This window comes from Narcine bancroftii, chromosome 8, assembly GCF_036971445.1.
Source record: "Narcine bancroftii isolate sNarBan1 chromosome 8, sNarBan1.hap1, whole genome shotgun sequence".
NCBI classification, from domain to species: Eukaryota; Metazoa; Chordata; class Chondrichthyes; order Torpediniformes; family Narcinidae; genus Narcine; species Narcine bancroftii.
In genome coordinates this window covers 16,167,096-16,296,588 of record NC_091476.1, presented here as the reverse complement: position 1 = coordinate 16,296,588, position 129,493 = coordinate 16,167,096, and the positions used below count along the sequence as shown (strand labels likewise).

The 129,493-nt window shown below is 39.4% G+C and overlaps 2 protein-coding genes, 2 long non-coding RNA genes and 1 other non-coding gene across 6 annotated transcripts; 2 read left to right on the top strand and 3 right to left on the bottom strand.

Moving 5' to 3' along the window:
• Positions 1-12,124: 12,124 nt before the first annotated feature.
• Positions 12,125-27,245, bottom strand: fdx1b (ferredoxin 1b). Of its 2 annotated transcripts, none has more exons than XM_069892970.1 (4): positions 26,964-27,245; positions 17,172-17,293; positions 16,489-16,618; positions 12,125-13,943 (listed from the first exon to the last, which is right to left on the bottom strand). In XM_069892970.1, the coding sequence occupies exons 1-4, from the start codon at positions 27,206-27,208 to the stop codon at positions 13,874-13,876; spliced, it is 567 nt and encodes a 188-aa protein (XP_069749071.1). In that variant the 5' UTR covers positions 27,209-27,245; the 3' UTR covers positions 12,125-13,873. The 2 variants fall into 2 exon arrangements, with proteins under 2 accessions (XP_069749071.1, XP_069749070.1); XM_069892969.1 differs by having other exon boundaries at positions 17,172-17,296; positions 26,964-27,244.
• Positions 20,433-26,842, top strand: LOC138740397 (uncharacterized). The gene is made up of 3 exons (XR_011342885.1): positions 20,433-20,543; positions 23,506-24,592; positions 26,740-26,842. It is a non-coding gene; the product is annotated as an uncharacterized lncRNA (long non-coding RNA).
• Positions 27,246-43,394: 16,149 nt separating the features above from the next.
• On the bottom strand, positions 43,395-109,251 carry msna (moesin a). Its single transcript, XM_069892968.1, has 13 exons — positions 109,001-109,251; positions 73,667-73,750; positions 66,666-66,761; positions 62,079-62,353; positions 58,906-58,989; positions 57,421-57,567; positions 55,288-55,384; positions 54,216-54,379; positions 53,224-53,354; positions 51,727-51,887; positions 50,572-50,664; positions 48,378-48,602; positions 43,395-45,157 (listed from the first exon to the last, which is right to left on the bottom strand). The coding sequence occupies exons 1-13, from the start codon at positions 109,010-109,012 to the stop codon at positions 44,993-44,995; spliced, it is 1,734 nt and encodes a 577-aa protein (XP_069749069.1). The 5' UTR covers positions 109,013-109,251; the 3' UTR covers positions 43,395-44,992.
• On the top strand, positions 108,312-121,572 carry LOC138740395 (uncharacterized). The gene is made up of 2 exons (XR_011342884.1): positions 108,312-108,847; positions 120,850-121,572. It is a non-coding gene; the product is annotated as an uncharacterized lncRNA (long non-coding RNA).
• A 5,039-nt stretch (positions 121,573-126,611) lies between these two features.
• LOC138742167 (U6 spliceosomal RNA) lies at positions 126,612-126,718 on the bottom strand. The gene has a single exon (XR_011343961.1). It is a non-coding gene; the product is annotated as a U6 spliceosomal RNA (small nuclear RNA).
• Positions 126,719-129,493: the final 2,775 nt, after the last annotated feature.

Here is a 129,493-nt window from a genome sequence, read left to right as displayed (position 1 = left end):
TAACTTGGACCTTCACAAGATAACATGCAACAGTGGAGTTGGTAAGGGGAGGAGGGAGTATAAAATATAACAATGTTCAGCCACTCTAGCCTTTTTTAATACTAGTTATGCAAGTTTCTACATCAAGTTATGCAGATTCAATATCTTATGTATTTACCTGCAGGCATGAGACTCATTCCAAACTACTGCTAGCTGCAATGCAAACTGTAACAACTCTACTGTTCCTTGCATATGGCCCACAGCTGAAAAGTATAGTGTGGAGCAATGGGCTAGATATAAATCAAAGGGCCAGAGTGTACAGGAACATTTAGATTGAAACAAGCTTTGAAACAAGAGATGCAGTGACTCAGAGAGTATTTGCCAAAGAGATAGGGAGTGGTGTATGTCTTTTACAGACCAGACGTTGAGGCCATATCAACCTCCTGCTCCACTGCCTTAGAGCAAATCTCAATTAAATGCAGATCCTCCTATCTACTCCGAGAGTTCTCATCGGTGATTCTCACCAAAGCATCATGGCCTGTTATGGGGGCACCAATACTTCTGAGTGGAAAGCCAAGCAAAAGGTAATGGACACAGTTCAATACATCACATGCAAAACTCTCTCCGCCATCAGAAAAAAAACTATATGGAACACTGCCGTCGGAGATCAGCAGAAACCATCAAGAATCCACACCATCCAGGACATGCTTTGCTCTTATTGCTATAATCAGGAAAGAGATATAGTACAAGTCTTGTGGCACCTATCAGAATCAGGAACAATTACTAACCCTCCACAATCAGGCTCCAGAACACTCAATGAGAGATTCACTTAAGGACTCTTATTTTGCGCATTATTTATTATTGAATTTTTTTCTGAGTATTTCTTACTGAATATTTTTTCTATATTTGCACAGTGTGTTTACACTTCTCTCTTTTGTAAACACATCTTTTCTTGAGTAATTTTTTTTGCACACCAGTAAGTAGTAATTCTGCCATGCCCACAGGAAAAAGAATCTCAGGGTTGTCTGTGATGTCATGTATGTACTTCTGAAATGAATCTGAACTTTGAATTTTGAACTAAAGACCTGGAAATTATAAGCAAAACAACTGCAGGAACTGACCATTAATGTTCTGGTGAGTGCTTCGAGGTTCTGGTGAGAGTTTCTTGAGTCATTCAGGCACAGTGATTGCCAAAGAATAATTGGAATAAGAGCATGAAGGGAAACCTGATGATTTTCTTTGAATACCAGGAATAGAGTAAAGCAGGTTATTTTTACATATGCTTTCCAATGTTCCCAATTTGCCAGTTTCATTCTAACCAGAGAATTCAATTCATCTGGTAGCAAGCTTCACTGTAAACCGCACTGAACTGGGAAAAAAAAATGTCAGGCAAGCCTTTACCTTGACTTCCCATTGCAAATATTGTCCTTGCATTGTAAGAATCAGTAGATTCAATTAATCTTTTTGATCATCTTCTGGCTGTTGATTCTCTCCATGCTGCCTTTCCCTGATGAGGAAGTTACCACTTTTCCAAGAATCTACCGATTAAATTTGCAACCCTGGACCAGTGATGTCATTGAGTATCAAGTAGATATTTAAAGAAGGATCCAACCAGCTTCAGGTGAGTGTCCTTGCTGCCTGCTACAATAAGCAGTTTAAAAATCCTGACAATGAGAATATGGGATGAGTCATCTGAATGGCTGCCCACTTAATTTCAGCCATACTCATCTGGTTAAAATCATCCTTCACATGGGTTATTTCCTTAAAACTTTAACTTATAAGGTTACAGGCTTGATCACTGGTTGGTAATAAAAGAGTCACTAATTAGTCTTTTGCCTCTACATGTCTTTGTTTTGCTTTCTTGCTGTAAAGTGCCAATGGGAGGGCATTGGATGAGAATAATATTGTCCTTGAACTTGCTCACATTTCACTGTTCATATGAATGTATGAAGAATGATGATATGGTGAGCTATTGCTTTCTTATATGCAGAGGTCTACAACATGGGAGGAGAAATCATTTGTGGTCAAAATGGATTGTGGGTTGGTATTCGTCTTCATTTGATGGAGGAAGTGAGAAACTGTAGTGTTTGTAGATTGTCAGGGCAGATGTGCAGTCCCTAATGGCAGACATTTGGCTTTATTAAAGACTTTATTTAAAATTTTTATAACATGAATACATTAAAGAATTACATTTAAAGAAAAATAGAAAAAAAATTTTTAAAAGGTATGATTACAATATTACATCAGAAAACTACACAAAATAACCCCCTCCCGTTAATTGTAACACAATATTAATAGTCTAACTTAAAATTAGTCCAACCCTCCCCCCAAAATAAAGAGTGAAGAGTTAATAAAATTGACAATATTATATATGAAAAAAAATACCCACTTACAAAAAAAAGAGATAAAACTTAACCTAAAAAAATTCTAACAACAACAACAAAAAAATAGTCAATACTAAAATATCACACTTAAACATATATTTAAATCAAACTTAAATGCATATAATTAGCAAATGGAGTCCACTTTAACTTATAAAAAGACATCTTATCCTGAATTGAAAAAGATATCCTTTCCATAGTCAAACAAAATTTCATTTCCAAATACCACTTATCTAAAGTAGACATTTGGCTTTATGACAGAAATTTGGATTGTGCTCACTTAGAGGTGTCAAGAACATTGTGATCTGAGAAACCTCAGAAGATTATTTTAACCGATCACCTGATGGAAATGGATGGGCCATTGGAGACTGAAATCAAGATAGATGGAACACAAACACACTCCTTTCCAAAATGGACAATTTAGGTTGAACTTACCATGCAGACAACCACCCGAACTCATCCCAATCCTTCCCACTCATCTACCCTGCAACACTTTGCATTCATATACAAAGCTTTCCTTTATACTTGTTTTCCAAAAACTTTCCTTTGTGCTCGAGATAACCATTCTGGTTCCCATCAAAGAGCTATGAATGGAATATCAGATCTAGTGTTGGCATTTTAAACATTCTCAGCCGTCGTGATATTTAATATGCTATACTTTGTGTTCCAACTTCTTCCATAAATGGTGTTACTTCAGAAAGTATGACACACCAAGTCTGGGAACAAACCGTTTGCTTGTTTGTGTAAATCCTGTACAAAGATTAATAATAACAGAACATGCTTCAGATGCAGAATATGTCCATTAACATCTGCAAAGGGAAAACATTATTATTATTATTGCATTCAGTTGTTCTAATAGATCGAACAGTTTGTTTTCTGACATGAGTTGATTTGCATTTCATAATTTTTGGTTTTAATAGTTTTTAACTTAGAAGAATTTCAATTTCTAATTTAAAGACAACTGTCCTACCCTCCTCAAGAAACCTTGTCACTTCCTCAACAAAATTCAATCCAATTTGTAAGACATGAACTGTCCTGCATAAAGCCATGCTGTCTGTTCCTAATATGATCATGTCTTTTTGACCAACACGTCTTGATGAAGGATTGGGGGCTGATGGTCCTGTTTCTCCCACTGATCTTGCTTGACCTGCTGAATTTCTCCAGCAGGTTTCTTGTGGCTCCAGTCTCCAGCATCCGCAGTTTTTCCTGAGTCGAGCCTTTCCAAACGTGTGTAAATCCTCCCCCTGCCTAGCGTCTCTAATCTTTCTGGCAATGCATTTAAAAAGTCCTTCTCATTTCCCCCTCAGGCTGTTTTTCTCAATTTAAACTCATCAGTAGGAACAGTTTTCTGATTAAACCTCTACAATCACTGAGCACCACTCTAAAACCCCATAACTTTCCCAACCTTCCCTTTTTAAAATGAATAACTTGACCCTCTGTAATTGTTCAACTTGATTGCAGTTCTTTTTGTACACTTTCTTAGGCCTTGCCACCCTTTTCCAATGTGATGTGCAGAATTAGTTGCTGTTTCTCTAAGTGATATAAAGGTTTGTAAGAACAAGGATCACATAAAGAACTCTACAGAAGTTCTCCTTCCACCTCCAAAGTGCTCTGAGTAGATAACCCTTCTGCCCCAGCCCTGATCACTCTTCTTTCACTGCTTTTTATTTTATGTCATATTGTTTCTCCTCATCGTTCTCTCAACATGCATTACACCGTACTTCTATACATTAAATGTCATGACATGTATCTACATATTTCAATTGATAGTAAATCCCCAGTATCTGACAACTATGGGAATTGGTAGATGCTGGATAAGTGAATTTGCCAGTTGCTTGAGGCTGCCTGTTGCTTTAATTCTGAATAACAGGAATGTTACTGTATTTGGAATTGTCCTTCCCACTTGTAATCATACCTTTGAATCTCCCATCATCTCCAGAGTTTGAAATTATGTTCTGTATGCCCAATACAAGTCATATGAAAGTGCAATAGCCCAATATTAGCCAAGGTCTGATTAAAGATAGCTCAGTCCTTACTCTGCTTTCCATTCTTTAACTACATTAGTGGTTTTGTTTCATCCAAAGTGATACGTTTTTCTCAGAAGTCTATTGTGTTGCATGTATAGTAGAGAATGCATTGGTGGTAGAGAATGTAATGTGTTTAGATTGGTTACATCAAATTAGAAGATGATTTTAAATGAATTAATCATCATCTGCTTAGATTCAGATCATTCATCCAATAAAAATTTGTTCTTTTCCCTGCACTGCTCTTCATCAAATGATGAGAAAATTTCAATTTTTTTCTTGTCCAGATCATTCCTAGGAATTAGAGTGACTTAAGATAGTTGGGATAATTTACATTTTAAATTCAAATACGCCCAATTACACCCAATTGACACAGCCCCTGGACGTTTTTGAAGGGTTGGAGGAAACAGGAGAACCTGGAAGAAACTCACGCAGACACGGGGAGAACGTACAAACTCCTTAGCGACAGCGCCAGATTTGAACCCGGGTTATTGTCGCTGGAATAACATCAGTACACTAACCGTACAGGTTGAAAACGTTGATCTTGCCAAGCGTTTTGTGGAGCTGGATGGTTCAAATAAACGCAAGTTTAAATTTAGGAAGCTAGATGTGAAAGAAGGGGATGAATTCCAAGAGTTTTGACAGTATCACTTGTGCAATAAATTATCGGAGAAATATCTTGAAGCAGTGAGTAAGAAAGGATTCATAAACATTTAAATTTAGGCATACAGCACGGTAACAGGCCCTTCTGGCCCACTAGCCATTGCTGCCCAATTACACCCAGTTCACCCCCACCCGGATGTTGGGTGGGAGGAAACCGAAGCACTCGGAAGAAACCCACACAGTCAAGGGGAGACCGTACAAACTCCTTACAGACAGCGCCAGATTCGAACTCAGGTGATGATGTAACAGTGTTGTGCTTACTGCTACGCTATTCTGGACATATTAGGGATTGAGAATGTTGGAAGCAGTATGTTTTCACTAAAAGCATCTCCATATTCCTCAAAACTTTGATATTTCTTTTTAACTAAATTGTACATTTTTCATTTGTAAGTGAAGCTATGTTATGTTTTATTTATTCATGATATAATGCACATTCACATTCATAGATCATGAGCTGAAATAGTGAAAGGTAATAAATACTTCAGCATTGTTATTTAAGAACATGGAAAGGTCCACAAAACAAACAGAAAGGGCAAACTGACAACCACTTGCTTTTGGCTATTTCTTTTTTTTTAATGGACAGCAAGATTTTGCTTTTTTAATCCTTATCATTTCTGTTTTTCATCATTATGAAAATTGATAGGACAGAAGCCAATTAATTTGAATTCCTTCTGTTGCTCAACATGTCAACAGGGCCACCAGTAAAGGATGAGAGATCCATTCTCAGGAGTTGAACAGAGTGCATCTAAATCTGCAGAGTCTGAACAAAGAGTTGGTAAACAGGCAAGAGACAGGAAATCCTGCAACAGGAATAAATGGCATTGACCAGATTAAACCTACAAGTTGCTGAGTTCACACTTAAGTTGTGAGAAAAATGCATCTAAATCAGAAGCATGCCATTCACCTAATATACTGTACACAGCCTCACAAACTGGTTTTGCTGTCAGTAGCAGCGAATGCTGCCCCCTAGAGCTTCTTGAAGAAACATACTCAGAAATCCAAGGATGTGTCCAACAAGCACAAAGCCTCTATCATTAGCTTCTTTTAAACTGCAGCACCTGGGTAGCCCGCCTAAGACCCAAGTCTGCTTGCTTGGGCAAAGGTTCTGGAAGCATTAAACTGCAGGGGGATCTATGCATTAAATCACCAAACCGGTAATTTAAGGGGGATCCAGCCACCCTGCAATGACACGTCACATACTCAGCGGAAGTGCTGCTGGATGTTTGGATGCTGGCTGCCTGGTGATGTACGCTCGCAAGCGCTGACGTCACCGGAATAAGTGGATCGGCCATTTTAATTTTCAAATCTCTGGTGGATGCGACCTAGGTACGTTTAACTGGGTTCCAACAGTTGACTGGGTCAGACCCTTTCTAACCGCTGCGTAACTGGGGCGCTAACCGGGCAAATTGCCCGATTAACCCCATTTTACACAGCAGTTTGAAAGGGCCTACTGCGAATGATAAGAGGGCAAGAATGTAGAAGGCAGTGTAACTTACAGAGTCACGGAGTCAGCCAAATTTGTCCATGCTAACCAAGATGCCCATCTGAGCAAGCTTCATTTCCCTGCATGACGGTTGTGTTCAAGAATAGGTTCAATGGGTTCAAAGAGAATCAAAGCTGGACACGTGTTATCAACAAATAGTGGGCTTTATTTACAAACAAGGGAATTCACCAGGGGGCACACACTCACAGCCAACCTGGAATCTTTCTTTTCTTTGGCTTGGCTTCGCAGACAAAGATTTATGGAGGAGTAATGTCCACGTCAGCTGCAGCCTCGTTTGTGGCTGACAAGTCCGATGCGGGACTGGCAGACACGGTTGCAGCAGTTGCAGGGGAAAATTGGTGGGTTGGAGTTGGGTGTTGGGTTTTTCGTCCTTCAACCTGGAATAATACACAAATAACTACATATCGATGTGAATAAATCTACTAAACATTCTCAACTTCAGGTTGGGAGCATGAGGTTTAAACACACGGCACCATCAACTCTCTCTATCTCCAGCAGGCACAGCACTTTAACAAACAGTAAATTAATTACAACTAACAAGTATATCAAATGAGCCTGGTCTCCAGCATTGCCCACAGCCCATGGCTTGGGATCTGGGACCATCCCATTACCATAGCGATGGTCTCCATGAAGCAGCAGCAAACAAAGAGAGGGGTGGGGGGGGGGCTAGTCAGCAACAGCCCACTGCCTGTTTGTTCTTCAGCCACAAAGCCCCTCACTGGTCTGCTGCCGTGGTCACTGTCCCATGAGTCATCTCTTCTGCTTCTCCTTCTCAGATGGGGGATTAGTCACCCCATTTTCAGGGGTCCTGCACCAGTCTTCTGCTTCCCCGAAGTCTGCAACCCTTCGAGGCTGCTGAACGTAGGAGTTGCCATCTTGAGCGCAGACCCACCATCAGCTGCTTTAACAGGCTGCTTAAGCCTGTTTGGAGCCATCAGTAGTTGGACTGGTTGGTAGAATCACTGTGTCTCCTCTCCCCGCTCTCCATGGGTCTGCACCAGCCCTGTGGAAATATCTCTTAAATGTCATTAAATGTCTTAAATGCACCTACCTCTGGCAACTCATTCCATATACACATCAACCTCTGTGTGAACAAGTTGCCCCTCAAACCCCTTGTAAATTTTTCCTCCTCGCCTTGAACCTATGCCCTAGAGTTTTAGACTCTGCTTCCCCAGGGAATCTATTCTTCACATGGTTTTGTATACCTTCACAAGATCAACCTATGCTCCAAAGAAAACATTCCTAATCTATCCAGCCTCCTTATAACTCATGCCCTCCAGTCCCAGTCATATTTCTGTGATTTTTTTTAATAGACTTTGGAGTTTAATGACTGCTTTGCTGTTCCAAGGCCACAAGAACAGCAAACAATACTCCAAATGTTGTCTTCCCAACATGACATTACATCCCAACAATCCCTGAATGATAAAGCCAAGTGTGCCACACCCCTTCTTCATCACCCTTCTACCTGTGTCAGCACTTTTAGGGAACAATGTACCTGTACCCTTGGATATCCATGTTCTACAGCATTCTCCAGGGCCCTAATATTTCCTGTTTAAGTCTTCCTTGGTTTGACTTAGCAAAATGCAATGCCTTGCACTTATCCAAATTAAACCCCTGCCATTCCTTGGCCCATAAGCATCCTATTGTAATCTCAGCTAATCTTCCTCATTGTCCATTATAGTGTCATCCATGGATTTACTGACTATTCCACCTGCATTCTCATCTGGATCATTTATATAAATGAAGAGCAACAGTGGTCCCAGACCGATTACTGTGATCGCAGGCCTTCAGTTTGAAAAGCAACTTTCCACCACTACCCTGTGTCCCATCATCAAACCAATTTTGTATCCAAATGGCTTTCAGATACCCTCATGGCAAAGATGGAGAGATGTACATTTTCCACATCATAAACAAAATATTTAATGCACCTTTTGTAGGAGGATTCCTGTGATATGGCACATCACAATTAGTTAATGTTCCTAGGAGAAAGGAAAGTGCAGTTTGTGAAATATGGATGAAAATGATTAAACTCGCACCATTCCGTGAAATGTAATGGAATGCAAAGTATGTAGATAAAAGCTTGAGAGTAGACAGTACTGGCTAGTGGGCCCCTTCTTATCAGGAGCACCAAGGATGCAAGGATCTGGTTCAGGCTGGTACAGTGACCTAAGGTAGTTTATAGCTAGTACTGCAGTTGCTTAATAGAGACATGAATATCAACTTAGACACTCCTAAGGAGGGAATGAACTAATTAACATAGCATGTGATGTATGAAGAAGGAGGAACTGAGTGATACTTGGATTGAAGGAAGGGAGAAGAAGAATATTGTAATGTACTAAGATTCTGATTGGAAGAAGGTAAATAAAGGTGGAATGATATTGAGCCCGGGACTGTACAAAGAAGTGATGGTTCTGAACCTCTGGTGTGTCTCCAGACCAGAGGAACCCGACTCTGCAGACTCAAAATAAAGCTGAACCTGTTCTCCAAGACTTTGTCTCCAGAGTAGTGATTGTGAACACTTTATATTTCACAAGTTTATGATTAGGGACAATGGTGATTTTGCTTCCTGAACACTTTTGGGTGTATTTTATGGATTTTGGGCTGTTGGTCATGAAAATCGCCTTAAAATTTTCCTATCATGTAATTTTTTTTTAGATATCACCTATTTTTGTAATTTCCTATCATATATCAGTAGACTTAATTGCCTACAAAGCAAGCTGTTTTGGTCAGTCCAAGCCTGCCTGGGCATGCACGGTGCAGATGCTATGCAAATGTTGTATTAGGAGAAAATAGCATGGAAGGAATTTAAAGATTTTGTTGAGAATTTTCTTGGCAACTACAGAGCACCAAACTACATCCAGCTGATTGGCAACATGCTTCACGCATCCAAAACCATGAAGGGCAACGTGACATTTAAAATTCATTTTCTGCATTCGCACTTGGACTTCCCTGCTGCTCTAGGTGCAGTCAGTGTCAAACATGATGAAAGATACAGCCATGGTAAAGTGGCATCAAGGTAACTTTAATCCATCAATGCTGGCTGACTACTATTGGATACTGACACGAGAGGGATTAGATGCTGAGCACGTATGAAAGTAATGGGCAAAAATATTTTTAGGTCAATTGAACTAACGCAATGTGTCAGCGTCATTGCACTTTAAACATGCTAAATTCAATGAAGGTTAATTGAATGTTTCTCCAACTTTCTACGTGATATAGCAAATCTGAAATTATCTTTGCGTTCATCTTTAAGTTGTCTATTAATTAATCCCTAATTTCTTTTCAGGAAGCAAACCTTTTGAAAAAAATTGTTGTTAGATTGATTTTTCTCACCCAATTCCTCTGAAGTTTAATTTAGAAATTCGTTTCTGGGCCTGCCATCGTAAGATCAATGAGATCTCACATTGTTAATTTCTTTTCATTTACTGGGATGCAAGATGGGGCATAGGAGATGGAGAGGAATGGAGGTGCGATGACAGAAATTAAGACGACCTCATTTCGAGCTCAGTCTCATTTTAGGACTTCTCTTTGGAGCAGACATTCACTTCACCAACTGTTCCAGTAAGTACTAGAGGATCATTCCTTGATTATGTGCTTTAAGGATTCACTAAATTACTAACAAAAAGGTTTCCATGTGATTATAAATTGTCTGAGTATTCCCTTCCTTAATCTCAGCTGCACAAGTCCCTATAATCTCAGTATTTTTCATAAGTTTATAATTTTGCAATCATGTGACAGTGTAACAGAAAATGTTTATTGGATAAGTCCATTCTTCTTTCTTTGGCTTGGCTTCGCGGACGAAGATTTATGAAGGGGGTAAAAAGTCCACGTCAGCTGCAGGCTCGTTTGTGGCTGACAAGTCCGATGCGGGACAGGCAGACACGATTGCAGCGGTTGCAAGGGAAAATTGGTTGGTTGGGGTTGGGTGTTGGGTTTTTCCTCCTTTGCCTTTTGTCAGTGAGGTCCATTATAATCCACATTAATGTATCTTTTTATCAACTGCTCTTGCTTGCTCTGTCTTTGACATCCTTCAAGCAGAGGTCACAGTCTCTGAATATCATCCTTCACCTCGTCAGCTGGTGATGTCTTATCCTGAGATGAAGGTTGTCCATTCTTTTTCACAACCTTGAACATTGCTCATGCTTGATTAATCAATGTTCTGAAAGTAAGTTCTGAAAGCCTTGTAATCTTCTTCTGTCTAACAATTAGTAACCTGATGTTTTAGTTAAAAATAATCAAATTCTTTAGTTATATGATTCAACAGTACAACTGTGAGGTGAAAACAGATTTGTAGACAGGCTATTATATGTGCTCCGAAATTAGGAGGGGATTAATCCTCCTGTTGAGGATTCTGGTTGGGCTTCCCATCCCAAGCAACAAGAATGATATTTACAAGGCTTCAGATAATACATTAATAAAGGGCTCAAGCCCAAAGTGTTGGTTATATATCTTCATCCTTCCTATATAAAGAACACTGTTTGACCTGCTGACTTTCTCCAGCATTATATTTTTACTTCAACCATGGTGTCTGCAAACTTTCATGTTTTACTTCAGAATGGATGGGTCATTGAAGTTCCTTTCATGGGAGTGGGCACCCAAGAGGGTGATAGGTTTGGTTATTCTGATACCATCTGGACCATCTGCATAAGTTCTTCCCATTTTGATGACTCCAGATCCTGGATATACAAGACCAGATCTTCCCTTTGTTAGGTACGTGACCGAAATGGTCCAACTTTGGTTGCACTGATGTCTTCTTTGACTTATGAAAGTCATTATGCCAAAATATCTCATTGTGACCCTCTATCCTGTGATGCTATTTTCAAAGAATTATGTATTTTTATTCCCAAATCCCTGTTCTACCACATTTCATCGTGCCCTGCCATTTACCCTATCTAGTTTGCAGTTGTCTGCATTCAATATCATCACCCATTTTACCACCTATTTTTCCATCTGGTTCAGATCCCATGCAAACTTTGAAAGACTTTCTTGGGTGTCCACTAAACCTCCAATCTTAGTCTCATCTGCAAAGTTGCTGATCCAGTTTACCACTTTACTATACAGATCATTGATACCGATGACAAAAAACAATGGACTCAACACCAATCCCTCAGGCACATCATTAGTCATAAGTCTTTGTCAGAGAGGCAATAATTTATTACTACTTTCTAGGTTCTCCTGTAAAGCCATTGTCTAATCCAATTTACCACCTCACTCTGGATACCAATTGATTGAACCTTCTTGAACAACTTACTTATGCTGGACCTTGTCAAAGGCCTTACTAAAGTCTACGTAGTTAAAATGAGCTGCCTTTATTCATCAACTTTCCAGGTAATCTCTTCAAAAACTCTTACACTCTACTACACATGAAGTAAAACATGAAAGTCTGCAGAGACAGTGGTTGAAGTAACCACATATGAAAACACGTTGACCAACCCTAATCAGTCTCTGTCTATCCTATAGATGAGTCAAAGCAAGAGGAAGAGGTAGCATCTGTGTACAAACAATCTTTGACAAATTCTCAATTTGTATTGTGATAAGTTTGATATCAAAGTCATGGCGCAAATAGCCTTGAAACCAATGCATTCTTTATTGGCAAAGTTGCTTTTGAAAGTTTTTTTTAATTTTTTTTATTTTTCACACTATGAACCATACTAACCAAAATACACACAAACATTTCCCTCTTGAATATACACAGTGTCATTTTCTCCCCTTTTTCCCCCCTCCCTTCCCTCCCTCATGATTCATGCCAAAGTTGCCCAGGTAGATAGGCAGTCAACAAAAAAGTTTACAGTCATTATGTCTTTCACATGTGTATCAACATCAGCTTAATAAAAATAGTTTTGCTAAAATTGTACAGTTCAAAATATATTTCACAAGTGATTTATAAAACAATATGGTTTTCTTTTAATTCTTTCATTTTCTCCATGTTAATGTAATTGCAATACATTTATATGACACAAGGACATTCCAGTTGTCAGCTGAAATGGGACATGTTCATGCATGAACCCAGAAAATGTATGGTGGCAGGCTTAAGCAAATACCAACTGGATGAATGATGCTCAGCTTTGACTGAGAAATCAAAATATCTATTTTATTCTTGTGATTTACATAATTTAAAAAAATCTCATGGCATTGTTTGTAGAAGGAAAGAAAGTAATTCACAATAGCCAAATTCATCTACGAACCCGCAGAGCTTTGGTATAATTGGAATCTTCAGAGAATGTGCAAACCCATCCAAAAGCAGAATCAAATATGGGCTCACAGAGCTGTAAGGCAGTAATCCCATGAACATGGTCACCTCTTGCTCCTTCCTCAGTTCCACCCATGGATTCTCAGTTGACAAGCTGTCTAATCTGACCCGACTGCCATGACATTTTCCCTGACAAATAAAGCCTCTTTCATCCCTCCCTCTCTACCGTGTCTAAAACTACAAAAGCCCAGAATGTTGAGAGTTAATAAATAACTATATTTCTTTAGGTCAATTTTCACCTGAGATCTGGGCTTGAATTAATGCTTCTTTTGATGCCAGCAAAGGGATGAATTTGGATGATCTCAGTGCACACCAACTGCTGCTAATTTGTTCTCTATGTCACCATCGAGATTTAAATTTAGCCATGCAGCACGGTAACTGGCCCTTTTGGCCCACGAGCCTTTGCTGCCCATTACACCTAATTGGCGACAACCCCCTGTGTGTTTTTGAATGGTGGGAGGAGACCGGAGCCCCATGCAGACACAGGGAGAATGTAAAAACTCCTTAAAACCAGCATGGGATTCGAACTCTGGTCCCGATTGCTGGTGCTGTAACAGTGTTGTGCTAACCGCTACACTAACTGCCCCTTTTTGCCAAGATCCCTGTATAAATATTGTGGGACATGCCAGTACGAGGATGATAATGGGGATTGGGCTCATGCATATCATGCAATAGGATGAGGATCCAAGTTAAACCAGTGCACATCAGGATGTATTATCTGAGCATTTTGTTAGTTTCAATACACTTTTTTCATAACCAAAGTCACTTGCAGTTAACTCCAGGTTGAGAACATAGTTTTATTGACCAATGAAGTGCAAGAGCATTTTCATGGAATTCCTTTGCCAAGATCTTAGTTTTTGGTAGAAATAGTAACGTTGCCGCTGCAAAGAATTATATTTTGGGATGTGGCTGTGATTCCCGCAGCTTTATCTTGAATTAGATGGCTCGATATGGGGATTTATTTTCTGTATAAACCTTGGAATATGACAATATGAGAGATATAACAGGATTGTGTGACAACATCTGTTTTTGACCGCTCCTGTAGGTTGGCTGCCTTTCTGACAATAGTTATTTATTTTGGTATTTTCACAGTCATTCCATCCAATGATTTCTTCAGACAAATCTGGCAGCCCATCCGGGACCTGGAAATTAGAATGGTTGTGATTTGAGAAGATTATTTTATTTTCTCCCCCTTTGAGGCCATGATGTCATCATGCTTCGATAAACTTTTCACACCTGAGAAGTATTTAAGAGTTGGGAACTGAAGTTGGTGATTCGGCCCCTCAAACCTACATTGGAATTTTGTAGTCTTAACCCATTTGTTATGTCACTGCCAAATCCCACGTTATTTCCTATCTCTTTATTCCTTTATCATCCAAAAAAACTATTAATTCCTGATTTAAACATACTCAGTCACTGAACTCCTATGGCCCCCTGCTGGTAGAGAATTCCAAAGATTCCCTACTCATTGTGTGAACAAATTTCTTCCCATCTCAGTCCCAAATGTCCCATTCTGTGCTGATGCAAGGTCTTTAACCTGAAATGCTAGCTGTTTCTCTGCCAGACCTGCTGAGTGCTTGTTTTTATTTTAAAATCTCACTTTTTAAAATGTTCATTTTTAAAATTCTCTAACTCGGTCCTGAGAATCCATCGCCTTTTCAAGTCTCTTTCTCCCCATCAGGGAAATGCTGTCACCAAGTGAATCACACAGTAAAACATACTGGTTTGGATTTTCTACAGCTCTATTAATGATAACTTATTTTAGTGTTTTTTAGATCCTGATGTGTTCTTGTAGTAAAACGATCTGATTTTCTCAGAAGATGGTGAAAATACTAAGCAGGTCCAATGTGGAGACAAACAGTGCTGATATTTCAAGTTAATGACTTATTATCTGAAGTTTCATTGACCTGAACTGTTAATGCTGATTCTCTCTGCACAGTTTCTCCCAAATTACTGTAGAACTAAAGTCTGAATTAGTTAATAACTTTGTTATGAGAAATGATTATAACAGAGAACAGTGGAAAATCAAGTGACCATGCTACGTGGTATGACATGTAGCCATCCTTCCTTGCACAGAGCTCACTACACTGCCAATCAAACATACATTTTAATTTGAGAAAAGCACAAGAGTCTGCAGACACTGTGATTGAAGTTAAAAAAAAACCCACAATGCTGGAGAAACTCAACAGGTCAAGCAGTGTGTCGAGCGCGTCGAAAGAACCAAAGACATGTTGATCCAAGCCAAGGCTTTTATTAACTAAAAGACTGGAGCATATCACAAGTAGGTCGACCAGTCCAGAATGACCTGGTCTGGCTAGGAGCAATCCTTTAAGACCTGCCAGTAGGTGTGGCTACAATCTTAGCCAATCACAGTCATCCTACACACAATCTGTACATATACACATTGGTGAAAGAATCTGTACTATCACACAGTGTACTTTACATAGGACGGATAAAGATGCAAAACCAATGTTTCAGGCTTGAGGAAATGTAGGCAGGTGCTTGAACAAACTGGTGGGGGCAGTGCAGGTTTAAGGCTGTCCAGGAGGAATATGTTGTGTAGGTCCTCAATGTGACAACTGACCTTATCCTAGCAATGAATAAAGCTGAGGACAGACAATCTATGTGGGAATGCTGAGGGGAATGGGCTACTCAGATTTCAAGCCTAGATTCACAGACTGAAAGCAGGTGTTTGGTGAAGCAGTCGCCTAATCTGTGATTGTAGATGTAGAGGAGACCAAAGTAAGTACATTAAATGCAGTAGATTAGGTTGGGATGATGATTATGCTGGAACAAAACATGATTTGTTCTTTATAAACATCTTTGAGGTTAGGCATATTAGTGTTGGAGAACATAGGTTTTTGCCTTTCATTTAGTTCACGACAGCCCCAAGAAACCAAGAGCACAGTTTTATTGACTGTTTCATGAATCTCTTTCAGCCTTGCCCCATGCTGCAAACATTACATTTTTCTCTGGCTATTAACTGCCGATTGGCAGGAATTATTGTTTGTGTGCAGCAAAATGTATCAAAACACATTGATGGAAGGAGAAAATAGTTGAACAGAATAGGAAAATTTAAAAAAATGATAAGGGCAATTAGTAAGTGATGGAGCAGCAAGGAACTTGCTCCAATAGTTTATAAAGGTTATGTTGAATTCTTATTGGGAAAAACCCCAGAAGAACTCCTGAACGTGCATTTCAGTTGCTTCCTCGATAACCTGTTTTGCATTGCAGCCAAATGTGAAGCCATAAAAATAAGAAGTGTTTGGTTTCAACTCCTAATCTGAATTGGGATGTCTAACGAATTGAGAGATAGAAGTTTTATCAAGAAAGGAAAATAATTCTGCCTTTGTTTCAGAAGAACAAATTTTGAAGGAAAATCAGATGGACACTTTTTTTCCCCCCGAATGAATAGATTAAATAGTCCTTCTCAATCTTACCATCGTTTTTTTTTACAGTGACAGAATTCAGTGGAGGATGGCACAATATTTGGTTAAACTTGTCTCATGCTTGGACATTCTATGATAGGTATTATTTGGGGTCACACGTGAAGAAGAATGACCTGGGTAAAATAACGGACAGCTCATGGGGGATGATTTAAAAAAAAATGAATAAAAAGGCATTTGACAAAATTATACACAATGGTTGCAAATCCAGAGCATGCTATGTACTTCAAAGGCTTCTTACGTTTGTGTCCGTCCAAAAGCTAAATCCAACATGTCCAGTTCTTCTTCCTTTGCATCATCCAAAATCTCAAAAGTCTTGTCATGAAAGATTAGGTGGCACGTTGAACAGGACAGGCATCCTTCACAAGTACCTGCGATAATAACACAAGTTAGACCTCCTTTGGTATCTTTCTGGTAGCCCACTGATGCTACACAGGAGAGCCCTGTATTCCTTCATGAGATCAAACACCACTGAATACTATCTGTGTGCTACTGTGAAGTTAATTTTATTATAACATTTGTGATGTGGGGCTGATATTTGACTCGCTGCAGCAGGTACTAGGAAAAGTTCAGTTCCCTAATGAGGCTGACTATAGATTCACTAAAATTGGATTGTACACTTCTGTTTTGTGGAAATTTAGGAGTCCAGCAGGATTAGCACCTGAAACAGTTTCCCTGGATGAGCAGCAAGATTATTCAAGGTTCTGTTTTGCCATGCATTGTGGTCAGATTCCTGTCAGAATTCATATCCATGCCTTGTGCCTGTGACTCAGGCAAGGTCTTGAAGGAATGGATTCAATGGAAATCCCAGTTTCAAAGCAGGAAAAAAGAAAACATAATGAACTACTGCTTTGAAACAAAACAAACAATATTTAACCAGTTTTCTGCACAACATATGAATACAATGGCATTTAGAGCACTCACCAAATCCATCAATATCGAAGTTCTGCTTTACAACGTTAAGCAGAGTTTCCCCCTCCTTTGACACTATGGTTTTTTTCTCATTATTTTGATTGATGAAGTGGACTGTCAACTCATTATCTGACCTGCTGGAACATTCATGAAGAAATCTAAAATCTCACTGGTTGAGCCAAAAGGAAATGGTCTACTCATCAATAATTTACAGTAAAACTCCAAATAAGGAAAACTTACATTTGTTAACCAGTAGTGGCGAATCTATGGAATTCATTGCAATGAATGGCTGGGGAAGCCAAGTCATATGGTATATTTAAGACAGAGGTAGATAGATTCTTAATTGTGAAGGAAATCAAGGGTAAAGGGAAGGAGGCAGGAAAATGGGGTTGAAAAGGATAGAAAATTAGCCTTGATGGAATGGTGGGGCGGACTCGATGGGGAAAATGACCCAATTCTGCTCCTGCATCTTATGGTGGAAGAGCTTTTGATTCTAATATCTACGTATTCTATTCCAGTGAGATCAGTGCATGGCATTAATTATGAGACTTGAGATGGGTTAGATGTTGCACCTCAAACCGTAATAATTCTGAGCAGACAAGGTTATAAGATTTCAATGCCTCTTTGACTATAGAGGATCCCATCAAGACATTGGCACTCCATGAGAGAAGGAGTTAGAAAGTGAGGACGATAAGACATGAGGACTTACGGGAGATAAAAAAATAAAAGGTTGTATTGGGGCAGAGAAGTGGCAAGAGGAACCTATTTGATGAGTGGTTTGCTGGTGATTAACAATGGTCCAGCTTTATATTTGGGATGGGGCAGGGAGACTTCTCTACCTCAGATCTCTACCATCAGATAGGATTTTTATTCAGGTTGGTTCTTCCGAACACAATCATTTGAGCATTGATTGACAAGTTAGCCAGGGAGGGAAAGAATCCCTGCCTGTTTTCATTTCAGGTCCATAGATGGGTTCTTCATAGATGCGTAGATCCCACACATTATTTTGCACAAGAGGAAGGGAGTGTGGTGAATGTCTGCCAAGCTGCCTGTCTCCCCTCTGGCGAGCCTTGCTGTACTAACATTGGCTGTGCATTATCTCTACTGTTAAGGACACTCCCCTTGGGTATAACTGTGTATGCACCTATTGTCTTTCATTATTGTACCATGAGTTTGCTAATAAAAGCCATGATTATTGTTTGACCACAACGTCTTTGTCTACTTCAGGGAGTTACCTTCAACGCCCTGCATAACGATGATCCCTCACCTGCTTTTACCAGATAATAGTTTGATTTCTATGGTGTTGCTGCTTGTGGGAGTTTGTTGTTTACAAGTGAGCTGCTGCTTTATTGCACTTCAAAATGTGCAATATTGGCTGGTTAATATTGGCTGGTTAACTGGTTAACTGCTGGTTGACAGTGACGTGAGTTTGTGAAACTTATATTATTGCAAATCTTTGGAATGTGCTGAGGATACTTCTCAGCTTCCAATATTTCCCAATCTCAAAACATGTCATCTTCCAAGAAACATAAGCCTTGATATTCTGAATTGCATCTTATTCATCCAAATAAATCAAACTTCGTAATTGCAGCTGTAAATAGCTTAAATACTTCTTTGATAAAAAGTGAATAAACATTTTCACAGCTTCACACTTCATAACAATGGGTAAAACAAAGCATATTGTAAAAGATAACAATACTCAACTTCAAACAAATATAAACAAATTAAAATGATAATAAATGAATAATAATAATGAATTCAAAGAAAACTTTCTCGAGTGCTCACGTCCCTTCCACAGTTATTCCAAGAATGAGAACACGCTCCTCGTCCGCTTGGATATTATGACATATGGCGTCGTAGTAACAATGGTAACTCTACAAAATAACCACCTTTCTTAAAGGGAAAGTCATAAAACAACCACAAATCATAAACACAAGGTTTTAACCTTTACATATCCCATGTCATGTAAATGTATTGCAATGTCTTTAACATGGAGAAAATAGAAGAATTAAAAGAACATAATAGGTTATGCACGAGCACAGCAAAAGACTGAGACAACAGGCTGAGAGCTCAAGTAACACAACTGCTTTAATTTGAATTCCGCGCTGCAGCTTTTAAGCTGTGTCTGGTCCCACCCTTCACATTTCAGAACTTGCGTCTCGCTGGCGCAAGCTCGCACATGCCCTTCCGGTCTGGACCGGAAGAGAAGGTGGCTGCCCCGATGACCGCGCTTGGCAAGCGGGGCCGGTTTGCTGCTATAACTATGTACGTCGCCACAAGAAAACCATATTGCTTTATAAATCACTTGTGAAGTATATTTTAAACTGTGCAATTTTATTAACCTGATTTTGATACACATGTACCTTTTTTCGTTGACTGCCTATCTATCTGGACAGCTTTGGCATGAATCATCAATAACTTCAAAACAACCTTGCAAATAAAGAATGCTTTGCTATCAAGGCTATGTGTCATGGTTTTGATATCAACCTTATCAGGATACAAATTGACAAATAGTCCGAAGCTGCTGATACACAGATAATACTTCATTGTTGGCCTTCTTCTCGCGTATCCTTGTTTTCTAAAGATATTCAGGGATGCCTGACATAATCATATCCACACGTATCTGTACCTACTGGTACACTAAGACTTTCAGGCTCATTTCCCAGGTCTGGGTCAGCTGGCTGGTCTAAATTCAAAGAATCCATAGTCTTGAGGCAACAAAAACAAATCAAGGAAATTGTCTTCTTTTTCTATGTAATGATACAAAGTAGATTTTAAATAAATTGGACAGTAAATCTGGTTTTTTTCCTGTGTGTGATGGAGGCAAGGCTGTGTATCAGTGAAGATGAAGAAAATTATATGCAGGAGCTTGATATAAGCAGTAAATAAAATACATGATCCCTTTTCCAGTGAAAGCAGTTGCTACAAGGGTGAGCAAGAGAGAGACACTTTAAAAAGTACTGCTAAAAATAAAGGTAATTAATTAATTAACTGTAGTCAATAAAAGAATCCAAGGATTATGTCTACATTTAACTACAACATTCTGTACTGACAATAACCACACCAGCAGTGTGAGTATAAGACAGCTTTAATAAACTAATATAAACTAATATAAACTAAGAGGTCTTGTCTCTCTGCAAGACCAACCTGGAAGGCTAGACTGTAGCTCTGGACGGCTTTATAGACAAGGTCACCGGGATGACCCCTGGTGACCTAGTGGTGTAATTACATATCACCATAGGTTTCAAGTGATGTCATAAATAAATTTGAACTTTGAAAGGACATGGCCCAGTGTAAGAGTGGGGCATAAAGAATTTGGCTTGGGACGGTTTGATGAGAAGTGGTGAAGACATTGGTCGTGAGAGCGACCCGACAGGAGAAAAGGTTTCAATTATAAGGCACAGTAAAAACCAGTAATGCACAGAGTGAGCAGTGCAAAAGGCAGCCAGGGCTCTTGTAGGATGTGGCCAACCAGGGAATCCACTGGTGTCCCTGATGACTTCACCTGCAAAAGGTTCATTCAACTGCAGATCATGTTGGGGATTGGAGTTGGATGAACTGCATATCATTTGGAAGGCAGTGGGGGTGTTAGACAGGAGTTACAGAGAGGAAGTTACTCCCACCAGGCAGGAGAGATAGTCATTTCAAGGTCTCCCTGAGGTTATTCCATTCAATTACTGTTGACTGGGATGACCTACCAGGGACAAGCAACAGTTGCTAAGGAGATAGTGCAGGAGGCAGGGGTTCAGGTTTTTGGATCATTCACCTGCTTGGCAAGGAAGGTGGGACCTTTACCAGAAGGCAATGTGCATCTGAACTGGAAGGCGACCAATAACCTTTTGGAAGTTTTGCGAGTGCTGCTCTGGGGAATTTAAACTGGAGTTGCACGGGGATGGGAACCAAAGCAGATTGTGGAGTGGTTGTGGAAAAAGATGTAGATAAGCCTGTAGACAAAAACAAATACAGAAATGGAAATGTTAAGCATGGGGAGAATAATGTCATGTGTTGCTTCTTATTCACTGCAAGGAGCAAGGCAGCTGAGTTCAGAACGTGGATCCGCATGTGGAATTGTGACTGTGGACATTAGTGAGGGCTGCAGGAGGGGTAGGACTGGCAGCTCAATGTTTCTGGGATTTTGTTTTTTTACATGTGTTACCAGTTCAGTGAACCCCATATACCAGCAGCAATAGAAATACATCAAAGCAATGGTTCCTTAAACAAAATTAGTTTAATCCTCTGAATATAGAAGATCAAGATCAACACTTATCAGCACTAAGTTATTTACTCAATCCCACCCCCCCACCCCCAACCTAATCTAAGAACAAGTGTGTGTAATGTGTTTTCAAGAAAGTCCTTTTACTGGCCAATCTTCCACTGTCCATGTTTCCAAGGCTACAGTTTCCAGTCATCTTCAATCCTGTGCACAGAATCAAACAGTCATTACATTGAAACAAATGTCAGTGCTTTACTTAGAATTATCAGGCAGGAAAGTTGAGGAGGGTTACAGAGAGATGGTTGTTGCTTGTTGGACACCCCAAACAGACGTGTCTTCCAGAAAAACTTGTTTTCTTTCCAGGTTCTTCTCACAGAGTTCTTCTCCTCTTTGCCACACCGGGAAGAGAGTACACTCAGGCTACCACATTAGAACTCTGCCCAGTCTTGAAAAAGAAAGCATTTTTAGCAGGATCCTCTTCTGTCCAGCCTTTTCTCATAACTGCCTTCTCTCTTATTCTCTGCCCCTCCTTCTCCTGATGTTACATGCAGTTTTTTTTGTTTCAGTTTGCAAATATTGCAATTTCCAGGCTTTACAAAAACCACATGGCCCCAACTCTCTGCAAATGTTTCAGTTTCTGGGGTGTGGTTGCACATGCTGTTAAAGCCCAAAACCTTTTGTTTGCACCTGCCCTTGGACTTTGCAAGGCATTGTTCTGTCTGTAAAATGCATACAACCTAATAGCTAACCCAATTCTAATCCCTTTTATAAACATATATTGAATTAACCCATTGTGTCACACATGTGACAGAGAGGGAGGGATGAAAGGGGAAGGGGTGGCCTCAGACAGGACAGACTAGAAGGATTGAATACTAAGGGTCTCTGGGTGGAGCTGAGGAATAAAAAAGTGATGACAATTTTAATAGGAATAGATTAGACCTCCCACTTGTCAGCAGGAATTGGAGGAAGAAATTTGTAGTGAGAAAGCAGACTGTTGCAAGAAACCTAGAATTGTAATAGCTGGTGGTTTGAACTTTCCACATATTGATTGGGCTTCCCATTCTGTAAAATAGTCGGATGGATTAAAGTTTGTCAAATGTGTTCAGGAATTTTTCCTGAATCAATACATCGAGATTCCAACTAGAGAGTATGCAATACAGTATCTCCTATTTGGGAACAAGGCAGGGCAGGTGACAGATATGCATGTATGTGAACACTTTGGATTTAGTGATAATGCCTTTAGTTTCAAAATAATAATGAAAAAGGGTCAGTCAGGTCCTCAGGATCACATCCTAAATTGGAGAAAGGCAATTTTGATGCTATCATAAAGGACCCATGGTCACTGGTTGGCACAGATCGTTTTCTGACAAAGGTGTGCTTGATATGTGGGAGGCCTTCAGAGTGACATTTTGAGAGTATAGAGTTTGTATGTTCCTGTTAGAATTAAAGGGATAACTAACAGGCATGAGGAACCTTGGTTTTTTTTAAGAGATATTAAAGACCCGGTTAAGATGAAGGAGGTGCATAGCAGCTATAGACACCAAGGAACAAATGACGTACGTGACTGAGGAGTTTAAGAAATGTAAGAAAACACCTTAGATTTCAGAATTATTGTCAGAGAACGTACATGACATCACACACAACCCTGGGGTTGTGGGCGCAGCAAAATTACCACGAACAGTGCAAAAAATAATCTGTACAAGGCTTAAAACATGTAAACAAAGAACAGTAAACAGATAACAAATGTAAACAAACTGTGCGATATAGAGAAAAAAAAATCAATAAAGTGCACAAGTAAGAGTCTTCAGATTGGTTAAAAGAAGGCATGAAGTGGCTCTAGCAGACAAGGTGAAGGAAAATCCCAAGAGCTTCTATAGATCTATCAAGAACAAAAGGATAGCAAGGAACAAAATTGGTCAAATTGAAGACCAGAGTGGTCGTCTACTCATGGATCCAAAAGAGATGGGGGAGATCTTAAAAGGAGTTTTTGCATCCTTATTTACCTAAGAGTTAGACAGAGACTGCGGAAGTGAGGCAAAAGAGCAGTAAGATCATAGACCTATACAGATCACAGAGGAAGGAGGAGGTGTTTGCTGGGTTTTTTTAAGTGTTATTTTGATTTTTTTTTTACAGACTCAAAGTGATTCCAACAATCAATACAATCTTTTTCAACATTCATAGAACGTTCAGAGTCTGCGTTTTCTCGACCACTCCCCCCACCTCCCTTTCCCCCCAAACACAAAACGTTACTGATTATATATTATACAAATAAATACAAGTGGGGTTTAGAGTCCCCATTGAAACCTAAAAAATGGAACAATCTAATTAAACAAATAACCCAAGGAATAAAAAAAATTAAAAAAAGGGCTGAAAGGAAAACATGCATGTGCCATATTTCATTTTCTTAACCCCATTCCTTTCCCTACTGGGGCAGATTTTTTATAATCTCCATATTTCAAGGGGAGGGTGAACTAGTCAATCTACATACCCATGTATTTCAGATATCAAATGTGTAATGATCCCCCCACCCCCCCCCCTCAGATTAAAAGTGATTTTCTCCAAGGGAATGCAGTTCCGCATTTCCATATTCTACCATGTAGTATTTAAATGGGAGTTGTACACTTCCTGGCTACCACCAAGGGGACCTTCATGAACTGAATTTGATATTTAGATAGTCTATAACTTGCATTTCCGTTATCTCCCGAAAGGTACAGCTACGGATTTTGTGGAAAATCCAGTTTTGTAATTTTTTTCAGAATGTCCCCCAGCTCTTCCCAAAAGGATCTCACTTTTGTACATAGCCAAGTGGGAGTGGACAAAGGTTCCAATGAGGTTCTTGCTATTTTGTCGTGAAGACAGGAGAATAAATCGGCAGAGCCTTTCAAGATATTCCCTTGCTCTTTGAGGGAAGCTAGTACAGTAATTGCATGTGACCCTAGCAGAGATATTAAAAAATCTTTTTTTAAAAAATATTTTATTTTAGTTTTCACAGACTTACAAAATCCGATAAACAAGGTCATTCATGTACATATGCATACCCAGAATCCAAATTTGTCCCAACCCACCCACCACAGCGATCCCACTCATCATGGGGTAGACAATCCCTATCAAGACCTGTAATGAAAAAAAATTCACAATGGCAACACCATTCAAAGAAAACACTAAAAAGAAAGAAATTCAAAAGAAAAAGAAAACGAAGAACCTGAAAAGAAAAGGGCAGGTACGTCATCCGCACCAAGTCCTATTTCTGTAATCATACCTTTGCCGTACTGGGTATTAAAAACATTCTTAGCCATGGGAGAGGCACCAAAGGATTGGAGGAAAGCAAATGTATTCCACTGTTTCAGAAAGGTTCTAAGAATGATCTGGGTATTTGTAAGCTGGTGAGCCTGATATAAGTAGTGGGCAAGTTATTGGAAAGTATTTTAATAGACTGGATATATAAGTACTTTGATAGACAGGGACTAATTGGTGTTAGCCAACATGGCTTTGTGTGTGGTAGATCACATCTAAACAATATTTTTGAGTTTTTCAAGAAGGTCACCAGGCAAGTTGATGAAAGAATGGCAGTAGATGTTGTCTATATAGCCTTTAGTAAGGACTTTGACAGAGTCCTGAATGGGAAGTTGGTCAAGAGGTTCTGTTGCTTGGTATCCAGGATGAGTAGTAAATTGCCATTGTGGGAGATGGCAGAGAGTGGAAGTAGATGATTGCCTTGGTGTGCCTCAGGGATTGGGGCTATGGCCATCATTGTTTGTCATCTCTATCAATGATCTGCAAGAAAATTTGGTAAATTGGATCAGCAAATTTGCAGATGACACTAAGATTGGGGGTGTAGTGGACAATGAGGAAGGCTTTCAACACTTGCAGTGGAATTTGGACCAGCTAGAAAAATGAATGATAAAATGGCAGGTGGAATTTTACGTAGACAAGTGTGAGGTGTTACACTTTGGAAGAACAAACCAGCTAGGACTTACATGGTGAACCGTATTGTATTGTGGAGTGCAGTTGAACAGAAGGATGGGGATACAGATACATTCTTTGAAAGGTGCATCACAATACAGAGGGTTCTAACGAGATCTTTTGGAACATTTGCCTTCATAAATCAAAGTATTGAAGAAAGGATTTGCGATATTACCAAAATTTGAAGTTGTTTAAGGCAATAAGACCACATTTGGAATATTGTGTGCACTTTTGGTTACCCACCTGCAGGAAAGATGTGCATAGAAAGTTTACAAGGATGTTGCTGGGACTTGAGGAGCTGAGTTATTGGTATCAGTTGAGAAGGTTTGGACTTTTTTCTCTGGAGTATTGGAGAATGAGGGGAGATTTGGTAGAGGTGCTCAAAATTATGAAGAGTATAGATAGGGTAAATGCAAACAGAAATTTTCCACTGAGTCTTGGTGAGACCAGAACAAGAGGACATGGGTTAAGGGTGAAAGGTGAAATGTTTAAGGGGAACTTCTTCACTCATAAGGTGGTAAGAGTGTGTGGAATGAGCTGCCAGTGGAAGTGATGGATGTGGGTTTGACTTTAGCATTTAAGAGAAATGTAATAAATATTTTTAGATAGATACATGGATGGAAAGTGTACAGAGGGCTGTTGGCTGGGTGCAGGTCAATGGGACTAGGTGAAAACATAGTTTGGCAGAGAGTAGATGGCTGAAGGGCCTGCTTCTGTGTTGTAGCATTCTATTGTTCTATGAATGCTGAAAGACTCGAGAACTGAAGGACACTAGGGGTTTACAAACTTGGGGGCTATGTTTCCTACCCATGTAGTGGGCCCTTGAAGCCCCTTACACACTAAGCTCTAAATTGGCCGGTCGAATGGCAACTGGCCAATTTAAGGACAATTCTGCCCCTTGGGGAGGTGGCTGCTTGACGCGTCATGCACCCATCGGAAGTCACCAATATCCCTGCCAGAAGTCACTGAAATTGATCTATATTCACTTTATGGACACGTGCTGATTATCACAGCGACCTAACCTGAGCTGCTCAATCTCCACACTCGAACCTCCAGCCAATGTGTAACTGATGATGCACGCGCATGCACTCAAGCACACATACATGCACACATGCACTAAGGTCATCTTCCACCCGGGAAGCCACCAATTGATTACAAAGTGAGTGACAGCAGCTACACAGTACGTCTACACAAGTTGGCAATCCACCTCCGAGGTGGTTTGCCAATCTGTGTAGTTTTTTAAAAATTCTACCCACCAATTGGGCTGTAGATGGGTAGATAACTTGCCAAATTGGCAGGTTAAACTTATGTTACAATCCAATTTGTAACCCTAACTGTTGCAGGATTAAACCTTAGGTTATCTCTGCTCTGATAATCATGAATCTTTGTATATCTTTACGCCAGGGAGTTGCAGATGCTGAATCATGAGGCATGTTCATATCAGAGAATAATAAATACAGTACTTGAATCCAGAAATACTGAGGGACTTGTGGATGAGTTGGAAAAGTGAGAGTAGAAAATAAATCACAATCTTTTTAAAAGATAAAGTGTGCTCTTTCCTTTTGTCTCATGTTCCCAATTTGATGTTGCTTATTCTGTTCAACAATGCATTTGGAATATTGCCTTACCTGTTCCTGGATATCTCCGACAAACTGACAGATCTTCTCTGTTGGTTCACAGGAGGCTGCAATACTCCAAGATCTTTAGGCCTTGATGTCCTGATGAAAAATCGTGCTCCCTCACAAAGCAATTCACACAATTGTCGCCTGACTACACTGTGGCCCATCATACTGACAATTGTTTGCCTCTGCTTCATTCGACCAGCTGTAGGGCTTTTCCCCGTGACATGCTTTGAGAGCAAAGAAGCTTGCATAAATAATAGTTAAGAAATAGGGAAATGACTTGTTCAATTTTTCCCAAGGTTAATTTTGTTAGTTTCTTTTATCATTGTCCTTCTGTGCTGATGCCAGAGCCAGATAACCAAAGAAATTGTCCTATAAATCTGCAGAGTTTCAAAAATAAAGTTCAAGGTCATTCAAACTGACTCCCAAGAAAATGCAAAGTGAAAGATAAAGTTACTGTAGTTCAGAAATCAGATTTTCCCTTCAGTATAAATGAGGAAATATTGTTAAAATTAGTAGGTACAGGTACACAATCCTTTATCTGGAACCCTTGGGGGACAGTATGTTCCGAATTTTGGATTTTTCCAGATTTTGGAAAGGCAGATTTAAGCCCACCCAAACCGTGCTGCCATATCCACCCCCACCCCCTTCCAGTCGCGCTGCCGGTATCCTCCTCCCCCACCTTGCCCACCCGACTCACGGTGCCAGTCTCCACCCCCCCTCACCCGACTCACACTGCCAGTCTCTCACCCACAAAACTCACGCTGCCAGTCTCTCGCCCTCTCCCACCCAACTCGCACTGCCATCTCTTGCCCTCGCCCACCCAACGCACGCTGCCGTCGCTCTCCCCACTTGCTGGATTTTGGAGCTTTCCAGATTTTAGATATCCAGATAAAGGATTGTGTACCTGTACCAGCAATTGAAAAGAGAAAACACAGACTGACATTTCCATTGGAGAATGGCTAATGATGTAAAATGGAAAAAAGGATAATTTCAGAAATTATAGTCCATTTTACATTATAAAATGTAGTATTATGTGACAATAAAATTTGCTGTAAGGCAAACAAAGAGTTACCAGGACCATTGCCTGACACCTCTAGCAAAATGAGAAAGAGAAGCAAAAGAGTCCCTTCAGAGTCACTGGGTGTTTTTGGAAGAAAATTATGGAATTTTTGGAACACTTATTCAAAATTGAATTATTATTTGATCCATTATGTTTTTTATTGGGATATATAATGAATTTAAAAGTTGGTTTAAAATTGGATAAGTTTCAAATAGCATTTATTCATCTGGCTCTGGCAGTGGCTAGAAAATGTATAGCGGTCACGTGGAAAAATTATGTTGAGTTAAATATTCATCGATGGCATAATGAGTTGAAATCATGTATTTATTTAGAAAAAAACATATAATTTACATAATAATTATCCTTTATTTACTAAAATGTGGACTCCATATTTAAAAAGTATGAATTTAAATATAGTTTAAGTAGTTTATAGAAATGGCACACTCCACGGAACATAATTAATTGGTTTAAGTATTAGGCTCCTAATTTAGGGTTAGTGGGATTTTTTTTAGCTGGGAGGTGGGGATAGTGGAATACTGCACTGTATTTTGATTATGTTTTATGTAAGATGGGTTTTTAATATATATTTGTATTTTATAATATAGAAATAAAGTTTTTAAAAAAATAGTTCACCAGGTTTTCATGGATTTGCTTCCAGTGATCCCACAGCCTCTGCAGCTATACAGACTCTTGTTCAATCCATCGGCAACCCGAGCTCCAGATCCAAAACCTCCAATATAAGCTGGAAGCCTTCAGGACTTGAGGCCCTCCGCGAGCCCTTCTTTCTCTCAGCACTTTCTCAAATCCTACTTCCAATACCTGGTTCCCTTGAGCCAGTCTCTACCAGCTCACAGCCTCTGTGGGTCTTTCTTCAGCAAGTCGCAAACAGCCTGTGTGGGTCCAACCACTGAACCCCTCGCTGGTCTGCAGCCGTGGCCATGATCCTGTTCTGTTATGTTCCGATTAGGGATCGTGAACATGAATCTATGAGAGGTAGGTCATGTCTCACCAATTTGATTGAGTTATTTGAGGTGACAAATATGATTGATGAGAGGAGAGCAGTGGTTGTTGACTACATGAGCTAAAGTAAGGCATGTGGCGAAGACCCTCATGGTAGGCTGATTCTGAAGATACAGATGCAAAAGGATCCATGGTGAGATGATAGTTTGGATACAAAATTGGCTGGCTCATAGAAGACAGGGTAACGGTGGAAAGCTGGAATTGCTGGAGACCTGTGGAGAATGGTGCTCTACAGGGATTGGAGAGAAGACCCCTGTTATTTGTGATATACATAAATGACAGTTGTTCGATTGCCTTATATGTCTCATCCAGGGTGGGAACCTCATCCAGCTCTAGCCTTAGGGGCTGTTGAGGGAGCTGGAGCAGGGCGGAATCTTGGACTGAGCGGTTGGCACTGAAAAGACATTGGAAGTGTTCTGACCATCGGTTGAGGATGGAGATCTTGTCGCTGAGGAGGACTTTGCCGTCTGAGCTGCACAGCGGGCTTTGGACTTGGGGTGAGGGGCCGTACACAGCCTTTAGAGCCTCGTAGAAACCCCTGAAGTCGCCAATGTCCGCGCTGAGCTGTGTTCGTTTGGCGAGGCTAGTCCACCACTCATTTTGGATCTCCCGGAGTTTGCGCTGAAGATGGCTGCATGTGCGATGGAAGGCTTGTTTCTTCTCTGGACAGGATGGCTTTGTAAGGTGAGCCTGGTGGGCAGCTCGCTTCTTTGCCAGCAGCTCCTGGATTTCCTGGCTGTTTTCGTCAAACCAGTCCTTGTTTTTCCTGGAGGAGAAGCCCAGTACCTCTTCAGTGGATTGCAGTATGGTAGTCTTCAACTGATCTTCAACTGATCCCAATCGAACAACTGAAAAGTGGCAAAGCAGCAGGTATGGATGGAATCCCCCCAGAAGTCTGGAAGGCTGGCGGCAAAACTCTGCATGCCAAACTGCATGAGTTTTTCAAGCTTTGTTGGGACCAAGGTAAACTGCCTCAGGATCTTCGTGATGCCACCATCATCACCCTGTACAAAAACAAAGGCGAGAAATCAGACTGCTCAAACTACAGGGGAATCACGTTGCTCTCCATTGCAGGCAAAATCTTCGCTAGGATTCTACTAAATAGAATAATACCTAGTGTCGCCGAGAATATTCTCCCAGAATCACAGTGCGGCTTTCGCGCAAACAGAGGAACCACTGACATGGTCTTTGCCCTCAGACAGCTCCAAGAAAAGTGCAGAGAACAAAACAAAGGACTCTACATCACCTTTGTTGACCTCACCAAAGCCTTCGACACTGTGAGCAGGAAAGGGCTTTGGCAAATACTAGAGCGCATCGGATGTCCCCCAAAGTTCCTCAACATGATTATCCAACTGCACGAAAACCAACAAGGTCGGGTCAGATACAGCAATGAGCTCTCTGAACCCTTCTCCATTAACAATGGCGTGAAGCAAGGCTGTGTTCTCGCACCAACCCTCTTTTCAATCTTCTTCAGCATGATGCTGAACCAAGCCATGAAATACCCCAACAATGAAGACGCTGTTTACATCCGGTACCGCACGGATGGCAGTCTCTTCAATCTGAGGCGCCAGCAAGCTCACACCAAGACACAAGAGAAACTTGTCCGTGAACTACTCTTTGCAGATGATGCCGCTTTAGTTGCCCATTCAGAGCCAGCTCTTCAGCGCTTGACGTCCTGTTTTGCGGAAACTGCCAAAATGTTTGGCCTGGAAGTCAGCCTGAAGAAAACTGAGGTCCTCCATCAGCCAGCTCCCCACCATGACTACCAGCCCCCCCACATCTCCATCGGGCACACAAAACTCAAAACGGTCAACCAGTTTACCTATCTCGGCTGCACCATTTCATCAGATGCAAGGATCGACAATGAGATAGACAATAGACTCGCCAAGGCAAATAGCGCCTTTGGAAGACTACACAAAAGAGTCTGGAAAAACAACCAACTGAAAAACCTCACAAAGATAAACGTATACAGAGCCGTTGTCATACCCACACTCCTGTTCGGCTCCGAATCATGGGTCCTCTACCGGCACCACCTACGGCTCCTAGAACGCTTCCACCAGCGTTGTCTCCGCTCCATCCTCAACATCCATTGGAGCGCTTTCATCCCTAACGTCGAAGTACTCGAGATGGCAGAGGTCGACAGCATCGAGTCCACGCTGCTGAAGATCCAGCTGCGCTGGATGGGTCACGTCTCCAGAATGGAGGACCATCGCCTTCCCAAGATCGTGTTATATGGCGAGCTCTCCACTGGCCACCGTGACAGAGGTGCACCAAAGAAAAGGTACAAGGACTGCCTAAAGAAATCTCTTTGTGCCTGCCACATTGACCACCGCCAGTGGGCTGATAACGCCTCAAGCCGTGCATCTTGGCGCCTCACAGTTTGGCGGGCAGCAACCTCCTTTGAAGAAGACCGCAGAGCCCACCTCACTGACAAAAGGCAAAGGAGGAAAAACCCAACACCCAACCCCAACCAACCAATTTTCCCTTGCAACCGCTGCAATTGTGTCTGCCTGTCCCGCATCGGACTTGTCAGCCACAAACGAGCCTGCAGCTGACGTGGACTTTTTACCCCCTCCATAAATCTTCGTCCGCGAAGCCAAGCCAAAGAAAAAAAACATAAATGACAGATTTTTTTTTAAAAAAGGAGGTGGGTGGTTTCGTAGGTTTGTAGATAAAACAAAGATTGATAGAGTTGTGGACAATGTAGAGGGCGTTCAGTTGCAGATCTAGACAGACAGTTTAATCTAGACAAGTATGAGGGGGGCTGAAATTTGAGAGATCAAATTTAAGGAAAATGTAAACAATTAACAGTAGGGCTCTTGGAAGTGTTGATGTAAAGAGGGATAGGGGGACCAGGTTCATAGTTCACTGAAAGTGACCTCACAAGGAGATAAGGTGGGATAGAAGGTGGCTTCATGGGAAGGGTGGTGGGGGTGGGGGTGGGGGGGAGGTGAGCATAATTGTCAGGAGGTCACATTGCAACTCTATAAAACAATGGTTAGGCTGTAAATGGAATACTGTGTGCAATTCTACTCACCCCATTACAGGAAAGGACAGAGAAGATGATTACCAGAATTTAGGTAAAGACTGGATGAACTTGGATTGTTTTCTCTGAAGTGTCACAGGTTGTGGGAAACTTGTTAGAGGTGTATAAAATCATTAATAAGGTTGACAGTCAGAATCCTTTCCCCAGAGCAAAAGCTCTAGATAAGAGATATTTAAGATGAGGGGGAACAAGTTTAAGGGAGATGTGCAATGCAAATACTTTACGCAGAGAAGAGTTGGTGCCTGGAATGGGCTGCCAGGAGTAGTAGTGGAAGCAGCATTTTAGAGGCTTCTAGATCAACACACCACTAGGATGGAGGGATAACTACCAGGTGCAAGCAGCAGATATATAGTTAGATTTGGAGAGAGTGCAGTAATGTTTGGCATAGACACTGGGACTGAAGGACATGTTCCTGGGCTGTACTTTTCCAAGTTCCATTAAGTAGCCTTGGCCAGAACACTTTTGGAATGCATGTGGAAATCTGCCTTTTCTCTTTTCATGTTTCTTTTGTCCCATATTTCTTTCTTTTTAGAATATTGTTATTGATTTTCAGTAATACGTTTGTACAGCACAATTATGGAATGTGCTACAAAAAAAATTAAGAAAACCACGAGAGAATAATCATACATATGACTTCTCAAAACACAGCCATAATAATAAAAAGTGGACATAATTAAGTTTAAAGTTTTCAAAACCCCCTAGCCCTAAACAAGGTTGAAAATTAATATTGCTGAAACAAAGTATCTCACTCCGAAGTATAGTGCCAAAGTTTTGTGTTAATACTAAACCTAGAAATAGGGTAAAAGTCCAAGAACAGGCCCCATAACATTTGCATTATTAACTGCATACCTAATTTTTTTTCCAAATTTAAACAGAACATTACATCCCTTAGCTATTGTGCATGAATAGTTGGGGTATTATTTTTCCTCTTAATTAAAGTAGCACATCTGGCCAGCAATGAAGTAAAGGATAAAACACAACATTTAATTGGAGTTAGTAATAGTCTTCTCCAAGAGCAACTAAGGGATTTGGTTCTAATTTTAAATAGAGAATATTCAAAGAACTTCTCTCCAATATTTTTCCAAACTGGGGAACGTCCAGAACATATGAATTAAAGAAGCATCACCTATTTTGCATTCATCACAACCAGGATTTATAACAGTAAAAATGAGATAATTTGACTTTAGATCTGTGGCCCCTGTGTACAACTTTGAATTGCAGCAGACAGTAGCAAGTGGAAAGAAATGTAATGTTAATCAGTTTGAAAATAGAGTCCCAAACCTCTTTGGACAGCTAAAGGTTCAAATCCTGTCCTAGGCATTCTTAATTTAGACTAAAGGGATGTGTCTTAAACCAATAAACATCATAAATAACGGATACTACCCCTTTACCCGATGGTTGTAATCCAAAAAATGTATCAAGAATATTCACCTCGGCAGTTCGAGGAAATTGGGGATCTGAGATTGAATGAAATGCCTGATTTGTAAATATCTGAAAAAATTTGCGCTTGGTAAACTGAATTTTCCAACCAATTGTTCAAAAGGTGCAAAACTGTTATCAATAAAAACCTATTTTTAATGCCAAATCTATACCAAACATTAAAACCAAAAAGAAGGGGATTGGATAAAATGGGACTTGCAAGAGAAAAGCCCTGAAATCCAAAATTCTAAACTGCACCTATATTCTCAAACTGTATTTAACAACCAGATTGTCAGTTAATTTATATGAAGCAAGAGAAAGAGAGGAAGAGAAGAGATAGAAACATTTTTGGTGGAATTTAATTCCATTTCTACCCAAGCAGGATGGTCAACTTGATTATGCCAGAACACTTTTGGAATCCATGTGAAAGTCTGCCTTTTCTCTTTTCATGTTTCTTTTGTCCTGTATTTCAAATGATTTCCGTCTTTATGCCAGATTTTCAAAATGTTAAACAAATCTGCTTTGATTGACAACCTAGTCAGTGTCCTGAGCATCTCCTCCCTCTGCCACTGCTGTACCATTTAGGAGAGGCAGTGCAGCAACATGCCAAGGATTCTTCAACAGAATATTGTAACCGTCACACTTGGGTAACTCCATGGGAAATCCACATCTGCAAGTAGCTCTGCTATCCACGTTGTATTCTGACTTGGAGTGGTGACAGATATTCCAGGGGTTTAAAGGCAGTACAAGAGGTAAATGCCCAGTGGGTTCAGGGACAGGACTAGAGAGATCCAAATGGCATGAGATGGAGATTAGAGGTAGTTCTGATGGTAACTGAACTCACAACCAATGGGAAACTAGCCCAAGAATGAGGGGACTGTGGGATGCTAACATCAGCCAGTAAGAGGCAGGCTGGAGTGTGGGACTCAACAATGATCCTTCCCTGAAGCATCCCATAAAGTACCTTCTGACCCACCTGTGCAGAGTGTGTCAGTTGCATATTGGCCTCATCAGTCATCTTGAAGCCCAGACAACCGAGATGCAACAATTCATCTGTGTCCTGCAGGATTGCCTTCCTCATTTCACTCTTCAATTTCAATTTCTTACTGGAAACTTGAAACTCCCACTTTAAAGAATCAAACAGTGTGAATGTTGTTAAATACAGTTATTGGGAGAATGAAGCCAATGTTCTGATTGCATCATGTTACTCAGTGTTCTGTTCTGTTTGTCACTCCATGATTCCTCTCCACAAGATGGCAATACACTACAGCACCCAACACGTATCTCCTCGTTATCATGTCAATGCACCACAGCACCCAACATGTATCTCCTCGTTATCATGTCAATGCACCACAGCACCCAACATGTATCTCCTCATTATCATGTCAATGCACCACAGACCCAACATGCATCTCCTCGTTATCATGTCAATGCACCACAGCACCCAACATGTATCCCCTCATTATTATGACAATGCAAGAGAAAATGGTCTTGATTGAAGAAACTGGGTTGAAAAGCATCACGTACAACAGCTGTTGAGAGCAAATTGTTGGCATCTATGGAAACTCAATGTGATTTGGAATATTGTGAATAAACACCATCCGCATCACTGCCTGCATTTCTATTGTGGAGAAAATTGCAGATTCCTGCTTTTACGTTTTTAATCAAAGAGCTGTTGTAAGCTCTTTGTAAGCTGTTGTAAGCTAGAAAAGACAACAAAAATGTCATCAGCAATGAATGCGACTCCAGTGTAACATGAAATTCATTGGTAAAAGCCTTATGTCCATCTGAATTTTTTCAGTGGTAAATAATTTGAAGAGATAGAAAATACAATTTTCAGAAAGAAGATGAAAACATTACCACATAATTACAGCAAAGAGGTGGAAAATCTCATGAAATGGTGCAAGAGTAATATCCTGAGTCTTAATGTGTGCAAGACAAAAGAGAGGATTATGGACTTCAGGGGGAACTAGGGTCCACTGCCCTCCACTACCCATTAATAGCTCAGTAGTGGAGAGAGAGGAGAGCACCAAGTTCCTCAAAGTCCACTTAAATAGGGACCTATCCTGGACACAAAACATCTCCTCATTTGTCAGGAAGGTACAACAGTGACGCTCTTCCTGAGAAGAATGAGGTGGGCAAGGTTACCGGCCACCAACCTGTCAACTTTCTACAGGAGCTCTACTGAGAGCATCCTAGCCGGCTGCATTTCTGTAGAGCATTGCATCAGAGGTAAATGTAATCTACCAGGATTGTTGTTTGAAGAGGGTTCACAAAATTGAAGACCCCCTATCACCCTGCACACAGCATCTTTCAGCTATTCCCTTCCAAAAGGAGCTACCACTAGGCTGAGAAACAATTCCTTCCCATGGGCAGTGAGAATGCTGAATGACTGAGGAACTGCTCACACAAACCCTCTGAGACTCTACTATTTATTAAACAATATTTATTTGATATACGTATACATACTCTATAGTGTATATATTGTTTATCTGTATGTGCGTTATATCTGTATGCTTGTTTGCACTTATATAATCAGATAATAATAAACGAACTTGAACTTGAACTTATAAAAATGGGGATGATCTGCCTTCCTGAGTTGCTTCATTTCATCTGGTGGCAGTATTCCCACAGAATTCAAGAGAGACTTGGCACAGAATTTGGAAATTGCTTCACTGAGCACCTTTGCTCAGTCTGCACCAGTGGCAGAGCCAACCATTTCAGTTCTGTGCCACACTCCCACACTCACATGTCTGTCCATGGCCTTATGTACTGTCCTACCAAGACCACCTGTAAATTGGAGGAAGAACATCTGATTTTCTGACTGTGCACTCTCCAGCCAGATGGCATTAACATTGACGCTTCAATTTTCTGCTAACCTGCTCTCCTTTTCCCCCCTTACCCTTTCTAGTTCCACTCCTTTCGTCTAGCCATTCCTCCTCCCCTTGATTGCTGCTGTCCTCTACTTCCCTTCTCTACCTATCTCCTCCTGCCTTTGCAACCACACCTTCCCACCCCCCATTCTTGTTCAGACACCTGCTGTGGAGGAACACAGTAGTGCAGGTGTGACTTCACTAGACTGTACAAGCTGGCCTACCTCTGACCCTGTAACTCATCCTCGTAGATTCCAAAAAAAGGCTGATAACCCTGGTCTCCTCTGTCCATACCAGCCTTGGATCTGAGCCAGCAGCATGTAGAAACATGCCTGGTGTTTCTGGATATTAAAGCCTTTAATCACTCGTTTCATATCTGGTTGTGGTTATTGATCATGCCACACCTGCCAACAATTTTTCAATATCTTGACATAAGGCTAAATCCCAAATATTGATTATATACATATAAACATAAAAATACATAAAGAACACTGCATTGTGTTTTTACTATTCCCACAGTATTGCCAGGAGGAAATATCAGGGCAATGGTTCAAAATTTAGAGAAGAAACTCAAGGTGATAACATTAACTTTTTGTCTTCTACACTTGCTCTTATTGTTGGCAGAGATCACAGATTTGGAAGGTATTTGAATTTTGGATTTAGAGATTACAGAATTCAGTCTGATCTTCCTATTTCTGTGTACCAAGGCTACGGAATTGCAGAGGACAAATTTTACGGAGATTGTGAATGGCAGGAGAAGCCTTTTCATATGCACCATTCATCAAAAAAATCATGGATGCGCAGGAGGTATATTGATGTCTGAGAGATGAGCATGACTGCATACTGTACGTAGGAGAGTACGGATAGATCAGAGCTGCAAAACTGCAGGAGGGTGACAGATACATAACTGTCAGTGTATCTTAGAATTTCTCTTTGAAAAATGCAGCATGTGCTGGTAGAGGATTCCAATGAAATGCATTTTGTTAAAACAATTGTAAATATTTAAAAGTGTAAAAATGGCCTGAACTGCAAAATCTCCTTAACCACTGGTTTCTCTGTCCTCCTGCTAGGATATTTCCTCAAATCTCTCTCTTTGAGCATGCTTTTGATCACCTAAATAGTTCCCTGGTGTGGAAGAAGAGATTGATTCAATAAACACAAAAGCTGTAGATGCTGGAGCCTTGAGTAAACAAAGAATTGCTGGAGAAACTCAGCAGATCAGAAAGCATCCAATGGGTAGAACCAGTTAGTCTCGCAAAGAATTGCTGGAGAAACTCACCATTTCCATGCATGGGTGCTGTCTAATTTGCTCAATTCCTCCAGTAGTTCTTAGTTTGCTTAAGATTGATTCATTGGTGGGCTCCAAAATGGTTGAGTAAGGATTTGAATGTGTTTTATTTTACTACTGTGTAGTTAAGTGTGAGTTGACTTGCCTGGATAGCCTTAAAAAAAATTAAAGTTTTTCACTGTGTCTTATACACATGACAATGAACAATTTAATTCAAGAAAGGAAAATCTCAAAGCCTGATATATTTTGGGGTATGCTAAGGTGGTGTGCAGAAATTCAAAATTGCATCTCTTTGGAAAAAATTACATATAATTTGAGAAATAAGTACTCTATGTTTATGCAAACTTGGTGCCCGTACACCCAAATAATGGGATTACATTTGTAGTGATATCCTGGTGAAATTCTCTACTGAATGGTTATAAAATATCTGGAGATATGTGCCAGATGACACCTCTCTAAGCAAACCAAAAAAAATTTCTCTTTTTTTTGTATTTATAGAGTGATATTTTTCTGAGGAGGGAGGGGGTTTTGAGATGGGGGTGAAAACCATCATGTATGCAATTTTTAAAAAATCTGTACTACTATATTCATTATCACTATGTGTATGGAAATTTTTTTAAATATTCAAACAAAAAAAAACGTCCACAGGGTTCTGGGCCGAACCAGGGAAGTTGGGATTCACTGCATGGGTGTTCATTGGCCACATAGCTTCTTTCAAAGCTGCAAGATTTAGGTTGGTAAATGGGAAATCTACAGATGCCGCATGTACGGCAGGACTCAAAAGTGCTGGAGAAACCTAACAAGTCATGCAGCGTCCATATCTCTAATGAGCCCACAGTTGTGTTCAGCTCTGGTTGCCTCATTACAGGAAAGATATGGAAGCATCTTAACCAGGATGCTGCCTAGCATGGAAAATTTGAGGCAAAGTTGGCAATTAGGGATTTTCTCTTTGGAGCAAAGCGGGATGAGGGCGACAATCGAGGTCTAGAAGATTATGAAAGGTATAAGATAGACCGTAAAGAACATTTTCCACAGGGAAAGAGTAGCAAACACCAGAGGACACCTGTACAAAAGTGAAGGAAGTTTAGCTGAGACATTAAGGGCAAGTTTTATACACACACACTTTATATGTGTGTGTGTGTGTGTGTGTGCGCGCGCGTGTGTATATATATAGATATATAATCATGGGTCCTCTACCGGCATCACCTATGGCTCCTAGAACGCTTCCACCAGTGTTGTCTCCGCTCCATCCTCAACATTCATTGGAGCAACTTCATCCCTAACATCGAAGTACTCGAGATGGCAGAGGCCGACAGCATCGAATCCACGCTGTTAAAGATCCAACTGCGCTGGGTAGGTCACGTCTCCAGAATGGAGGACCATCGCCTTCCCAAGATCGTGTTATATGGCGAGCTCTCCACTGGCCATCGTGTCAGAGGTGCACCAAAGAAGAGGTACAAGGACTGCCTAAAGAAATCTCTTGGTGCCTGCCACATTGACCACCACCAGTGGGCTGATATCGCCTCAAACCGTGCATCTTGGCGCCTCACAGTTCGGCGGGCAGCAACCTCCTTTGAAGAAGACTGCAGAGCCCACCTCACTGACAAAAGACAAAGGAGGAAAAACCCAACACCCAACCCCAACCAACCAATTTTCCCCTGCAACCGCTGCAACAGTGTCTGCCTGTCCCGCATCGGACTTGTCAGCCACAAACGAGCCTGCAGCTGACGTGGACATTTACCCCTCCATAAATCTTCGTCCGCGAAGCCAAGCCAGAGATATATATATGTATGTATGTATGTAGGTATATATATATATATAATATATATATATATATATTTATATATATAATATATATATATATATATATATATATATATTTATATATATATAACATATATATATATATTTATATATATAATATATATATATATATTTATATATATAATATATATATATATTTATATATATATATATATATATATATATTTATATATATAATATATATATATTATATATGTGTGTGTGTGTATATATATATGTGTGTGTGTGCGTGTGTCTCTGTGTGTGTATATGTGTGTGTGGGCATTTAAGAGATTATTTTAAGATAGCTAGATGGATGAAAGAAAAATAGAGAGTTATGATATAGGGAGGGTTTAATTTTTTTGTTGGAAGGTATATACGGGTCGCACAAAATTGTGGGATTTTGTAAAGGAATTAGGGGATATGGGGAGAAGGCAGGTAGGTGGAGTTAGGTCATAAACTAGATCAGCCATGATCTTATTGAATGATGGAGCAGGCTCGATGGGCCATTTTTGGCCTACTCCTGTTCCTACTTCCTATGTTCCTAAACAGGCGGATGCCCAAATAAAAGTGGGGGCGAGGAGGTGGGAGTGGAAGGGATACACGCTAATAGGTTAAAAAAATGGATACAAATATTTATGATTTGAGTGCAAAAATTTTTCTTGAGTTCGCATTGTATTTACCAATGACCACATAATATTCTTGGCCTTTAGTTTCAGACCCTCACAAATGTCTTCCCTAAACAAACCTGATTTTCACATTCTGTCTTTTTTGATGATACATACTCCTAATCATGATGTTGCCCTAATGAGAAATCCTGTAATGTCTCAATACATCCAACGCTGCTTCCAGAAATGAACCTTTTCATAATTATAGATTCATAAAAATATAGCCTGTGCTATATGTTTATAACTAATGTCTTTATCCCTGGATCAATTGACTCTTCTGCATCATTGAGATTCTTGATGAGTTAATAATCCAAGCTGATTGCATGGAAAAAATCCAAGCAGTTCCCTGGAGATGTTAAAACTTATTAAGATGTAATTTTGTTTTTGTAATACAGAGCTGTGACTCAGGGATGCTTCATTACATCATTTCCTATTTTTGGAGCAACTAAATTAAAAATGGATTTAAAAGCAACACTTTTTAAACATTATTCATAAGAATGGATAAATATGACATTTTGTAGGAAATGAAAGGAAATGGTTGGGAGAGAACATTCTATCCCCCACAGAAACAATGTACAATGTTCAGATTTTTATTTTCTCTACTCACCTAAAAGGTACAGATTTGTTGGGGTACTGAGATGCACTATTTCTCCTGGGCTGATCTGCGTGTTCTTCATATGGAATCCTTGAGAGGTTATTTAGCAAGCTTTTAGATGTGGAATGGCTTCCAAATCAATCCTAATTCAGTCCCCACTTTATGGTTCACGTTCACACACACACACACACACACACACACACACACACACACACACACACACACACTCCATTAAGGACAATGAAGTTAAGAAATAATGTGTAAAATTCTGCTATATCTAATGTAATTGCCATCTTAAACGTTGCTATTTATTGCTCGAGACTGCTCATGCCCTGATGCTGGCTGAAGTCATAAGAATTCTCTCTTACACAAGGCTTAATGAAGGAAATAAAGAAGGTTGGATTTTCAGGCATCAGACTTTATCAGATGACTAGGTCCATATGATAAATTACAAAATTCTATTGTAGAAATGCCATTCTAGGGATGAACGATACAAATTTTGTCCAAATCCAAGTTCCAATTCAGCCCAGTAAGGGCTGCAAGGTGTTGGATTAGGGTATGGTGTTGGTGAACAAGGCATTACCAAATAATATGTAGGAGAGAAAATGACAAAAATCATAAAAGGAGTTTAAAGTACACATTTAATTAAGAGTTACTATTATGTTTGCCCAGTTGTTTTTTTGAACTATACCAAGAGAATCTGCACCACCCTCCAATCTTCCACCACCCAATTCAACCACCCTCCAATCTTCCACCACCCAATTCAACCACCCTCCAATCTTCCACCACCCAATTCAACCACCCTCCAATCTTCCACCACCCAATTCAACCACCCTCCAATCTTCCACCACCCAATTCAACCACCCTCCAATCTTCCACCACCCAATTCAACCACCCTCCAATCTTCCACCACCCAATTCAACCACCCTCCAATCTTCCACCACCAAATTCAACCACCCTCCAATCTTCCACCACCAAATTCAACTCATCCAAATCTAACAAGGAAAAAAACCCCAGATCCCAACTCAAACCAGATCTTGGGTCAACCATCACAAGAACTAGGAGTAGGAGTCGGCCATCTAGCCCGTCGAGCCTGGTCCGGCATTCAGTGAGATCATGGCTGACCTGAACATTGACTCAACTTCACCTACCTGCCTTTTCTCCATATCCCTTCATTCATTTTTTTTTAATGTAAAAATCATCTGTTGATTTCTAGTTGAAAAACAGTGATCTCGGTTGTTAGGGGACGGGTTTACCTACTGGGAACAATGGTCTCGTTCCATCAGCAGCTTCCACCTTGTGTGGCTTCCCTTGAAGGGAATGCTGGTGGGTTAATGGAGCTGCAAAGTCAATCGTTAACCAGGTCAAGAGTGATGTTAACAAAAAAAAATAACAGTGATCTCGAAATTTGTATTCTTGTTTTCAAACCTCCTCATGCTCTACTCCTTTTCCATCTCTTACCTCTTCCATTTTTAAAATTTTTTTTATAAAGCATTCACTCATCTTGATCATTTTTAACCACTTGCAAAGGCCTTGTTTAGAACCATTCTGCTACTTGTGACTGCGTTTGGTTGTCCTAATCACAACACTAGAATTCTCCTCCTGGTCCTACTGTTGCCCTTTAAAGTCTCTTCCCAACTGTCTGTCTCAGAAATCTCGTGGATTTTCACAATTCAAATTTGTTGTGAAGAGCTTGCTCACCAAACTGATGTTTAAAAATAAAAATTAATCTTTCCTTTCAAAGCAAAAAAAAGAATGAATTCATAATCCACCCCATCTCTCATTTGGAGAGATGAAATTTGTTTAATTTACTAACAGAAGCTTTAAGGAAGTCATCGTTGAAATGCATGTAGAATTTTGCACACTGCTATAAAAAAACTCAACTAGCCAACAGACTTCTTTCGCTTGCCCTCACTGAATCCTCTCCCCATCTGCCTCAATGATTCTTATCAGCTTCCTTAGATTCCAGTACTGATAACCTTTTGTGTTCCTGCACATCCTTCCTTCCACAGCTGCCTTCTCCGGGCTCCATCAACCTTCCACCCCACCCCCATCTCTTTGTCTATCACTCACTTGACTCCATCTTTCAACTACCTTTCCCCTCCCCCCCAAAATCTGGCACCAACTCTCTGTCATTCACCCTTCTCCTGCCTACCCCTCACATACTGATCCTCATCAACTCTCTCTCTCTACACTTTCCAACCAAAAATATCAATAATTATTTCCTTCTCCTCACCAATTGGGAGTTCCTCCAGCAGGATTTGTTTCCTTGACTCCTCTATGTACTAGCCTTCTCCTCTACTTGGAAAACTTGCACATACCTGCACTGCAAACTCAGGGAACCCTCTATGCCATCTCCCAGATTTGAATGCAGGAATGTGAAAAGAGCAAGTATACCCATCTTTTTATTGCACAAAGTTTTTTAAAAAAAAAAGTTTACCAAATAGACTGAAAACCTGAGGCATGATCCTAGGAGATCCCACATCCTCTGTGTGACTTTTATTCCATTTTATGTACCATTTTTAAAGCACCTTTCTTTTGGATAGCTATTCACCCTGTGGTAGGTTAGTACCAGATCATGTCAATTTGCAGAAATTTCCTGCATACAGTAGAAACTTTAAGATATTTTCAAGTATTAAAAGGGAAAGAAAATCAAAAATGGTGCAGAAATTGTGAAAATTTATTAAACTGAAGAAAGGAAAAATTGATTATAAACCCCTAAAACAGCAAATAGATTGTTACCGAGATCCCTTTAATATTTGTTAAATAGAAAGCAGATTTCACCAGAAAAAAAAAATTTACACTGGCCAATTTTCAATGTACAGAAAATTCAAGTCATTGAAGAAGATCAAGCAGCTTTTGTCAATGAGCTAAAGAGTCCTGTTAATAATTACCAAATGGCATTACCTACTTTACAAAGTCATTGCAATATAAACCATAAAAAAAAACACTGGATTTTACATGAACAGTTGGTTCCTTAATACTGCACATTTCATATAATTATCCTGCAAAATATATGAAGGTTACACGATTGTTTTCAAATCAATAACCCAGTTACAAAACAACAATTCTGCTCTTCCTGCATTGCATAGTTATTCCAAAGTAACTACATCAAGTACATGACACTATTTAGGAAAGAAAAAGACCAGCCAATGACAAAAAGAATCTACTTAGCTGCAAACACATGTATTGTAACACTTAAAAGGACTTTTGGCAACTCTACATGTAACAAAAAATGAGAATCAGCACCAAATGGTAGCTCTTGGCAACAAATTTTCAATTTGGAATATAAAGCTCCGAAGTTATCTGAATTTATAATACTTTAATTTACAACTTGAGAGATTTTAATTACAGTAGATAATATGCCAAACCCCAACACATACCTTGGAACCTAGAAGTTAGTAGAACTGCAATTTACATATCTGTCAAAGTTTTTCTTTCCCCAAATTAACTCTTCCTATTAACAAAGTGACATTACACTCAACTGGCAGCACCTCCCAGGCACTTCAGGCTGACAGATTAGGATCCCTACAAATTTAGCAAATGCTTTTACAAGTTTAAAATTTTAGTGCAATGTAATCGAGTTGAATTCCATGTCGATTCCTTTAAAAGCCACACAACCTTCAGCCAAATTGTGTGCATATGCAATACCTCAAGGAGAATTATACAAATATCCCAAAGACAGACAACCATTTATATATTCATTTAGTGAGTTTACACAAATATAGGTTCAAATCCATGTCATTCCAGACATGATATTTAGTTATGGATAATATGCAGTCAAATAAAAAATGAAAACAGGGCACTAATGAGATGACCATTGAAAAGTTTTTCCCCCCCAAATTCAACCATTCCAAGAGTCCTATCTTTGTGAAGATTTCTTTTGAAATCACTTCATACCCAATTTGAATTATTTTAAAACAGTTTAATTAAATATACAGCTGAGGGTGTGGACATTTTAGAAATGGGCCATAAAATATTAATTTTGGCCTAAGTTCAAAATAATAGATGGTTTATTAAAACTGAGGAATAGAGCATGGCTTTTATAGAAATCTGCTTGGTGTAAATCACAAATAAACAATTTTCCAACTTCATAACCAAAAACTATGTTTTGTGCTACACAAGAACAATTTAATACATCTCTATTACTGATTTGCACAAGCTGTATATTAAATAGGAAAGTCAGGGCTTCTCGGTAACTCCTAATGAAACCAAATTCACTTCCTTATCGTGACTTTGAGGGCCACAGGAAATGAGGATTTACATGGATTCAAATTCATCTATCCGCTGCTTGGTGTTGCCCTGACGAATCTGTCTCAGAGTTTTGTACTTGTCTCGTCCTGCCTTCAAGTTCTCAGCATGCAACATATCATTCCGTGTTTTCTTGGTCTCATCTCGTGCCTGGGCCAACTCCGAAGTTAATGTCTGCAAGACAAAAAAAACATAATATTCACCAGCAACTAGTAAATGCTCGCTGGTACATCTGTTAACTTCCAAAATATGTTCCCAGGTGTCCTTGTGTGTCAATTTATACTTAAGATTATTGATATCAGAACAAAAGGATAGTGCCAAAAGATGTACAACTGCCCAGATCAAATCACTGACTTCAATATCATGTCCTGTTACTTTATTTTGGAAGATTTCCACCCCCCCCCCACCCCCAAACTAAATGTATCCATCTCTTCTCTATTATCCATACCCTTATTTGTTCTTCCTATCTCTCCACATGATGGGAAGGAAGATTCGAAGGAAACTTTTGGTTTGAATAGGATAATACTAGTACTGAAGATCCCTGGGAAGATTGGTAAATAAAATGAATAAACATAATCTTCTCTCCAAATCCAACTTCACATTAGTCCCAAAATAGAATTTTTATGCCTGGAAATTCAAATGTTTCTCATCACCCTCCCCTTCGACAAAATTAAAGAAATGCAGTGAAACAATCTCCATTTCTAGGTCACTTTGCATCACTTGGGAATTCTGAATGGACTGTTCCCAGATCCCCCTATACCCTAACATAATTTACACATCAGGTTTGTGTGGACCATGCCACTCTCACTGTAAATGTTTCTTTTTGTGTACAGAGAGGGGAAATTTAGTCATCTCAGGAGTAGCCATTGTAAGAAAGTTACATGGCAACAGCATAGCCTCCTTTTAGAATTTTGGACAGCATATTTTGACCTTTCAATTTTTGCTCCAGAAACTGTGACAGTACAGATTCTATCACTAATGTGTATATGTACAGATTGTAGTGTAGGATACGCTTATCTTTGTGAGGTTTTTCAGTTGGTTGTTTTTCCAGACTCTTTTGTGTAGTCTTCCAAAGGCGCTATTTGCCTTGGCGAGTCTGTTGTCTATCTCATTGTCGATCCTTGCATCTGATGAAATGGTGCAGCCGAGATAGGTAAACTGGTTGACCGTTTTGAGTTTTGTGTGCCCGATGGAGATGTGGGGGGGCTGGTAATCATGGTGGGGAGCTGGCTGATGGAGGACCTCAGTTTTCTTCAGGCTGACTTCCAGGCCAAACATTTTGGCAGTTTCCGCAAAGCAGGACGTCAAGCGCTGAAGAGCTGGCTCTGAATGGGCAACTAAAGCGGCATCGTCTGCAAAGAGTAGTTCAAGGACAAGTTTCTCTTGTGTCTTGGTGTGAGCTTGCAGGCGCCTCAGATTGAAGAGACTGCCATCCGTGCGGTACCGGATGTAAACAAAGATAAGCGTATACAGAGCCGTTGTCATACCCACACTCCTGTTCGGCTCCGAATCATGGGTCCTCTACCGGCACCACCTACGGCTCCTAGAACGCTTCCACCAGCGTTGTCTCCGCTCCATCCTCAACATCCATTGGAGCGCTTACATCCCTAACGTCGAAGTACTCGAGATGGCAGAGGTCGACAGCATCGAGTCCACGCTGCTGAAGATCCAGCTGCGCTGGATGGGTCACGTCTCCAGAATGGAGGACCATCGCCTTCCCAAGATCGTGTTCTATGGCGAGCTCTCCACTGGCCACCGTGACAGAGGTGCACCAAAGAAAAGGTACAAGGACTGCCTAAAGAAATCTCTTGGTGCCTGCCACATTGACCACCGCCAGTGGGCTGATAACGCCTCAAACCGTGCATCTTGGCGCCTCACAGTTTGGCGGGCAGCAACCTCCTTTGAAGAAGACCGCAGAGCCCACCTCACTGACAAAAGGCAAAGGAGGAAAAACCCAACACCCAACCCCAACCAACCAATTTTCCCCTGCAGCCGCTGCAATCGTGTCTGCCTGTCCCGCATCGGACTTGTCAGCCACAAACGTGCCTGCAGCTGACGTGGACTTTTTACCCCCTCCATAAATCTTCGTCCGCGAAGCCAAGCCAAAGAAAGAAGTGTAGGATGACTGTGATTGGTTCAGAGTGTAGCCACACCTACTGGCAGGTCTTAAAGGATTGGTCCTAGCCAGACCAGGTTATTCTGAACTGGTCGACCTATGTGTGATATGCTCCAGTCTTTTAGTTAATAAAAGGCTTTCAACAAGTCTTTGGTTCTTTAGACGCGCATTACACCCGCAATATTTTCTATGACACCCACCAACCATTCCTACAGATATGTACACCTGATCATCAATCTCGCCACCAATATCAAGCCTGACCATGCGAGGCACTTCCTTTTGCCCTACTCCAAGAAATAATCAATGCAGATTCATTTCCCTTGTCCTCAACCACATGACCCACTCTGCCCAGTACTGATCAGATTTATTCCTTCCTGGTCCTCCTGGCATATGTCCCAATCTTGTTTGTGGCTTCCCACCACTAGTGGGCCAGCATCCATTTGGCAGCAGTAGAATTCCACCATTTATTTTTTGAAAAAAATTCATAACACTACTTAAATCACCAATTACACTAAACAATGAAGATTTTGCTTCCAGGATTTTGGGCTGCTGATCATGTAAATCATGACGATTTTCCTATCACATACTTTTTTAAAAGCTACAATCTATTTTTGTGATTTCCTGTCATATTTTAAGTCTACTACAGGCGTACCGAACACATGAGGTGTAACATGTCATTGGAAATTCATTTTCTGTATTTGAACTTGGATGTCTTCCCTGCTCATCTTGGTGCAGTCAGTGACGAACACGATGAAGGATTCATCAGGACATAGCAACCACTAAAAAAAGTGGTATCAGGACCACTGGGATCCAGCAATGCTGTCCGACTAATGTTGGAAACCGACTTGAGAGGCATCATATGCTGAGTACGAATGATAGTCAGTGGGGGGGGGGGGGGGGGGGGGTGGAGTCTTAGATCAGGTGAACTCACACAATGTGTCAGCATCATTGTGTGATTGAAGATGCTGCATTAAATGAAAGTTAAATTGATCTTTCTCCAACTTGCTATGTGATACAGAAAATCTGAAATTATCTTATGTAGAACTTGAAGCTGTCTTTCATAATCCTCAATTTATTTTCAGAAATCAGACTTTTTGAAAATAATTCTTGTTCACGGTTATGAGCAATTTCAACTAGAATTTTTGTTTTTGTTTGAAAAGCGAAGCAACTGGTGGAAAACTGATAAACTTTTATTTAGTCATGCAAATTTTCAGGCAACTTTTTGAAAATGATTGAGAGCAAGACAAACCTGCGAGTCAGGCTGGAAAACTCACTTACCTGCAGTTGCTTCTGAACACGTAGGTTTTTCTCTGCCTCTGTCAGCCGCTCCTCCTCGCTGCGATCTTGCACAGTCCCCTCAGAGCTAAGTTCAGCACTGGCCTCTGCATTATTCTCATCATGTTCATCTGCACGCTCATCTTCAGCTTGCAGTATGGGAGGGGGCGCTGTCGCTACTTTTAGTTCCTCTTTGGTTTTCTCCAGATCTTTCTGGGCTAGGGCAGCCTGCCAGCCAACAAGTTGTAACATTCATCACCACATTTCATCCATGCAAATTAAACAAGTGTCAGGCAAATTTTCTGACCAAGCTGCATTATAACTATTTTGGTTTGGTGCAGCCACAAAAATGTAGCCACGCACGATTTCATTTACTCAAAATCCAGCCCACAATTAATCTGAACAGGATTACAATATTTAAATGTTCACCCCATGAGCAGATTTGCTGACAGCCCCTCGAGAACAAAACCAAAATAACATATTGCTGATGGCTTCTGGCTGAAAATAGAAACAGGGTGGCTCAGTCAGCTAGATCTCACCCTGGAGCCAATAACAAATGCAGAAGTGTCACAAGAGCCAATGCTCATTGCAGCATTTGCCAACAGAAGTTAACATCTTTTAGAGTGCATGCCAGTAAATGGAGGAAATAAGTAGGTGATGAAAGAAAAATGTGCAATCCCTTTGAAGATCATCTACCATCCAGAATTCCTGGGTTTATCAGCTTGTGAATAGCAGCAAATCTTTAGTGTCCAAATGTCCAATATCATTTATTGCATTGCAAGGTATTGAGTGGACTAATTAATGTGATAGTAACTAAAAGGCTTGATCATCCAGGACGATTGGGCTGAGTGACATCCAACTGACTATGTTTATTCCATTTGGAAGCCAGTACCTCTGTGCACTGCCAGATCCCACATTAAACTGATGCTAATGCTAAAACAATCAATTTAAATTGCCAAAAGAAAGGTTACATATCTACAACCTTTCAATCTATGGTCAACACAAGCAAATAAAACAATTTAGTGGTTATTTGAAATGACAGCAGTAAAAAGATCTTCTATGGAGGTAGATGACTTAAAAAAGAAATTGGAAGAATCTGATAAAAAAAGTTAAAAAAAACACAGAAGCTGTTAGCTCAGAAGAAAGAGTCACTATCTCGGAGGATCTTTCTTGGAACCAACACACCAATGGGATCATGAAGAAAGCGTCTACTTCCTCAGAAGTTTGCGGAGGAGCGAGTGGAGTTGTTCAAGTGAACCGGTACGGACTTGAAGGGCCGACATGGCCTGTTTCCGTGCTGTAAACGGTTATATGGAGTAGTTAAAATGGGACTAGAGTTAAGAAGGAATGTCTGAAGATGCTGTGATTACAATGCAATACACAAGGGTGCTGGAGAAACTCAGCAGATCAGGCAGCATCCATAGGAATTAAAGGGTAACCAACATTTCGGGCCACAGTCTTTCGTCAAGGTATGAGCAAGAAGTAGGTAGGTGCTTGAATGAAGGTGGGGGGGGGGGCAGTGAGAGAAAGGAAGGGGCAAGGGGAGAAGCAGAAGCCAAGAGGTGGATATAGGTAGGAGGGCAGAAAAAAAATGCTGAGAAGTGGCAGGGGGAGGAGACAGCTCTCTGAATGGAGAGGGAAGATGTGGAGAGGCAGGCAGGCAGACACCCAACAGGAACTGGAGAAATCAAGGGTAAATGGAGAGTATTCGGATGGTATAATTAGGCATTGAAGAGACTGCCTGTTGGGTTTTTCTATTCTTGGCACAAAAATAATCTATAGATTTATAGGGACCAGAAGTTCCACAATGAATTGTCAGCCCTGAGAGAATATGAAGGAACAGAGGGGCCCTGGCATAAACTTCTGAAGTTTCAGGAAAGGCAGACAAGGCAAAGAATACACTCAGGTCACTGCCCAAGGAATAGAATATTAGAGAAGTTAGATTCCTACTTCATAAATGACAATGCATTTTTCCTCATGAAAACCATAGAAGTGATTAATAGTGAAATTATCCACCAAGTCTGCAATTAAATTCCATACGATTGTGGCATCAACCCTTTCCGCTGGAACATAGGTAATGCATACACATTTTAAAATAAGGATAATCGTCTGTAACATCTATACTGGCATCTGTTTATCTGGCACCAGATCAGAGCTATCCTTGAGGAGAGGAAGCATGGACATCTCAAAACCTTACCTTGTGCTGCCACTCAGTAGCTTCTTCCTCCTTCTTTTTCTTGGTTTCCTCCAACAGGTTTATCCTGGAAGTGAGCTCAGCGAGTTCAGCAGACTGCAAGGGAACGCTTAGTGTTACTTTTCCACCACTGTTTTCAAATCAGGGGTAAAATCATACCATTCAGCCAACAATTGTTCCATGCCTTTTAAAAGCCATCATGATGACTAACAAAATTAGGAAACAATGTAGCAATATCTGAAACAGTTTTGCCTTTGGCAGAAATTCAATAAAAATTGCACTCTCCCGTCAATGTTCCACATGTATCTGCATTTAAACAAACAAAGGCTTTCCCCCCCCCAACCCCACCCCACTGAGGTTCTGGTGAGATACAAACCAGAGGACATCGAAAAAAGTTTAGGAGGAATTTCACACAGAGAGTGGTGGGGGGCTGTGGAACGAGCTTCCAGTTGAGGTGGTGAATGTGGGCTCAATTTAATATTTCAGAAGAGAATTTGGACAGGTACGTGGATGGGAGAGGTATGGAGGGCTATGGACTGGGTGCAGGTCAGTAGGACGAGGCAAAAAATGGTTCAGCACAGACTAGAAGGGCTGAAGGGGTCTGTTTCTATGCTGTAGTGTTCTATGGTTCTAAATCTGCTATTAACCAATAAAATCAGTTGGGTTTTTTTTAAAAAACAAAATGGTGCAGAATGAACTACATAAGCAAGTGGAAATGTTAAAGCCATAAATAAGTAAAGTGTAAACATTGATATTCATAACATGGAAATCTATTTCCCAAGTTCAGGCATGACAGTGACTCAATGTTCTCAAGAATAATGCAAAAAAAATTAATGCACCTATAATTACACAAGGGACTGCACAATGTCTGACGTACACTTTAGGAAAATGCCACACGTTCAGCCACAGATGCCCCACTGTGTTTGAAAGGAACTGCTCAACTATGCATCATGGCATGTTGGATTGCTAGGGAGGGCACCTAATAAATGAGCTGTTGACCTTCTCTCTGATGTGACCCTACACAGTGGAAAAGCCAAAAACAAATTAACAAGGCCAAGGTGTGCAAAGCTTGAAACATATAGATTTGAAATTCCTCTGTACAGATCCGAGAATAAACCGAACAGAGTGCAAAATTCCTTTGACGCAAATGTTATTCACCAACTGCTCTTGATTTTTCATCTGAGATTTGGATTGCTCAATCAGGGCCATCTTGGTCTCCTCTGCAGACCTGCGCTCTTGTTCTATCCGTTCAGCCTCCTCTTGGGCAGATTTCCTTTCTTGATCCAACTCTAGTGCTTTGCGAGTTTGCTCTTCCAGTTCTGGAAGAACAGGTTCTTTCATGTTAAAACTGCTGCAACACAACTTGTGTACAGCATGCATCAAATATTAAACTCATTTTCTTAACCACATTTTCTGGTCACATGATTAACACTAGAAAAAAAAACTGAAAGAACATTGCTATTGCTACTTCATTTATAAGATTGTACCTTTCTCAGCCTCCCCACTGATTATGATAACTACATATTATAGAACAAAGCTAACATTTAATATCGTCTCCAGAGATGTCACTTCAAATTCTGTTCCTTTGACAAATTATTGTTCTGCTTTTTCTAGGATAACTATCACCTTGGGAACGATATATTTGACAGTTATGAAAAGGTGACTCCACCATCAAACCAGATTGATGTTAAACAAATGGGTTTTGATCAATGCTGCTGAACAGAAAACAGCAGGAATTACCCTCCACAACACTTCTGCCTCTGCATCAGGAAGTTACGCTGATCTCTTACTAACTATTCAGTGGTAGTAGAATAGTTAAATTTCCTGGAGAGTTCTTTTCAGTTATGCTTTATTCCTGAGCAGTGCTGGTACAATGGTGGATGGAGGACTGACAGTATTCATGACAGTACTTTTTTTTTTTGCATTGATCTATATTAAAAGGAATTCCAAAAAACACCAACTGCTTCATCATCAACTTTGCATGAAGTACAATATTAATAGGAACTTATTAACAATCAGAAGCCAAATCAAAACTCAAAAATCGCTGAACGAAAGAAAACCCTTTCCTCACTAAGGAGCTGCATGAATCCATGGCTATCTAAATGGAGTAACTTTTGAAAAAAAAATATTTGCAGGCTCTTTTACTCTCCAGATACGAGCTGGACTTTAAAAAAAAAAATGCTGTCATGATGCTTAGAACATTCAATACATGTTCCCTCTTGCCCATCTTTGCCTAAATAATTATACCTAGATTAGACATTTCCAAAGGACACAGCACCCCAGGTCATTCCACAATGATCAGTAATTACACAATCTTCCCACCCAACTACCAAAAACCCTGGGTCTCTTGTAAATGAAATGCACTAAATTTCAGAATATTTATATTTATTTTGTATTTAGTTTTTAATTACGTAATTGTTATGTGCTTTGAGAAAATGTATTATGCATTGTGTGTGTGCGCACCATGGTCCAGAGAAATGCTGTTTCCTCTGGTTGTACATCCACAGTCAGATGATAAATAAACTTGAACTTGAAATACAATATCTTAGTTAATATTTTGTTCCAGGCTCTTCCATCTATACCTCATTCTTAAAAAAAAAAATTGGCCTTGGAGATATTCTTCTCACTTGCATTATTTTTCCCTCCCAGACTTACCCCTTTGAGCTTTCTGAGTTTGCTCTTCAATCTGTTTCAGTCTTTCCATTAATTCCTCCTTCTCCCGCTCAATATTTTCTCTTTCTTTCTCTGCTTGTTCTCTCTTCTTTCTCTCATTTTCCAGCTGTGCCCTAGAAAAGATAAATACATTTAAAATCATCTCTTCCCAACTAGTAAAACACAAAACTCTGCAGACACCGTGATTGAAGTAAAAACACGATGCTGGAGAAACTCAGCAAAGGACGCTGTTTGAGCTGCTGAGTTTCTCCAGCATTGTGTTTTTTAAGCTCATGTTGATGTCAAGTTTATTAGGATCAATATTGCATTTTTACTTTTAGTTGGAATTCATTTACTTCTGGAGTTTCATCTTGTGCTGTCAAATGTAGCATCCTGAGGAACTTCATAACAAATTAGGAGGATTGATGGCCACTATATACGCACCATTGCAGGAAATATCACATCATTCATCTAAAGAGGCATCGTGGACCATGATGTAATATTTGGAGAAGCAAAGAGATTACAGATGTGCCAATAGTATTTCTTCAAATGCAACCCAAGTTTGTTCATTTTTGCAGGCAAATTTAAAATTTTGCACACCGAAAACCAGAATGCAAACTTGCTCTCAAATAGTGTGAACAATTTAAATCTCTACACAGAAAATAGGAAGATAATGATTTCACCTTTTTTCACAATGAACCAATCCCCATTCTCAAAACTACCCCCCCCCCAAACAAAAATAACTGATCACACTATGACAATTGCATAAAGTATGCGAACACAAATCCACACAGAAAGGCAGAAAAGTCATTTACAAAAGGCGGGGCCATGCGTGATGTGCTGTTTAACATCGTGGTCAAGGCATAGGACAAAGTTCATTGTAAAGAGTGCTCCAAGACAATATTGTGATCACCACACAACAAATGGGTTTGTCATTTCATCAAGAGCACGTCAAAATCCCACAATTTGATTTAAAACCCCAAGATATTCACGACCTTTCCAGTTGTTTCTGATGCTTCTCTTCTCTAGCTTGGGCCTTCATCTGCTGAACCTCAATTGTATCAGGTTTACGCCTGCGCATATACAGTTCATGGTTCCCCATGCACAATGCCAGGATGCGCTTGTTAATACGGAGACGGGAAGCGTAGAATACAAAATCCTACGAAAACAAGAACGAACCTGGCTAAATGCATTGAAGTATAAAAAATATTTTCATTAAAAACCAACAGGTCCATTCGATAGGCAGCATCATGCAAAGGGTCACTTCATCAGTAGAACACAAACCATCAACATTTTCTCTTCCCTTGCCTACACACATTTCATCTTTCTCTCAAGGGTCTTCAGCCACTTTCATTGAGAGAAGATACATAAACACAAGTTCAACAGTCACAAATTGTTGCAGGCAATAATCTGCACAGACTGGAGAAACTTGCACAGGTAAACAAAGGATAAATGCGATACAAGCTCATTCACTAGTGTTTTCATGAGAAAGAAGGACTGCAAAAGCAAAAAATAAACAAATGCACCAAATTTATTGGAGATAGGACTGGGAAAATGGCTGCTCTGAATTAATGACCATCTTCACATTACACAAATACAGTCAAGTTCACATGCATAGAGAAGTTCTGAAATAGGACCAAAACAAAAGCATCTGAAGCTATCAAATCAAATGCAGTTTACATGCTTGAGCCTTGAATCTTGGTCACATCCAGATTCAAATTCCTCATGACAGGCAATCATGTCCATGGAAAAATATACTTATACAAATCACCAGCATGCTGATTGATTTAAAACACAAAGATCCTTCCGTTCCTAAGAATACCAAATACCAGGATTGCATTACCAACTCAAAAAAAAAAATGTTCAAATCCTCAGTTGAGTAAGCCATACAATGCTCTAGTCAGGTTGCATCTGGACTACTGGAATAGAGTGGTGGAGGCCAGGATACAGACTAAATGCTGTAAAGAAATGGCAGGATTGATATTTATGCAAACATCACAGTAGAGGTCATCTTCATTAAAACCCATTTTATGATAGAATTGTGGAACAATCTGCAAAAGTACTTACTGGTGCTTTTTTATCAATTGGTTTGATAATAAACTTTTTATCATTAAATGAAATATTTCGAATTTCACTCCATGGGAATCCAATCTTGGGCGTCAACCTTGAAACAAGGAAAAGAAATTTGAGCTAAAGTTAATGACCACTTCCAACTCATAATTTTAAATCCATTATATATTTTAAAATCACCATCTCCCTCTCCTACTTGCACTATCCTTTGCAATTAGGCTGCTTCCGGATTCAACACCAAATTCTATGCTAGGCAATCGCATCCACCAGCATGCAAACCAAATACAGTTTTCTTAATACAAAACGCTAGAAATTCAACGTTAAGAAACATTCTCAAGCATCTACCAGTGGAGTCACTTCCAACCTGCAGTAACAACATGGTTTTTTTTTTTTAAATATAAATCAGAAGGCCTGTCTTCATACAATATTTGGATTTTTGTCCAACAGTAATGTGCCAAGAATTCCATTTCCACATTGAGGCACTGACTTACCACAAACCAGTTAGTGGCTACTTGCCCATTGCCATGCCCAGTTAAGGTTGATCTCCTTACTGGTTTGACTATTTTATAGCTGCTCTGGAACTTTTAAATGAGACAAACTAACCACAATAATAATCCAAAGCTTCATGGAAACATTGCTGGCCATTTTTCAACAATGAAATAATGTTTATTTATACCAAAAATGCAACCATATTTTGATTTACAATTAATCTCAAATAGCTAGCAACCAGCAAAAAAGGTGCCACAAGATAAATTATGCTGAGATCAACAGGAAATGACATGATTATCAAGATTTCTCAAGATCATCTGTTTTTTTTTTGAAGACTTTATTTAAAATTTTATAACATGAATACAATAAAGAATTACATTTAAAGAAAAATAGAAAAAAAAATTAAAAAAGGTATGATTACAATATTACATCAGAAAACTACACAAAATAACCCCCCCCCCCGTTAATTGTAACACAATATTAATAGTCTAACTTAAAATTAGTCCAACCCTCCCCCCCCAAAATAAAGAGTGAAGAGTTAATAAAATTAACATTATATATGGAAAAAAATACCCACTTACAAAAAAAGAGATAAAATTTAACCTAAAAAAAATTCTAACAACAACAAAAAAAAATTGTCAATACTAAAATATCACACTTAAACATATATTTAAATCAAACTTAAATGCATATAATTAGCAAACGGAGTCCACTTTAACTTATAAAAAGACATCTTATCCTGAATTGAAAAAGATATCCTTTCCATAGTCAAACAAAATTTCATTTCCAAATACCACTTATCTAAAGTTAGTATATTTCTATCTTTCCAAGTAAGTGCTATACATTTCTTAGCCACAACTAAAGCTAAATAAATAAATGAAATCTGATAATCCTCTAAACCTAAATCGATTAATGATTGCATGTTCCCTACTAAAAATATATTGGGATCTAATCCAAGATGGATATTATATAAACTGTTAAAAACAGATTGAATACCTTTCCAAAACTGTTGCAATCGATCACAAAGCCAAACAGTATGCAAAAAAGTTTTGGCCGTCTGATCACATCGAAAACAAGAATCCAACTTACTAAAACCAATTTTTTAAAATTTCTCCAGCATTAAATATAGCTGATGAATAAAATTATAATTAATCATCGCTAGTCTAGCATTAATTAATTTCCGAATACTATTCTGACAAATTTTCATCTAAGTTTCTTCAGCTATTTTATGTCCTAAATCTTTTTCCCATTTCAACTTATCTTTATCCCAGTCTTTTTTACTATCAATTTCTTGTAAAATACAATACAAATCAGATATATATCCCTTTTTTGGTATTGAAAGTACATATTCTTCAAAACTAGATTCAGGCAATAAAATCATATGTCGACCACATAACTGTTTTACAAAAGATCTTAATTGATAATATACAAATATAGAATTTGCACTAATACCATATTTCCTTTGTAATTCGTCAAAGGAACAAAAACAACCCTCAGAAAAACAATCAGATAAATTTTTTATTCCCTTCTTTTCCCATTGTTTCAAAGTGGCATTGGAAACCGTAAAAGGAACAAGTTGATTATTATATAATGGCAATCTTCCAGAATAGATGTTCCAAGAACATCTGTGGATGAAATTACCTGTCATCGTGCTCGTAGATGTTCAATCCAAGAGCATCAACTCCAAGCCAGAGCTCAGAGCCCTTTTTGTTTTTGATATTGAAGTAGTTAACTCCATACATTTCGAGATCTTGTGCAATTTTCAGATACTCCATCATGGCATCCTCTCTATTGATTAAAAGCAGTGTCAGTATTGGGGGGGGGGGGGTGGGGGGTGGAGAAGAATCACAGTGCAGAGAAAGAGGGGAAAAAAAATCAAAAATTTCATAAGCTAGAAATGTGAAACAAACGGAAAGGCTGAAAAACACTGAGCGCCGGCAACATCTGTGAAATGAGAACAAGACCTACTGCATCAGGTTGAGGATACAGTCGGAATAGGCAGAGATAAAATCATTCTTTTGCAATATTTTCCACCATAATATTACTACAGTCAATTATAAAACTTGTTGAAAATCAGTTAAAACAATAAATTACATAATCCATTTAAAGCAAACCTATTGATTAAAAAAAAATGCTTTTCCCATCAAAATCAAATTATAGAATGGAAAATTATGCTGTTGATTGAAAAAAAACAACAACTCACCAGCAATGGTTTTCTGCTTTCATTAGCTTGGTTTCACAGAGCCTGGTACATTATCTATTCTATACTCATATTCAAGTGCTTGGCACTTCATTTGACATTTCAATGGAGTTAGAGCTTCAAAAAGAAGCTTAAAAATCCTATATATTTCTACACCTTGTCCTCAATGGATTCAAAGCGTGAAAGAAAAAAAAAAGCCACTTCAAACATCAATAAAAAGCATTATTGTGATTGCATTAAAAAAAATCAATTCAAAGTTGAACAACTTCAACTACAAATAACTTCAATTAAATACTGGGATTTAATATTTCTCCATCACGAGATTGCATCAGGTTCAACAATCCATGAACTAAAATGTTACTCCCACTATTGCTACCATCTATATAGCAGAAATTAATGAGATCAAATACTGGGATGCCCAAAATAAACCCGTGGGCTTTCTCATTCTGGCAAAGGTTCATTAACATTTGTGGAACCTCATCCCAATTTAAAACATGCCTAAAGCCAGGACATGAAATTTCAAAAGCAGATGAACAAAATACAAATTAGGCATCATACTGGAAAAATGCAGGGTGCACTTAGGATAGAGTTTAATTTCTTAGATGAATGATGTGGCCTTCCAGTTAACACAGCAAGACTGAAAACCTATCATAGTAAAATCATAAAATATGTGCACTCGTACCTCATACTAAAATCACCAATCTTAAAATTACAATGTTGATGTTCAGTGCTGTAATTTATGATCATCTTATTTTGGTTACTATTTTAGATTGGGGCAAGGGCATTTCAGGTAACGAAGGAAAAGTCATTTTAAGGTCTACAATGGAATCTAGATGAACTGATTGAATGCTACAACGATCCTAAACCTTTGGGCAAACCAATTCTAATTATAACCTTGGATTCACTAAAAAAAGTTAAATAAAGACCTGATCATTCCTCTGTGCTCCTCGTGCCAGATTTGGATGCGATCCTCCCACTGTTCTTTGTTCAACTTGTGCTGTTCCAGGACACTGAAGGGGGAAAACAAATGGTTTACATACAACAACAAATCTAACACAAGGAGAATACTTTTAGGAGTCAGTCTGCAGATTTCACACACAAATAGATCACATTCAAAATAGGCTTTAATTAGCAATTTGGAAGGGGTAGGAGATGGAAAACCAACTAGCAGAGTTCCTATTCTTCCCACTGAATGGAGCTTTTGACTGATAATTGACCCACCATTTTACTACATGCCAAATCCATTTTGACGATTCATAAGCCAGTTCTGCTCTGTGCAGGTCTGAAGAATAAACATTGGTGTTTAGAATGTTACTATTATTTTAAGAATATTTTAATATATAGAGCGAGACAATTGTAGCATTTCCCTGAAGGGATAGCTCTGAAAACTTGTAGGTGAGCAAGAGACTGATGTGAAAGGCAGCCGATTTCCAGTGATTGTCATGACTTTGCATTCCCAAACAAGAGAACTGACTGGTGAGAATACACTTTCCTTTTGGGGAGGAAGAGTGATTTAAGAACCTGGGGCAGACTATAAAAAGGGGTATTTGCAGACACCAAGACAGACAAAAAAAAGGAAAACAATCCACCCACTACAGTATTTCCATTACATAAATTATAAGAAATTAGAACCTCAAAACATAGCTAGGTTATTATAGAGGTAATAAAGGTATTGCATTGCAAGAAGTGCAAAATGGTCCAGGGTATACAAAAACCTACAATGAACAAGTTTAAAATTAAAATATCCTAACCACTGATTGCAAGGGCCACAAACAAATCTGGCTTGTGTAATCTCGAGTCCCAAAAGTCATGAAGTTGTTCTTAATTAACCGTTCAGCCAAACTAGAGGAATTTTTACTCTCTTGCCTCTCCTTTGTTTCCTTGAGTTTCCACAGCACCTTTGTGTACTGCATCATTCCCAAATTGTCAACAACAAATTTCATTCCCTATTTTGATCCTTGGAGCTATGAAACCAACACAGACTGTTTTCTAACTTGCTCATTTGACTGTTTACTTGAACCATACAATCACAGTATACAACAGCTTTTTCCATTTCCTTAATCCCCAACTTCACAACAAGATGGTTATAAGAACTCTCGCCCTTGCTTTGCAACCTATGGGCTCCTCTTCTATTCCAAGAAATTCTTGGCCATTTGCCATTATTCTGTCACAATTTAAAATTATCCAAATTTGTTGCCCTTAGGCAGCACGGTTAGTGTAGGACCAGGGTTCGAATCCTGTGCTCTGTAAGGAGTTTGTTCGTTCCTCCTGTTTCTGTGTGGGTTTTCTCCAGGGGCTCTAGTTTCCTCCCACTGTTCAAAATGTACTGTTGGTTGTAGTTTAATTGGGTGGCATGGGCTTGTGGGGCAAAGTGACCTGTTATTGTGTTGTTATGTCTAATTTAAAAATCAAAACATTTTTTTTTTTTAGTTTTACAAATTAAAATTTGTCACAACTCATGCCAAATCCCATTCACTACATCCACCATGCTTATTATTTTTAAAATTGGTTTTACACAAGCCAACAGATCATTTTCAAAATCAGAGCTCTTGCCCACCCACATCTTTCTCCACCTCAAATATACATTTCTCTAATCTTATCATTCACAGTGGAATCTACCAAGGTCCCAAATCTGGAATTCTCTTTCCACATCCTTCTCCCTCAGGTGCTGCACAATGATCCAACAACATTAATTGAAGTGAAAAAATTTCTTTTTTTTTTGCTTGAAAAGTTTCCAAGGAATTTTATTCTAGTTCTTGGTGCTGGATCACAACTTCACATGTGGTGCTTTTGCAGTCAATGCCAGACATCCCACAGGGATTCTGTAGCATAATGTATCATAGAGCATTCAAAGATTAGTATCGAGAATGTGTTTGTAAAGAATATATAAATTTAGGATATCAGGACCTGGGAATACAAACTATCCCATGCTAGGAAATAGAGGACAAAATATATTGAAATCAAAATCACCTACATGTCTTGACAATGAAAAAGAGTGAATATTCAACTTGAATGAAAAATTAAAGTGGCAATATAGGCTGTCAAAAATATAAACCTTCTCAGCAAATAACACAAAAACAAAGGAAACAAATTATAACAAGAATAGAACCACAAGGCAGAGGACATTTTCAGGCATGCCTCAAGAAAAAGGAGCTGTATCAGCAATCAAAAAGACAAGGACATATAACAGAACACAAAAACTAGCCAGAAACCAAAATAGGGACACAAATGGTTAAAATTGGGCACAAGTGAGGAGTTTATCATTACAGAAGTATAGTGTACAGATGTACCAAAATTCTCACTGGTAGCAAAAGCAGAGTTTTTTTTAAAAAAAGTATATAAAATAGAAAACGAACATGGCATAAAAAGCCAACATCAACATCATATGAAACATATTCAAGTTTTTAAAAAAAATCTATTTTATATAATGTATCACTGTTTCATACAGTGATGACGTGTAGTTAAACCAAATTTCTCAACTCTTCCACAACATGAACTGGATACCATCTATACTAATAGCACCTTCTTTCATGTCTTTTAATGGACAACAGTTGAGACCTTTGTAAAAATCATTTCCACCGAGACAAAAAAACATGCCAAACATCCAGACAAGGATGCATTGGTTTCTAGATCCTAGTCAGCAGCAAGAACCACAACTAATCCTCTTAATCATTAATTGGGCGTCTTGATAGATGACAATTTCTTACAGATCCCCAAATTAAAAGGCAACTTTTATTTTGAATTTTTTGAGATTATATGGTTCACTAATGTAGTCAGTGACATTAAAGTAGAAATCGAATTTCAGATTTTTGTTGATTGTTAAATTGACAATGAAACAGATACTCTATATATTAAAAAAAATACAATTATTTTTTGATTTCTAAAGAACCCAAAACGATAGCTTCTACTTTACATTTGAATCGTATTTTGAAACTTAAAAATGTGCCCAGAAGTGATTCAAAATGTACAAGAAATATAGGTCATGTGTTAGAAATTTAGGCTTTATTTCACAACCCAATTTTAACAGAAGTAAACCAAGTGCACACAGGAATGAAGCAAATGAAAATCATGGTTATTTTTTGGAAACAAAGACACTCACCGCTGTGGAAGTAGGCAATCATTTGACAGATAGCCAGATTTGTTAGCTTCCTTGTTGAAATCTCCAAATTTGACCTGTACAGCATAAGAAGCCAGCAGTACTGCAGTTTCTGGGGGACAGTAAATGTCATCGTTCAGAATACCTTCTTTCACTTGAAGAAAGAAGAGGCGCTGGGTGATCTCCTGAATTAGTTCCTCAGAAACATCTTCTGGAAAAAACTTTGCTCTGAACTTGAAAAGATATGGGCTTTCCTTGCGCACATCCTGCTGGGTTACCTAGAAGGGGAAAAAGTTTGAGAAAGCCCCTACTCTAATTATTTTTGAAATCACACTTTGAAAATTAATATCCCATTCATAACTTGTACGCAATTGCATGTGGACTATAAAGACCCAGTGCAATTTTCTGATAAAATGAAACTTAGGCCCATTACTATTCTTCATGCATTCTCTGGCAATTGAGCCATTAGCAATATTATCTGTCTAGATCCAGACATAAAGGGTTTCAGGGTCAATCAGGAACAACATAAAAGCAACTTATTTGCTGGTGATGTTCTGATATCTCTGACAGAACCACCTAACTCATTAAAAAAAATTGCAGTCTAAATTAGAAGATTTTGGGATTATATCAGGTTTATAAAGACAATTGGGACAAGAGCAAAGTTATGCCACTTATGAACAACTTAAGAGAAATTCTCAATTTAAGTGACTGCTAAATCTGTTAATTCCATTAATGATTGATAATAAATTTCTGGAAACATGGTCCCAGAGAGGGGGGTCAAGTGGATTGAGGATTGTTATAACCAGGGACAATTTATGACATTTGAGCAAATTAGGAATAAATATGGAATTTTAAATACATCTTTTTTCTGCCACCTTCAGTCAAGATCTTAATTAAGGCACAAAATAGGTCCAGCACTAACCTTACCACAGTGTAATGAAATAGAGACTCTGGTTCGAAAGGGAAGCACAAAAAAAAAATTCAATAATGTATTCCTTACTTCAGGCGGGAACCAATAAACAAGGGCTTGATAAATCAAGACAAAGGTAGGAATCAGATTTGCATATAGAAATTGATTCATTTTGCTGGTCTGACTAATATTGGGACAGCACGATTAACACAATAAATGTAAGGTATCGGCTGGTGGAATATAACTTTTACATCAGCTATGCCTTACTCCGCAAAAGTTACATAAATTCAAATCAGAAATGTCAGACCAAAGTTTTCGATGTGGTCAAGAAATAGGTACTTTCTTTCATTCAACCTGGTCATGCCCTAAAGTGAGACCTTTCTGGGAAGATTTGGGTAATCTCCTGGAAAAGATTACTGGAATTCGATAACCTCAAGCACTTGAATTATTTTTATTGGGAAATTTAGAAGGCGCAAGACCTAAAGCGAGGCTGTCGAAATATCAATTAAAATTCATCAAGTTTGCCTTAGTGGTGGTCAGGAACTATATAGCAGTTACTTGGAAATCTGATCCCCAACTAGGTTTGGCCCCCTGGAAGATAGAAATGCATAACTGTATTCCACTGCAGAAGATCACCTATGATCTAAGAAACAGGTAGGATGTATTTTTAAGAATATGGAATTCATTCCCAAGGTGCCCACAGTGCTCAGGACCCTAGATGTCAGGTTATTTGTCCCTTGATGGGAGTGGGGTTTCTCAGAGGTGAAGCCAATCTTTTCTTTTTCTTCCTGTTTCTTGGAGTGTGGGGGTGGGGGAGGTTTCCTCTTATTTTGTTCTTTCTCTATCATCTTTTTCTCCCTTTGGTTCAACATGGACATTGAATTTGCATTTTTGTAGCATTATTGTAATTTTTCTTAATAATTGAATCATGTTGACTTTTTTCTTTCTTTAATATTGACATGCAGATTGATATTTGTATCATTTTGTTAATATCATTGATATTGATGTTTTTCCTTTTGATTATTCTTCATTTTGACTGCATGTTGATTGAAAATTCTCCAAAATACTTAAAAAACTATCCCAGCTACAGCAGTCAATCACACAAATATTTCTGGATCAATCCTATCAAAAGCCTTTGTGCCTTGTTTAGAAAAAAAAATAATGATCTCCAGGCTTCGGTACAAGATTAGTGAAACACAGAGTTGTGGGGGGGGGGGGGGGGGGTGGAAGAAAGGTGGAGAACGATGTCACATGATGTAGGGCCAGGGCGAAGAATCTGGCTCCTCTGGGGAAAAAAAGAGCAGAGGAAAGTTAGAAATTCGTTTGAATTACTTATAAGCAATCAAGGAAAATAAAATGCCGCTGAAGAATGAAAACAGAAGATTAGTGAAAAAGTACTTTGACTGTCTTACAGTCTTTTAATATTTGTAGTACACAACCTTGCTGGAGGAACTTAGCAGGCCATGCAGCAGGTAATTGTATTGCACTCAACCCAGGATCTGCAGACTTTTTGGTTTGACTTTTAATATTTTAACACACTTTTACATTCCCAATCTTTGTGCAACTTTTTTTTTTAAATAAACTTTGCACTTGGTACAATTTTTCCCACAAAAAAAAAATTACCTCCCCTTTTCCCCACCAATTTCCAGTGATCCATTTCAAAAGGCTTTCATATCTAAATTGGTTTTAAAACAGCATCATTGCCTGGACTGCTTACCCACCCAGACGTATGACACAAGCGTTTTACAGTGTATGACCCAAAGTGCAAGAATGAAATTACTCTTAAAGTCGATGAATCATTTCTACAAATATAGCAATCATTCAGTGTGAGTAATACACCAAATATAGCTGAGATAGCTGAATGTTGGCCAAGATAAAGGGTACATTTCCTGCTTTTCTTTTTGCAAAATGGAATCTTACAATCCACCCAAAATAGACATGCTGGACCTTGGCATGGCACCTGAAGGACACTGCCAGAACACATTACTCAAGTGATATTGTTTTGTCCATTTCACAATCCAATACTGAGCACCATGCAAGATTCAGGAGAGAGTTCAACAGTATTTAGAAACTTTTTTTTCCTCTATCATTTTATTTGTTCAACTCCATTCTAACTAATGTGCTGGTCATGATTAAAAGGAGACACCTTTCTGAGGGTTTGCCAGTTATTGTAGGGAAATGCACCATTTCTACCTGTACCACTCCTTGTTGGAATTTTATTTATCAGGTCTTAGCAATCAAACAGAGAAAGTCACAGAAGAAATATGGCAAAGATTGGCTCACATTTTAAAGGAATTACTTGCTTGCCAATGAAGATATCTTGTCAAGGTCAGCTCAGTTTATAATTTAACCCTTTACATACAAGATTAAATTCTACCAATTGTCATACCTACCCCTCAGGTAGAGTACACACATTAGCTTATTCATGTTATGCAAGGTTATTCGGGGTAGAGAGATTTATCTGAAAGTATTTGTTAAAATTCAACATATCTGTTTTTACATCCTACCAGTGGCATCTTGGTCAACTGAGCAGCAAGTAAGAAACCCAGAGAATTGCTAACATCAGTGACTCAGGACGCACAGACTAAAAGAACATGACAACCAGGCTAAACAAAAACAAACAGATGGCTGAGTAATGCCAAGTTTGAGAATTTTCTATTTTCCCTCTTCAACATAAGGTAATATTAGTTTTATAAATCACTGGTTAGACCACACTTGGAATATTGTATTCCATTTTGGTCACGTCATTATAAGGATGTTGCCTGGATTTGAGAATGTGTTTTATGAGGGCAGGGTTAACAGAACTAAGTATTTTCACTTTGTAGCAGAGGATGAGAGATGACTTAATAGGGGTCTACAAGAGGCATAAGAGGGCAGACAGCCAGCATCTTTTTCTTGGAACAAGACCAGCACAAGGTGAGGGGAGGCAAGTTTACGGGAGATGACAGGAGTAATTTAAAAAAAATAGTAGTGGGTGCCTGATATGCATTGCCGGGGGTGGTGGTGGCTGGTATCATAGGAACATTTAAAAGGCTCTTAGACAGGCACAAGGAGGCATTAAAAAAGGTGCTTATGAATGTGAGGTAGGCAAGGTTTAGTTTGTTGGAGAGGTTAATGTAGGTTGGCACAATATTGTGGTTGAAAGGGCCTGTACTGTGTTGTAATGTTCTATACTTGATCACATCTGCCTCACCAAAGAGGCCAATTAATAAATACTGGGAAGTACTAAACAGCCAGTCTGAATTAAAGCCATCAGTGAGTTTGATGTTTTTATTCCAATAATTCAAGATACCACAACAAGGACTGATTTGGTGATTCAACCAGTTTGTGGTTCTTTTAGAACAGGAAGTATTCATCTTTCAAACTACTGTTGTCGTATTTGCTGGATTTTTAGAATACACCATTTCAGAAAGCATAGTTAAAGTTAATAGAGTGACCTGCTGAATTTGTATTGGAATGTCGATGACAAGTCCAGTCAGCAAGTGATTAGGTGAAAATTTTACCCACCGCACACACATTTTAAAACAAGTGCCTTGAGATGCTTTATTTTAAAATATTCCCTGTTAGAATGCTGTGCAACGCCAAGCTTGATGCTGTTGAGGGATAGCAGAAACTTCTTCCCTCAACCTGACAAATATAGCAACTCATTAGCATGTGTCACCTGGTCACCAGCTACAGACCTTTTTGTTCAGTTTCAACCAGGTGTGGAAACCTTTTGTGTCTTGGTACTGAAGGCCAAAGAACCAGACTTCACGCAGCCCAATGGTCTTCACAACCTGTGAGATAGAAGATTATAAAATTGTGTTAAGTAACTAGAGCCACTTGTTTCAGTTAACTGCATTCTTTCTGTGATGATTAAGTGCTCAAAATACTTGGACAGCATCCATGGAAATAGAAAAAAAATTAACATTTCAAGTAACAACCAAATAAAATTATTCAAAATATTCAATGGTTTATCAACAGATGCTCAGAAATGTTGGAGGAACTCAGCCAGTCTTGCAGCATCCACAGGATATAATACCGACGTTTTGGGCCAGAGTCCTTCTTCAGGGTATAAGCAAAGAGCAGGCAGTCATCTTAAAAATGAGAGATCAAGAATGGGAGGGGAAAGGAGTCCAGACATAGCAGCTAAAAGGTGCTCATGGGATACAAGAGGAAAGTGAGAATTTATTTTGGCTCTGTACGCCTTTTCATTGTTGGCCTCAAAAGCTAAATGAAAAGTTATTTCTTACCTTTACACGCAGGCTCAGAAAAACCTGCTCCAATGTCCCCTTTCAGCCTGGAGGAGGCTGGGACATTAATGTGGCGTTCAGTAGGTGTGGCTACTGGTGCCGTGATGCCATACATATACGCCAAGCAATGGCCGACTTCTTTATCCATACTCCCTCCCCCCCCTCCCCCCCCCTCCCCCTCCCCCCCCTCCCCCTCTCCCCCCTCCCCCTCTCCCCTCTCCCCCTCTCCCCCTCTCCCCCTCTCCCCCTCTCCCCCTCTCCCCCTCTCCTTTTCCCACTGCCTCCAGAGAGCCCAAAATCAATTCTCACTATCCAATAACACCTTTTGGCTGTTGCTCTTCACCCCCCCCCCCCACCCCATTCCTTGCCCCTTATCTTTAATCAAGCAGGGCCAAAATGTCAGTAATACACCTTCACCTCATATGGACGCTGTGAGACCAGCCGAGTTCCTTCAGCATTTCTGTGTGTTTTTACAACAATCCCAGCATCTGCAGTCTTTTGCATTTCACTCCTATCAATAGATGCTGCAGATGAGAGTATTTTTGCCATTTGGTTCAAGTTGTGCATTTCTGGGTGAAGCCAGCCATTGATAACAAAATTTACCACTACCTTCCATGTGCCTCCAAACACCCAACCAAAAGACTAAGATCACAAAACTCAAAGCTCACTACTGACTGAGCAGGATGATCCCATCCTCTTGCGCAAAAACAATGGAGATATTCGGCTAATCAAGCAACATTTTTGGAAGCAAAAGGACAATCAACATTTTTTGGGCTGTGAATTTGATTTCGGATAAATGTAGGGGTCGACCTCAAAATACTGACCATTCCTTTACCTCCACAGTTTAGGATCAGAATTTCAGCAGAAATCCCTTCAGTACTCTCAAATCACAGCCTCACCAATCAAAGATTAGCTGTTTATTCCTTCTGTTTTGCCTTTAACCAATCCTCAACCCAAACACCGGTAATTATACTCTGCCATACCTTTGGTCCTATCACATGCGTATCAATGTGATTCAGCAACCTCATCCGTAACACCTTAAAGCTCTTCGGGAAGTCTAGATACAATATAACCATTGGTTCCCACTTCATCAATTTTGCTGGTTACACATTTTAAAACTTTTGATCTGTCAACTGTGATTTTCCTCCATGAATCCATATTGAATCTGCCAAGTGACCAGCTACCAAAATATTTAAATAAATTTCCAAAGTCAATGAACGGATGTTTCCAGTTTTTATTTGGGCAGAGGTTGGGAAGGTGGAATTTACATTTGCCTCCTTACAGTACCGCTACTGCGAACATCACCAGGATTGTCAAAACCTTGGGATGCATCAGTTCCTAGGGATTCATCACCATTAATGTACTAAATTTCCACCAACATTGGCTTTAAACTATTTGTTCGCTCATCATGGAATTCCGCATTTTCAAGGTGATTTTTTTTTTGTCCCTTCTGTTTAGACAGAAGATTTAATCATTTATCCCAAATTTAATTGCTCCTGTAGCAAAAATAAAGATGTTGTAGGAACTCAGTTGGCTGGGCAGAATGTGTGGAGAGGGTGAACTAGCATTCACAATCCTCTTGGATGGAGAATTCTAGACATTCATCACTTTTGAAGTTTCAAGGCACTGCCATTTTAATGGGCTCCCACATCACCTCATTTGAGATTCTCCTGCCGAAAATCTCTCAAAATCTACCCTCTTGTGCCTCATTGAATCATCTTTCAGTCTCTTAAACTCCAAAGAATATAGGTGTAATCTTTCAACCATTTCTGAAATAACTACTCCTCATTACACAAAATAACACAGTGAATCCTTTTCGACTGTGTATAGTGCCCAGTATTTCTTGTAAGAAAATCAAAACGTGGCATCATTAGTACACCAGTTCCTCTGGAAAAATCTTAACAAATTACTTCACCACGAGATGATTAATTTTTCAACAACCCCAGAATTAATGGAATAGCAAAAAAAGTTATTATACATAGTAAATTTGTAAATCAGAAAGATTATGCAACATATAGCATATTATAATATCTCTGAAGAGGGTATTGCTTAAAAATAGTTCTGATAAAACATCAGCTTAAGATTAGGTCAGTTCATGACACTCCTTCCACTCACCCATTGGGCACATTCAATAGCTGGGGACATGGAAGAGTAACAGAAGGAGTGCTATTTATCTATGGAAATAGTTCTGAAAAACTAAACTGCCTCCAAAAACAAAGTTAAAATTTAACTAGTTACTAATGGTAGATTTTAATCAACACTTTTCACAATAAATAGGCTTCAAGAAGGGTTAAATGTGCACTATTGTTTTGACTGCAATCAAATATCTTTTAAAAGTCATTCACACTGGTTCATTGCACACTAAAGTCCAATGATCTCCACAGGACTTTCATTCAGACATAACACAAGAGATTGGAATGTCTGTGGTCATTTTGGCATGACATTGATGTTCTTGGCCGAGGTAGTCAAAAGTACAAGGCCATATATGGCTACACAGATTGGGAGCTTGCAAGATACACTAAAACACAAAAGGCAGGAAATGCTTTCAGCTTCGCAAAAAAAACCTTTTAGATGTCAGCTCGCTTGCACAAGGTAGACAATGCTTGAGTGAGTGCATGTAACCTACAGTTAGGGGCATGAAACTGACCTAGAACCTTGAAAAGTCCACTCAAGGACCAGGTAACAATGCAGATCTAACCTTATCAAGCTGATGTCTAAGGTCATTACCATCTGCACAAAACATAACGTGCCCCGGCTTGATTAAAATGTTAATACAAATATTAGAAAACAGTGGGATATTCAATCTTCCTGTCAGCAGTATACAAATTGGTACACATTTCCCAGCCTAGGGTTTCCACTTTATTCAATACCTAGATGCAAATACTGCTAGTTTGATAAAATTATTCTATAGGATTCTATCAAATCATTCCTCAGACAGTTCTTCCCACTATAGTGTCCTTTTGACTTCACCCAAACACATTTTTAGAAAACTGTTTCTATAAATTTTATTAAATCCAATTTTTTTTTTTAAAAAAAGAACTTGGATCCTTATAAACTCCAGTATTAAATGGATATTCCTCCACATGGCCCCTAAACATTTTAGGCAAAACCTAAAATGTTGATGAGGAAATTGTACAAACTCTAGTTCTAGTGAACCTCAAGAATCCACTCAATTGTGCTTAGAGAACAGTATAATTGAACAGAATGCACATAGCTTGGTTCACAATTTTCCTGTTACCTTCAGTTTTTACATCAAGATTTAAAATTGGCACCCCCCCACTCCACAGTCAAACACACCCCCCACCCCACCCACATCAAACATGTATGTGAATTCCTATACCATCTCAACCAATAAATTAATTTTTACTATTTAAGGTTTTCGATTTTTAGACAGAACTGTAAATTGAGGAGAATCTGAAATATACACCCTCCCTTAAAACAGAGGTGGAAGGCTAGTTACCCCAAGTGCTCCTTTAAGTCAAGGACTTCTATTCTACTATTTGTGTGTTTCAAGACTACCGAAGAACTCAAATCTTTTTCAAGATGACACTGATAGCAGCCCTGTCTGCTGTTGACGCTGGACTCCTAACCCCACCACCGTTCCAAGGTGGCTTTGATCATAACCCCAAATCTTCCAATTACTGTGCATCAAATAGAGTACCTGCCTAGTGTCAGGCATGTTGAAAAGGAGCTGATCAAACATAATTAGAGTTGTACATCACAAAAATGGGCCCTTAAGCCCCCACCATAACCATGCACGTCTTTTTGCCCATCGAAGTAACTTTAATAATAATACCCTCGTGGTATGTATAACAAGGTTCAGCCCATTTCTCAGCACATAACCATACCTTAAGTACACCAAAGGACAATCCCCTGCATTTTGTAAGTTTTGTGGGCAAACAATATTGTTGAGGACCCCTATCACCTTGCACACAGCATCTTTCAGCTACTCCAATCAGGAAAGAGATAGAAGTATCAGACCCAGCACCACCAGGCAGAGGAGCAGCTTCTTCCCACGGGCAGTGAGAATGCTGAACTGCTCACATTAATCATCAGGTTCTCAAATATTTACAAAACACCATACAGCCCTTTCAGCCCAAGAGCCTGCGCCGCCCAATCACACACAAATGACCTACAACCCCTGGTACATTTTTGGAGAGTGGCATGTTTTGCACTGAGGACCAGAGAACGCCATTATACTTGTGCAATCAACTGATAGTAAACTGGATTATCAGGCTCTTGAACTTCCTGTACTACCCTAACCATAATACTACTCCAAGGCCAATAATCTGACCGCACGATCAAAACAGCACATTTTTTGGACTACTGCAGGTGTGAATAATTATCCTTTGATATTTATCGTATTTTTCGCATGCTGTAATTTAATTTACACATATCGTGTATTCCTGTACAGCTGCAACAACGATTTCATACTGTACATGACGAACTCTCAGACTTGGCCGAAGGTCTTTGGGAAGAATGGCGCCATGCCAGTTCCAAAGAAGAATTCAATAAGATTCAAACAATATAAAATGAACTTTCAATTTCCCAATAACTTTTTTGTCTCATTTCCAAATGTAATTAATCTCTTCAGAATTATATTTTAGAAAACCAACAATAAAACTACCAAATAAGGCAATATGTCCTCATTAAAATACTAATCAATTAAATGGGTATTCTATGCACAGGGAGAGTAGCATGACTGAAGGACCAGCCTTTGGCTGGGGCCAAAGACCTTGTATATCATTGCATTGGAGAATTATTTTTCTCCTCCCATTGAGATGAGGAAGATTGTAGCATGCAAGCAGCAGAAAAAGTGTAGAAGAACCATTACAAGAGAAAACAAAAAGTCCTTAAAAAAACAGTAGTAAATAAACAGCTGGGTTGGATTGGATCCTGGGAGACAAAAAATATGCAAAATAAGAAAGCAGAAGGTAATCAAAGGTCAATCATTCTCCATCATACATCAATGGTTCCATCCTTGGTGTTCATATAACAGATTGATGATTATCCTGTAAGCAAGTAAATCATCGCAAAATATTTATTATCTTTATGTACTCATGTGATTATTATGAACGGTGTATTGTGTGTGAACCATGGTCCAGAGAAACACAGTTTAGTTGGGTTGTATATGTATAGTCAGAGGATAATAAACTTGAAGTTGTTAGCAGAGCCCGCTTTTGTTTAAGTGCAAGAGGGCTTGCTCCCTGGTCAACTTGTGAAACATATCCACCATCATCCATAAATAAAGCAAAAGTGAACAGCAAGAATTCTTCTGTAATAAGCAGCATGTTAACTTATTCACACAAAAAATTTTTTTTAATTAGAATGAACATTGACCCACTGTCCCCAATACACCAAATAGTCTCACATCCTGCCCATGACTGCACAAGAGGGAAATCCTAATGCAAACTTAAGTTACCACATGTTGCCTGTGATAATACACTTTATCAGATTAAGTGTCATATCTAAAGACCACTGGTACATTTTGTCTGTCAGTTCCCACCTGCATTTGGAATAGTGAAGAGCATGAAATGTGGTAAAATAGGTAATTAAAAGTGTGTTGTGGTACAACCCAGGGCTACATTTTTGCACACAGCTCCTGCCCATTGAAAGAAGATTTTTTTTTAAACTCGTGCAAAGATCATGCAACCAATTTCAAGAGAGAAAATGCATAGAGAGCATATGCCAATAAATATTACATGACTTGGGTCATACACACAGTATCCAACGCAAATACTCATGTTAAAATCTCAAGGCCATAGGATGGAGGAAGGCTTGCCTCATTTCATAATTCTGGTTCTTTTCAAGCACGAAATTACATCACCTCAGCTTGAAGTTAAAAATGTATTCAGTAGCATTCAACAGGGATATTCATTTACTGTTTTGAAAGAAAATATTGTTTTGCTTACCAAGCACATTAATTTTGGATAGTTTTTTTGTACACAAATTAATAGCTGGCACGATAAGCGCCGACAACCCTGTCTGCTTTCCTCCCACCCTTCATAACATACAGGGTGTGGGGGGGGGGGGGGGAGGAATGGTTGTATTTGGGTGGCATGTGCTCATGGGCCGGAAGAGCCTGTTACCATGCTGTGTTGAAATTTTTTTTAAATTTAAAGTTAATTGAAAACGTCACAAAAATACTTAACGATTATAGCTTGGAAGGCTGAATCAATCTAGCCCAAACCAGCCACTTTCAATAATGGAGGTCATCACATCTTGCTTACTTTGGTGGTTGAAAGCATATTATGGAGTACAAGGTGAAGGCAGCAAATGTGGGTTTGAATTCATAGGAAACTGGAATTATAGAATTTGGTGCTCTGGACCATCCTGCTTGGGTGAAATGAAAGCAAACAGTAAAACGTATGAGCTCCTCGACTAATATTCTAGGACACAGCAGAAGACAACCATAGTTTAGGCAGAATAAGATTCAAAGTTCAACACACCTGATCAAACAGCTGCTTTCCAGTGGTGTTGGGCTGAATAGCAAACTCCAGCTCTGCATCCATAGTAGTAACCCGAACATTGATCTGTTGAAATACAAGACTTGCTTAAGTCCAAGAGCAGGGTCATCAAACTGCACACCAGGCAGAAAACTGCACACCTAATAAGCCAATATTTAATGTATTAAATCAAAAACCATAGAGGATCAGATTCAATAGATGAAACCAAAACACCAAGTAAAAGCCATCTTGCTAACCAATCCTGACAAGTTACAAAAAAAAATTGCTAAATCTGTAAATCAGTTGAAGTTGCTGGAAATACTCAAGTAGGCAGCTTCTGTAGATTCAGAGGTGTCATTCCTGTTATTGCCTTGGATGTGCGCATGAAAAATTGACAAATAAACAAGGGTGGTTTTCAAATACTGAACCTGGGGTGGGGGGGGGGGGAAAACTAAATATACTTTTGCATTTTGTCAGTCAGCTTTCCAAAGGCCATTATAAAGTGAGGACTTCAAGTTCAATTAAAAAAAGAAAATTAACTACTAGTATCTTGTACTCATTTTAATATCAATGGAGCATTAGAATTGTAAAATCCAGCCTGTTGAGCACAGGGAAAAGCATAACCATTTGAATTGCAGGATGTGAACTCGAGTGAATTTTAAAAAGTTTTAAAATGTTCATAATTCACAGCAAAGCAGTATTCATAAAATTATTTTACAAAACTTCCAAATGAAGACTCTCTCCAACAACCTACTCTTTATGCTGCAGAAATTAATATTCAATCACTGCCCTTTAACAAAAAAAATTTACAATCACCCTGGCAGCCATCAGAAATTAGCTCTTCCTTCCCACTTCTATGAGTGAACAACTATGATGGCCTCACAAAATCATTCTCAAAGTTTTCATCATTGCTATCACCATACTTGTCAGACATGAGATGTATTACATGATAGCTTCGCAGTATCTAGGGTTTAACATTTAATTAGTTTTTGTATGCCATTTTAAAAATTATTAATTAATCATATTCCCGATCACCAATCCTAGGAGTGGGCCTTGTGCAATTTGCCATCTTACTGTGCACAGCTGAAGGGGCTTACATTTTATACAAATCCCTACAAGAATGCGAAATCTGATAGATTTAATTAACAAGGAATTTCAGCCTCCTTGTTGGCAAAAGTTAAAACTGTGGAGAAACAAATCTAATGCCAATACTGCCATAATCATGAACAAAAACTAGTGGTGAAAGTAAAGCCTCTACATCCAGTCAACACAGTTGGCAACAGTGTTTTGTCACATGGTTAAAGGTGAGATTTTTCAAAACTTCTGGAATGGCCCATTAAAAGGGTTCGATGTTCCACTGTATATAGTACCAAGTGCCACTGCTTATACCCTTACTCATGATTTCCCGTCATTGTGGAGGATGACATGTCAAGAAAAATCAGGAGATCAGGAATAGTTTCAGAGAATGTTAGATATCCGAGCAAAGAGAAAAAGATGAAAACAAGATGATTAACATAAACAGCAGTTGTTTGGGCAAGAATGTGGAGGCTTAAATTTAAAAAAAAAAGCACTCACACCCTACTTCTGCAAACAATAAAGCAGGCATCAACCCTCAGATTAAGGCCAATTCTTCCAGGCCCATCGATGGTAAAATTTCGCACTAATTGTTGTGCGCTATTCAGCTTAACTGTACATGTATACAGAAGTACAGATAAACAATTTTTGTCCAGTTTTCCACTCCAACCTGAAAGTAATTTGCTATGTCCCAAATGTAAGGGCGTCTATGTTGCAAACCTATATATATATATATCTATATAATTTTATTTTTTTTTTTAAGTGGACAGTAGAAGAGAAGACACCAACTAAACTTGACTGCTTCAAAAGGGAAGGAGGCCCATAAATATTGAACAGAGATCTAAGTGGACCATAACTAAAAAAAAAAGTTGTGAATGGCTGCCCTAAACAATGGGTGCACAATGTTGAAGCAGCAGTAAAACTCTAGCCTTGAACTCGAATCCAGCTGGAATCATCACAAATTAGCCCTCAGTCAAGATGGCAAACCCAAAAGTTCCTACACATTTCAAAAATATTCATGACTCAGTTCTCCAAACCATTGTTTTCATCTGGTAGAAGCAAGACACAAATGAAATTCAATGAGACCTGGAAAACTAATTAATGTTCATGAATGAAGATATTACGCCCAATCACATCCCTTCACAAGACTTCACGCAAATTTTAAACACAAATTTGGGCATATCCAGCAATCAAGCAGCACAATTGCTTACATGTCATGAATGACCAGTTTAAAAAGATAGTTGGACAGATATGAGGAAAAGCTGAGTCTTCAAATTAAAAATATTTTCAACTCAGTGAAGCATTATTACAACTAGGATCCTTAAAAATGTTTATAAATCAACTGGCATGACTAATGCATCAAAATACTCTTCATGTTATTCACTCCCTGTCACCAATTAGTTTGGCAATTCAAAATTAGGATTCTCAACCAAGAGACCCCAGCATAATCTGGAAGTACAAATGCAAAAATGATACTCTAGTTCATTTTTAGTGATTGGAACCCAATCACAGCAAAAATTAACTTGTTTTAAAGAAATTTTCAATCATAGTCTTTTTAAAAAGTGATTGTTCCTTCAAATCTGACTGAATTACAGAGCAGGATACAAAAGTTACAATAAGAATCCAAGTTACAATGTAACTTGAGTATTTAGTGCCAGAATAAAAGGGGGGGGGGGGGGGGGAATAGAAACTTTCATTTTGAATTAAACGAAAATTCTGTCAAATCAGACAGCAAGGTAAACATGACATCTATCAATAGTTCACATAGTGCAAGTTCACAGATGTGTGGTTTCTGGAGTTAACAATACTGTAGTTTGGAGAGTAGGTAGAAAGAACAAAAAGGACAAGTCAGTCCAGCAACATGACATGACACCTGCAAGGTCAGACCAACTTTCCCTCCTCCACAAAATGATGCTATTTCCTTGTGAATGGTCAGTTTATTTTAAAATTTCATGTATAATTTGGATAGAATATGAAGCATGCAACGGATTTCCTCAACAGGAAATAAATGCAATTTTTCCCCCTTCCTTTTAGTTATTAAACTAAAAAATTTACACACAAAAAACATCCTTTGTAAGCCTGCTCCAAACACTTATAGATTTTTGAAAGGTAACGTCGACAGTGGGAGGAAACTGCTGTATCTACAGTGATGTGATGCTTAAACTACACAGTTTAGAAATTGCATGCATTTGATATTAATCAGCTAAAGTATTTTTCACAGCCGCCCACATTGCTGTTATTCAAATACCATAAGCAGAGCCTTGTGGTAAGTGTATGATAGAGCAGATTGTAACATTAAAAAGAATAGGAGGGGGAAATAAGGCAAACTTATTAAACTCTATTCTTCAAGTCAAAGGTTGAATATCTCTGGTGTAATCAAAACATATTCCTCTACGTCAAATGATGGAATATGATCTACCATCATCTTTAAGCCAGTTTTGAACAGGGAGTCAATGAGGCAGCATCACCCACTTTTTTTTTAATTTTTATTTTTCACACTATGAACCATACTGACCAAAATACACACAAACATTTCCCTCTTGAATGTACACAGTGTCATTTTCTCCCCTTTTCCCCCCTCCCTCCTTCACCCCCCCCCCTCCCCACCCACTCAACATTCAACATATACAATAAACCCATTAAACAATGTCATTACACAATGAAAATAAACAAGAAATTTGTGTCATCTACTTTTACACACTGGGTCAGTTCATTTAGTCTTCTTCTCATTCTATTATTTTAGGGGGTGGAGGTCCACGGTAGGACTTCTCTGTTGTGTTCCATGTACGGTTCCCAAATTTGTTCGAATGCTGTGATGTTATTTCTTAAATTATATGTTATTTTTTCCAATGGAATACATTTATTCATTTCTATGTATCAATGCTGTATTCTCAGGCTCTCTTGCTCTCTTCTAATTAGCTGTAGCAAATGTATTGCATCACCCACTTCTTCATGCATTCCTGCACCCATCATCACTGCTGCTGAAGTCAGGTGAACCTATCAGAAAGTGAACCAGCAGAAAGCGACTTGCCATGTACGGAGAGCCGATACAACTGGATTCACTGACATCTTTATCTTTCCCTGTAAGAGGCTACAGGCCCCAGCAGTTTTAAGATGACCACCTAGTACTGAAGAGAAGATACCAATAGGCCTGAATGAATCAAACCTTGTCCTGTTGATTTTTCTTTAAAAAAAAATCTCCCTCTATTCCCTGCTGTCTGTCCCCTTTTCCTTCAAATCTGCGGAGGGGGCACTGGGAGAAGATAAACTCTCCTTTCTAATAAAAAATTTTTTAAAAATTTTTAAAAATCGGGCCTTATGAATATTTTTCTCTGATTTTATAAGATAATAACAATAATACATTGAATCCTAGATTCTGGATATTCTTAAAAGACAAAGAGTTAAAACAATGTTGGAGAAGCTCAGCAGATTAAACAGTGTATTTATATAGCAAAGATATAGAACCCATTTTGAGCTGAGCCCCTGAACAAGGTTTAAGCCTGAAAATCACACCAAGACACAAGAGAAACTTGTCCGTGAACTACTCTTTGCAGACGATGCCGCTTTAGTTGCCCATTCAGAGCCAGCTCTTCAGCGCTTGACGTCCTGCTTTGCGGAAACTGCCAAAATGTTTGGCCTGGAAGTCAGCCTGAAGAAAACTGAGGTCCTCCATCAGCCAGCTCCCCACCATGACTACCAGCCCCCCCCACATCTCCATCGGGCACACAAAACTCAAAACGGTCAACCAGTTTACCTATCTCGGCTGCACCATTTCATCAGATGCAAGGATTGACAATGAGATAGACAACAGACTCGCAAAGGCAAATAGCGCCTTTGGAAGACTACACAAAAGAGTCTGGAAAAACAACCAACTGAAAAACCTCACAAAGATAAGCGTATACAGAGCCGTTGTCATACCCACACTCCTGTTCGGTTCCGAATCATGGGTCCCCTACCGGCACCACCTACGGCTCCTAGAACGCTTCCACTAGCGTTGTCTCCGCTCCATCCTCAACATCCACTGGAGCGCTTACATCCCTAACGTCGAAGTACTCGAGATGGCAGAGGTCGACAGCATCGAGTCCACGCTGCTGAAGATCCAGCTGCGCTGGATGGGTCACGTCTCCAGAATGGAGGACCATCGCCTTCCCAAGATCGTGCTATATGGCGAGCTCTCCACTGGCCACCGTGACAGAGGTGCACCAAAGAAAAGGTACAAGGACTGCCTAAAGAAATCTCTTGGTGCCTGCCACATTGACCACCGCCAGTGGGCTGATAATGCCTCAAACCTTGCATCTTGGCGCCTCACAGTTTGGCGGGCAGCAACCTCCTTTGAAGAAGACCGCAGAGCCCACCTCACTGACAAAAGGCAAAGGAGGAAAAACCCAACACCCAACCCCAACCAACCAATTTTCCCCTGCAACCGCTGCAATCGTGTCTGCCTGTCCCGCATCGGACTTGTCAGCCACAAACGAGCCTGCAGCTGACGTGGACTTTTTACCCCCTCCATAAATCTTCGTCCGCGAAGCCAAGCCAAAGAAAAGATAAACTACACTGTTTGACCTGCTGAGTTTCTCCAGCGTTGTGTTTTTACTTCAACCACAGTGTTAGCAGACGTTCGTGTTTTACTTCTGAATGACAATAGGCCAGTGACTCTTGACAGTCACCACCTGGAAGTCCTTTGAGCAGCTGGTCAGGACTCCTTCAATTCTAACTTCCAAGCCACCTGCTGCAATTTGCCCAACGTCAAACCAGATCCATACCAGGCATCACCTTCCTGGCTCTTTGCTCTGCTCTGGAATACTATGACGACAGGATCATTTATGACAGACAACTGTCCACAACTGCAGCTCCTCCTTCAACACTGTAAACCCCAACTAATATATCCCCATATTTTATGATCATAGCCTCAACATTTCCCCTATCCTCCATCCACTCTGCAACTCGATCTTTTACTCTGTCTAACACACTGCCAATAGTAAATGTAGAAAGTAACATCCCCAAGATCACACTCAACACCAGTGCTCTGCAATAATGTGTACTCAGCCCTTTACTACCAAAGAAGGGGGGGGGGGGGGGGTAGGGGAAATTCACACACCAACAGGCTTTAAGATAGTTTCTTCCTGTAGCCATCCAGGTCCTGAATGAACTTCCATGCTCTCATGCTACTCTTGTTATGAACTAGTTGATCTTTTCCCTGTAGCACTGCAGCCATAATTGCTATCTTGGATACAACTCTACAATATAGGAGCACATTAAAGTGGACTCTCATCATTGCCCCCAGGTATAATGTGACAATCTATTGGTAATCATTGTCGATCATTCAATACCAAACCAAGAAATGTCACTGGAATGGAAACATCATGGAAGCTATAGCATTTATGTAAAAGTGGAAGAATGCATTTGCATGGCAATGCTCAAAGATCAACACATTCCATCTCTTGGATACAAATGTGCACTTCCAATAAAAAATGGCAGCTCCAAACCAAGTGCAGATCATTTGTTTCTGCTCCTTTTCACAAGCTGTAAATGCTAGAAAACTCTATAACAACATCACTAGACCCTGCCCACATTGCCAAATGACTGCTCAAAGTGATGAGAAAAATAACTGCATGTACAGGACACTATAGAACCAGGAGAACCACAAGAAAGGGTTGCTTTTGCAACACAAAGAAGTGGATTAAACAAAACATTATTTTTATTGGTTATTCGGCATTCTGAAGTTTTTAGGAAAATTAGAAACTTGTATTAAGTGAGCAATACCGATGACTTTGGAATGCATAAAGGATAAAACAAGGGTCTGATTAAGTGCATTGTGGGAAGCTAGTGAATACATTGCAAAGACCCTTGCAGAATATTTGATTAAATTCACCATCACTCATAACATCTGCCCCTGCTAATTGAGTAGTGATGCAGTTTATCCAATAGTCAGGAGCTGATATTTTGTTCTTGCAAGATGTTGGTAGATGATGATAAAATAACAGCTCTAATCTATTCCAAAAGCATTCTCATGCTCACAATGGAATGTACTGTGTACTTTATGTATCAAATAGATCCAACCCATAAATCTAGAATATACAGTAAACCCCTGTCAACCAGGATTCAAGCAACCAACAGCCTCAAGCAACCAGTGCAAAAAATGAAAAATACGTTAAAAAAATACAGAAGTTTAAAATTGGTGTGCTTTGCCATTAGTTGTCCAATCCATGTAACCTCAAGCAACCAGAAAAAAAAATCAACGTATCTGGCATCTACCAATCCCTATGGGTGTCCGATACCAGGGGTTTTATTGGAGATGCAGCTCCTGAACTAAGCCCGGGGGGGATTAATTAACCAGGGCCACGACTCTGGAAAAATATTTCCCCTTCCAATTAGTTCTCAATACAGTTTACCATCTTAATTCCATCCAGGTTTTTCAAAAAGCCACTGCACTTCTCCCATATTCTCTGCTAACAAACTTCAAGATCTTTGAGGTCAAGTACCCTTTAAATATCATCCAATTTTTGATTAGTTTGTGCAGCAATACCTTCAACTTCATGGACACAAAAACTGCACAAGAGGCATTAGAAGATACAGAAACAAGTCATTAAGCTCAATACATGCTACACAAGTCTCTTCTCTCCCATCTTAGCATTCCCTGGTATTCTTTATTTCACCTCAAATCCTTTCCCTTAGCATAGAATCAAAACTGTTGCTTCATTCAGTCCTGAGATGACAAGTGCCATATACTTGGGTAATGAGATTTTAAAAACAAACACTGATTGCCCCTTGTTTGGAGAGTGGATACATGACACAAATTCCTTAAAAACTCTCCCAGTTCAACAGATCTTGAAAAGGACATTTCTCAGTCTTCCCTTCTCAAAAGACCCCAAGTTTATACAATAATTCTTCTGTTCCTTTGCACAATTTAGAATTTCTAAACTACCTACTGAAACAGACATGTTAATATTAATCCTTGGTTTAATATTAAAACTATATTTTATCTAGATGTGGTTTAATAAGTTTGTTTTGGGTGGACAGGGCTCATTTACAATCTGCAGACACAGGATTCTTTGCAGCATACATCTGGCTTCCGCACAAGACAACAGATTAACATTTAAAAAACATGATTCTTTGAGATGGAAGACAAATACCAGTTTGAAAACATGAATGGCTGCTTCTGCAGTTGAAACTAAAAAGATAAAAGGATTTATGATGTTTTTGAGATAATGAAAACAACAGGCGTCATGCCAGACAGAAGCATCACAGCCATTTTGTGTCCATGTGGCCTTACAGCCCAGAACCAGAAGAGAACCACCCAACAAAGTTAATTACTTTCATTCTGTAAGTGAACTTGGATGCTTTTAGCATATCTGCGTGAAAAGACATTAAAAACTTCAAAGACAGAAATGATGTCAGATTCCCCGTCTCTCGAGAGATTTGCCAGAAATAGATTATTGAAATCCAAGAGTAAGAGGTCAGTTTAAGGGAACTCACTGTCCTGTTGAGACAGGATTGAAAGCAACAATATTTCCTGCATGGGGGGGGGGGGGGGGGGGGGGACCTGCCCATGTGTTTCTCCTAATAAAAGGGGAACACAGAATAAGTGGCTTGGAAATAAGTCACTTCCTGACTGCTCTTTTGAAAATAAAGAGTGCAGCCTCATCGTAGAAGAAAACTCCATAATTCTTAAGAAGAAAATGAAAGATGAAAATTTGACCTTCTGGAAAGACAGGATTTGTATTATCCTAGGAGAGACCACTTCTCATTTGTGTCCAGAAAATGGTCAGTCCTCAGTGAAGGAAAAATCTCTGAAGAACAACTCACCAAAAGAATTACGAGTTTAAAGAGGCCTAAGGATAAGATGCTTAAAAGCGCTTTATAAAATTTTCAGTTCAGAAACTTCAAGCAAGTCCAAAATGATGCTGAAGTTTTAAAACTTGACTTTTTAAAGAGTTTGGAACTTTTAATCGCACACACCCCCACACACTTGTACATAGTGGTGTTAAGTTAGAGCCAAGTAAAAGAATGTCATGTTATTATAGTTTAATAAAAACTATTATTTCGAATTTGCCATTGTCTGGTGAATTTTCTGGTAAAGTCTCTTCAGTCCCCAATAAAATTAAGAGGATTGCTAGTTCGTGACACCACAATTATTCTTACCAAACTGAAATGCATTTCCTATCCATAGATTTCCTAATTAAATACTCAAATCATCAGGTTTATTGCACCAATTTTTTTTTTGTCAGTTTAACTTTGGCTAATCCTCTCATTATTTTAATTACATACACACATTTTAAAAAATTTTTGATTCCCATATCAAAAAAATTAAGTTAACAAAAGGTTCCAGAATTGTCCTTAAAAATGTTCTTCCTGCCTCGGAGCAACTACAATTTAAAAAAAAACTCCTTTACTCTAGTTCATTTTGCCACCAGTTATTTATACGTTCTGCCACTTCACTTCAAATTTTCCATGCTTGGACTTCAGCCTCCTGACTTGTTCTCAGAGTTCAAAGGCCTGGAAGCCACTTCCTCTACACATTACACTGAATATAAAACAATATTGAATAACATATGTCAGGCAAATTTCCCTCTTGAAATTCATATTTTCTCTACTGCTTTATATGTGGCTTTTTGGCATGTGCACTTTCAATGATTTTCTTTCATGGTTAAAATGCAATGCAAAGCATCGCAAACAGGATTATTTTTAAGTCTTTGGTCAATGTAGGACATCAGGGTTTTCATAACAGTTAACATGACACTTTTACCACGCCAGCAATAGGGACCAGACTTGGGTTCAAATCTGCGCTGTCTGTAAGGACTTTGTACATTCTCCCCATGTCTGTGTGGGTTTTCTCCATGGGCTCCAGTTCAAAAACATACTGGGGATATAGGTTAATGGGGTGTAGATTTGGCCGCATGGACTTGGGGGCCTAAATGGCCTGTTACCGTGCTGCAGGTCAGAATTTTAAAAAAAGATGAGGCTGGAACTAGCAAGAATAAATTGGAAACAGATGTGAAAGCACTGAAGTAATGTGGAGGAAGTTTAGGGACCACTTGAACAGGGTTCAAGATAGGTTTGTCCCACTGGGACAAGGAAAAGATGGTATGAAAAGGGAACAGTGGCTGACAAAACCAAAAGGAAGAAGGAAGCAGGAAACAGGAAGAGCTCATGAGAAGTATATGGTAGCCAGGAAGGAGCTTAAGAAAGGACTTGGGAGAGCTCAAAGGGGACACTAGAAGCCTTGGCATGTAGAATTAAGGAGAATCCCACCCCACCCCCCCAAGGCGTTCTATGCATATATAAAGAACAGAGGGATGAGGAGAATGAAGGTGGGGCCGCTAAAGGATAAAGTAGGCAATATGTGCATGGAGGCAAAGGAGGTTGGGGAGGCCCTAAATAAATATTTTGTGTAGGTATTCACAAGAAAAAAAGGACCTTGATCACAGGGAGGTAGAAATTAAATAGGCCTGTGTGCTGGACAATCTGGATATTCAGGAAGCGGAAGTATTGGAGCTTCTTAAAAATATCAAGATTGGCAAGTTCCGGGGCTGGTCAAGATATACCACTGGCTGTTGTGGGAAGTGAGAGAAGAGATAGCTGGGGCAGTAGCTATGATCTTTGAATCCTCTTTGGCTACAGGGGAGGTGCTGGAGGATTGGAGGATAGCAAATGTAGTCCCTCTTGTTTAAAAAGATAAAAGGGAGAATCCTGGGAATTATAGACTGGTGAGTCTTACGTCAATGGTGTGTAAACTAATGGAGAGGATTCTTAAGGATAGGATCTATGAGCATTTGGAAAAGTGCAGTCGACTCAAGGAGAGTCAGCGTGGATTTGTGAAGGGAAGGTCATGTCTCACGAATCTAATGGAGATTTTTGAGGAGGTAACAAAAGAAATTGATGAGGGAAGGGCGTGAGATGTGGTCAACATGGATTGAGCAAGGCTTTCGACAAAGTCCTCCACGAGAGACTCATCCAGAAAGTCAGGAGTCACGGAATCAGTGGAAAATTAGCTGTATGGATAAAAAAAATTGGCTTGTAGGAAGAAAGCAGAGAATAGTAGTGGAAGGAAAGTATTCTGCCTGGAGGTCAGTGACTAGTGGAGTGCTACAAGGATCTGTTCTGGGGACCCCTGCTCTTTGTGATTTTTATAAATGACCTGGATGAAGAGGCAGAAGGATGACTCAGTAAGTTTGTGGATGATATAAAGGTTGGAGGAGTTGTGGATGGAGCTGAAGGTTGTCAAAGATTACAAGATGAAATAGGCAGGATGCAGAGTTGGGCAAAAAAAGTGTCAAATGGGTTTCAATCCAGATAAGTGTGAGGTGATACATTTTGGAAGGACTAACCAGAAGGCTGAGTACAGGGTTAATGGTAAGTTACTTAAGAGTGTGGATGAACAGAGGAACTTGGGGATCTCAAGGTCACCACACAGGTTGATAGGATAGTCAAGAAGGCCGATGGCATGCTGGGATTCATTAATGGGGAACTGAATTCAGGAGTAGAGCGGTCAGATTACAACTCTACAAATCTTTGGTAAGACCATATTTGGAATATTGTGTTCAATTCTGGTCACCTCATTATGGAAGCTATGGAGAGGGTGCAGAGATTTACCAGGGTTTTCCCAGGATTGGGAAACAAGTCTTATCAGGCAAGGTCAGCAGAGCTGGGACTTTTCTTTTTGGAGCATAGAAGGCTTGATAGAGGGCTACAAGATTATGAGAGGCATAGAGGGGGTGGACGGCCAGCACCTGTTTCCTAGGGTAGGATAAGCAAATACCAGAGAATACATGTACAAAGTTAAAGGAGGGAATTTTAAGGGAGACATCAGGGGTAAGTGATTTTATTTTATTATTAGAGAGCTGTGGGTGCCTGGAATGCCTTGCCAGGGATGATGGTGGAAGTTGAAATATTGGGGACATTTAAGAGAATCTTAGACGGACACATGGATGAAAGAAAAACAGAGGGTTATGGGATAGGGAGGGTTTAGTACTTTTATTTAAAAAGGAATAGATGAGTTGCCACATCATCGAGGGCCAAAGGGCCTGTAGTGTGCTGTATTGTTTTATGTTCTCTCAACCAGTTTAAAATAATCAATTCTAATACAATGTACTTAATTCTATAATGGAGCAAATAAATTGGGGCAGATACCTCTTTCCTCTGAAATTTCTCACTCTTCATTTCTGCATCATGTAGAATTGGTAATGTCATGCAGCACAATCTTCTTCTAGGACTTCATTGTCCACCATGCTAGCCTGAACCTCCACATCTCAGCACACCACCACTTTGATACCAGTCAAGACCAGAGACTCAGTGGGTGTCAAAATATCAGCATTATAGCTAGAGATAGGCAGGAATCTGCAGATGCTGGAATCTGAATCCATATATTATCTGCTGGAGGAACTCATGGGTCAGGTGGCATCAGTGGGAGAAAATAAATGGTCAACATTTACACTGTTGCATGATGTAGAGAAGCCATTGTAAAGAGGGCAGGATGGAAGGGTTGGGACAGGGACTCCATCTGGGATTGCTGTACCATAACAGATAATGATAAAAGAATTGGCAGGTGTCAAACAAAGGGATAGAAGGAAGAAAACACGAAGGTCAGGTGGAACAAGATGAGGAGAGAGAGAGAGAGAGAGAGAGAGAGAGAGAGAGAGAGAGAGAACACTTGTAGCTGGCCTGATTCCAAGTGCTCGACTGAGGACAGGGAGATCGACCTTTATTCCAGGGTCACAAGAGGAGGAGTTACCAAGAAGCGAGTCACCAGTGGGGGACAGGCCAGCTAGCCATCGGCAGTTACATATTCATATCACTACACTATTATGCTGTAGCCTGCCAAAGCAGAATACGAGGTGGTCCTCTAGTTTACGTTGGGCCTCACTCTCGCAGTGGAGAAGGTCTAGGACAGAGAAGTCAGTATGGGAAGGAGAGCAGAAGTAGCATGTAACCAGAGGTCAGAATGGTCATTGCAGACAGAGGGGAGATCCTCTGCAAAATGGTCCCAGGAAGGGACCACTATTTCAGATTTTCTTCTACAAAAATCCCCAAGCCAAAACCCAACATTAGTATTCCCAAATGCTAACATGCTGGACTTCAGTATCAGTGTTGGAAGTACATTTCCCTCAGCAGATAGTCATTTCCTTAATGGCAAACTCGGCAAATTTCCCTTTGAAGGCGATTCAGTTACATTTTTAAAAACAGTCTAGCAGTTACAGGACTACTTTAAATTCTGTATTCAAATACTTGGAACTTTGAATCCTGCAGCTGCCCACAGAGAGATTCAAACTTGAGCCCCAATATCCCCACTGCTAGTCTACTCATTTCACCATCATGTTCTTGTGACCAAGTGGACAAGCAAAGGCTCAGTAGGACAAACAGTATGCTTTATATAGCAAGGCCTTCTCTACATTGAAGAGACTGGACACAGACTGGGAGATTGCCTTGGTGAGCACCTTCGCTAGGTCTGCATCAATAACAGATCTCCCAGGGGCCAACTATTTCAATTATGTGCCCCACTCCCATGCCGACATGTCTGTCCATGGCCTCGTGCACCACCAAACCAAGGCCACCCATAAATTGAAGAAGCAATCCCTAATATTCTGTCTGGGTACTCTCCGACAAGATAGCATTAACATCAACTTCTCAGTTTCTGCTATCCTACGCCCCATTCTCCTTTTATTTCCCATCACAGTCTTATTTCCTCCAGCTCTCTGCCCCTTCCCTCTCTATTCACAGAGCCAGCCCCCAACCCCATTTGCTGGTATGCCCTCGCTCTCTTGCTCGCCTATTATCATCTCCTGCCTATGGGACTGCATTCCTCCCCCTCACCATTTTGTTTGGGCACCTGCCTACATTTTGCTTATTCCTTGGAGGGTTCAACCTGAACTGCTGGTCATGTACCTTTATATTTGGTATATAAAGTTCACTGCTCGACTTGCTGAGTTTCTCCAGCATTATGATTTTACTTCACTCATGGTGTTTGCAGACTTCCGTATTTTATTCCTCTCTAGGCAAGCAAAGGGGTTGTCACTGCAAGACCTGCCACTGACTGTTTCTAACACTAGTGTGGGTCTCAAAGATTTGGAGAGGCTATCCAGATAAGCCCCGGCAGAGGATCTACATCATTATTAACATAGATGCAGACACCTGCAATTTTATTATTCCAATCCCCAAGTGCACCATTGCCTTTTCAAAGTTAATGTACCAATAAAATAAAACTTTAAAATATTCCCAGATTAAGTTTTAAAAATTCTAGCCTCATTAAATCCAATTCCTGGCTATCCTTTATCTTTTACCATTAGCAACACTTTTGGTTCATCTCTGGTTCCAGATCCACACCACTCAGCACACTCTCCGCTCTCATTGCTACCATCAGGAAAGCGGAATAGGTCTACAAGACTTGCATCACCAGGTTCACGAACAACTGGTACCCCTCTACCATTAGACTCCTCAATAATAAACTCCCATCAGAAATTCATTTAAGGACTCTTACTTGCACATTTTTTTCCCTTCTCTCTGTATTGCACAGTTTGTTTAGATTTTTATTTGTTTATATGTATGTTTAGTCTGTTTTTATTTGCACTATCAAAAAGGAAATATAATCAGGGATGTATGCGAGGTCATGCATGTACTGATAATAAATCTGAAATCTGATGTAGAATGGAGATCATTTGCTGACCTTTGTTAAGTAACTTGCATTCAAGTTTTATTCTTCCAAAAAAAAGCATTTGCCTGGGGCTATTTTTCCAACTGGTTACAAACACGTGTAGCTAGCTGCTACAAGCTATGGCTCTACGGAGCCTATAGCACAGGAGAGGTTATAGCTGTATGCAGGTTAGCTCAAAGAACACGCTGTTCCCAGAAAGAACACCACAAAATCCCAGTTCAGTGTAGTTAACACTGAGCTTTATTGGGCTCACAAACCTGCCTTTATTCTCTAGATAAGGAGTGTGGTCAAAGCCCCCTCAGTGTTGATTGGTGCATTTGTGATCCACTTTCCTTGATAGGCTCCTTTAGTTGTGGCCAACTGGAGGGCAGCACTGCAGGCCTCATGTAGCCTGCTGGATCGTCGCATTCATCCTTCATTTTGTGAGGGACTCCGAGGCGGCTGCCACACGCTGTTATTTTCCATCTTTTATAAAAAAAAGGTAATCTGTTCTGGTTCTTTCACCAACAAGACGACTCCTTGGGTAGGAAGAAATGCACCCCAAGGTTCTGAAAGCAATGGCAAACTTATAGCAGAGGCATTGGTGATAATTTGCCAAAATTCTCTGGACTTTGAGCAGGTCCTGGAAGACAGCAAATGCCATGCAAAGGTTTTTAAAATAAAAAAGGATGGATGCAAAAGACAAGTAACTATGGACAGTCAGCTTAATGTCTGTAGTGTGGAAAGTGGTTAAAGCCATCATCAAGGAAGAAATAATGGAACATCTGGATAGAAATGATTCCTCAGGAAGATGCAGCACAAATTCAGAAAGGGTAGGTCCTGTTTGACAAACTCACTGGTACCGTCAGTTATTTACTACTGAAAAATAACCAAGAGCAAATACATTGTGGATTTGTAATGGGAAAAGCCAAAGTGGCTCCATTACAGCCAGTCACCATGCCTCAAATGGAATTGACTACTGCTACTATGACGAGCAAAATAGAGAATTGTGTTAAGAAGAGAATTACAGATGGAGTTAGCAGATTCTGTGTTTTGGTCTGATAGTACATCAGTGCTTAAATGCATTAATAACAAACTATAAGGTTTCGTGCCTTTGTGACTAAGAGAATTAATGAGAGATTGAGAAGGTTTTGCATGTTAATCAATGGAGATATGTTAAAACAGTGGATGACATGGCTTCATGAGGACCAAAAGTTCAATAGTTCCTGAAAAGAGCCAACACCTGGGTGTTGTCCTCAATTTCTTTTGCAATCTCAAGAAGATTGGCCTCAAAATCCAGAAGAGTTAAAAGAATTGTTAGTAGAGGATATAGAAATCCAAAAAACTAATGGATCTAATTTTACAGGAGCTCAACTAGTTTTGAAAGGCAATTCAAAATTGGAATCAATATCAAATTCATGGTTCATTACTTCAAAAGGAAATAAATTAGATATTTAACCTACCCACAGGATCACATCATGGTCGTGTGTGGGAAAGGATTAGATCAATCAAGAAAATTCTCAATTCCATTTTGAATAATCAAATACTAAACAATGACAATCTTCAGACAGTATTGTGTGAGATTGAAGCTATTTTAAATAGTCGTCCAATAACTAAAATTTCTATTGATTCAAATGACATTGAGGAACTTGCACCAAATAATCTCTTACTTCTTAAATCTCAACCTTTAATGCCTCCTGGTCAATTTCAGAAAGAAGATATTTATGCAAGATGCAGATGGAGACAAGTGCAGTTTATTGTCGATTTATTCTGGAAAAGACGGATTAAAGAATATCCTTCATTATTACAAGAAAGACAAAAACGGTCTAAAGCTAAACACAATTTTTTTATGCGGAGACACTGTAATTATCATGGACAATTCTGCACCAAGAAATTCTTGGTTGCTGAGGAAAATAGTGGAAACAGTTCCGGACAAGAAAAGGTTTAATTCCACAAGTGTGGATTAAAACCGAGACTGGTTACTTAAATCGACCAATTACTAAAAATCGGTCTTTTATAAGTAGAAAGTTTTGATTTCTAACTTTATACTTACCATATTTATTTCTGTAATTGTAATAATAATGTATTAGTCATTAATGTCAATTATAATAATTAGGGGCCAGAAATGTAAAGGTTAGAACCTTGTATTTACGATTTGTGGTTTTTTTTTAATGACTTTCTCTTTAAGAAAGATGGTTGTTTTGTAGAGTTACCATGGTTACTATGACATCATATGTTGTAATATCCGAGCAGACAAGGAGCTCATTCTCATTCTTGGAATAATCATGGAAAGAGTAACTTCACTCAAGAAACTTTTCTTTGAATTCACTATTATTCATTTTAACTTGTTTATATTTGTTTGAAGTGGAGTATTGTTATCATTTACAATATGCTTTGTTTTACCCATCATTATGAAGTGCGAAGCTATGAAAATGTTTATTTGCTTTTATCAAAAAAAAATTAAAGCTATTTACAGCTGCAATTACAAAGTTTGATTGATTTGGATGAATAAGATACAATTCAGAATTTCATTGCTTACTTTCTTTGAAGATTATATTTTTTGAAAGTGGGACATATTAGGAGGAAGGAAGTGTCATCTATAAAGGGGATGGAGTGTAGCATATCTAAGTTTACTAATGACACCAAATTGTGCAGAGATATAGATAGGTTCAGTGAAATGGAAATCACTCCTCCTCATAGACCCTCGTTTGGAGGTTAGGGCCAAGAGGTGGAAACTGCCAAATGACGTCAAATGTTAGCTTTGCAAATAGACAAGCTGGGAGACTCAGAAGGTTGATATCTATACAAGAAATAACAACTCTTTCCTTCAAAATAGAACAACCCATCCACCTTCACCCTTCCATCATCTGCACTGTGTTTAGTGGCAGATTAACCATTAGGTGGAGTCAGCTTAAGCCTAGGGGACCAGAAGGGAGGGGGCCCAGCAAAGAGTGGGGAACTTGGGCTCTACAATCCTTTTGACACCAAAAGTTCAATTGACACCCTCCCCCTCGCATTTTTTTTACCCCTTGAATAATCCCATCGACCCAAAGGAGACCCCTATAAATTATTTAACATAACAATGTCACTTTATTCTATTCAACGAAGGGTGGGGCAGTGGAGCCTTACTAAAGCTCAGCCTAGCCATCTGGGTCATATTTAATCAGCTACTGGCTGAGTTGATAGCAGTACTGTAAGTGACTAATTATTAATTTCTTTGCTGCAAATGTGTGTCAAGACAAAAGGAAAATCTACATTGCCAAAACTTCGACTGCTTGGTCTTTTATTCCCAGAAAGGCAAGCCTGCACAACAACTCCGATCTCAGAGTCACATGGAAGAGCTTTCAATTTTTGAGAGGATTACACACAATTAAACCCATGCCTATTTGGCTCAATTTTTTAAAAAAACTTCATTCCTACAAACCCAAATCATAGAAGGATTCTGCCAGGCCCTCTTGGAATAAAACTATATAGCCTCCAGCACCATTTCAGAATGCATGTCGCTGCACACCTGCCAAGTCTTCCTTTCCCTCTGCTATGAGCAAAATATTCTTAAAATACTGTCCTTGATAAAGAATAAAGGTTCAGTAAAGCAATTCAGGAGGCAATAATTGTAGAGCTCGTCGAAAGAACCAAAGACTTGTTGATCCAAACCAAGGCTTTTATTAGCAAAAGACAGGAGCTCTTCACAGGTGGCCGACCAGTCCGGAATGATCCGACCTGGCTAGGGACACAACCCTTTAAGGCCCAGACAGTAGGCGTGGCTAAGCTCTCAGCCAATCGCTGTAAGCACAGTCATTACACTCTAGATACTGTAACTATATACATTGGTGATAGGTCTGTACTATCACAATAATACATCCATTTTGTTTTCCACCTAGGAATCCCCTAGAATTCTGCTCAAAGTTTATGGGCTTGCTACCCTGTGAAACAGTCAGATCTTGGTTTCCTCCATACTTCTCTCCTCCAGACATCATAGAAATATTGATGTTACGCGAGGCAAAAAGAAAACAAGGCTTTTACTTAAATGTGCTTAAAATGCCCCCGTTGAGAATGGCTGTCAAGAAGAAATAGTAGCAAAGTTCAAATGCTTGAGTGTCACGGTTAACACCTCAAACCAGTAACCCAGGTTTGAATCCGGCACTATGCGCAAGGACTCTGTACTTTTGTCTGAGTGGATTTCCTGAGGGTGCTCAGAAAACATATGGGGTTTGCAGGTTAATTAAATGCAAGATTTTCAAGCACCATCTCAGCTGATGAAAGAGGCAAAAAAAAAATTCCCCACTGTTCCAAATGTACATCAAGAAACTACACTCTCCTTATTGGCGGACATCTTGAAAGGCTTGGTTCAAAGTTAAATATCCAAACTTTTATTCAAGCAATTATTACATGAACCATACCAGACCACAAATGTATTTAAAGCTGGAAAGATTATTGATGATTTAAATCATAGTGACCAAGACAAGCAGATTCAGTAGTAACAAATGCTATATTTTGGAATCCATTTAGGTTGATCAGAACGTAAGGAAAACTTGCATTCTGAAACAGTCAAATTTTGGTCAAAATTTTATATCTATTTATTATCAAATGACTGTACATATACACACACACACACAAAATAAATGTAAATATTTCAGAATAATTTACTTCATTAATTTATAAAGAGACTCAAAGTCACATCAATCTCACAGCTTGTGGGAAGAAGCCATTTCCCAGCCAGACAGTCCTGACATTCATGCTTCTGTAATACTCCTTGCTAATGGTAGTGGGTCAAAGATGGACAGAAGGGATCCTCAGTATTTCTTTAAAATCTATTTAAGTAACACTCCTGGTAAACATGGTCAATAGAGGAGACCCTAGTGATCTTTTCAGCCATTTTAGTGATCTGCTGCATTGACTTTCAGTCAAATTCTTTTTCTGCTCACAATCCCAGTATTTACTATTTTTGTTTCCACTTTGAGGCCATTTGTTCAATATCTATATATCTATAAAATCAAAATATTGCGATTGCACGTTTTGGGCATGGCTTCTTCAATTCATTGTACATGTTGATTGTTTTTTTTTGCTCTCTATGGCTTCAACAATTATGTCTCTGCTATGGTTGGTGCCAAACTATAGTCCAAGATTTCCAGGTCCCTCAATTACAGTCTTGGGGGGCAGGGATTCTTCCCCAAACCCTCACTGCTGGTGCACAGTACTTTGTACACCTAAGAAATTGTAATGACACAAGACAAAAATTGCCACCCAATTATTTTGCAAATCAATTGCCTTCTCAGATCTCATTAAGAAACAAATGTAAAGTTTCATTTGCAATATAAAGTGACAATATTGTTACATTCCACTTTGGAACCAACTGCATAAAATACATAATGCAGGAGATTAATCATTCAAATATATTCTCCCCCACCCCCATAGTTTTGTGGATGACCTTTTATACGCTAGAAACAATAAATGCTTTATCTTATACTATGATTGGAAAATAAAGCTACAAGTATTCATCCAAAATCCAAAACTTTGAATGTTCCAAGAGAGTTCGGCCTGAAACATTAACCATTTTCCTTCCCACGGATGCAGCCTGACCTGCTGAGTATCTCCAGCATGTTTTTATTTTGGACTCGTGCAAATAGAAGTGTTTTTTTTTTGGCAAGAGGAAAACTCTAAGTCGGGAGAAAATAAAAATGTTCCTTAACCCAAATCTCATGCTACAAAAAAAAAACACGACAGATCCTCATTTAAAAAAAATCTTCAAAGAATGCAGAATCAATGTTGGATTTTGTTCCGTCCAAATGGGATTATTATTATTGATGCATCCAACATCCAGCATGGACACAGAGGGTTGAAAGGCCAGCTTTCATGCTGTAGGATTCAATAAAATGTTTGCCACAAGAAAGCAGAACCAAGTAGTACATTTCAATATGCAGGGCTGGGTGGATGAAGTTATACCATATCAGGGATAATCTTGGCATATCTGCAAGCACATTAATAATAATTTACTGGCTGTCATTCACAGTGGGAGTTCCATGGAAATCATAAATCGACCATGCATTAAGGAAGCCCAGCAAAGTCTGGTTGCAAAATGTAAATGCTTTTAGGTGAGAATATGAATGTTTTTTAAAAAAAATAAACACTGCACATGCTAGGCAGAGAGGCAGCCTTTCAAAAGTTAAAGGAAAGCTCACTGACCTGAAGTGTCTTACTCCCCACAAATAGCATTAGAGTTGTACGTGTACAAACTTTACATCAGCTTTAAAACAAGGCCATAACTTTGTCATTTACTTTATGAAGTGCAGAGGTCAAAAACTCAACCCAATTCCAAATCATCTCCTGGACACAGGTCATTCATGCAATTTCACCATTGGAGAAATCATGCCCATTAAAGGTTTTTTTTTTAAACAAAAAAGCTCATCAGCCTTTATAACATTTATTGTGCAAAATATTAGGGAATTGGTTGACTTTTTTAAAAATGTTCTACTAAAGTCATTAACTGAAATCAGAAAGTAAGATCTTGTGAATGCTGTGAAAATTGTCAACTACCATTTTGTGGGAAAACACATACTGTGCAACTATAGTATTAAAGAAGCTGAGAGCATAAAAAGGTCAATTATAGTCCACATTGAAGCAGAAATGTTTGAATTTCCATGGTAGTTTTCTAACAAAAATATATCTTTCAAGTGCTTAATTATATAGGGATTATACAAGACATCAGGCCATTTAAAACAGAGCACACAAAGCAAGAATGCAAATCATAGCCTGCATGTGCAAGTTGGCAAATATCCTCAAACCGGAGTTAGAGGTTTTCCAATTTCCTGAGATGTGCCAAATAACAGTTTACTGCAAGCAGCAAAGCCCCAAATGGAACTGAATAGGAGTATTATTGCTCATTGGTATGCAAACCATCACTAAGGCACTTAGTTAATATTGCTACAAGGGCTGATCAAGGCAAAATGAATCACTATTTGCTGAAACTTTCATTAAATTTAAACCCTTGCTCCATGAAAAATACACACCTGGGTGCTAAATTTAAGCTGCAAGTGATAATTGAGTAGAATAATCCAAGTTATTCACACCAAGGGCAAAATCATTATTTTTAATAAATCTACACTGAAGTTCAATGCAACTGTAAGCAAGGAAGATGCAAAATGTGTGGATGGATGGCAGAACAGTTGCCTCAGCCAGGTGGCAAATTCATTACAGCATATGTATGCAGTTTGAACAATTGAGCCCCTTGTAAAAACACGCGTGATGATTTAGGAATGTTGGATACATGGTTTTAGCAGTTAAGTGGAATGTATTTCCCTGCTTCTATTTATCTATATGGTAGTACTTAGTGCCTACATTATGTGCCATTGAATGAACTATAGTATTAAAAATAAAAAGGTCTGCAAAAATCAGAGTTCCATTTCCCACAACATGGTTCAATATTCAGACTTGGTGGTCTGGCTAATTTGGCACAATCGAAATAGGGCTATAACCTGTGCCAAGAAGGGGGGAAAATAAAGATTAACTTTTAATATTGCTAAACTATGAATGAGAAATCAAATACGCTGCACAACATTTAACAATTTGACTTTGAAAAAAAAAATCACATCGATGAAACACTGTCATGTTACAGATCCAAGTGCTTGAAACAGTGCTTGAAAGTTTGTTACTCTTGTTAGCTTTTAAGTGGTAATAATAAAGAACCAAACTGTTTCTGCTCTGATAACAATTAACTCAACACTTCAGAGTTCAATGGGAATCTTCTACTGATCAAGTTGCATTCATTACAATATTAGATAAGAATCCCCTCAGATCTTGAAAGGAAGTGAAAAACTTTTATATAGAAATAGAATACATTGCCAAATATGTACAAGCCAGAACCAAGACATCTGCTCTTTTCAACTCACAAGAAACTAATTGCTTCATTTTGCATTTTTAATACATCAACAGATCCTCAAGTCACTTTGCAGGAGGAATAAGCATAATTTTGGACTGAACCATATGAAAGGAAGACAAAAGTTCTGAGAGAAAGGGGAAAAAAAATCCTACAATTTACCCTCAAGATATGTTGACCAGCAGAGGAGTGATTTGTTCAGGGATGGTCAAAGAATTGAAAGACCGGAGATTACGAGATCAAAAAGAATTACAGAAAAGGATCGTGCAAGATTTGTAAACAAAAATGTGAATTCTACAAATCAGGCATTGTTGAACCTCAATAATGTCAGACAGAAGTCAAATGGATATGAACCAAATCAAGTTGGACTAAGAGCAGGGTTTTTTTTCCAAAGTTTACAATGTACAGAAAGGGAAGAAGCTGACCAGGAGAGAAGAACAATGAAATTTACATGCATGGAAAAAGAGATCCAGAGTGAAAAGATAGGAAAAGAATTCTAGGAGAGCAGAGGCTGTGACAGAGAGGTTGGTCAAAGTTTTGGAGATCAGGGCAACCAGGATGTGGGATCATGCATCACGCTAGAGTCTGATTTCATTCCCTTGTTTCAGCTGCTCTGAATAGGTTCAGCAAGAGAGCTGCTATAACAAGGAGTGTATGGTTTATTAGCGTTGGATTCCATCAGCTGGATAATTTGAACCTTAATGTTTATGAAAAATGACAGAGAGGAGTTGTACATTAACAAGAAGCAATTAAGGAGTCTATTTCCAGTGTCAACTAGTGAAATGAAGGGCAATTCTCCAGCTACAACTTAACTGGAAAAAAAAGGGAGCTAACTAAATTCTGAATTAGTTCCAAGGCAACAACTGGATTCAAAATTGGCTTGATGACAGAAGATAGAGGATAATGGTGGAGGGGCATTTCTCTGACAGCTAGTCCATCACCAGTGTTGTTCTGCAGGGATCCATGCTGACACCTCTTGTTTGAAACATACATGAACCAGCCTTTCTAAATTTTCATCAGAATGATCAGAAATGATACAGACAACAAAAATTGTTGGAGTTGACAATAGTGAAAAAGATTGTAAAGGAGAAGTGGAAGATAAAGTTTAATCTGGTCCAATGTTAGGTGCTGAACTTGAACTAGCCACCGATTTCCAGGTAGAACATGTTCCATCCACTACTACGGTTTTCGACAGACAAGCCAATTCTGAATCCACACAGCCAATGTTCCATGATTCCATGCCTCATGACTTTCTGAATGAATCTCTCCTGGGGAGAACTTATACCTAATTGACTCGTTATGTGCACGGTTTCATAACTCCAAAGGAAATGGGCCAATGACAATTTTTCTCAAGCAAAATATTTCAGTAACAATTGGGTCTAGAGCAGTGATTCTCAACCTTCCCTTCCCACTCACAAACCACCTTAAGCAATCCCTTATTAAGCACAGAGCACCAATGGCATAGGGATTACTTAAAATGGCATGTGAGTGGAAAAAGGTTGAGAGCCACTGCAGTGGCTCCCTTTCTACAGCTGTGATACTATCCCTGACCAGTAATGCCACTCCCCTCTCTTTTACCTCCCATCCTATCCCTTTTGAAACATTCAAACCCCCATGCTTGCATCAGCCAATCCTACCCTTCCATCAGCCACAACTTTGCAATTCCATATCCTGATCCATGCTTTAAGTTCATCTCCTTTGTTCCTAATACTCTTTGCATTGAAATAGATACATTTCAAACCCTCCAATTAACTACATTTATGCTTCCTCCCAATCCCTCAACAAATTGCATCATCCTTTCCACCTTCTGCCCTATCCTGTGCACTCATTTTAGTTCCTACCTGCCTGCCAAACTAGTTTAAACCCCCTCCCACCCCAACAGCTCTAGCAAACCTGCCCACCAGGTATTGGTCCTCCTCCAGTTTAGGTGCAGCTGGTCTTTTTTGTGCAGGTCAGACCTCTCCCAGAAGAGATCCCAATGATCCACAAATCTAATCCTCTGCCCCAACTCTTCAGCCATGCATTCATCTGCCACAACTTTCTACTCCTATCCACACCAGTGCATAGCACAGACAGCAATCCCAAGATGACCACCCTTGATGTCCTGATTTTCAGCCTCCTTCCCAACACCCTATATTCCCTCTTCAGGACCTCATCTCTATTTCTATCTAGGCCATTGGAGCCAACATGGATCACAACATCTGGCTGCTCAACCTTCTGCTTCAAAAGGCTGTGACTTGACCAGAGACATCCCAGACCTTTGCACCTGGGAAGCAACATACCATCCAGGAGTCTTGATCACAAAACTATCTGTTCACAATACCCAATCACCATCACTCTCTCTTACCCCACCCCCTGACTACTTAGCCAAAGAGCCAGACTCTGTGGCAGTATCAAGTTATAGAACTAAAGGAAGAAGCAATAACCTTCAGAATTATGCCACCATACTGGACATGCAATTTAACTTAAATGTGATTTCATAATACAGATAGAGGAAGAAAGCAAGAATGTGGAAACAAAAGGAATCAATCACTTTCACTTCCATAAGTAATATGGTGAGAAAGTACAAAAGACCCAAGGCTAAGGCATGCACTTTCAAAAATGAGGCAAGATAATAAAACAGAAAAGGTTTTCATCACAATTCTTGTCCATCTCATCCATCCAAATTCTTAAAATATGAATACATGTCATGAGACAAGATGCCTTTAATAAAGGCTCAAATTTGCATTCAATACAAAAGGAAAAACACCAAGTTACACAAAATATTAGGATACCCAACCAAAAGAAGGTTTTAGAAAATTCCTTAAAAGGAGACACTATCTTGAGCTTTCTTGGTTCTTAAATTGGATGAAATTTCTGTTTACCAAATAAGCAGATACAATTATACAACCTCCAGTTGAGTCTGCATGCCTTGCCTATAAACAGGAGGCCAATGCTCGAGAATGTTATTGAGCAGATGAGGACTTAGTGCATCTGTGAAATGAGTCTGTCTCCAGGGATGAAAAATATGAAATAACCAGAGATGGCCAGTGATTGAGAACATAGGTCAGATTCTTCAAATTAGATTTCGATGCATGATAGAGATGCCATTGGAACAGAGATGATAGTCCACTGTGCAGTTGGCTGATAACAGCACAATGCTCCCACCTTTGCTAGGGGAAGCACGAGAGATAGTTGGGTGATCTTATACAAAATTCAAAGTTTCAATCTTACAAGGGTCTTATGTGACAGAGTATATATTCTCCCTCTCTCTGGCCGTCTTCCAAAGCTTGCCAGCTTCTCACTACACACAAAGACATCGGTTCCAGAGGGACAAGCTGGCAAGCTTTGGAAGACGGCCTGGTCAAAGGAGAGGACTGGTGTTTCCCTTGGAATAGGAGAAACAGAAAGGAACTCTGTGGTGACCTGAAACAAGTTCTCTCTCTCTGAAAACCAACAAGAACCCTTCTGAGTGGTAACCATTTACCTGTTAAGGACTAAAACCTGGTGAACTTTATTAATGTTAACTTCTGTTAAATTGCCTGCAACCAGTGAGATTGGACTGTGAATCAAAGAACTTTGGCTGAACTTACACACACATTACACATACTTGCGCTTAGAATTAGAAGGGGGTTAAGTGAGTCAATAGAGACAAGTTTGATTCTATTCAAAGATCATTAAAAGCAACTTATGTATAAGTAACCCTTTGTCGTGGTGCATATGTATTGCTGCTGGGTTTTGAGGTCCTCTGGACTCGTATCACTTCATAATGACATCCAATTATCATTCCCCTTTCACCCTATTCCCAGTGAGCAGGGTCTGCGAAAGTCCAATGGCAAAGTCACAGATTCACTTCTAGCAGTGGTAACTTGCACCGGAAGGAAAGATCAGAAATATCATACCCAGCATACACAACAAACAGGAAAGTCTTTGTGGTTTACTGCTTAACGATCTCTTCAGATATTGTCAAAAGATGCAGAGGAAGCTATAGGTTAACCTTGGTTACATGTAGCACAGTTGAAAACCACAAAATTGTATTCAAGGGCTGGGGAGGGGCCAATGGATCCAATGAGGGGCAAAATGAAGGCAGGGGTGATGACAAGAGTCAAAAGGGAAAGGTAAGAGAATGAAAATAGATAAAGTTAGCACTTAAAATACACAAGATAACTGAATGTTATTGCAGATTAAGACGATACCCTTGAGGATATCAGCCATTTTGTTAGGTCGCGGAAATGAAACCACCCTTCATTAATGCTATACAAGTAAAGGTTAGTCCAAAAAATGGACTACATGCCTCCAAATTTTAATTTTAACCCCCAAGTTAGTTTTTACAAAAACACAAGAAATCCCAGTAGGTGTATCACAGATGCAAGAACAATGGGGTACAATAAACCAGCAACTTTACAATTAGTGACTTTGCAAGAGTGATAGCTTTAAAAACAGTAATGTTCTAGAATTATTGTTCTAGATAAATGGGGAAGAACTAAGACTGCACTAGTTAGAAAAGTCCAAACTTATCTAAAACAGTAGGGACATTGGATTCCCAGATGTGATAGGGCAAATTTCTAACTCTTAGATTAAGTGATCTGTCTGATCTGCCCCAAAAGTGTACATTTTTAATGACAAAACTACCAGCTTCAGCTTGTAACTTCCTGCCAAATTAAATCAGAAAATGCAGATTATAAACAAAAAAATTAGCTCTCAAACCAAAAGGTTTAAATGATAAATGATTTGGAGAGCTTCAAAGAAATTGTTCTTGTGAAAATTTAGGAAGCTTCAAAACAGGTTAAGATCCATTTCACGTCGAAACTACATATTTGAACATTTTCTTTTGACACAAAATGGCCTCAGCACTGCACACCCCTTCCTTTCCTCCCTCCCTGCCCCCCACTAACTCAAGGACACAAATTATAGCAAACAATTATACACTGGAGGAACTCAATGAGTCAGGAAGCATCCGTAGATAGCAATAGCCAGTCAATGTTTCAGGTTGAGACCATTATAGAGTTCATTTTTCTCTCTTGACCAAACAAGATTGGATTCCATTTCCACAAATTAGCAGCAAGCAATTCATCCTTGTGCTATTTCAAGCTCAATTCCCTACTTCATAGGCTCAGTACTTGAACTTTCAGTGGAATAAAAGACCTTAAATGTTCCAGCACCAATTATTTATATTGTAGGCAATATTTTTCACCAGTTTTCTTGCTATCACAAATTAGAACAGCAGCACAGCTGATGTTAGAGACAAGTTTAACTACTCCACGTTATTTTATTCTAATTAAGTGTGAGAAATTTCGAGTCAGAATCAAACATCACAGAACAGGCCCTTCAGCCCAACTCATTCATGCCAACCAAGTTGACCTTCTGGGCAAATCCTAATTGCCTCCATTTTGCAGATATCCCAAGCTCTTCCTATCCATACAAATACCTTTTGAACATTAGATCCACTTCTATAGTTTCCACTGCAAATCAATCCCAAAATGGACTACAAAATCAGAATTTATTGTCACGAACATGAGATTTGGTGTCTTGCGGCAACGTCATAGAGCAAACATTCATATTATAACCATCTTACAGTATTATTATATTTAAAAAGTGCATAAAAAGTAAGACAGTGTCTTTGTGCTGTTGAGTTATCATCTTTAGGCTCCTGTACCTTTTCCCCAGTGGTAGGAGAGTGAGGAGGGCATGGCCTGGGTGGTGGTGGGGGGGAAATAGAGGCTGCTTTTTTAAGACACTACCTTATGTAGGTGTTCTCAATGGAGTGAAGTTGGGTCCCTGTGATGCCACAGGCTGAATTAACAACACTCTGGAGTTTATTCTGGTTCTCAGAGTTGGTGCTTCCATTCCAGCAATGATGCCACCGGCCAGAATGCTCTCCAGTTACACCTGTGGAGGTTTTTGAAAGTCTTTGTGACCTACTGAATAACTCCTCACAAAGTATATCCACTGACAAGTCTTCTTTGTGATTGTATCAACATGGAGGCTTCAGGACAGATCCTCTGAGGTGTTGACACCCCAGAAATTGAAGTTCTTGACCCCCTCTACTACTGACCCCTCAATGAGGACTGGGTCATGTTCTCCTGATGTCCACAATCATCTCTTTGGTTTTGCTGATGTTGAGCGCAAGGTTGTGGTATTAGACCATTCAACGAGCTGATCTATCTCCCTCCTGTACGCTTCCTCATTGCCATTTGTGATTCTACTGACAACCGTGGGATTGGAATTGTGCCTGGCTTTTAGAGTATACTTTGTATTTTTTTGGTTTTGTAAAATTCTTAAATAATTTTTTTTTTTTTTAAATGAATTGTGCCTGGCCATGGGTGTATAAGGAGTAGAGCAGTGGCTAAGCACGCATCCTTGGAGTGCACCTGTGTTGATGATCAGTGAAGACCTTGCCCCTCATGTCCCTAACAAATCTCTTCTGTCAAACCAATGCCCTCTTGTTCTAGAATCATCCACCCAGAGAAAAAAGACACTCTCCAGGGCCCTGCAATTACCATGCAAGTCGTAGCCAAGTTTAGCTTACAAAAGTGCAATATTTCACATTTGTCAGAGTTAAATTAAAAAAAAACCCAAACATGAAAGTATGGAGGTCTTTAAAATACACTCTAGTAGGATAAAAGACAAGATTTGCACTTCCTTACTAATAGAAAATTCTACACCAAATGATTCACCAGACATTTACCCACTTCACATTTACTTACACAGCTGACACAGGACTTGAATAGATAGATTTATTAGTTCCAAATAGATACTTGTTTCCAAACTTCAATAGTACAAAAAAAAAACTTCTAATAGTATTTCCTTGTTATCCAGCTCTCAGTCAAGTTCAATCTTGTGCCGTTCTGATTCACTTCGATTTACCAGTTTCATTCGGAATGTGTTCCAACTCTCTATACTGCCTGTTCCATTTAAAAATTAAGATTTTTAAAAAATTTTGACGAGCATGAAAAGAGTTCAAAATGATTGAGTTTCCAATAAATGAATTTGGAAAAAAATACTCATGCATCATCTTTGGGCATGTTGCTGCTCACCCACAGTTTCATGTTTTGACTGCTATTCCAAGAACATGGTCAGATTCTTGCTGTTTTTCAAATGGGAGGTTTGATTTGAGAAATGTTTTGCAATGTGAAAAGATGTTGTCATAGTAGATATTAGGAGGCAAGATGTAACACTGCTGGAAGGAGAAAGTGCATCTAATTCTTTCTCCAAAATATGCCCATGTTTGTAGTCTAAAGTAGCCAAATTGCATACTCTCACGACAAACATACAATAAGTGAATAGTTTAACTTTCAATTGAATATCACATAATTTTTTTTCTCTTTCCCCCCCCCCCACCCTACTTGCAAAATTGAAACTGAAAAAAAACCTCAATTTTACCTGTTTTGATCCAGCTGTTCACAATACCAAAATCTACCTATGATGTCTCCAGGGAATCACAACTTCATAATCAGACAAGTCCCTGCAACCACAATTCCTTCAAACAGGTCAAACAAAATGGAATCCCTTCTGAAAAACTTTTAGCTGGACATGAACAAGTTATACAGTAAAACAGAGCAAATGGTCCCAGGTTTCCTGTGAGGAGTTGATTCATGCTGAATGCAAGCATCCGAAGATTATTTCATCTCAGATGTGCTCACCTTAGATAGGATAGCAAAGATTAGCTTCATCAACACTTGTTGTTATCAGATAAAAGAATGCTTCTAGAATATTGTGTTTCTCTATATTTTGAAAAAATGTACATTCATCTACTCTTACAATTACAATTTAAAGTAATTCATAGGCCCCACTATTCCAAAGTTCAATTAGCTAAATTTTACCCCAATATATCCTCTAAATGTGCTGTGTACAACTCAGGAGGGTCCTTTATATCATATGTTTTGGCTATGTCCCGCCCTTTATAACTACTGGAAAGAGGTATTTACTACACCGTCTTTAATTCTTGATACAAATCTGTTTCCAAGCCCTTTTATTGCTATTTTTGGAATGAGTGGATCAATGGACTTAATTTTGACTCCACCCCAATCCCATGTGGTTGCTTTTGCTTCCCTGATAGCTAGAAAGCTCATTTTACACAGTGGAAAGAAGTTGTCCCTCCCATGCATACACTTTGGTTGTTGGACTTAATGATATCCCTCTCTCTAGAGAAAAAATTAGGTATTTAACTACTAAAATGAGGTTTTTTTTCTCTTTAGGGTCCTTTTTTAAATTATTTTCAAAATTTATGGATCAATTATTTTTAGTCTTTATTAAAAAATATTTTTCTTCTTTTCATTTCCTTTTCCTGTACCTATTAATTTTGAAATTAATAGTTGATGCCCGACTTCAATAGCAGTCACCCATACAATAGGTTGGGGTTAGAAATTAGTTATAGACTTTATTTCTCTTTTTATATAAAAATCAATAACATGGATCATATGCATCTTGTTTACCATAGGGTATGAATGCATCTGATATTATTTTTTTCAAAACCAATAAAATTATTGAAAAAGAAAGAATCTTCTATTTCTGGCATCTCTTTGAATGGTAAAAGCAAAACTTAAAAGCAGTCTTCGATTGGAGCCCAAAGAATAGTTGTTCCTGACATACAGGTCTCAGCATTTGCAGCTTTCAATTAAGACGCTATCCACTCATTTTTGGGGGGTAAAAATAATTCTACCTTCAACTATCTTTGCTACATGTGGTAAATCTGCTTCAGATACATCAGATGCTCAGGTGGTTCGTGACACAATCACAGAATTGCTGTCTCAGAACATGGGTTCTATTCTGACCTCCAGTGCAGTCTTAGCAGAGATTCATTCTTCCCACATCCCTGTCTGTAGATTAACTGACCACTGTAAATTGCTTAGATTACTGGGATGAGAATAGATTATAGGAAAATGAGTGGGGAAATACTGAGATTTCCCTGTAAATTATCATCGATTAATGGCTGCCTTTCACCTGACGAGGATATAACTTGGCACAAAATATTGAATTGTTTAAAAGGGCCAGTTAATGATTTTACGATGTTTATGCTAAAGTTGCTTTGTTAGCCAACTTTTAAGCAACAAAACCAGAAATATCAACACAAAACTCAATTATAACTTTAAAAACAAAGAAACTTTCAATTAGCTTGTTGCATCAACTAAAAAATGTTTATCCAGGGATGCTAGGATTTTTTTTAAATTTGACATAATGGTGGCTCAGTTTCATTGAAGCTCCTTTTTGGCTTTTTAGTATATTGCACAAACAATATGCCAACACTGTTCATTTAAATCAATTAAACTGAAAGAGTACCACCACAAGTAGCATTGCCTTATTATACTTGGTGTAGAGATTGCAGTTTCATGGATGACTGGGTGTCAGGTCTTTTGTTATGTAAAACAAAGTTTACATTTTCATGATGCAAATTCAACTTAATAGCTCTTTAATTCAAATATATAATTCACCTTCATTTTCCTTACATCTCAAAAGGGGAGACATTGTGGGAGGCAAATTGGTGTGAAACATGTTACAGCATTCTAAGTGAAACAAAGATGCCAAGAATCTAAATTTTGGCTGCTGTTATGTGCTATGGAATAAATCATTCGCATTATCTATTGGACTTCATTGGGATTTGTGTCATATTCCAAATTGGATATGCACATGGGCACAGTTTATTAATGTGACTGCTAGCTTTGCATCAACTTCAAACAGAGAGCAACAAACACAAGGTTAATGTGAAACTAAGAACACGACAAATTCTAATGTTCCTGAAGAGATTACAAATTTTCAATATCAGAACACAAGTACTTTAATATGTGGACGCTGTTGGCAATAATGTATATTATTTGCTTACTTTGTAGGCACACCAAATACTTCATCACATAATGTTACTCTAGCAACCTCCACACCTTCAACTGAGAGCCCATCACAGATACTAACCTATTCATACTAACCCGTCCTCACTCGATAAAATGACAATTTTTTTTCCCTTTAGCTTGCATTCATGCAATAAATTACACAGTCAATTCCTATTCCGTCAGATCTGCAGCCTCCAGTTTCTTGCTAAGGACAAATGGACAATAGCCAGTATAACAGGTAATGTGTTCTGTAAATGACCACGAGGATAGATCAATAAATTGATATTTACCCTGACTAATACCAAGCTGGACAAAGGAAAGTAGGAGCAAAGAATCCAAGACACATTTTGCCCTCAATAATCAAACAAGATGTGATTTCAAAATATATTTATTAAACTATTAAAAAATTGCAGACACGAGACAGTGCAGATGCCAAAATCTGGAGTAAAAAAAAACCTGCACGCGGAACTCAACTCAGCAATGATGCTTCTCAAGTTGCTAGGTTCCTGCAGCAGGTTATTTTACATGCAAGTGATGATGCCAATAAAAATAATTCAGAGTTCAGAATGATTGTGTTTCAAATAATTTAAAAAAAAAGTCACATCATCCTGGGACAGTTTCAAGCTCTGACTGCTGTTCTATGAACAAGTGGTTAGAAGCTGGGTCAATGTCAATTTCTTGGTGTTCTTCAAATGGAAGATATGATTTGAGAAATTTTTTTTTACTGTGAAACAATGCAGTCATATTAAATATTATGAGGCGAGATGTAGCTCTATCGGAAGGAGAAAAGATTCTTAGACCAGAAGTGTTAATTCTGTTTCTCTGCCTGATCTAATGAGCGATTTCAGCATTTCCAATAGCTGCTACAACATTTTTTTTTCACAAAAATTACTCCAAGGCATTGGGGCGCTAAGCAAGCAATTTTAAGACCACTTGTGAAAAAGGACAATGATCCCTTTGTTGCAACTCCTTCAAATGATAATCTTATGCCAAAATTTCACTGGGAAAAGATGCAGCTCCCCCACTCAATAGAAAGAAACTTTGCTAGTGTATACATGGACTAAACTTACTGCACAATTTATAAACCAGCTGCGGGAAAATTACAGAAATTTGTTCTAATACTGTAATGGAATTAAGTAGCATGCATTATGTGAAAGGGGGGGGGGGGGGGGAACCTGATTGGACAGTGACCTATTTTTGTTCGACTGCTATTTCCAAGTCTTTCAACAGGAATCATGGAATATGGTAAATGGAACATCTGGAAGACCAATTCATAAGGTACCAACAGTTTTTGGAGTAGAGGGGTTTGGGAAAAAAGAACTGGGAGAAAAAAAGTGACACCAGGCTTAACAATTCCATGTTCTACAAAAAGACAAGCTTTCCAGGTTTTTTTTTACATTTGGCTATGTCACTGAAGTTAAACAAAGAATTCCCTATCCAAATGTTAAATATAAAATCTATCCAAGTTGTTTGGAGAGACTTGTTCATTGAAGAATGGAGAGAGAGGGGTAATGTACAACTACCTCACTCTTTGAACCCTCTAATAAAGGTTTTTAAATATCCAATGTTCCATAAAGAGTTTGAAAATCATGGCAACATTCTCACAAATCACTGTCTCGTCACCTACTATCACTTTCTCTCCTCCCTCCATAGGAGACAAAATACCATAATTGTAAGGGATTTCAACCCTCGCTCAGTCAGGCTTTCAGTTATTTTCTTATTAAAAGTAAAATAAATAATGTAAAAATATAAAGTACTAAATAAAAATCATGTTCAACTAGCATGGTACTGAGCTATTTTTGATCTGATACTTGTTACCACAACTTCAGCTCCTGACCCACAAAAGCATGATTCAACAAGACTGGGGCGAGGCACTATGGAAGAACTACCAGCTAGTTTAGAGAACACAGAACAGGCCCACCACCATGTGGGTGTAAAAAAATATATATAAATGGTTGGGAGGGGGAAGGAAGAGGGTAGTTTCATTGAATTACAGCAAATTCTGGGGCATAGACGTGCACAACAACCGTTCTTAAAAAGAATCCTAGCCCTGCAACTTGGTGGTGACAAGGGCTGAGAGCCAAGAACATTAATAATAATGATGTCAACTGAAAAATGTTAAATTTGGAATGGTTTTTAAAATCGATGAATACTTTTCACTCGCCTTTGCAGAAAGCATGAGAGTACGGATTGAAAACTAAAGGGGACCCCAGATTACTATGTTGCATCACTTCAAATGAACTTTACCTTGTTTAGTTCTAATAAGAACCAAGACCCAGAGAGAGCCCAAGTGAGAGAGGGTGGTTCATGAGAAACTGCCCTGCGGCACTGAAGCGGGACTGGAGTAAATGGACTTGCGGAGGGCGGGGAAGCGAGAGAACGATTAAACCAAGTTGGACTCTGATAAAGCAGAGCCATTGTCCGGAGGCTGCGACTCGAAAGCCAAATAAGGTTCTTCCATGAACCACTGGACTACTGTTGGGAAAGAATCCCATACATGACGCATCGCAGGAAGCTTTGACTCATTTGAGTTCCGTTATAACTTGGACAACAGCCAAAAGTGGAGAAGGAAGAGCTTTGTTGAAACTTTCCAAAAGCGGAAATTTCCAAGTAAAAGGGAATGCATGGAAGTTTAAGAAAACCCCTCATTACCAAAAATTTTAAATGAACTTGACCCAGTTCGAGCCCGTTCACTTTGGAAATCAAGCCTCGATCCCGGCCACTCAGTCCTGCCGCATTCGGCCCGGGACAGCCTCGGCAGGAGCCCGGCCCGGGACAGCCTCGGCCAAATGCACCCACGTTAACAGGCAAGTGGAACAGCAGCTGCAACAAATGAACTTTCAAAGGGTCTGCGCGAATGGGGGGGGCGAGAGAGGAGACTTGCAACACCAACCCGCTCAGACTGAAGGAAACGACCCCAATCACCCACATGGCAGGGTCACACTCGGTTGCCTTCTTACCGTCTTGGGCATTTTGTTGGATCTACTCGGCGCCCCCGTCCAGCCGCCCCTCGCTGTCTTTCGTCAATCCGCCGCTTTTCGCTTAAAGCCGGGTGTTCGCTCTGCCCATCGGCTGCGAGTCAGGGTGGGCGAGAAGCGGGGGGATCCCAAGCGACGCGAACCACAAGTTGAGAACAGTTGCGACTTGAGTTTAGCCTCCAACTTCCTGCTAACGGAACTCGAGTGTCTGAATGTGACACCACACCCAGGAAAACGTTAACATTTTAAGCAATGAGAAAGCAGACCCCGCCTCATAATGTTGCCTCAACAGGCGAGGCGGATTCATATTGGTTTTGCACATGAACGATCAAAGAATATCAAATAAAGGTGGGTGTAACTATTGAAGGCGCAGAAGAAAACTTTGCTTGGCCAGACAAGACTTTGCTTTTTGGGAGTGGAAGTAATCCTGAGATGAAATGAGTGAAGACTGGAGGGGCGAGATATAATGTTGCTTTATTTGACCCTTCAGACCTAAAGTGAAGACGAGTCGCTACTTAAATTTAGCTTGGAAACACGCCTCCAACTTGCTGCGGCCGCTCGTGTCCGTGCTGACCCGAATTTACAGCAATCTTGGGCGCCTCCACAGGATCCCAATCCCTGTGTCCCTCCCTTGCCCAGACACGGTGTGTCTGCTGACACCACCAACCCTGGCTGCGTGATCCAGGCACCTTCCACTCGCTGTGAAATCGATGTCTTGCCTCATTGAAACTTTCCCCCTCTCACCTCAAAACTTATGCCCTCTAGTATTTGATCTGGAAAAATACCATCTCTGTAGCGTGGATGAAAGCTCACCCTCGACTGGAGGGAGAACGAATGCCTTTATTAGCTTTCAAGGCAGCTGGGGTTCGTGAACGGGCTTCAGAGGGGTTGAGGTGGGAAACCAGGGTTCTCTCCCGCCCCCGGGGAGGAGCTGGGAGGCAGGACCAGTCGTCAGGGCGGGACACTTCGAGTGCCAGTTCACTACATTACGCCTCTCATCATTCATCGACTTCTCTCAGGTTTCCCCGCAGCCTCCAGAGAAAACAAAGTTTGTCCAAGTCCTTTAAATAATACTCTCTAATTCGGGCATCATCAACCTCTTTTCCACCCTCTCCCAAGCCTTTATGTCCTTCCTGTTCTAGGCTAACAAGAAGTGTGCATAATACTCCAAAATGTGGCCTAACTTACAGTTGCAACATGACTTCCCACCTTTTATATTCAATGCTCTAAAGAAAAGTATACCACTTCATGCTTTCTTTCCCAGCCTAACTCCTTGTACTGCCGCTCTCAGGGAGTTATGGTCCTTACAGCCCTGCCATTTACTCTTTCCTCTTTTATCTGACTACCCCATATGCAGCACCTCACCCTTAGACCCCATCTGCCATTTCTCTGCCCAGGTCTCCAATAGATTTGTATCACTTGCAAACTTCTTCGTTCTCCACATCACCAGTTTTTAGTATCTGGAAAATTTCTTATCAGCCTTTGTCAAAATCATTTTTAAATATCTCAAACAACGTAGATGTAACCCAAAGTGATTCCCGCCATTAACAAAAGCATTTTTGGCACCTTTGAAACACAAAATTCATGGTATGACGGTAAAAAAAAGACTTTAACTAAACTTCTTGCTGATTTCAATCAGATTGCTGATTGACAATCTCTGTCAAGTTGGTGACTTAATTCTGCTTGGTAGGTGAACAGACTGGAAGCAAACTTTTAACATAGAATGTGGAAAATTACAGTCAGTTTGGGTTATTGTGATCTGAATTATACGTACTCACCATGGTACCAAGAATATAAATTGAACCTTGTTTTTAGAATTACAAACGGATTTCTGTGAAAATTTGAAGTCAAAGACTGTTTTATAGTTTTGGACCATCTGATAGTCAAATCAGATAGTCTGATAGTTCAGGTTAACTGCAGGGAACTTCCTCCTGTTCAGCTATTTTATTTTATGAGGCCTGGCTGGAGCTATACTACTCTTTGCAAATTGGGGAATCAGGTCCTTTGATCTATCACTGCTTCTCCTGCCTGTGTTCTTGGAGCTCTAATTTGCATCACCCCATTAGTGCCTAAGGATCTAATTTCCAAAATTTTCACTCTAGACATCACAATTTGCCACTTCTCTAATTAGTGATTTTTAAGAAGCTTTTCAAAACCTCTTTCTTGGATCAAGCTGTTGTTTGTTATTCTAATATTTCTCAATTTGGCTTGGTGAAATATTTTGATTCTTGGCACTCCAATGAAGTACCTGAAGATCTTTTGCTCTGTTAACATACTCAATAAATGTCAGTTGTTATTATAAATGGATCTGATTTAATTTTGAGACAAGGCTAGGCACAGGATAGTATTGGATGGTAAAAAGAAGAATACAAAAAATTAACTGAAACAATATTTTCCTGTGTTGATTATAGCAACTTATTCAGGATTTACAATAATGAAATGGACATCTGCTGCCTCACTCCCAAATTCAGTTGTCCTCAGACTTGCATTCTGCTGGCTGGATCGGCTTCAGAGTCCCTTAAAGTAAATTTTAAAATGCAGACATCTAGCACAACAGGCCCTTCTGGCCCATGAACCCCTGCTACCCAAATACACCAATTCACCTACCGTTTGTTTTTGGGAGAAAACTGGAGCACCTGGAGGAAATCTACACTGGCCATGGTGAGAACGGGCAAACTTACAGACAGCGCCAGATTCAAACTGGGGTCATTGGTTTTGTAATAGCATTGTGCAAACCATGCCAAGAGTTGTGCTGAGGGTTGACAAATTGCAGTGGGGCCATCATTCTGGGCTTAAATTGCATTGGCATAATTTTAAAAAGCTCCTAATGTATCACACCTTATAGTTTCAGGATTAGAAATTAATATGTCCTATAGAGAGAATATTTGCCAACAACAAGCATTCATCATCCTCTCTCAGCCTACACATCCACCTTTTATGACATTCAGCCTCTTATCTCCAGCCTATTACACATGTCCTCTTCCTATCCTCTGCCACCATCCTGTTTCTTGCTCTCTCCAAGTGTTGCAGGCGAATATGTCAAATATTTTCTGTTTTTACTTTTAAAAATTACAACATTAGCAGATTTTTGCTTCTTGTTTACACTTTACGACTGGCAAATGGACTGAGCACCTTGGGCCAAGAGAGGACCCACAAATGCTTATAATCTCCCACTTCAGTGTCGACATCTTTCTTTTGGTGACTTGTAAATTATTAATACTGTCCTGCTTCAGGAAAGTCATCAAACTGTTTAAAATGGCACATTAACGAGCACACGGAGAATAATGTGCGTGGAATCAAATTGCTTTTCTCTATTTTATCATTAATAACTTATTCAGCATTTCTCTGAATTTTGTGCCCTGTAAACTACAAATAAGCTTCCTACTTCTTGCAACCATATTGCACATATTTCAACTCATTGCATCGTATCTGGTCGCAACTGATCCTTTGTATGACCAAAAAACAATGAGGAGCTCGAGGAAGTCAATTTATCAGGCAGCGTCTGTGAAGAAAAATGGTCAGTTAATGTTTCAGGCAGCTCCTTTATCAAGATTAAAATGGGAAGGGGACATCAACATTACTCGGGTGCCTTGCCTTTTTGCATGGGCGATCATGTCTCTCCATCTGTCACAATCTCTGACCCTCCGAATTGTAGTTGTCCCCTCCCCTGGTCTCCTTCAGTGAAGTCTCCATCTTTGAGCTGAGACCGTAGTCGATGTTGACTTCGTGATTATACAAGGGAAAAATATTGAGGTGGTTTCCTGTTGCCTTTTTCACTTGCAGTGTCCATACTGGATGGGTAACCCTGGCCTTTGATCAGCAGATTCACAGATTCTGTAGAATCTGCCTGTTAAAACAATCCACCATCTGCAATTCATGGCTTCACATGACCCTGATTGGGAGGCTAAACAGATACTACACTCACCCAAGGGTGATCTACAGGCTATCAGTCAGAAGGACCGCCTTACACCTCTTTATAGCAAGCATTAAAAGGGGGCAGCAGCAGGTGGGGAAGGGTCAAGCAGTGATAGGATACGGGACCAAAAAATTGGGGGAAGTAGAGAGACAAATAGGGAAGGAGAGGAATGTTTGAAAGAAAGGTAAGAATGGGAGCAGGAAATGAGAGATGAAAATAATGGAAACAGTTAAGGGGGGGGGGGGTGTTGACCTAAATTTTTTTTAAATCATGTTTAAATCTACCCAGAATATGTTGTTCCTCCAGTTTACATTTGACCCCACTTTGGCAATGGATGAAGCCAAGATCAGACATGTCTATATGGGAATGGTGAGGGGAATGATAAAAGCTGGTGATAACCAAAGTGGTCCCCTAATCTTCATTTGGTCTCACTGATGTGATTGAAGCTTGTTAATCTTGACTTCTGGTCTGTCGGATCTAAATGTTAGTGCCACAATTTAACTGCTATAAACTTACAGGCATTTCTTAAATACTGCTGGCCCGATTCCAAGGCAGTACTAAGGGAAGGGATTGGGTGATACAGCCTTTATTAGGGATCCTAAGAGAGAGGAGTTACCATATCAGGGGCGGGCCAACCTGTACAATGCATGTATTACAGTGTTCCACCACATTGACCTTGGAATTGGGCCAACAGCATGTAAAATATGCCTGTAAGTTTATAGCGATTAAAGCCTGTTAATCTCAACTTCTGGTCTGTCGGGTCTAATTGATAGCACTACAAAGATCCCAGCCCAAGTGCATCAAATGCAGTAAATTAGGTTGGATAAGGTGCATATGAAATTCTATATCACCTGGAAGATCTGCTTATGGCCTTCGGTTGAGGTGATGAGGGGCACACACAGGGACACGTTTTGCACCTCCTATGGTTGATACGGGAAGTGCCTAAGCAGGGTGGAAGGGTAGGATGGGGATGGAAGAGCAGACCAGGGAGACATGGAGAGAATGGTCCATGCAAAAATCATAAAGGAATGGGAAGGGGAAGATGGAATTGGTGATGTGATCATGTTGAAGTTGACAGATGTTTCAAAAAATAAACTGGATCCAGAATCTGGTGGGGTGGAAAGGGAGGACAACTGGAAGTTTATCCTTGTTCTGGGGAGAGGAGGGGTAAGAGTGAAAGTGTAAGAAATGAGAAGATGAGGGTAAGGGCTTTATCAATGACAGTGGGGTTGGGGGAACCATGTTTCTAAAAGAAAAGGGTCATTATGGATGACCTGGAGCAGTACACCTCATCCTGGGAGTAAGTGCAGTGGAGGCAGAGAGCTTTTAAAATTCAGATAGCTGTGAGATTCTGTGGGTTTGTTAAAAAAAAATCTGTGTATAGTTTGTCTCCTGAAGTGGAGATAGGGATGTCCAGAGAGTGGAGAGAAGGGGGAGGAAGTGGTCCAAGTAAACTTGAGGCTGGAAACGTGGAAGTTGGCAGTGAAGTTAACAATGTTGCTGAGTTCTGCATGGGTATCAGAAGGGGAATTAATGGATATGTGTTTGAAAAGTAAATGGATGGCCCTGAAATTTGATGTGGAATAGATGTGTATTGTAATTGTACATCCATGGTGAAGATGAATTGATGGGGGCTGAGGGATTGTAAGTTTTCAAAAAGTGCAGAGCATGTGGTGTCATTCATGTCGGTGGGACTGAACAAGGGGATTGGATAAGGTTTATTGTAATGAATGATCTTTTACAATTAATAAAGCCTCTACCCACATCTTCTCATTTCACATGTTTCTGCTCCCACCCAACCTCCCTCAAGAAAGAACAAGGATAGAATAGAAAGTCCTCACCTTCCACCTCCCAGCCTCTACATCCAATTCCTCCCCATGGATTAGTCCTCTAATAAAATGTTTCAAAGCAAAAATTGAACAGCTGGAAGAGCTTGTGAGTCAGGAAGTCTCTGAGAGGAAAAGGAAACCTCCTTTCTACATATCAAAGGTGTTGCAATGGGCATCACATTGGGCTTGAACTAAGCCTTCCTGTTTTGGCTATGTGGGGTAGTCCACATTCCAAACCAATATATTCAACCAATTCCCCTCCACTCACACTCTCCTCTGCTTCGCAAAATTTGTTCTTACCTTGAACCATTTCTCTTTTGATTCTTCTAGCTTTGTACAAATCGAAGTTGCCATCATGGGCCCCAGCTACACCTGGATTTTTGTTGGCTACCTGGAACAGTCCTTGTTCCAAACATTCCAGATCTAATGTCTTTCGTGTCTCCAAGATATTTTAAACTGAAACTTGCCATCATCGAAATACTAACAAATCGTATCAACTTTGAATGCTCTTGCATTTCATACAGATTATTTGGTATAACCTTGGGACTTGCTTTGCCAATTTAAATATGATCTGAGTTTCTTTAAGGAAATAGTTTGACTTGCAGACCCTCCACTGCCATACATCCGGCCTCAGCCAGGAAGGCAGATGGGCTGAACCTCAGTTATCCCTAAACCTCTTGCAAACATGCCTCCGTCATCCAAAAGGCACTGCCATTTTTAAACAGAACATTTCCTGTTATTGTCATTTTAAAAGGTGCTAATATATGATTTCCAGTTTTTAAACTCCAAATCCAGACATGGATCTTATCACAAATAAAACATTTCCTTTTTAAATTGGAAGAGTGGTATTGCATTGGAAGTACAACTTCTGCATCTCTTGCAAGTTTCAGCAGTATGATTTCTATATTTTAAATCACTGCTTGAAACATATGTTCTTGGATTAAGTTAATTTTGAGGTGGTGTTTTGATTAATTTTGTATGTAGACATTTGGAGTTGGTCTATGGGTTTTTTAATTTAATTTAATACTTTTAATTGGAAGATGTTCATCTGGATAATTTTGACATTCAGGCCCTGTCTAGTTAGAGACATTTCTTATTTATAATAATTTAAAAAATTTAATCTAAAGAAAATGTGTTTCTACATTCTAGACATACTCTAACTCCTCTGTTATCTGCACTTTTCCATTACAACCAATCCCTTAAAAGTTGTATCCAAATAAATGAAGAATTGTGATGCTATTGGTAACTCATTTCTTCTAACAAAATATTTTTTCAGTCCTAATTATACCTCCGAAGGAACTGTCTTATGTATTCGTTCTGCATCCTCACAATACCAAAATCAAAATTCATCACATATTTTCTTCTGCTAATTAATTTATTCCAGACAATCATGTTCATTACTTCCTCAATAAATTTTCCTTCCACATTCTTAACATGTGGGTGATGTTGATTTACATTTGCCAACCAGGAAATGACAATGCACCATCGAATTTAATAAGCAACTGATCCAATGGAAAACCAAAGTTTATACCAAACTTTGTCATTGAACACGCAAGTGCTCTGTGGAGAAAAGGAATTTGCGTAACCTTGGTTGCTTTCCTGCCTGAATCCAGCATGTGCTTACTGGTTTACATTGCCATAAGGTATGCTGAGGAAGTAGAAAAGACACCACCCAAACTCATGGGATCCAGTTCTTGAGAAGTTGTCATGATCCAATGCAGTATTAACTGCCTGAACTGGAAAGGGCATTTGGTATCCTTCTAATTAATTTACTTGTGGAACAGTAAATGTTGAAAAACTCTTTCCTTCCTTCTGTTCTACCATGCCTCTTTAAAAATGTTGCAGTGTCTAAAGTGTGACATCCAAGGAGCATCGAGTAGAGGTCCCAGAACGCAGGGTCCTAGGGGTGTTAAAGAACAGAGAAGCCAAGGGGTACAAGTGCATTAGCTCTCTGAATGTGATCACACAGTTAGAGAGGATGAAGAAGACTGGATTTGGCATGCTTCCCTTTGTTGTTTGGGCATTGAAAACAAGAGATGGGGCATCATTATACAACACATTGATGAGACTGTGTGTGGAGCTTTGTGTGCTGTGCAGATATTTTAAACTGTGTAGATATCACAAGTCGGAGAGGGTGAAAAAAAGTTTTGTGTGGGATGCTGCAGGTACTGATGGGTTTGAGTAATGAGAGGCAGGATAGGCTGAGAGTTGTTCCACCGAGCCTAGGAAGTGGAGTTGTGACTTTATGGAGGTTTATAAAATCATGAGGGGTCATTAGATAAGGTAGATACCTATATAAGGCGAAAGGGATTGGAGAGGCAACATTTATAGACAGAGAGTGCTGGGTATGAGGATTCCGCTAACTGAGGAAATGGTAAAGAGGGTAAAATTACAATGTTTAAAAAAACATTTAGACAGGTATATGGATAATGTTAATGAGAGTTTATTGTCATATATACAAGTACAATGTACAGATGCACTAAAATTCTTACTTGCTGCTGCCAAACTGCAAGGTGAGATACACCAACTAGAATAGTAAAATTAATTTTTTTTTAAAAAGCAATACCCCTGAGTGTATAGTCCTGCAAAAAGTAGTGGACGCAGCCAGGACATTGCAGGCAAAACCCTCCTTACTATTGAGAACATCTACGGGGAATAGCAGCAGCAATTATCAAGGATCCACACCACTCAGCACATGCTCTGTTCTTGATCCTACCATCAGGAAGGAGGTATCGGTGCCATAAGACTCATACCACCAGTTTCAGAACAATTGCTCCCCCTTCACCATCAGACTTTGAAACAACAAACTCAATAAGGGACTTATTTAAGGACTCTTACTTTTGCACTTTATTGATTATCTTTTCTTTTACTACATTGCACAGTTTGTTTACATGTGGACATTGAATACAGTTTTTTTTGGCACTACCAAATTACCAAGTGGTAATTCTGCCTTGCCGACAGGAAAAAGAATTTCAGGGTTGTATGTAAGGTCATGTATTTACTCTGACAATAAATCTAAATGACCATAATATACTAAGATAGAAAATAGATGATAAACACCACATGATAGATAAATAGATGTTCACAGTTGAAGTTAGTTCAAGAATAAGAAAATGTCATTTTAATCTTGCAGACAGGTCTTGGAGTAGTTTATGCTTCAGCTTAGGGTAGTACAGGGAGGTTCATGAGCATAATATAGCTATTGGATAAAACTGCTGGATTTCAGACTTGTGTGCCTTCTACCTCAAGGGAACAGTGGGAAGAGACTGTATCCAGAGTGCTGGGGGCTCGTTATGATATTGACTGCACTCTTGAGACAGTCCCACATTAATATTTTTGATGGGAGGTCAGTGCTCGTGATGGACTTGGCAATGTTTACCACTTTCTGCAGCTTTCTGCTTTCCTGGGCACTCGAATTACCAAGCCAAGCCAAGACGCAATGCAACTAGTCAGAACACCTGTGTAAGTTGATAGGATGCTTGATGATGTGTCAAATATCGTCAGACATCTTAGAAAATAGAGGCATTGGTGTGTCATCTTCAGGATCGCTTCACTGTTCTGCTCCAGGAGAGATCTGGGCTTGAAGTGCCACTGTATTGACGGTCAGAGAGAAGGAGGTGATGTTGCCAATCTACACTGATTGGGGTCTGTTGATGAAGAAATCGAGGTTCCACTTGCAAAAGATTGAACAAAGACCTAGGTCCTGGAGTTTGATATTTAGTTGTGCTGAAGTGCTAATCACTGAGCTGTTGTCAATGAACAGCAGTTCATCGTAGATTCTTGTGATCGAGGTGATCTGGTCCTCGTGCATCAGGTCTTTTGCGAGTAGGACAATGGAACAGTTTGCTGTGTTGGCAGCAAAAAATGGTTAGGTTGGGAATACACCACTACCTTCGGGAAGGTAATCAGAAAAATTGGGAATAGAGATGGTAATAGAAATTGCATTTGAGGCCAGTATATACACTCCTCCTATTCACAGCTTTACATACAAATAAAAATATTTCATCATCTTACTTTAGTCTTAACTTGCAACATAAGTTGCCTCTGGTCAATTATCCTGTCCTTGACCCTGGCTTTCTAAGGGCATAAATATTTGACCTTTTTGCCTCTTGGATATGACTTATCAACTCGGAAATGCAGGAAATTAAGTCGCGTTTGGGGTTGATTTATCTGAGTCAGTATTTATTGTCTATATTTTGTAGCCCTGAAAAACTTGAAAGAGAAAAAAACATTAAATATAAAATGTTAAAAAGATGGGTGAGAATTTGTAATTTTCTTCTCTACAATAAAACACTATTTGGCATTCTACACCAAAACAGGAGCTGCATTTTTTTTTAAATTTTCTGATATCCCCTCAAAATTTGCTACAATAATTCAGCTTAGTTTCAAATTTTACTTCCATAGAAATTGAACTTGCAGCCTCTTGTTTACTAAACATTTTTGCCATGCTGAGAACCGCTAAAACTATATAGATCAGGAATTAAATCTGAGATTCTTTTCCTGTGGTCAAGAACTGCACTGAGCATTGCTGTTGTTCATTTGATCAGCAATAGAGCTTTACTCCTTTACATCTTTAAAATAACACACAAACATAGAAACATCAGGTAGAAAGACAGTGTATTAGCCTGAGTGATAATTTTCAGGAAAAATAAGAGATGAAGAAACTGATAGCTATTATGCATTATCTTCATTAAAATTGAATTAATTAGCCAAGAAGTGGGGAAGAATTACAATGCCCTCCATAATGTTTGGGAGAAAGACACATTTTTTCTTCTTTATTTTCCCCTGTGCTCCACAATGTTAAATATGTAATCAAACGATTCGCGTGTTTAAAATGCACATTCCAGATCTTATTATTACGTACATATCGGTAATCCTAAGGTTTGGGTGATGTGTCTTATTCTTTTATTCTTGTTTTTCAACCTCATAAAGGCTTCTTTGACTTTCATTGGCCCAACTCTGGTCCTCGTGTTGAAAAATGGCAACTACAGACTCCAAAAGAGATCAAAAGCTTAGAAGCAAGCCTAGCTCTCTTCTACCTGCACCAATAAAGTAATTAAACACGCCTGAGTACTCACAAAGACCTGTGAAGCCAAATGTCCCAAATATTATGGTACCCTGAAATAAGGGACTATGCATTAAAAGTGCTGTAATTTCTACATGGTTAAACCAAAATGTATACAAATAATCTGGAAGGTGCACTTCAATCACATGTGAATTGTTTGATTACAAATTTAAAACTGTGGAGCACAGGGGCAAATAAAAGGAGTAAAGTGTATCTTGCCCCAAATATTATAGAGGGTACTGTATGATATGTGTGTCTGTGTGTGTAAATGTGCCAAATGTTTGTGCTGTGCATGCGTTGTGTGTAATACAAGCTTCCACCTCATCAGACCCAGAGAGAAACAGCAGACACCAGTGTTTTCCCAAATCCAAAGAATGAACCCTTTTATTTACAATTAGAGAACTATTTATAGTATTTACAATGCCCTTGGTCCCAAGAGAACTCTCACAAGTCATTTCACACACATAACTGGATTAGTTGATTGATGGCTGAAGTCCCAACAACTGGTAACACCCACTCCTGGCAACAGTGGGGTTGCTCTGTTTAGGGTGTCATAGCATATCTATCTTTTCTCTCTCTCTAATTAAATATATAATTATACACACACACACACACACACACACACACACACACACACACACACACACACACACACACACACACACACACACACACACACACACACACAAAATCATCCAAAGACTGCGCGGGTTTTAGTCCAGAACAAGAAAAGGTAAACCAATCCCAAGGATAAACAATGATTGGGAACTTGCCTCACAGAAAAGAGCAAGGGTTAATAGAATTAAGGAGAGACTATGGTGTGACAGAGTATATAGATATATTTTTGGGAGATAAATTGGGAAAGGTTTGTTAAAATAGGTTACATACAAACACTTTAAACAGATCTTATTTGAAATTCTGGAGCTCTGTCCAATGCTAGACATATCAGGGCCTCACATTTTTTGCAAGAGCTTTGAAGAGTGCTCAAGAGACTTCACTAATGGATTATTGTTTACCACAGGCAACAGATGAAAGATCTTGTTGGAGTCACTGATTGTCTGGAAGAGAGCTTGCTGTTGTAAGAGGATCATGTGGTTTTGCAAGCAGAGAGAGTCAAACAGGCTTTCTTTTAGACAGAGAGACAGGGATCACTTGAACAGTGTTACAGCCAGCAGACAGCATCTTGGACTGGAACAGGACAAGCTGGCAAGCTTATGGAAAGCCCCATTTGAAAGGCAACCTGGTTAAAGCCCTTGTGGTTCATGCAAGAGGACTTGAAATAAGAAAAAAAACAAAAAAATGAACTCTGTGGTGACCTGAAAGAAAGAGGGTATCATCTGGAGAACCCTGAAGGGGCAAATTTTGTCAGCAAGACACTGGTGACTGATGGAAGTACATCAGTTGTGGATGTCCTGGAACAACAAATCTCTCTCTGAAAACCAACAAGAGTCTTCCTGAGGGGCAACCATTTACCTTTTAAGCACCAAAGGCTGGTGAACTTTATAAATGTTAAATTCTGTGCACAGTATAAGAATTGCCTGCAACCAGTGAACTTGAAGGAATGAGAAGTGAGATTGGACTGTGAACCAAATAACTTTTCTGAACTTACACACACACATTACATACATGTGCACTTAGAATGAGAAAGGGGTTAAGTTAGGTTAAGTAAGTCAATAGTGATAAGTTAATGTTTGATTCTATTTTCATGTTTAAAGATAATTAAAAGCAACTTTTGTTTAAGTAACCATTTGTCTTGGTGAATATCTATTGCTGCTGGGTTTTGGGGTCCTCTGAGCTCATAACAAAGGACATCAAGAAATCTTCTTGTGAGCAATTAGGGTATTAGTGTCATTTCCTTCTAAGTGCTCATAGTGGCTTAATTTCCTCACTGCTAATGCACACATGGAAAGTGAGACCAACTGGTCAAAATCACTGAATTTCCATAGTTCAGATGAAAAATGGAATGAAACCTGTCATTAAACTTTTGATTTTTGAATTCTGAACTTTTGCAGCACAGAATGTTCCAATGCAAATTTAATTTAGTTGAGGAACTTGTTTCTGTTGATCAGTGGGAACAGCAGATAGCCTTGAAAAGTTCCATATCAAAGTCAATATGAAAGTCACATATAAAAAGATAGAAAGGAAGGGCTCTTCTGTTGGTTCACTTGCTTTTAGAGGCCATGAACTGAATTAGCTTGGGTGGTTCCACTTCCTGTCTCAGCTGAGCTAATAAGTGCTGATAAGTAGCTTAATTGCTTCGTGCTGATAGCAAATTAATTTCTACTCAGACAAAGACCTGTCAGGAGGGTAGTTTTAGTAATGATTTGGACACCAAAAATCTTAGAATGTGTAATAATGATAATATTGGCAGAAATCAAAATGTGAATACAGTGTAGGGAAGAGTTACAAGATCAAACCAGCAATCACAAAGAAGGCATATCACACAGGGGTAAAGATGAACAATTACTTCATTTAAAAAAAATTCCCCTTCAAACTTTAATTCAAAATCTACCCCTTTTATAACAATGCCCACTGGTTACTATGCAAATTTCTATAACAGCGTAAAACTAATAAATTCCCCAGCCTAAATATAACATATGTAATTAAAGTCAAAGTTATATTTCCAACCAGCCCACAGAAAAAACAGATACAAAACACACAACCTTCACAAAACTTCAATCTCAACTGAAGCAAAGATCATAAACAAAATTCAGTTTATTTGGTAAACTGAAGTCAAAAGATCTTTGAGAGGGAGCACAAAATTCGAAGTTGACTTGTGTTGCTTGCAGAGAGAGGAACCACTGACTTGGTTCCGATCCTTCTGGCCGCCTTTGAAATGTTCATCCTTTTTGAAATCCCAACATTCTAAACTGTTCTCCAACCATGACTCATGCTCTGGGCCTTCTTCCACTCCACAGCACCCCCAGTGGTGGTTTATCATCCAAGTCCAGACATTTTTCATTTTCTGCACATGCTCAGTCCATCTCCCACTCTCTTTTCAACCTCATCTTGGTCTGGGGTTGCGGTAAGTCTGCACTGAATAGTGCGCTGCAAGAAAAAGTCAAGGCTACTGGCATCAAGAATAGACTTGCTGACTGCAATAGGCTAACTGATGGTCTGATCCAATGATCCTTTCACAAATTAAAACTGTATTGCTTCCTTACTGAGCACCAGCAGTCCACCTTCACCTTGGTTCTCTAAGGCAAACTGTCACTTTTTAACATAAAACCACACAACACATTGGCCAGTACACAACACAGAACTCTGCTTTTTTTAATTCTGAGGCTGTGTCCTATGGTTCAAGGCTCTCCCACTACTGGAAACATCTCCACGTCCACTCTCTCTAACCCTTACAACATTCAGTATATTTCAATGAGATCTCCTCCTCGTCCTTCTAAACTCTAGTGAATACAGCCCCAGAGTCATCAAACACTCATCATACATTAAAACTCTCATCCCCAGGATCATTCTTGTAAACCTCCTCTGGACCTTCTCCAACATCAGCACATCCTTCCTTAGACACAGGGCCCAAAGCTGCTCGCAATAATCCAAATGTTGTCCGACCAATGCTTTGTAAAGCCTCAGCATTAAGTTAGGCACAGGGTTTGAGATAGCCAGTGACTTCAATGAGTCTCATTGATTTCCCATGAGATTGATTAAAAGCAAGTTGAAGCAGAAACCTCTAGTCCTCTCTATATCATATTACTGAAGTGAATGTTTGTCTGAGTTTATTAATCATGATAGCTTGTGATGACATGTTTAGTAATGTGGCCAGTATTATTCAACTTTATCATTCTGGATGGATGAATCTCCTCTGATTCATGACATTCATGCAAAGTTTAGTTAATACCTTATAGCCACAAGTAAGAACAATAATACCTTGAACTTGTTAAATGTTGGACACTCATGGGATGTTAAAGTGTCATTGTAATATGCTTTCAGCATTGCTGGATGTGTCTGAAATAGTGAACGTGGAAACACACCCAAACAATGCATCTGTGACATCAGCTCATTGTGATCCTTATCTAAGGAAGGATGTTCTTGCAATGGAGGGAGTGCAGAGGCGATTCACCAGGCTGATACCTGGAATGGCAGGAATGACTTATGAGGAAAGATTGCGCAAATTGGGATTGTACTCGCTGGAGTTTAGAAGATTGAGAGGGGATCTCATAGAGACATATAAAATTCTGGCAGGACTGGACAAAGTGGATGCAGACGGGATGTTTCCAATGATGGGAAAATCCAGAACCCGGGGCCATGGTTTGAGGATAATAGGCAAACCATTTAAGACCGAGATGAGGAGGAATTTCTTTACCCAGAGGGTGGTGAGTCTGTGGAATTCATTGCCACAGAGGGCAGTAGAGGCAGGTTCATTAAATATATTTAAGAGGGAATTAGATATATTTCTTCAGTATAAGGGTATTAAAGGTTACGGAGAGAAGGCGGGGACGGGGTACTGAACTTTAAGATCAGCCATGATCTCGTTGAATGGCGGAGCAGGCTCGAAGGGTCGAATGACCTACTCCTGCTCCTATCTTCTATGTTTCTATATTAAGTTAGTGCAGACTCACTGAAAGGTGACAAGCATGAACAAAAACAAGAATAAAATTTGGGCACACTTTTCTTCCAGTGTGTGTACTAATGAAACTCTTCCAGACTTCAGGTGGTTATGCATGCTCAGTAAGGAAGCAATACAGTTTTCATTTGTGAAAGGATCATTAGATCAGACCATCAGTTCGCCTATTGCAGTCAGCAAGTCTGTTCTTGATGCTAGTAGCCTTGACTTTTTCTCGCAGCACACTATTCAGTGCAGACTTACCGCAACCCCAGATCAAGATGAGGTTGAAAAGGCTATATGGCATAAAAAGCAACCGGGCTACAGTTCTTGTTGAAATTCTAAAATTTGGTAAAGAGTAACTTTGGACATAAATTCAAACACTTACCTCCAATATAAGGCAAGAGGAAGAGATACCAGAAGAATCTGGAATTGGTGATCTTCAAGAAAGGAAACAATTCTAATTGTGATAACTACAAAGGCTTTGCAGAAGCTGTTCATACTGTCAGATTCTGATTACCCCATAAAATTTGCCTGCATTCTACTTCTATGTGTAATGTCATGCAAATCGTTATTCTAATCAGTGCAAATTGGCATCAAGCAAGGTAGCACCATCACCTCAATATTCTCCTCAGTCTTTTCTCTGCAGAATTTCATGCCAGCTCCAATGAGTTCTCTGTTAGTGTAGAGCTAATTGGCAGGACAAATGGATCAATTTCCACACGTGACATTATGTAGAAGTAGAATGCAGGCAGATTTTATGGGGTAATCAGAATCTGACAGAATTTCCACTCAGCTTCATTTCATTCTCTTTATTGATATCTAAATTTCTCATTTCGTCCCATTCTCTCTCAATCTCCTTCCATATTAGCAACTTCTTTCTCACAATCTTTCTTGCCATCCATCTCTCTCAAACCTGTATATTGCATGCTTTAGAACTTTTGTCCCAGTAGGAGTGATTAGCATTCAGTTTTTTCAACCAATCATGGGTTGGTGTCAATTTCTTTCCAGTTAAGTCACTATTCTTTCTCTCAATATTCTCTTTTCCATTTTTCTCAGATTACATCCCTCTTATTCCTGTTCAATAATGCAAATTTTGTATAGTTTTTCCATTAACATTTTGTCATTTTTTTCTCTGTTGCTTTCACCCAAAATCTTCACCACCCTCCCTGCTTCTCCCTGACCCATAGTCCACCCCATTCCTATTTAGTGGTAGTGAACAGGATAAGTTTGTCCAGCTTCTAATCTCATGATTATTCCAAGGCCCAGATCACTCATTAGTCTAAACCAGTGGTTCTCAGCCTTTTTCTTTCCACTCACAATCTACTAAGGCTTAAGGTGGTCTGTGGGTGGAAAGAAAAAGGTTTGAAAACCACTGTTTTAATCGTATGTGCACGGTTTCATAACTCCAAAGGAAAAGGGCCAATGACCATTTTTCTCAAGCAAAATATTTCAGAAACAATTGGGTCGAGAGCAGTGATTCTCAACCTTCCCTTCCCACTCACAGACCACCTTAGGCAATCCCTTACTAATGCCATAGGGATTAATAAAGTGGTAATGTGAGTGGGAAAGGAAGGTTGAGAACCACTGGTCTAAATCTTGAACCATTCCTGATTGCTAACTTTTTTTACCCTTTTTAGGCCCCATCCTAATCACTAAACTCCCATCATGCTTAGTTCAAATCTTCAGATTGCTGGGAAACTACCCTCAACTACTTGTCCAGCCTTACTTCTGATTGGTGATATTACCCAGACAGTCCTTGCCTCTAAGTCCAGACCTCTTCATACCAACCAACTTCCAAACCCCATTCTGATTTTTGGCCTCTCCCATTGCCCAACTGGGTGTTTAAGCTCTGGTTTGCTTGCATTCCACCTCTACGCCCAATCTGATTAGACCTAGGTTTTGGATGATGCATTTTCCTTTGGTCTTTCTACAGCATAGAATACAGCAGATATACTGTAAAATGTACTTGTATTGGCTGTTTGTAGTTTCTGTGTCCTTGTCTCTGATATCTGGTTGACATGCAGAGGGACTTTCATTCTAAGGAAGAAAATCGGCAAACCATCATCATACCTAATCAGTTCACCTGGGAGAGAATCAGAATCAGAATTTATTGTCATGAATGGCAGCATTATAGTGCAAACATTCATTTATAAAAAAATAAATGATAATGCATGAAAAGTAAGGCAGTGTCTTTGGTTCATTTTTTTTAATTAATTTTTTTTCTATAAAATATGGAACGCTTCACGAATTTGCATGTCATCCTTGCATAGGGGCCATGCTAATCTTCTCTGTATCATTCCAGTTTTAGAATAGGTGCTGCTGAAGTGTGCACATATCTTTGGTTCATTGATTATTCAGGAATCTGATGGCAGCGGGGAAGAAGCTGTCTTTGTGCCGCTGAGAATGTGAATCACCTTCAGTTATCCACGATAAGGGTTATAACAGAACTAATCCGAGCTATGGAATAAATGCCTCATCTGGCCTTGATTTTTGATTTGCACCTTTGCTGATCTGGCCTAATATTTCTTCATGTTGCTTGGCATTAATTTTTTATTTGTTTGAATATACTGTGAAACACTAAAGTCTGCAGATGTGATTGTAGTAAAAATACACCAAAAAGCTGGAGGAATTCAGCCGGTCTTTTCAGCGTCCATAAAAAGCGAAGATATATTGCTGACGTTTCAGCCCCAAGCCCCTCTTTAAGGAAGAAGCAGAACGAGCCAGAAGTAGGAAATCTCAGAAAGTCACAGGATTCAGACAAAGCCGGCTGGGGGAGGAATCCAGACCAACAAAAGGTGTTCATTGGATATTATAAGGGATGAGGTAAGAATTTATCATGTTTGTGCAAAAGGAGACAGGGAAGGGAGAGAGAGAGCTGGGGGAAGGTGATTGGGGAAGAAGTGGGGGGGATTAATGAAAGCCAGAGAAGTCTATATTAATGCCATCCAGTCAGAAGATGAGGTGTTGTTTCTCCAAAGTGCAGGTGGACTCAGTCTGGCAGTGCATGGGTCCACGGATAGACATGTTAGCAAGGGAATGGGACGGGGAATTGAAATTGGTGGCCACTGGGAGATCCACGCTATCGCGGTAGACGGAGGCAAGGTGCTCAACAAAGCGATCTCCGAGTCTGTGCCCTGCCTCTCCGATGTAGAGGAGACCATAACAGGAGCACTGGATGCAGTAGATTGACCCCTGCAGATTCACAAGTAAATATCACTTCACTGGGAAGGACTGTTTTGGGCCTCAAATGGTGGTGAGGGAGGAACTGTGAATTACCAGATTTGTTTGACATGATATAATGGAAACCTCCTTAAAAAGGTCCAAAGAAAAAGAATGAGGACCATCATCCTTTATCTGGAATGTCTTAAATTGGGCATTTTAATAAACTAACTGAGAGTTGTACAAATTGTCTCCTCCAAATAAAATAATCCCACAATAAATATTGTAGGAAGGACTGAGTGAAGTAGAAAGGATTACTTGGTGTAAAACTGGGTAGATGTTCAAAAGTATTACCTTCTAAATCAGGGGTTCCCAACCTTTTTGTTCCTCTGTACCCCTTGGGCATTTTTATAGGTTCCCATGTACCCCTAAAAAATTAAGGATTAAAAAAACACGACATTGTGCAATCTGACTGCAGATTACAACACCATGTATTGTACAGTAGTGGTTATTCTCTCAGACCCAATGTACCCCCTGAAAAGTGCAAATGTATCACTGTGGGTACATGTACCCCAGGTTGGGAACCCCTGTTCTAAATGATGTTAGGGAAGTTTAGGTGCCTGGAGTGTCTTACTGGGGATGATGGTGGAGGCTGAAACATTGGGGGCATTTAAGAGACTCTGAGGCACATAGATGAATGAAAAATAGGGTTATGGGGTAGGGGAAGTTTAGTACTTTTTAATTAAAAGAAGGAATATATGGTTTAGCACAACATCAAGGGCTGAAGGGCAGCTCAACGCAGCACAACAATCACGGTGCCTACAGACTTTCCTGCTTCCCTTGATGTTTCTTTCAGGTTTTTGATGTTGACTGCCCTCTGGTGGCTCTCAGCTTCAACAGCAAGGGGAGTAATTGCATTTTACCAAGGAGAAGATTTTCCTGCTTGCTTTGAGAACGACAAGTGGTCTTTGTTCAAAAATGATATCCAATGTGAACAAGTCCCATTGGATGCCATATTGGTGAAAGCATACACTGATAAAGAAGAATGCAGATGGGCAGTTATGCCATTTTGTAGTTCAATATTTTAATTGCTACCGTCTTGTTACCTTTACACAACTAACCACAGTAAGATAATTTAAACTGGCAGGGATTAAAGAAATGAATTTAAATTAATTAAATTGGCTTCATGAGCATTTCAACAACTGTAAAATATTGCTTGGCAGGTGCACATCTCATCTGAGGATAAAGAATAATAAAACATAGAATAATACAAAATGGAACAGGCTCTTCTGCTCTTGATATTGAGTCAAGCTATGTATTCCTGCCAAAAAGAAACAAAACTAATAGTCCCTAAATAAACAGTGAACTCTGCTACTTCCAGAGAGTTGTGAATGAAGCACAAGCTGAAAACAGTATTACCAAGAAATTCTGTTTGTATTATGGGGTACATGCCCCACAAGTCTATTTGCATGCAAATACATGTCTGAAGGAGTTCAAAGCAAAATGTCCTTTTTAATTCAAGGACTCCCTGCTTAAGTGATTTCAGAGTTATTGTCAGAGTACATACATGACATCACATAAAGCCTGGGATTCCTTTTTCCTGTGGGCAAGGCAGAATTAGCACTAATTTGTAGTGCAATAAATAAACTGTAAACAGCATAAAATGTAAAAATAAAGATCTGTGAATAGATAACAAATATAAACAAAAAGAAAGTGCACAAGTAAGAGTCCTTAAATGAGTCTCCGATTGAGTTTGTCATTGAGGAGTATCCCACTTTAAGTAATCCTTGTGCCATCGGTGCTCTGTGATTAGGAAGGGATTGCTTAAGGTGGCATATGAGTGGGAAGGAAAGGTTGAGAATCACTGCTCTAGACCCAATGGTGACTGAAATATTTTGCTTGAGAAAAATGGTCATTGGCCCATTTCCTTTAGAGTTATGAAACCGTG

Bases quoted from the DNA above. Each gene is read 5' to 3' on its own strand.
- msna (XM_069892968.1), bottom strand. The intron at 62,354-66,665 runs GTCTGTAGCTGG...TTCCCCTTCTAG, and splicing joins GGTTGAAACTGAACAAAAAG to GTAACCCAGCAGGATGTGCG. The intron at 50,665-51,726 runs GTGAATAACATT...GTTCCCTTGCAG, and splicing joins TGAAAAATCAAGAGCAGTTG to TCTGCTGAACTCGCTGAGCT.
- fdx1b (XM_069892969.1), bottom strand. From the start codon at position 27,208: ATGCAAGCTTCTTTGCTCTCAAAGCATGTCACGGGGAAAAGCCCTACA. The intron at 16,619-17,171 runs GTGAGTGCTCTA...TTATTATCGCAG, and splicing joins CTTCGATATTGATGGATTTG to GTACTTGTGAAGGATGCCTG. The intron at 13,944-16,488 runs GTAAGAAGCCTT...TCTAATTTCCAG, and splicing joins GCTTTTGGACGGACACAAAC to GTCCCGGATGGGCTGCCAGA.